Source organism: Pseudorasbora parva, chromosome 19 (assembly GCF_024679245.1).
Source record: "Pseudorasbora parva isolate DD20220531a chromosome 19, ASM2467924v1, whole genome shotgun sequence".
Classification (NCBI taxonomy): Eukaryota; Metazoa; Chordata; class Actinopteri; order Cypriniformes; family Gobionidae; genus Pseudorasbora; species Pseudorasbora parva.
Genome location: NC_090190.1, coordinates 847,445 through 991,623, shown reverse-complemented (window position 1 = coordinate 991,623; position 144,179 = coordinate 847,445). Strand labels below are relative to the sequence as shown.

Sequence of the window (144,179 nt, the reverse complement as noted above, 5' to 3'; positions counted from 1 at the left end):
AGAATTATTTCACTTCAAAATGAAAATGTCCTGATAGTTTCCTCATCCCACGTTCATGTGTTTCTTTCTTCAGTGGAAAAGAAATGAAGTTTTCTGAGGAAAACATTCCAGGATTTTTCTCCTCATAATGGCCTTCAATGGGAACCAACGGCTGAAGGTCCAAACCAATGAGAAAGAGCTTCAGAGACTCTGATGATCCAGAGGAATAGAGTCTGATCCTGACAAACCAGCACACATTTACTACACAAAATAATCATTTATACACTTTAAACCTCAAACGCTCGACTTCGGTGGCGTTCTTCTTCACGGCGTATGACATCATCACGTCGGAAAGGTGTCGACCCAGTGTTAAAACGAACGTGCAAAGACTAAATCAGACGCCATTTACACAAATAAAGGAAATACAACGATGATGAAGTCGGATGAGAACATGAGATGGAGCTTTTCGGCACTTCCACCTGCGTCATGTGACCTTTCCGACGTGATGATGTCATACGCGTGAAGAAGAACGCCACCGAAGTCGAGCGTTTGAGGTTTAAAGTGTATAAATGATTATTTTGTGTAGTAAATGTGTGCTGGTTTGTCAGGATCAGACTCTATTCCTCTGGATCATCAGAGTCTCTGAAGCTCTTCCTCATTGGTTTGGACCTTCAGCCGTTGGTTCCCATTGAAGGCCATTATAAGGAGAAAAATCCTGGAATGTTTTCCTCAAAAAACTTCTTTTCTTTTCCACCGAAGAAAGAAAGAACATCTGGACATTTCCATTTTGTAGGCCTGCAACTAACCAATATTTGAATAATCGATTAATCAATGACTGATAAAAAATAAAATAATTACAATTGTTTAACTCCCTTCCTCCTCATCAAGGACTCCCGAGATGTTTTCGTCTGAATCGTCACCATGGTACTCTCATCGCATGCCGCTTATTTACATTTACGCATTTTAGCAATTAACACACGTTTCGGCTTTATTTAGTATGAAATGCCCCCAGAGCTCAGATGGTTCGGATCGCACTGCTTTCTCTGCCTCCGCCATGCGCTTCAGATCAACGTTACGGCCAGCGTGGGGTAAGTTACTCTAAAAAAGTTATTAATTACTCGTTACTAATTACATTTTATAGTACAAACTACTCTCTCGAAAAAGTATTTAATTACTTATTACTTTCTAAATCCTATATCAACCTTGAGTTGAGCGATTCAAGGTTAGACATGAAACGGCCATATTAATCATTCAAATAAATAATATAAAACACATAAATTACTCATATTAACTGACCAAAGTATTACAAATGTGAGGATACATTAAAACATGCATCTTAAAATTAGACTTCAAATGTTGATGTTATGTTTTTAATTCCACTAGTGTATAATATATATTTATATTTAGTTGAATTAAATCAGAAGTTACTATAATTAAATCACTGAAAGAATAATCCCTTACTTTACTTTTTCAAAAAATAAATAAATAAATAACAGTAAGTATTAAACCCATCACTGGTCACGGGTCTCTCCCATGGGCTCTCTTCTACCGCCGCTCTTAGTAGTAATAATTAAAATTTGACCTATTTTATTGATTCGTTGTTGCAGCCCTAACATTTTAAAGTTAACTCATTCTTTAAAAGGGAAAAATATGCATTAGCAACTGAAATACACACTGAAAGCTTTCTAACAGAAATTCATGACACTAAACGTTCAGAAACAGTAAACGATAAACTACACCACAAAAAAAATGAACGTTTACCGTTTCTCATTTTGTAAAGTTGGACATTTTTCTGGATGTATTCTGCAAACTGTACGGTGTCTCCGGCCTCGCCCACACACAGCAGCAGGATCTTCTCACTCAGCTTGAACATCTTGTCATAATCTGGAAACAAATCATAATCAGGAAACATAAATCACAATCTGGAAACATAAATCACAATCTGGAAACATAAATCACAATCTGGAAACATAAATCACAATCTGGAAACATAAATCATAATCCGACACATTTTGCTGGTTCCCCTTTGTTGTGAACGATTTCTTTAAATTTACAAAGCATTCGTTCTCTGTGTATATCTGACAAAGAGTCATAATTCAGATTAATTTGTAGTGTGTTATATAAACTATAGGGGAAAAAAGTTTCAGGAAAAAAGTCAATTGCGAGATAAAAGGTTGTGATTATTGTTTTTATTATAATTATATAATAATAATATATAGTATTTCAAGTTTACACTATATATTATCACCATTTTAAATTAATAATAATAATGTATACACGTATGTTCATATATATATATGTATGTTTGTGTGTCAAGTCAAACTAATGTTATTATCGTGACACATACTGAGGGTCACTGTGGTGGACAGTAAGAAAACAACACAGGTATGTGTGTGAGTGAGAGCGTGTGTGTGTGTGAGTGAGTGAGAGAGAACATGTATGAATGTATATATATATGCTTGTGCATGTACATGTTTGTGTGTGTGTCAAGTCAAATTAATGTTATAATCGTGACACACTCACATACTGACGGTCACTGTGGTGGACAGTAAGAAAACAACACACAAAGGTATGTGTGTGAGTGAGAGAGAGAGAGAGAGAGAGAGAGAGAGAGAGAGAGAGAGAGTACATGTATATATATGCTCGTGCGTGTGTGTATGTACATGTACGTGTGTGTGCGTGATTGTGTAAGTCAAACAAATGTTATAATCGATTAGTGACACACATAATGACGGTCACTGTGGTGGGCAATAAGAAAACAAACACACACACACACACAGGTATGTGTGTGAGTGAGTGTGTGAGAGAGAGAGTGTACGTGTGTTTGAGTGTGTGAGAGAGAGCGTGTACGTGTGTTTGAGTGTGTGAGAGAGAGAGTGTACGTGTGTTTGAGTGTGTGAGAGAGAGAGTGTACGTGTGTTTGAGTGTGTGAGAGAGAGAGTGTACGTGTGTTTGAGTGTGTGAGAGAGAGAGTGTACGTGTGTTTGAGTGTGTGAGAGAGAGAGTGTATGTGTGTTTGAGTGTGTGAGAGAGAGAGTGTATGTGTGTGTATATACATATACACAACGCGCTTACTTTCACTTTCTCCTGTGAATCGCAAACTCATCCTCCGACACTCGAGGGCGATCAACACCACATCAATCCCTGTCGTGTCGCTCCGCTAACGCTTATAAAAGCAGTCTAAAGTCCAAACGGAGTTTAATACACCGAGAGCCCAATCTCTGAATGTATTAATATGTAAATCAGTTAGACTGGAATTAGCATAGCGAAGCTAAGGCTAGCTCGGCTAATCGCCACACACACAGAGAGAGGTGCTGATTCGATTAAAACAGAAATGTATAAGCAGTGATGTGTGGTTCATTATCGTGGTCTGCAACATGTGTACTGGTTAAAATAACTTTATCTGTATTGGCGCTCTCGCTGTGTGGCCGGTTAGTGTGCCGCTAACATGCTAACACACACACTCACCGTGTTTCATCTGGATTATACTGCTCGCCGCCACATTATCCGCCGCAACCAGCACAAAGTCTGGCCCTTGGATCCCGATCAGGTACTCCATGTCACAGACTGAGGAGAAAAGCAGTCAAATAAACACACTCTGTGCAGAGAAAGATTGGCAGCGCAGCTCAGTCAGATATTACACAGCAAAAGCTCAACGAGTTTCTCAGCGGCGCGCACTGCAGACGTCATCAGAGCGCGCGCGCGCTCCCGTCACGTGACGACATCCCGTATTCGGTCTTTGTTTCAACGGGAATGATATAATTATTGTCTTGTTAACAGGTTTAATTGTGATATTGATCTATTTTGTGGTTTACATGTGTAAACATGTTATCATTTGTTTTGGAGTTGTTTGTTTTGGTCCGATTTCAGTTTTTTTCTCACGTCATGCCCAGCTTTTTGCTTTAAAATCGCTTTATTCTTTTCTTCTTCTTTTTTTATGGCAATAGATTTTTTTCTTCCATGACAATTCTTATCATACGGAACATTACTTAATTAATCTGCTGCTACTGGGAGCTAAATTCAATATCCCAAATGTGAATTTGGGGGTAAAAAGCCTTTATTTTTTTATTTTAAAATCAGAAGTTCAACAATACCTTAATACAATATTAAGTTTGAAAAATAAGAAAGCTGTAATATGTGTTTCTACTTGTAAACATTTTCATATTTTTATTTACCTTTTAAATTGGTCAATATTCAATTTTATTTTTGTATTTATGTCTTACTGTGATTTATTGTACCCCCGACTGTTCTGTTTGTATATTTGTATTTCTTTAAATCCAATAATAATAATTAATAATAATAATAATAATAATAATAATAATTAATAATAATAATAATAATAAATAAATAAATAAAATATATTAGTGCTGTCAGTCGATTAATCGCGATTAATCGCCTCCAAAATAAAAGTTTGTGTGTACTGTGTATAATTATTATGTATAGGCCTATATAAATATAAACTCATTCATGTATATATATTTAAGAAATATTTGTTTATATTATATGTATGTATATATATATATATATATATATATATATATATATATACACACACACATACATTTTCTTAAACACATATATGCATGTGTGTGTATCTACAAATACATAATAATTATACATAGTACACACACAATTTGGATGCAATTTATCGCGGTTCATTAATTTGACAGCACTAATATATGTAGTTTTATCTCATTAGAATTAGCATAAATCTGTTAATTGTGAAAACAATACATTTTTTCAGATTAAAAGTTTGAACATTGTAATATATGGCTAGCGATATTCCTTTAGTTAAATAAAAACGACGAGATGGAATCAAATTGTGTTTATTGATGATAAAGTATGGTTGAGCACATTCAGCAGAAATCTGTTTTATTTATGCATGACTGACAAACACGCATCGCATTATAAACGCATGTTTATTTTTTTAATAGTTTGTTTATGTGTAATCCAAATGCATGGAAATGTTATATGCATTTTATATTTAAATATTTTTATGAGGGCTATTACACACATTTAAAAAAAAAATGTTTTTCCTGATTTACGCATTTCAGTTAATAAGCTAGTAAAATGCACAAAATTAAATTAAATATACCTTACATATTATTCTGAAATAAGAATTTTAAATAATTAAAAAACGAAAATATTTCATTTAAATTTTAATGGAACAAGTCAACGGACCGTTTAGATGATGAGATTCATATTCATAAATTGAAAAAGTTTATAATATGAATAATATCTGAGGATTATACAATTCGATTCGATGGAATTTTACTATTAATTGAACTCTTTTTTGAGTGGATATAAATATAAATAGTACTTCTGAGAGTACTTCGAATTTTTTCCCCCTGATTTTTCAGGCGTGACTTTTTACTGCGCCGAGTCGAAGTACTCCCAGAAGTGCTCTTCCGCCACACATTATAGTTCTTCTTTTTAACCCACTTAGAAAAGCGCCACGTTTTATTTCGTGTCACCATACTAGGTCGTTCAGCTATTGGTGTAACTGTATCTAAATATGGAAAACGTGGAGGAGTTTGGTCTCTTCTAACTTGATCTCTGTTTGAATAGCATCGTTTATTATGAAAAAGCGGTGGAGTATCCCTTTAAGCGAGCAGGGCAGCCACCCGGTAGAGCATTACAATAATCCAGCCTTGAGCTCATGAACAAACTTTAATTGATTTTATTATGATTGAATTGTAATTTTAATTACATTTTATAAACTAAACAGCTCATAAATATACTTTATTAATAGGAAAAAATGAAATGACCCAATAAACCAGGCTAATATGATCATACTTCCTGATTCTAGTAGTGCTGCGTTTTGGACCAGCTGGGGTTTGTTTATTAAGCGAGCAGGGCAACCACCCAGTAGAGCATTACAATAATCTAGCAGTGTGTGTGTGTGTGTGTGTGTGTGTGTGTGTGTGTGGGCATGTTTTTGTGACATATGAGGACTCAAATGTGTATAATCCCATGGGTATGACACAGGTATTACAGGAGAGGGTGAAATATGAGGACATTACCCATGGCCCCACTTTACAAAAGGCTTATAAATCACACAGGAGGAGTTTTTATGAGAAAGTAAAAGCTACATAAAGCTAATGCAACAAAAGTTGCCATTTCATTCAAGCAAAAAAAAAAAAAAGAAGCCATTTCAAAAGCGACCCTTCACGGTTCTCTTCTCTGTGAGTTCTACAGTGCATGCATCCATGTGATGAAAGTATTTCTCTCTTTCGGTAGTTGTCACTGGTTCAGCCTGACTGCTTCGTTAGGACTCATCATTTGCATTCAGATTAATTATCTAATTACCGACAAATGTCCGGCGGCCACCCCACACTCCGGCTCGTCAGCTCCGCGCCTGTAATTATTTTAATCATTTACTTTCATCTGGAGTGTTCCTGCCATACTTCTGTGTTTAGAGGCCATTCTTAATTACCCTGCCAAGACACTCTTCCCCTCTTTTCATGTGAGGAAAAGGGGCAGAGAGAAAGAGAGAAGGAGAGAGAGAGAGAAAGAGAGAGAGAGAGAACCCAAAGGGGACAAAATCCAGGAATCTTGACAGCATCATAAAAGCTTCTAGCTTTGCTGGTTGTTCCCTGTTTTCCCCTTCAACTTCTGTCTGTCTCTGACTCCCTCCACCCCTCTGCCAACCCACATCTCAACTATCTCTCTCTCCCTCTCTCTTTCTTTCTCTCGCTCCCCCACTTCCTCCACTTTCCCCTTTATCGCGAGCACACACAGGAATCGCCTCCGGGCCCCAGTGCTCCGACTACTAATACACTCTCACACACTGACACACACATCATGCATCTATTATCTGTTCTGTAAATCTATACACCTCTCTCTCTTTATTTAGGCAGGTTCTCGTCTGTGTGTGTGTGTGTGTGTGTGTGTGTGTGTGTGTGTGTGTGTGTGTGTGTGTGTGTGTGTGTGTGTGTGTGTGTGTGTGTGTGTGTGTGTGTGTGTGCTTGTTGTTGGCTCAATTCCTGCCATCGCTGCTCTGCCCTCTCAGTAATTCTGCTGCGAATATACAAGCTGTAATTGGGGCCGCTGGCTGTTTGGGGGATTATTCCGACTTTGGAATATCAGGCATTTCATTTTTTTTTTTTTTTTTAGTTCGAACTCATTAACAACTATCGAAAAATGTGTTTCCTGTCGTACTCGAGCGTAGAGGAAAAAAAAGGCAGAATTTCTGCTGCGTCCAGATAAAACGGCGGGTTTATTTGCTCTATTGTCCTAATTTGAGATCAATTCTTCAGCCAGAGACGGGCTCCGGAGGGACTCGTCTGAGTTTGGGGATTATGGACTCGTAGCCCAAGGGTAGTTCTGTGAAGAGCAGGGCACGTCTTGAACTTAGATTAAGAATATATGTGGAGCATAAGGGGCAGAGCAAATTAATAGCATTCATGGTTTTTGTGTGGGCCCACTTCACTCAATCAATCTTTAGTGCGATAAAACATTCGGTGTGTGTGTGTGTGTGTGTGTGCCAATCACACCATGATTTAACATCAAACTACCACCTATTTTACTATAAAGAATTTAGCAAATTATAAACTCAGAAATAATAATAATAATAATAATAATAATAATAATAATAATAATAATAATAATAATAAATGTTATTTATGACGCACTTTTCATTCCAAAAAATCTCAAAGTGCAACAAAGGGGGAAAAACAAAACAAAAAAGTATAACAAGTAAAAATATAGAATAATACAAAAAATCAACCAACACAGAAAACCGAACAGAAACAGAGCTGATGGTGAACAGAAAACAGAGAACAGAAACAGAGCTGATGGTGAACAGAAAACAGAGCTGATGGTGAACAGAAACAGAGCTGATGGTGAACAGAAAACAGAGCTGATGGTGAACAGAAACAGAGCTGATGGTGAACAGAAACAGAGCTGATGGTGAACAGAAAACAGAGCTGATGGTGAACAGAAACAGAGCTGATGGTGAACAGAAACAGAGCTGATGATGAACAGAAACAGAGCTGATGGTGAACAGAAACAGAGCTGATGATGGACAGAAAACAGAGCTGATGGTGAACAGAAACAGAGCTGATGGTGAACAGAAAACAGAGCTGATGGTGAACAGAAACAGAGCTGATGGTGAACAGAAACAGACCTGATGGTGAACAGAAAACAGAGCTGATGGTGAACAGAAACAGAGCTGATGGTGAACAGAAACAGAGCTGATGGTGAACAGAAACAGAGCTGATGATGAACAGAAAACAGAGCTGATGGTGAACAGAAAACAGAGCTGATGGTGAACAGAAAACAGAGCTGATGGTGAACAGAAACAGAGCTGATGGTGAACAGAAACAGAGCTGATGGTGAACAGAAAACAGAGCTGATGGTGAACAGAAACAGAGCTGATGGTGAACAGAAACAGAGCTGATGGTGAACAGAAACAGAGCTGATGATGAACAGAAACAGAGCTGATGGTGAACAGAAACAGAGCTGATGGTGAACAGAAACAGAGCTGATGGTGAACAGAAAACAGAGCTGATGGTGAACAGAAACAGAGCTGATGGTGAACAGAAACAGAGCTGATGGTGAACATAAACAGAGCTGATGGTGAACAGAAACAGAGCTGATGATGAACAGAAACAGAGCTGATGGTGAACAGAAACAGAGCTGATGGTGAACAGAAACAGAGCTGATGGTGAACAGAAACAGAGCTGATGGTGAACAGAAACAGAGCTGATGGTGAACAGAAACAGAGCTGATGGTGAACAGAAAACAGAGCTGATGGTGAACAGAAACAGAGCTGATGATGAACAGAAACAGAGCTGATGGTGAACAGAAAACAGAGCTGATGGTGAACAGAAACAGAGCTGATGGTGAACAGAAAACAGAGCTGATGGTGAACAGAAACAGAGCTGATGGTGAACAGAAAACAGAGCTGATGGTGAACAGAAAACAGAGCTGATGGTGAACAGAAAACAGAGCTGATGGTGAACAGAAACAGAGCTGATGGTGAACAGAAACAGAGCTGATGATGAACAGAAACAGAGCTGATGGTGAACAGAAACAGAGCTGATGGTGAACAGAAACAGAGCTGATGGTGAACAGAAACAGAGCTGATGGTGAACAGAAACAGAGCTGATGGTGAACAGAAACAGAGCTGATGGTGAACAGAAACAGAGCTGATGATGAACAGAAACAGAGCTGATGGTGAACAGAAACAGAGCTGATGATGGACAGAAAACAGAGCTGATGGTGAACAGAAACAGAGCTGATGGTGAACAGAAAACAGAGCTGATGGTGAACAGAAACAGAGCTGATGGTGAACAGAAACAGAGCTGATGGTGAACAGAAAACAGAGCTGATGGTGAACAGAAACAGAGCTGATGGTGAACAGAAACAGAGCTGATGGTGAACAGAAACAGAGCTGATGGTGAACAGAAACAGAGCTGATGGTGAACAGAAAACAGAGCTGATGGTGAACAGAAAACAGAGCTGATGGTGAACAGAAAACAGAGCTGATGGTGAACAGAAACAGAGCTGATGGTGAACAGAAACAGAGCTGATGGTGAACAGAAAACAGAGCTGATGGTGAACAGAAACAGAGCTGATGGTGAACAGAAACAGAGCTGATGGTGAACAGAAACAGAGCTGATGGTGAACAGAAACAGAGCTGATGATGAACAGAAACAGAGCTGATGGTGAACAGAAACAGAGCTGATGGTGAACAGAAACAGAGCTGATGGTGAACAGAAAACAGAGCTGATGGTGAACAGAAACAGAGCTGATGGTGAACAGAAACAGAGCTGATGGTGAACAGAAACAGAGCTGATGATGAACAGAAACAGAGCTGATGGTGAACAGAAAACAGAGCTGATGGTGAACAGAAAACAGAGCTGATGGTGAACAGAAAACAGAGCTGATGGTGAACAGAAACAGAGCTGATGGTGAACAGAAAACAGAGCTGATGGTGAACAGAAAACAGAGCTGATGGTGAACAGAAGCAGAGCTGATGGTGAACAGAAACAGAGCTGATGGTGAACAGAAACAGAGCTGATGGTGAACAGAAAACAGAGCTGATGGTGAACAGAAAACAGAGCTGATGGTGAACAGAAAACAGAGCTGATGGTGAACAGAAACAGAGCTGATGGTGAACAGAAACAGAGCTGATGGTGAACAGAAAACAGAGCTGATGGTGAACAGAAAACAGAGCTGATGGTGAACAGAAACAGAGCTGATGGTGAACAGAAAACAGAGCTGATGGTGAACAGAAAACAGAGCTGATGGTGAACAGAAAACAGATCTGATGGTGAACAGAAACAGAGCTGATGGTGAACAGAAACAGAGCTGATGGTGAACAGAAAACAGCTGATGGTGAACAGAAACAGAGCTGATGGTGAACACAAAACAGAGCTGATGGTGAACAGAAAACAGAGCTGATGGTGAACAGAAAACAGAGCTGATGGTGAACAGAAACAGAGCTGATGGTGAACAGAAGCAGAGCTGATGGTGAACAGAAACAGAGCTGATGGTGAACAGAAAACAGAGCTGATGGTGAACAGAAAACAGAGCTGATGGTGAACAGAAAACAGAGCTGATGGTGAACAGAAACAGAGCTGATGGTGAACAGAAAACAGAGCTGATGGTGAACAGAAAACAGAGCTGATGGTGAACAGAAAACAGAGCTGATGGTGAACAGAAACAGAGCTGATGGTGAACAGAAACAGAGCTGATGGTGAACAGAAAACAGAGCTGATGGTGGACAGAAACAGAGCTGATGGTGAACAGAAAACAGAGCTGATGGTGAACAGAAACAGAGCTGATGGTGAACAGAAACAGAGCTGATGGTGAACAGAAACAGAGCTGATGATGAACAGAAACAGAGCTGATGGTGAACAGAAACAGAGCTGATGGTGAACAGAAACAGAGCTGATGGTGAACAGAAACAGAGCTGATGGTGAACAGAAACAGAGCTGATGATGAACAGAAACAGAGCTGATGGTGAACAGAAAACAGAGCTGATGGTGAACAGAAAACAGAGCTGATGGTGAACAGAAACAGAGCTGATGGTGAACAGAAACAGAGCTGATGGTGAACAGAAAACAGATCTCGTGGTGAAATGTGAGAAATAAACTCGGTATTGCAAGAAAAAACTTGGAAATGAAAGAGAAAAAAGTGGAAATGCAAGAAAAAAAACTGATAAATGTGAGAAATAAACGTTGAATTGGGAGGAATAAACTCGGAAATGTGAGAATAAACTTGAAATTGCAAAAATTAACTCGGAATTGCAGGAAAAAACGTGAAACGTGAAAAAATGAAGTCGGAAATGGCAGAAATAAACTCGGAAATGTGAGAAATAAACTCGGAAATGGCAGAAATAAACTCATAAATGTGAGAAATAAACTCGGATATGTGAGAAATAAACTCGGAAATGTGAGAAATAAACTCGGATATGTGAGAAATAAACTCGGAAATGTGAGAAATAAACTCGGAAATGTGAGAAATAAACTCGGATATGTGAGAAATAAACTCGGAAATGTGAGAAATAAACTCGGATATGTGAGAAATAAACTCGGAAATGTGAGAAATAAACTCGGAAATGTGAGAAATAAACTCGGAAATGTGAGAAATAAACTCGGATATGTGAGAAATAAACTCGGAAATGTGAGAAATAAACTCGGAAATGTGAGAAATAAACTCGGAAATGTGAGAAATAAACTCGGAATTGCAAGAAAAAACACGGAAATAAAAGTGGAATTGCAAGAAAAAACTCATAAATGCGAGAAATAAACTCGGAAATGTGAGAAATAAACTCGGAAATGGCAGAAATAAACTCGGAAATGTGAGAAATAAACTCGAAAATGGCAGAAATAAACTCAGATATGTGAGAAATAAACTCGGATATGTGAGAAATAAACTCGGATATGTGAGAAATAAACTCGGAAATGTGAGAAATAAACTCGGATATGTGAGAAATAAACTCGGAAATGTGAGAAATAAACTCGGAAATGTGAGAAATAAACTCGGATATGTGAGAAATAAACTCGGAAATGTGAGAAATAAACTCGGAAATGGCAGAAATAAACTCGGATATGTGAGAAATAAACTCGGAAATGTGAGAAATAAACTCGGAAATGGCAGAAATAAACTCGGATATGTGAGAAATAAACTCGGAAATGGCAGAAATAAACTCGGATATGTGAGAAATAAACTCGGAAATGTGAGAAATAAACTCGGATATGTGAGAAATAAACTCGGATATGTGAGAAATAAACTCGGAAATGTGAGAAATAAACTCGGAAATGGCAGAAATAAACTCGGATATGTGAGAAATAAACTCGGAAATGTGAGAAATAAACTCGGAAATGGCAGAAATAAACTCGGAAATGTGAGAAATAAACTCGGAAATGTGAGAAATAAACTCGGAAATGTGAGAAATAAACTCGAAAATGTGAGAAATAAACTCAGAAATGTGAGAAATAAACTCGGAAATGTGAGAAATAAACTCGGATATGTGAGAAATAAACTCGGAAATGTGAGAAATAAACCCGGAAATGTGAGAAATAAACTCGGAAATGGCAGAAATAAACTCGGATATGTGAGAAATAAACTCGGATATATGTGAGAAATAAACTCGGAAATGTGAGAAAAAAACTCGGATATGTGAGAAATAAACTCGGAAATGTGAGAAATAAACTCGGAATTGCAAGAAAAAACACGGAAATAAAAGTGGAATTGCAAGAAAAAACTCATAAATGCGAGAAATAAACTCGGATATGTGAGAAATAAACTCGGAAATGGCAGAAATAAACTCGGAAATGTGAGAAATAAACTCGAAAATGTGAGAAAAAAACTCGGATATGTGAGAAATAAACTCGGAAATGTGAGAAATAAACTCGGAATTGCAAGAAAAAACACGGAAATAAAAGTGGAATTGCAAGAAAAAACTCATAAATGCGAGAAATAAACTCGGATATGTGAGAAATAAACTCGGAAATGGCAGAAATAAACTCGGAAATGTGAGAAATAAACTCGAAAATGGCAGAAATAAACTCAGATATGTGAGAAATAAACTCGGAAATGTGAGAAATAAACTCGGATATGTGAGAAATAAACTCGGATATGTGAGAAATAAACTCGGAAATGTGAGAAATAAACTCGGATATGTGAGAAATAAACTCGGAAATGTGAGAAATAAACTCGGAAATGTGAGAAATAAACTCGGAAATGTGAGAAATAAACTCGGAAATGTGAGAAATAAACTCGGATATGTGAGAAATAAACTCGGAAATGTGAGAAATAAACTCGGAAATGTGAGAAATAAACTCGGATATGTGAGAAATAAACTCGGATATGTGAGAAATAAACTCGGATATGTGAGAAATAAACTCGGAAATGGCAGAAATAAACTCGGATATGTGAGAAATAAACTCGGAAATGTGAGAAATAAACTCGGAAATGGCAGAAATAAACTCGGAAATGTGAGAAATAAACTCGGAAATGTGAGAAATAAACTCGGAAATGGCAGAAATAAACTCGGAAATGTGAGAAATAAACTCGGAAATGTGAGAAATAAACTGGGATATGTGAGAAATAAACTCGGAAATGTGAGAAATAAACTCGAAAATGTGAGAAATAAACTCAGAAATGTGAGAAATAAACTCGAAAATGTGAGAAATAAACTCAGAAATGTGAGAAATAAACTCGGAAATGTGAGAAATAAACTCGGATATGTGAGAAATAAACTCGGAAATGTGAGAAATAAACCCGGAAATGTGAGAAATAAACTCGGATATGTGAGAAATAAACTCGGATATGTGAGAAATAAACTCGAAAATGTGAGAAATAAACTCAGAAATGTGAGAAATAAACTCGGAAATGTGAGAAATAAACTCGGAAATGTGAGAAATAAACTCGGAAATGTGAGAAATAAACCCGGAAATGTGAGAAATAAACTCGGATATGTGAGAAATAAACTCGGATATGTGAGAAATAAACTCGAAAATGTGAGAAATAAACTCGGAAATGTGAGAAATAAACTCGGAAATGTGAGAAATAAACCCGGAAATGTGAGAAATAAACTCGGATATGTGAGAAATAAACTCGGATATGTGAGAAATAAACTCGAAAATGTGAGAAATAAACTCAGAAATGTGAGAAATAAACTCGGAAATGTGAGAAATAAACTCGGAAATGTGAGAAATAAACTCGGAAATGTGAGAAATAAACTCGGAAATGGCAGAAATAAACTCGGAAATGTGAGAAATAAACTCGGAAATGTGAGAAATAAACTCGGATATGTGAGAAATAAACTCGGAAATGGCAGAAATAAACTCGGAAATGTGAGAAATAAACTCGGATATGTGAGAAATAAACTCGGAAATGGCAGAAATAAACTCGGATATGTGAGAAATAAACTCGGAAATGTGAGAAATAAACTCGGATATGTGAGAAATAAACTCGGATATGTGAGAAATAAACTCGGATATGTGAGAAATAAACTCGGAAATGGCAGAAATAAACTCGGAAATGTGAGAAATAAACTCGGAAATGTGAGAAATAAACTCGGAAATGTGAGAAATAAACTCGGAAATGCGAGAAACTCAGAATTGCAAGAAAAAATAAAGTCGTCATTGTGAAGAATATTAAAAAAGTTTGAAACATTCCCCGACGCTCCTGAAGGAAACACGACGCATTCAGAGCCGAAGGACAAGATGAAGATGCACGTTTTCTTATTTGGTATTAATATCAGTTTTATTCATGCAGTGCTGCCCTTCAGAAGCAGCAGAAGATACTCACGTTTTCTGGAAGACAAATTAAATTTACCCTGATCTTCCAATTCAGGAAGTATTCTTCCCGCTCTTATTGTGTCATGTTTCCTTCCGGAGCGTCAGGGAATGTTTCAACCTTTGTTAATATTGTTCAATATTTCAGACAATAACATAAAGTGTTCCAGAGATTTATGAGTCAGTCTGAATTAGCCTACATGGCAAGGGGAAAAGCACTGCAGTAACTGACCTGCAATTATCCCAAATATATAGAATGTATATTTTAATTTATTGCAGTCCGTTGCTTTAACCTCTCATGCATTAGTCAGAATGGCTACAAATCTTAATAGATTGGTCCTAGATGGGGATAGGATTCTCACTATAATAAATACAGCAATAATCTGGAAAAGGCACCAGCAACAATTGGAACAGGACAGATATAGAGGTCAATGGCAAACATTTGCAATCTGAAAAGAATCTGTAATGAAGTGAAGAAGGAGAAATGTTCAAACACACACACACACACACACACACACACACACACACACACACACACGCACTGATGTATTCATGTTTTCACGCTTTAGTTAAAATGTTGATTCTGAACAAAGGTTGCGTGAGGGAAATATGGCCAGTGCTCGACATTGCAATCTCTCCACATTTGCATTCTTGAAGAAAAACACAACGCCGGTGTCACCGGCTCCGCTTTCTCGGTTTAATCTGCAATTTCACGCCGCTGAGCGCGACTCATTGTTCGGTCCTGTCGTCGTTTAGCGGCGCTTTTTGCTTTTGTTAAGTGGCAGAGGGTCCACAGGACCTGCTCGCGAGAGGGACCGCTTCATCTGAAGGGGAAAAAGAGCAAGCTAAATGGAAGTGACAGCCTCTGAAAACATTCCTACCGGCAGCTGGGAGGATTTGCCATGGCGAGCTCCGGCTGTGACCCCGTGCCCGGCACACGCACCTGCCGCTCGAGGCGCGCTCTCCCCGGCGGAGATTATAGCGGGGCGTGGTGTGGTCGAGGCGGCTCAATGGAGGCCTGTGAAAACCCCCTTATGCGTGAAAGAGCCTCCATTCAGACGCCTTTGTTCAACACATTTTTATGGGACAACATTGGCCTTTATGAGGTGTGGAGATTTACATGGCACTCCATAGAGGGGTATAATCCTTTCAAGCAGCAAACGAATAAAAGTTTAAACCCTCTGTTTTCATATTTATTAGCTGGTTAATGCAGACGAGGCAGCTGATCCACTCAAACACAGACCTCAGATCCAGCCCCGAAACTCAACCATCAGTCCATCATCCATCCATCAGTCCATTCGTCAGTCCGTCCATCCATCCATCCATCCATCCATCCATCCATCAGTCCATCATCCATCCATCAGTCCATCCATCCATCCATTAGCCCATCCATCAGTCCATCAGTCCATCATCCATCCATCAGTCCATCCATCCATCCATCAGTCCATCCGTCAGTCCATCAGTCCATCCATCACTCCATCAGTCCATCATCCATCCATCAGTCCATCATCCATCCATCAGTCCATCAGTCCATCCATCAGTCCATCCGTCAGTCCATCAGTCCATCCATCATCCATCCATCCATCAGTCCTTCCATCAGTCCATCACTCCATCAGTCCATCCATCAGTCCATCAGTCCATCCGTCAGTCCATCAGTCCATCACTCCATCATCCATCCATCAGTCCATCCGTCAGTCCATCATCCATCCATCCATCAGTCCATCCATCAGTCCATCCGTCAGTCCATCCGTCAGTCCATCAGTCCATCCGTCAGTCCATCCATCACTCCATCACTCCATCACTCCATCATCCATCCATCAGTCCATCCGTCACTCCATCAGTCCATCTATCCATCCATCCATCCATCAGTTCATCCATCACTCCATCACTCCATCCATCCATCCATCCATCCATCATCCATCCATCAGTCCATCCATCAGTCCATCCATCAGTCCATCAGTCCATCATCCATCCATCCATCCATCCATCAGTCAGTCCGTCAGTCCGTCAGTCCATCCGTCAGTCCATCATTCATCCATCAGTCCATCAGTCCATCCATCAGTCCATCAATCCATCATCCATCCATCAGTCCATCATCCATCCGTCAGTCCATCATCCATCCGTCAGTCCATCCATCCATCCATCCGTCCATCATCAGTCCATCAGTCCATCCATCAGTCCATCAGTCCATCCATCAGTCCATCATCCATCCATCAGTCCATCATCCATCTGTCAGTCCATCCATCCATCCATCCATCCGTCCGTCCATCATCAGTCCATCATCCATCCATCAGTCCATCCATCAGTCCATCAGTCCATCCATCCATCCATCAGTCCATCATCCATCCATCAGTCCATCATCCATCCATCAGTCCATTCATCAGTCCATCATCCATCAGTCCATCCATCATCCATCTATCAGTCCATCCATCATCCATCTATCAGTCCATCCATCAGTCCATCAGTCCATCATCCATCAATCAGTCCTTTCATCAGTCCATCATCCATCCATCAGTCCATCTATCAGTCCATCCATCAGTCCATCATCCATCCATCAGTCCACCCATCCATCCATCAGTCCATCATCCATCAGTCCATCCATCATCCATCAGTCCACCCATCCATCCATCATCCATCTATCAGTCCATCCATCAGTCCATTATCCATCAATCAGTCCTTTCATCAGTCCATCATCCATCCATCATCCATCAATCAGTCCTTTCATCAGTCCGTCAGTCCATCATCCATCAATCAGTCCTTTCATCAGTCCATCATCCATCCATCAGTCCATCTATCAGTCCATCCATCAGTCCATCATCCATCCATCAGTCCATCTATCAAGTCCATCCATCAGTCCATCATCCATCAATCAGTCCTTTCATCAGTCCATCAGTCCATCTATCAGTCCATCCATCAGTCCATCATCCATCCATCAGTCCATCCATCAGTCCATCTATCAGTCCATCCATCAGTCCATCATCCATCCATCAGTCCATCATCCATCCATCCATCAATCTATCAGTCCATCTATCTATCAGTCCATCTATCTGTCTATCTATCTATCTATCTATCTATCTATCTATCTATCTATCTATCTATCTATCTATCTATCTATCTATCTATCTATCTATCTATCTATCGTGTGGACCCCAAGGCTCTCATCATCTCCCCGACGTTCTCTCTCTTTCTGTGTGTGTGTGTGTGTGTCCATGCGGGTTGTTTCCACATCAGTTGAGTGCTATGGGCTACTTGACTGTCACACTGCATCATAAAGAGGGAAGGATGAGAGGTAAGAAAGAGAGTCTAAACTCACTGAGGGCACACATGAGAAGGGACATGATTCCTAACATCGGTGCCTATTCACATGATCGTGACACATACTGCCCCCTCGTGTTGAGGAAGGCTAATGCATCAGTTATAGGTAGGCTATTTTAAGCACCAACACCTTCAATAGTTTCCTTGGGAATTGAATTATTGGAATTAATCATTTTATTCGCTACAAAGAAGAAGAAAAAACTGTTGCACGTTAAAAACAATCAGAAAGTTCACTTTTTTTTAAAGTAGTAAAATTTAGCAATGAAGTAGCCTATGTAAAGGAAATATAATTTCACAAATAAAAATATAATTGTAGCCCTATTAATAATATTTTTAAACCGAGAAGAAGCAATGAACAGTAGCCCAGTTGATTGATAAATAAATAAATGCTCCCAGCTGTTTATGAATATAGGCTACGGCATTTTATCTTATTTAGGCTATTTTCTAAATATGTTGGAAATATTTGACTTTATCTAATGAGAGAAGCGGTGAAGTGTTTGGTGTCACAGCGGTGATTGTTTCCAGCAAGCGCAATATATCTCTTTATAGGGCGCAAAACTGGCTGCTCGGTACCGGAGAAACCCAGCGTTTAATCCCGCAGCAAACGCGAAACTCTCGGCGTTTAATCCCGCAGCAAACGCGTTACTCTCTCGGTGCTTCTTGATCTCCTCAGGTGAAGACACGCCGTTATTCGCGCCCAGCGGGGTCCTTCGCACTCAGCAGTTTGTCCCGCTGCCTACATTATACAGTGTGGCTTTTGACTTATTTTTATTTTTTGATGTTTTCTGGGTGAAGACACACCGAGTCGCATCAAAAAAACACTGCTGAACCACCAGGATCAACAACACACTCTTTTCCCTCCCAACAGGATCGCTTTTTTAGTAGGCTATACATCACAGGAATAAAAAACAGCTTCTAAAACAAGTTCAGTAGTAAAAGCGTTTTGTGCGGATTGAATAGGCCAACCATTTGTACAACAGTTTTTAGGCTACTACAAATAACATGGTTAAACGTAAACATATACAGATGTACAAGCTTCCATACTCAAATGGTGGATTACTTAACATTATCCAAAATATCTTCTTGTGTGTTCAACAGGAGACAATACAGGTTTGGAACTTGAGGGTGAGTAGCCAAATGATGACAAAAATAAAATTTTGGGGTAAACTATCCTTTTAATATGGCATCATGCTTTTATCGAGGCTACCTCGCTCATAGATAAAACAAATAGTGCCATACTTTATTATAGATTTAAATAGCACAAAAAATTGATTCTTTAAAATAAGTGACGGTTAGGATGGGCGCCAAAAAAGTGCATTGCGCGCGAAGAACCTCAACCGACTGGAAATTACTGATATTCGTTTAAAAAGTCCACAGCTGTAAATGAACGATTAAAAACACTATCTTAAACTGCTATAGCCTTTTATTCCCAACAACACACCATATTTCCCTCCCAATAGGATCGCTTTTTTAGTAGGCTACATAACAAGAATAAAAAACAGCTTCTAAAACAGTTCATTTTTTTTCAATAAAGCGTTTTGTGCAGCTTGAATAGGCCTACCATTTGTACAACAGTTTTTAGGCTACTACAAATAACATGGTTAAACTATAGTAAATCCATGGTTAATTTTCCGTAACATAGGGCACAATGTATAGTGTATTATGTATTTAGAATTGAACTTCCAGGTAATGAGCTGCCTTCTCCGTTATTTGACAGATGTATTTTTTAAAAAGTCTGTTATCATAAAAACCTACAAATATAAAGTCAAAGTAAGAGTTAGTACAAAGATTTTCAACAGAGCTTTTAAGTTATCACTAAAATGAGATTAAACTCTACAAGTTAAATTTTAGGTGTATAGCGAACAGCGTTTACCTGAGTTTAAAGGGATAGTTCACACAAAAATGTGTTATTTACTCACACTCATGTTGTTCCAATCCCTTTTGAGTTTCTGTCTTCTGTTGAACACAAAATATGTTTTTAAAACCAGATAGTTAACCATACACTTCCATGGTGTTTTTCCCCCCACTATGGAAGTCAATATAGCCTACTATCAAATACGGAATTGTTTCTGCCAGGGAATAAAACAATTGCTGCTTTTCATCTCACAATTCTGACTTTTTCCCGTCACGATTGCGACTTTATATGTTGCCATTCTGATTTTATAACTCTCAGTTGAGACTTTATATCATGCAATCCTGAGGAAAAAAAGTCATAATTGCTAACTCTCAACAGCAAGGAAAACAGTCAGAATTGTGAGATAACACAATTACCTTGTGTGTTCAACAGAAGAAAGAGACAATACAGGTTTGGAACAACTTGAGGGTGAGTAGGCTAGCCTAAATGATGACAAAAATAAAATTTTGGGGTAATATGGCATGCTTTTATCGAGGCTACCTCGCTCATAGATAAAACAAATATCTTTATTATTTAAGGCCATACTTTATTATAGATTTAAACAGCACAAAAAAGTTAGTCTTTAAAATAAGTGACAGTTGGAATGGGCGCCAAAAAAAAAGCATTGCGCGCGAAAAACCTCAACCGACGGGAAATTACTGATATTCGTTTAAAAAGTCCACAGCTGTTAATGAACGATTAAAAACACTATTATAAACAGCTATAGCCTTTTATTCCTCCGCTTCGTGCTGATGTGAGCTTTAGCCTATTTGTCAAACGAGAAATGTTATCCCTTGTAAAACACACGTTTTCTTTCGCATTTTGTATCCTCACAGAAAACGCTTCCAAAGACGTGTAATTCTCTTAGCTCGCACTTTTGGTAGTGTGACAACGAGCTAAAGACGACAAACCCAATCGTTAAACATGTTAATTCTTCACTACATTCTCACAGGGGTGTGATAAGAGCGCGAGGTTAGTCGCTTCGGCTCCCCGCATTGGGTGAGAAACCCTCGGATTATCCCTGGTTTGGCCCCGGGGCTTTTGGCTGCCAAATCGGACCGGACCCGTTGCTCACCGGGCCGGATTGGACCGCGCAAGCCTCGGGGTATCGGGTCCAAATCCCTCAGGGACTCGAACCAGCGCGACGCTCGCCCTGCAGCTCTGCTTTGACTGTGGATTATAGGACAAACACTGGTATCTCCACACACACACACACACACACACACACACACACACACACACACACACACACACACACACACACACACACACACACACACACACACACACACACACACACACACACACACACACACACACACACACACACACAGACAGGCCAGACGCTCACAGCCCAGGGCAACGAGATATAGAGCCCTGATGCAGTACAGGCCACTGTGATTTAAAACTCTCACCCAACACTATTTCTGTGTGATAAGGAGGAACAATTGAACACTGTGTGCTTATTAAAGAAAGAACAGTCATTAAAGGTCACGCAGAAGCTCTTGAACACAACAACATGAAGCCTGGAGCACAACATCGCTAAATATTGTTGGTATCGGTGCAAAATTTGCCTGAATATGCTGTTTTTATTTCAATTAAATTATTGTGAAAGCCTAGTTAGATATTTTATTTATTCAAAATTTCGTATTTTTATTATATGTATAACATTTATTCACATTTTGAGCATAGTGAAGTAAAATTAAATCTGGAATGCGTTGGAGCACAGACTAAAGTTTGGTCTCTTTGTAAAGATGACATTTGGCAGATTATTGCGTAAGTGGATGATTATGAAAAATACACACACACACACACACACACACACACACACACACACACACACAATTAAATTGCAAATGTAAGCTTGTTTGAAAAATATATTTCTCAAAACAAGCCATACATGTAAAGCTCCTATTAATTTCCTAATCAATAATATTTTTTTTTACCATGAACAATACAAGTTTAACAATTTTATTCAGGATCATTTAACCTTTTCGAATCCCATGGAACCTTTTTTTTTGTGTGTTCACACAGCAAGTGCCAGTTTTGCACCATACTGATGAAGTAAACTCTTCTAGAAAACAAACTATTCATTTAGTTTTTCTTGTGCCGGGTTTACCAAACATTTCATCCAGATCAGACTCTTGAGATGATTTGAACTGGTGTAATAATATAGCCCATATTATATTAATATATTAAATCAGTGTCTATATTGTGTTTGACCGGTTCAAATCATATACAATGATAAATGTACAGGGCTAAATGAACACTATAAATGAACAGGGTTCTTATAGAGACTGTATAATGGTTTGGTTTTCAAGGACTACAGTCAGAGATTGCAAAACAATGTCTTTATCGCTCAAAAGGTCAACAGATGAATAACATAATAAAACAAAAAGTGCAGCACATGCAAAGTATGCAGTTACTTTGGCAACTTTAACCACTGAAGGGATGCTATGACAAAGACAGTACCCTTAGTTTCCTTTTTTTTCCCATGAATATATGATGTTATGATTGATGATGAAGATATGATTGGACCTTAAGAATGAAAGCTTGGATATTTATGAGCAATATTACGCTCATAGTCATGTGTCATAGCTCAAATGTCTTTATATCTGTGCAGCGTTAATTTAGCATGTTAATTAAGCTAATGAAACACTACACTTTAAAAATGCTGGGTTAAAAACCACCCAAGTTGGGTTGAAAATGGAGAAGCCGAAGCAGTTGGGTTGTTTTAAGCAAACATTTAACCCAACTGCTGGATTTCTTCATTTTAAACCCAATCACTGGGTTTGTTCATTTTCAACCCAATCCGTTTTTTTTTAACCCAGCATTTGTCAGAGTGTCATTTCTTATATTAGTCTTTTAATAATTCAAGTACTATTCAAGTTCATAATAATATGGCTGTTTTCAAGGTGTTTTTTTCTTCAAATTTAAGTACTTCAAGCCATGGGCGTCGGAACCATTGTGTGTGTGGGACAAGACCCACCCACTTTTTAAGACCAATGATAATGGACCCACTCACTTTTCAGCACATGTCTGTTTACCTTGGCTACGCCTTAACCGAGAAACTTATTAAGAAACGTATTATTAAACACATGTTAAACGCTTTATTTCCTCTTTTCTAGTATTTGCTCTTGCTCTTTTTTTATTGAAAATAAATACCTTTCCGATCTGATATGTGATTGGGAAAGGGAGTAGAGCGAGTGTGGCAAAAGGCGGATTCGAACCTCTGATCGATTTGCGTCAAAACTTGATGACGCATCTTACCCCTACACTATAGACGCGGTATATAATTTAGTGATTTCTGTAATTTTGTCTGGCCCAATCAATCGTTTAGTAAACGGCACTTTTTCTATCTGGACACGGAGCTTAATAAACATGCAACTTGTTCATTATCATTATCTGTGAAACTCTTGATGTCTATGGCAGTTAAATGAATATAGTCTTTTTATTAGACTATTGATTTTGACTGGTTTGAGGTCTTTTTTGGTATAGGAAAGGGATATGGCCTAATACGCACCATAATGCAGGAAATCACTAGCCTAGAAATCTAGACGCCCCCTAGCGGCAGCAAATCTAATCTGCCGTGAGTGTTGTCTAGCAACTCTCAATACCCTTCTGAGCTGTAATCGCCTAACTCTGGTCGGGCCAATCACATCGTGTATAGAGTCGGTGGGCGGGGCCATAATGACGACGGCCGAGTTGCGTTTGCGTGCTTCTAGTAAACACAGAAACTGGCGAACGGCGGTCTTTCGAATCAGCTTTGACCGCGACTCTGGAAGACTTGAGTTCAGCTTTTCTCTGAGAAAAGAACAAAGAACGGCACTGAAGTCATTCTGAAGAAGGGAAGATGTGTTCGAGTTTAGCCGACCGGATACGGCGAATGTTTAATCTGTCAGCTCTGCTTCACCTTCGTTGTTCTGGTTGGTTGTAGCGCTATCCTATCGCGTGCAGAGGGAGTTTGACAGACAGCCGTTTATCTGGCCCTCGGATTGAACCGTCAATGGAGAGTTTCCAGACCAAACATCTTGATGTGGGTCAGGCTTGTCAGGCTAGGAAATCTCATCTATAAAATGTTTTTCTGGGGAGAACCCACAGACCCCCGTCAAAACAATTTCCCCACCTATAATTTTTTGCCCTAGCCGCTACTGACCCACCCACTTTTTATTTGCTTCCAACGCCCATGCTTCAAGCACTCAGCACAAACCCTGAATTGATGAATTTTAATTAAAATTCCTTTGGTTTTGCATATGATGTTGCATTACATCTGTGCATTTCACAAAATAACACAATGTGCATTAATTGTTAAATAAAATTTATTTTATAACGCACAAAAACACATATAGACGTAAGCATGCGGACGCAGCTGAAGGTGTTTTGGAGCACTTTAACCACATTGATAAACATTAGGGCACAATAGAATGCGATAGCTTTCCACATGAAGATGATCGTCACCAGCGGGTCTCCTGATTGGCCAGTTTGTTATTGGGCAGCCGTGGCGGCGCCCATGCGCAGCAGCTCTTTCCTGTGTGTTAGAATGATGTCGAAGCTGGACTGGAGCCGGTTCTGCTGCTCCTGGACTCGGGTTTGTAAGGTGCGGACCCAGCGGATGAGGGCCAGGCGGCGGTACATGGTCAGCTGGACCTGATGCTTCTCCATCTCCTGTGCTTTAAACCTCTCCCGGTCCTGGAGCGTCCAAACGGCCTCCATGAGCTCCGGAAGCTCGGAGCACGGATCGCTATCTGAGTCTGACGATCCGACTTCAGCCGCTCCGGTGCTCTCTCTGCGCCGCTCCGCCTTCTTCTGGACTTCAACGCTGTCTGAATTTGGCTGGCAGATTTGATCCCAAAGTGCGTTTGGTCCCCCGATGTCTCCGCTCTCCATGCTGAATATGGACGAGCTTTCAGACCGGTAGCTGAACTCGAACTCTTCTTCACTATCGGCCCATTCGATCCCTCCATCCTCATCCTCCTTCTCATCATCCGTCACTCTCCTCATCTCTTCATCAAGCTTTCCTTCCTCGGCCCCATCTGGAGGAACTCTTCCGCCCATATCGTCTCCGCTCTCGATCTCCGGAAGAGGCTCCAGTGGGCTCCAGCATGGGAGGCGAGATAATGGCGAAAGTGGTCCGGATGGATCTCGGCCCAAAGTTTTCTTCACCTGGTTTCGGTTCTCGTCATCCTGGCCCAGGAGGTTAAAGTTGCCATCTTTCTCGCATCTCTTCTGGCCGACGTTAAGAGTCGATGGCGGTCTGGCCGGCGATTGACCGCTGAAGGCTGGGTTCGAGGCCCGATCCTGCTGGAGCATTTTCAGTCTGCTGTGAGATTCACTCGCTCTTAGAAAATGGGGAGACAACAACAACAATTAGTGATTTGTCTTTATTTATACTCAGCCAGAAAAGTGCCACGAACACACACACACTGATACAGTATGAGCTATAGATATACAAGAACACACACACACAATGATACAGTATGAGCTATACATATACAAGCACACACACACACACACACACACACACACACACACACACACACACACACTAAACCTACCCAATCTTATTTTAAGCAAAAACTCTCTTCATTGTGAGTTATTTTTCCCCAAAACAAGACAATTACTTTTGCTTGTCTAGTAAATACTTCTTGTTTTAAGGATTTTTAGATGTTTGGACTAGAAACAAGACAAAAATACTGAGTAATAAAAGCATTTTTTATTATTATTTTTTTGCAGTGTGCATTTTTACTTTCTCAAAACAAAAACTCATCCTGTATGATTTATAAGACGTTTGAAAAGTGGGGACATGGGTAATGTCCTCATATTTCCTGTAAGACCTGTGTCATTATACACATTTGTGTCCTGATATTTCACAAAAACAAGTAAACACACACACACACACACACACTAAATAACCCCCCGGTTAAAATAACGCATTAAATATTCAGTGCTGCAATTCCACGGCTTGTTCCCCATTTCGATGACATGAAATATTCAGATGTCCACGTCATAACTCCGGGAGCTGTCAATCAGGATTTAATCTGCCTCAGGCGCACATCATACAGTTATTGAGGACATCAAATCCAGCATTGAGACTGTGTGAATATAACCTGAGCGCTGCTTTTAATACGCCAGCTGTAATTTAGTCTCGATTCGATCGGCGTCGCGTTATTATTTATCATAAACACACCGTGACGCGGTCAGCATCGCGCACTGCCTTAAATCCGCAAGAACAGTCAATAACAAAAGCCATTCAGATAGATAAAGGGTTATGTAAGAGCGCGATCTCACCCCATCACACACACCGCGCGTCCGCCGAGACTGACCCGATGTTACAACGCGTCGCATAAACACAAGAATATTAGGCTAGTTATTAGAAGGCAATGTCTTACCGTGTGTCGTCCGCGAATAAGAGACAGTGTCCTCCCTGTTTTCCCCTCCTCTCCTGCGATGCTGATCTCTCTCTCTCTCTCTCTCTCTCTCTCTCTCTCTCTCTCTCTCTCTCTCTCTCTCTCTCTCTGTGTGTGTGTGTGGAACACCGGCTGTGACTCACTTCCGAAACTGGGAAGGGACCGCATAGAGACCGGCGAAATGAGCGGAAAATAGTGTGTGTGTGTCTGTGATGGGGTACTTAAAAGGTTAGTTCAGCCAAAAATGAAATGTCTGTCATTAACTCCTCTCCCTAATGTCGCTCCACACCCGTAAGACCTCCGTTCATCTTCACACACAGTTTAAGATATTTTATATTTAGTCCGAGAGCGTATGCAAGTGTATGCACACTATACTGTCCATGTCCAGAAAGGGAATAAAAACATCATCACAGTAGTCCATATGAGACATCAGTGGGTTAATTAGAGTCTCTTGAAGCATCCAAAATACATTTGGGTCCAAAAATAACAAAAACTACGACTTTATTCAGCATTGGCTTCTCTTCCGGGTGTGTGTTCAATCCTCAAATAAAGATTCAAACGGTTATGAATCAGCCAGTGGCGTAACTTTGTTTTAAAAAGTGGGTGGGACATAAATTGCGTATCATATGCACACAAAAAACGGCGTACTATATGCACGGCAAAAGGGGCGCTCATATAAGTCTAAATGAGCTTTAGCGTGCATATGGTACGCAGTTTTTCGCGTGCATATGATATGCACTATATGGCGTATTAAGGGGGTAGCACTGCTGATACAATGTTATATCAGATGTAAAATATGTACAGTAACAATTGCAGAAAAATTTGTATTAAGATGTCCGGAAATCAATTACCGTATTTTCCGCACTATAAGGCGCACTTAGAAGCCTTTCATTTTCTCAAAAAACAACAGTGCGCCTTATATATGCGCTCTGTCAAAATGTTTCAGTATGAAAAACCAATAAAAAGTATTTAATAATAATAAAATGTTTCAGTACGACTGGTAAACTACAAAACCACACCGCATCTCGATTTTCGAAGCAGTCCTTCTTGGTGCTTTCGTTTTACGAAAAGACGTAATCTCTCCATATGCAAACGAACTACCGTCGCGCAGCAACTGCCAAAAGATTACCACGGCTGGGAGATATTGTTAATATGCACATCAACGATTGAACAACGTTACCATGAGAGTGAACGGAGTTGTCAGAACGCTTAATAAAGTTTGACTTTGTCTGTTTTGTTGACATTCCCTTTAGCACAGCACCATCTAGTGGATGCATAACGCAAACGTTTGACTGCAGTAGTTTCTATTCTATGTGCATTATAATCTGATGCGCCCTATATATGAAAACAGCTCTAAAAAAGGCCATTCATTGAAGGTGCGCCTTATAGTCCGATGCGCCTTATAGTCCGATGCGCCTTATAGTCCGATGCGCCTTATAGTCCGATGCGCCTTATAGTCCGATGCGCTTTATAATCCGATGCGCCTTATAGTCCGATGCGCCTTATAGTGCGATGCGCCTTATAGTGCGATGCGCCTTATAGTCCGATGCGCCTTATAGTCCGATGCGCCTTATAGTCCGATGCGCCTTATAGTCCGATGCGCCTTATAGTCCGATGCGCCTTATAGTCCGATGCGCTTTATAATCCGATGCGCCTTATAGTCCGATGCGCCTTATAGTCCGATGCGCCTTATAATCCGATGCGCCTTATAGTCCGATGCGCCTTATAGTCCGATGCGCTTTATAATCCGATGCGCCTTATAGTGCGATGCGCCTTATAGTCCGATGCGCCTTATAGTCCGATGCGCCTTATAGTCCGATGCGCCTTATAGTCCGATGCGCCTTATAATCCGATGCGCCTTATAGTCCGATGCGCCTTATAGTCCGATGCGCCTTATAGTCCGATGCGCCTTATAGTCCGATGCGCCTTATAGTCCGATGCGCCTTATAATCCGATGCGCCTTATAATCCGATGCGCCTTATAGTCCGATGCGCCTTATAGTCCGATGCGCCTTATAGTCCGATGCGCCTTATAGTCCGATGCGCCTTATAGTCCGATGCGCCTTATAGTCCGATGCGCCTTATAGTCCGATGCGCCTTATAGTCCGATGCGCCTTATAGTCCGATGCGCCTTATAATCCGATGCGCCTTATAGTCCGATGCGCCTTATAGTCCGATGCGCCTTATAGTCCGATGCGCCTTATAATCCGATGCGCCTTATAGTCCGATGCGCCTTATAGTCCGATGCGCTTTATAGTCCGATGCGCCTTATAGTCCGATGCGCTTTATAGTCCGATGCGCCTTATAGTCCGATGCGCTTTATAATCCGATGCGCCTTATAGTCCGATGCGCTTTATAATCCGATGCGCCTTATAGTCCGATGCGCCTTATAATCCGATGCGCCTTATAGTCCGATGCGCCTTATAATCCGATGCGCCTTATAGTCCGATGCGCCTTATAGTCCGATGCGCCTTATAATCCGATGCGCCTTATAGTCCGATGCGCCTTATAGTCCGATGCGCCTTATAGTCCGATGCGCCTTATAGTCCGATGCGCCTTATAGTCCGATGCGCCTTATAGTCCGATGCGCCTTATAATCCGATGCGCCTTATAGTCCGATGCGCCTATAAGGTATGCGCCTTATAGTCCGATGCGCCTTATAGTCCGATGCGCCTTATAATCCGATGCGCCTTATAGTCCGATGCGCCTTATAGTCCGATGCGCCTTATAGTCCGATGCGCCTTATAGTCCGATGCGCCTTATAGTCCGATGCGCCTTATAGTCCGATGCGCCTTATAATCCGATGCGCCTTATTATCCGATGCGCCTTATAGTCCGATGCGCCTTATAATCCGATGCGCCTTATAATCCGATGCGCCTTATAATCCGATGCGCCTTATAGTGCGGAAAATACGGTAAATAGTTAATTTATTGATATAGATCTCGTTTAATTATTGTATCTAAACACAATATAGCGTTGTGCCAGATCGCCTCTTATCTAACAAACTAATGAAATGATGCTCTTCTAGTGAACCAGAGATGTTTTGTTTGTATTAGTTTGGTTCATCCGTGAAGCAAGATGTTTTTAAAAAAGTGGTGGGGACATGTCCCACCCGCAAATTACGCCTATGGAATCAGCGTATTGATTCATGATTCGGATCGCCAATGTCTCGTGATTTCAGCAGTTTGACACACAATCCGAATCATTCATCGATTCTCTGATTCATAACCGTTTGAATCTTTATTTGAGGACTGAACACAAATCCGGAAGAGAAACCAATGCTGAATAAAGTCGTAGTTTTTGGACCAAAAAGTATTTTGGATGCTTCAAGAGATTCTAATTAACCCACTTGTAAAGGATGTGACACTAAATACTAGGGGTGTAACGAATTCGTTTTAACAACGATTAGATTCGATTGAAATAAAACTTTCACACTGATTTAAATTTTTGGCTAAAAAGTTACTGAATTGATTTCAAGTCAATGAATCGTTTCGGATCATATCGCTCTAAATGAACCAATATCGTCCTTAAATCATATCAACAACCTCAAATCGTGATACGAATCGAAGTTAAACGAACCGTTACACCCCTACTGAATACTGGTGTAATTTTCCGTTTCAGCGCCAATTTTTTCTCTCGCACTTTTGAACCATGACGAACAAGCTAGAGTCCAGCCGATGGCACTGCGAGCTTGTGCAGCGCTGTCAGAATCAATCCGTGCATATATTAGAAAAGGTAACATTTTGCAGTTTATTTAGTAATTGTTTGAGGCCATTTTGCAATTTCAAACATAAAGTAACATGCAGAAACAAGTCATTTCATGCGCTCTTGGGGGCCCCTGGTGGCCAAGGGGGCCCTAAGCAGCAACTTAGTTTGCTTATGCCTGGGTACAACTATATTTTAGTAATCATCATAAATTAGGGATCATTCAAAAGCTAACGAACTCAAAATTCATCCCGTGAAAACGTTTTGAATCCGGACCGTTACCATGTAAACGGTACTCGAATTTCTCATATTACAATTTTATTTGGACTACTTTATAATCAAAATCTTTTCTAATTTTGACAAAACGAATAAACTTAAGGTTCCATATTTGGTGACTGTTTTGTGATGGAAGTGATATTTGGACAGGAATCTACAGGAAAATGCATTTTTTTAAAAACACAAACATCAGTCAATGGAATGCGTTTGACACCTGGTGGCTATTTTTAGTACTGCACCTAAACACAATCTCATGGGAACTTCAATTTTTGTGATATCAACTTCAAATTTGGAACAACTTGGTTAGACAAATGGCTTTGATTTTATAGTCACTTTAGAGTTAAATTTTCTAAAATATTTAGTACAGTATTTTTCATTTACAGTTAATTTAAACTTTCGCAACTTTTTCATACTTTCATATTTTGAATTGCTTTCACTTCAACAATAATCTGCCGAGTTTTATATGAGGTTTATATTCCAATGCATTGAAGGCGATCCCATAATATTTGATTAACAGAAGTAAATTATGTGAAATTATGTAAAATTATTATTCTAAATATGGTGATCTAAAGTGGACACCTGACTTTATATATATTACATTCTGAATCATAACCGTGTCAACAGATGTAAAGTCAGATGCTTTTTAGCTTTTTATGATCATTGTAAATATTTAATACCACACTTTTACATATTCTTCCATTATTGCAAAACAGTTGCTTTAGTTTTGAACAAAACTGACAAACATTAACAAGACCTTTGTTTCATAATATAGCGATTCTTATTCGCTACTTAAATCTACAGCATTTTTAAAATCATCAAATATCAGATCAAATGATCGTGGGCACATTTCCACGAGAATCTTGGAAAAGCAGATGTTTTGGAAACTGCTTAGGCAAGTTTTGTGCCATCTAGTGGCACACACAGACTCACACATGTGCACACAGACACACACACACAGAGACACACTCACTCACTCACTCACAGACACACACTCACACACACACACACACACACCCTTTCATACAAGCACAGACACACTCTCTCTCACATACACACTCCATCTCTCTCTCTCTCTCTCTCTCTCTCTCTCTCTCTCTCACACACACACACTCACTCACCCTTTCATACAGGCACAGACACACTCTCTCTCACATACACACACTCTCTCTCTCACACACACACACACACACACACGCTCTCATTCTCATACACAGAGACACACAGAGATACACAGACACACACACACAAACACACTCTCGCTCTCTCTCACACGTCTCTTATTAATAATAATGGCCAGTGTGGTGACGGGATAAATGTAAACATCCTCCGTGGCATAATTCATGACTTAGAGAAACCTATCGCGAGAGGAAAAAAAGACTTTTTTTTTGCACATTGGCTAATGGAAACGCTGGTAAATTGACAACAGTTTATCGGCATTTAGAAAACATCAAAAAACTGTTGCACAAATCTGTTTAAAAGCATTTCAGATCAGATTTAACGTGAGTTTTTAAAAACCTGCAGCAGGTTTGTGTCCTTTACATCAGACAGACTCTGTAAGCACATTCGCTCCCGATCCCATGACAGCCAATCCTCTTCTGCTGTCCAACAACATCTCCATTCAACTCTGGCTCCTTCAGGCAGTCTCCAGTCTCTCCGCCTCGCATCGCTCAATAATAGCCTTAACACATGAAAAATACATCAAATGGAAAGCCTGCCCGCGGCCACGTCACATGGAGAATCATCTACAAGCAAACAATCCCGGGTAGGAACAGGGAATGGAGTCGGCTGGTAAAATCACAAGGTTTAGGATTAGCCTGACGTGGTCTTACTCAAAGAGAAATGAAGTCAGAATCGAGAGATGTAAAGTTAGAATCGAGAGATGTAAAGTCAGAATCGAGTGATGTAAAGTAAGAATCGAGAGATGTAAAGTCAGAATCGAGAGATATAAAGTCAGAATCGAGTGATGTAAAGTCAGAATCGAGAGATGTAAAGTCAGAATCGAGTGATGTAAAGTCAGAATCGAGTGATATAAAGTCAGAATCGAGTGATATATATAGTCAGAATCGAGAGATGTAAAGTCAGAATCGAGTGATATAAAGTCAGAATCGAGTGATATATATAGTCAGAATCGAGAGATGTAAAGTCAGAATCGAGTGATATAAAGTCAGAATCGAGTGACGTAAAGTCAGAATCGAGAGACGTAAAGTCAGAATCGAGAGACGTAAAGTCAGACTCGAGAGACGTAAAGTCAGACTCGAGAGACGTAAAGTCAGACTCGAGAGACGTAAAGTCAGAATCGAGAGACGTAAAGTCAGAATCGAGAGACGTAAAGTCAGAATCGAGTGACGTAAAGTCAGAATCGAGAGACGTAAAGTCAGAATCGAGAGACGTAAAGTCAGAATCGAGTGATGTAAAGTCAGAATCGAGAGATGTAAAGTCAGAATCGAGTGATGTAAAGTCAGAATCGAGAGATGTTAAGTCAGAATCGAGTGATGTAAAGTCAGAATCGAGTGATGTAAAGTCAGAATCGAGAGATGTAAAGTCAGAATCGAGTGATGTAAAGTCAGAATCGAGTGATGTAAAGTCAGAATCGAGAGATGTAAAGTCAGAATCGAGTGATGTAAAGTCAGAATCGAGTGATGTAAAGTCAGAATCGAGAGACGTAAAGTCAGACTCGAGAGACGTAAAGTCAGAATCGAGAGACGTAAAGTCAGAATCGAGAGATGTAAAGTCAGAATCGAGTGATGTAAAGTCAGAATCAAGAGATGTAAAGTCAGAATCGAGTGATGTAAAGTCAGAATCGAGAGATGTAAAGTCAGAATCGAGAGATGTAAAGTCAGAATCGAGAGATGTAAAGTCAGAATCGAGTGATGTAAAGTCAGAATCGAGTGATGTAAAGTCAGAATCGAGTGATGTAAAGTCAGAATCAAGAGATGTAAAGTCAGAATCGAGTGATATAAAGTCAGAATCGAGAGATGTAAAGTCAGAATCGAGAGATGTAAAGTCAGAATCGAGAGATGTAAAGTCAGAATCGAGTGATGTAAAGTCAGAATCGAGTGATGTAAAGTCAGAATCGAGAGATGTAAAGTCAGAATCGAGAGATGTAAAGTCAGAATCGAGTGATGTAAAGTCAGAATCGAGAGATGTAAAGTCAGAATCGAGAGATGTAAAGTCAGAATCGAGTGATGTAAAGTCAGAATCGAGAGATGTAAAGTCAGAATCGAGAGATGTAAAGTCAGAATCGAGTGATGTAAAGTCAGAATCGAGAGATGTAAAGTCAGAATCGAGTGATGTAAAGTCAGAATCGAGTGATGTAAAGTCAGAATCGAGAGATGTAAAGTCAGAATCGAGTGATGTAAAGTCAGAATCGAGTGATGTAAAGTCAGAATCGAGAGATGTAAAGTCAGAATCGAGAGATGTAAAGTCAGCATCGAGAGATGTAAAGTCAGCATCGAGAGATGTAAAGTCAGAATCGAGAGACGTAAAGTCAGAATCGAGAGACGTAAAGTCAGAATCGAGAGACGTAAAGTCAGAATCGAGAGACGTAAAGTCAGAATCGAGAGATGTAAAGTCAGCATCGAGAGATGTAAAGTCAGAATCGAGAGATGTAAAGTCAGCATCGAGAGATGTAAAGTCAGCATCGAGAGATGTAAAGTCAGAATCGAGAGATGTAAAGTCAGAATCGAGAGATGTAAAGTCAGAATCGAGAGATGTAAAGTCAGAATCGAGTGATGTAAAGTCAGAATCGAGAGATGTAAAGTCAGAATCGAGAGATGTAAAGTCAGAATCGAGAGATGTAAAGTCAGAATCGAGAGATGTAAAGTCAGAATCGAGAGATGTAAAGTCAGAATCGAGTGATGTAAAGTCAGCATCGAGAGATGTAAAGTCAGAATCGAGAGATGTAAAGTCAGAATCGAGTGATGTAAAGTCAGAATCGAGAGATGTAAAGTCAGAATCGAGAGATGTAAAGTCAGAATCGAGAGATGTAAAGTCAGAATCGAGAGATATAAAGCCAGAATCGATCTCATTGGTCAGTTTCTGTCGATCATCTGTCCGTCATCGGCTAAAGCCCGCCCTGATGATCTCATTGGTCAGTTTCTGTCGATCATCTGTCCGTCATCGGCTAAAGCCCGCCCTGATGATCTCATTGGTCAGTTTGTCGATCATCTGTCCGTCATCGGCTAAAGCCCGCCCTGATGATCTCATTGGTCAGTTTCTGTCGATCATCTGTCCGTCATCGGCTAAAGCCCGCCCTGATGATCTCATTGGTCAGTTTCTGTGGATCATCTGTCCGTCATCGGCTAAAGCCCGCCCTGATGATCTCATTGGTCAGTTTCTGTCGATCATCTGTCCGTCATCGGCTAAAGCCCGCCCTGATGATCTCATTGGTCAGTTTCTGTCGATCATCTGTCCGTCATCGGCTAAAGCCCGCCCTGATGATCTCATTGGTCAGTTTCTGTCGATCATCTGTCCGTCATCGGCTAAAGCCCGCCCTGATGATCTCATTGGTCAGTTTCTGTTGATCATCTGTCCGTCATCGGCTAAAGCCCGCCCTGATGATCTCATTGGTCAGTTTCTGTCGATCATCTGTCCGTCATCGGCTAAAGCCCGCCCTGATGATCTCATTGGTCAGTTTCTGTTGATCATCTGTCCGTCATCGGCTAAAGCCCGCCCTGATGATCTCATTGGTCAGTTTCTGTCGATCATCTGTCCGTCATCGGCTAAAGCCCGCCCTGATGATCTCATTGGTCAGTTACTGTTGATCATCTGTCCGTCATCGGCTAAAGCCCACCCTGATGATCTCATTGGTCAGTTTCTGTATTATAATTACTCCTCTATTGATCAAGTCCAGACCGAACCCGAACTCAAACGTTGTGGGCGGGGCTGAGTTTGGCTGCCATCCAGGCTAGAAAAATCTGCATCAGCAAATACATACATACATTAGAAAGCCTGCCCGCAGCCGCGTCACATGGAGAATCATCTACAAGCAAACAATCCCGGGAAGGAACAGGGAATGGAGTCGGCTGGTAAAATCATGAGGTTTAACTGGGAAACACCGGATTGGAGCAGGTTAACGTAGCCTAAAAGCAGAAAACCAGCAGTTGTTTGGATGCGCCTGCAGTTTTGACCCATTTCCTGGAGTTCAGTAGCTCGTCTCTCATCCCGGCGGATCGAGCCGTGACAGAACCCTGAGGGACGCGCTCCGGCTCGCCATCACCCGCCAGCTCGCAGATCCACTGTGGCAGCCACTGCACAGCCAACCAGCCGCCCAGGAGCCACACACACACACACACACACACACAGAGAGAATTAGTTTTCTAGTTTGACAAGGTCAATTATCTTCAAAAGGGCTTTTTTTTTTGTAGTGATCACGGGTTAAAATAAAATGCTCAACGTGTTGCAATGTAACTAAACTCAGGATTCTCAAACTGTTTGACTTCAAAGCCCCACATCGACCATAACAATATGACCATCTCTGCCCATAAGAGCCTGGCACGACCGGGAAGACGATGATCTAGAAGGGTATAAAGGCTAGAAGTGTGCTCAGGTACTTCAGATCCAGCGGGAAGTCTAGAGAAAACACATGGAACATTTAAATAAATACAATTAAAATAAAACATTAAAATAACATGGTAAAACGTGTGTATATATATATATATATATATATATATATATATATATATATATATATATATATATATATTAATTGGCTTTATTATAAATTTGTCTAAAAAGTCTAGAGAAAAAAGATAAAAATGTATAATTAAAATAATTTATCATAATTTTTCTCTACACTTAAGCACATTTATAAATGATAAATTAAATTTATAATAAAGCTAATTTTTGTTTATTAAATTTTTTACATATATAAATCAATATTTATCTTAATTTTGTATTTTAATTGAACATTTAAATCACAATTTTAATCACACACACACACACACACACACATATAAATTCTATTTCTCAAATGTTTTCACATTTACACTAATTTATGTACATTATATTTAAAATAAATGTGAACATTTGATTAATATAAATAAAAACTCGATTTAAATAAATGATACATTTAACAGGACGCATTAATATTTATAAAAAAAGTTACTTTAATAGAAACTACTGTTAGGATAATATATTTGTGTATATTTTCACACAATCTTGTATTGTGTTCATAAGAGACAGATGTGTTTTTTAGGGCAGTTTTCAACAGAACATTTGCATCAAATCTATTGTTTTGTGAGGAGGGCACGTTCCTTTTCCCTTTTGCTCGTTATATTTTATGGTATATTTTTCTGTTTTTGAAAAGCACTTTGAGATGTACAATTAGAAAATAAAGATGATTATTATCCTCCGGGAATGAGTTCGATATGAGGAATGTACAGCAGTAAACACGCATAAAGCAGTGATGATTTAAAATACACTTTAATTTACAATTTTATAAAAACAAATAAAATTACACCACTTAAAAAAAGCAGAAACATATGTACATGATACGAGCCACGGCAGCGTTTGGTGGGACAGGTGTGATTATGAGCTGAGTGTCAGTAAAACTGGGTCAAATCTTCAGTTCTCCAGAAAGCTGAAAATACTGCGCGGTGGGCCGGGAGGTTTGAGGCCGTTCCCGAAACACGGACGCTTGGCAGCGGGACCGGACGAGTCCATCGGCCCTCGTTTCTTCATCTGCAACACACACACACACACACACACACACACACACACACACACACACACACACACACACACACACACACACTCCTGTGAGTGTCTAAGACGACAACGCCATCCAGTGGCACAATCAACAACTACATCCTGGCCAATCCTATGAACCTTATGATTCATAACGGTTTGAAGCTTTGTTTTGAAATCGGCCATCACTATATGTCATTATTTCGTTTTTTTTTTTTGCGCACTAACTCTATTCTGGCCTCTTCATCAATGATTGTAGAGCCGCTGTAGTGAGATGGGCTTTGTAACGACGTCTTTAGTGCCTTTATGGGTCTTGAGAGAGGAAATGACATTGGTGTCAATGAAGGCCTTTCTGAGCCATCGGATTTCAACACTAATATCTTCATCTGTGTGTGAAGATGAACGGAGGTCTGACGGCTGGCCAACCACAGGAGGAATTAATCACAGAATGTCATTATTATGACATTAATGACCCTTTAATTTGACCTTCCAACGAAACCCTGTCATTGCAGTTGTCAAGTAGATAATCTGTGTGAAGGTAAAGCAGGCGTACCTGTTTCCTGGGTTGGCTCGAGGCCGGCGAATCTTTCTCCGGAGAAAGGGTTTGGAAGAGGAAGCCTCTGGAGTTACGCGGAGCCAATGGGTTGCTGTCAGAGATGGAGGCCAGCTTTTGCAACACGGCCCGCGGCTGACTGAGCAACGAGCCTCTCTTAACCTGGAGACCAAAGGAAACACTTAGAACCTGCTGTAGGAAACACTAGAGAGAGAGAGAGAGAGAGAGAGAGAGAGAGAGAGAGAGAGAGAGAGAGAGAGAGAGAGAGAGAGAGAGAGAGAGAGAGAGAGAGAGAGAGAGAGAGAGAGAGAGAGAGAACACAGACAGTGTGCTCAAATCCTCAAATAAAGATTCAAACGGTTATGAATCATGAATCGATTCACTGAGTCCTAAACGTTTGAATCTTTATTTGAGGATTGAGAACAAACCCGGAAGAGAAGCCAATGCTGAATAAAGTCGTAGTTTTTGTTATTTTTGGACCCAAATGTATTTTGGATGCTTCAAGAGACTCTAATTAACCCACTGATGTCTCATATGGACTACTGTGATGATGTTTTTATTCCCTTTCTGGACATGGACAGTATAGTGTGCATACACTTGCATACGCTCTCGGACTAAATATAAAATATCTTAAACTGTGTGTGAAGATGAACGGAGGTCTTACGGGTGTGGAGCGACATTAGGCCGATCAATTTCAATCAATTTCATTTTTGGGTGAACTAACCGTTTAAGAGTAAAGAAACTGAATGATCTGACCAGTGCTGTGTCCACGGTCACTCCTATCGCAGTCTTTGATTGTGAAATCAGCTGTTGATTAATAAAACGCAGCTCATATCTGTTGTTTTCGGTGACATGAACTTCCAGCATATAGTGCAGGAACTGAAAATCGGATTTATACCCGTTTTGCGGAGACACGTGACCCGTCACGGAAACCAGGGACTACTTATTATGCAGCGCTCTGGCCGGCTCTAGCTGATATCAACATTCAATGAAGATGGACGTCGCAAAGATGATCGCAGACGAGCTGAACCGTGGCCGTTACACCGAAATGTTTTGAAGTACTTCTTCGACAAGCCGGATGCTTATGAACAAGCGCTCACTTGATGGAGATAAAGACAGCAAAGTGGGGAAAATCCGTAACTTTGACTGTAAATGCTACACGAGGAGAAAAGAGAGCTCTCTGCATGGGAGACAGTCCTGTAGCCAGAAGCTTTCTCCAGACATTATGTACAACATACGGCTGCATTCTTTAGCTGCGTAAAAAGAGTGGCAGGACATGCGCATTATTGGACATTTAGAGGCAAACAGACGCACAGCGCAAACTTCAGAGATGGTTACATCCACAAAGATGACCCCGACAAAGAGAAAGTGTGCCCGAGCGACTTATTTCATTGGAGGCATCGAGATCTGCAAGAATACTTTTCTGTTTCTTATGGGGTGAGTTTCATTCTAAGAACACGTACACGTTATCTCATGTTTAGTCCTTCCCATATCTACCTACTGTTAGCTAGCTCAGTTTCAATTGTAATCGTTAGCATCGTATCACTTGCCAAAAACCGCCATTCCTATAATGGCCTTTTAGATGGTAATGTTAACATCTGCTATTAATTTGAATAATGCTTCAATTGACTGGTGTGAATGCGGTCTGATTTTTCCCATTGTGTCTGTCATTACTAGCAACCATGCAGCTTTACAGGGGGTGTGGCTTATCTAAATGAGATGTAAATGAGCCCTATTGTCACTCCCAGCAGGTGAGAACAGGTGAGAACTAAACTTCAGAGGCTGTTTTCTCTCGTTTACACTTTTCTAAAAGTCTACATTCAGATGGACACTTCTCCTCCAAATATTATCAGATCTCCATGTGTTGCACATCGTTGGAAAGCTTGGAGACTACACTTTCAGAATCTGTGAATAACTCAAAATGCCCCAGAAACGACTTGTGTCTCTACTTTCCGTGACTGGTCACACATTTATGTGCAATAATTGTTCAGATAAATCACAGCTTTATTATTGACACAGCGTGTGTGTTCTCCAGGTTGTGCTTACCGAGTTGTTCATAAATGTGCCCAGATGTCGGCTTTTAACGTAGCTGGAGCATTAATAGCTCGCACTCACCTCCCTCAAAGCACGCACGCAACAAATAACATTATACGTGTCGTCACAGTAACATTATAACCGGTTATGGTCTATTACTGAACCGATTGCAAATCGTCCTCGTCTGCATCCCGATGCATCGAAGAAACGATTAATTTCGACAGCCCTAATCTGGAACCCGCCTGTTGCACTTCACACAGGAAGTAGAGAACAGGAGTGTGTTTAGTTACTGACCACAGCGGGCTGAGGCGGCTTTAGGAACTGGTTGGCATTGGAAGCCGCTTTCTCAGCTGGAGGGTCTGCAAACAGATGAAAACAGGGTTTAAATCGCGTGATAAACCAGCGCTAAATACTGAGAGACGTCTGTGCATGTAGGCACCTCTCTTCTGAAGGCTCTTAGCCGTTAGCTTCTTGGCTAGCTTCATGAATTGACTGTCTTCTTCTCCGATCTTTTCTTCATCTTCTGCATCCTCTCCCTTGTTAGCCTGAGCTTCAGTCTACAGGAGAGAATACAAGACAGAGCCGATCGACAAAACATCGGTTTCTTTCGTCTGCTTGAGTGTGTGTGTGTGTGAGTATGGTGGTGTGAGTGTGTTTGTTTGTGTGTGTGTGTGTGTGTGTGTGTGTGTGTGTGTGTGTGTGTGTGTGTGTGTGTGTGTTTGGTGGCCTGAGTTTCAGTCTACAGGAGAGAATACAAGACCGAGCCGATCGACAAAACATCGGCTTCTTTCGACTGCCTGAGTGTGTGTGTGTGTGAGTATGGTGGTGTGAGTGTGTGTGTGTGAGAGTGTTTGTTTGTTTGTGTGTGCGTGTTTGGTGGCCTGAGCTTCAGTCTACAGGAGAGAATACAAGACAGAGCCGATCGACAAAACATTGGTTTCTTTCGTCTGCTTGAGTGTTTGTGTGTGTGAGTATGGTGGTGTGAGTGTGTGTGAGAGTGTTTGTTTGTGTGTGTGTGAGAGAGAAAGAGAGATAGTGTTTGGTGGCCTGAACTTCAGTCTACAAGAATCCAAGTAAGAGCCGATCAACATAATCGTACACACAAAACATCTCACTCACTCACTCACTCACACACACACACACACACACACACACACACACTCTCTCTCTCACACACACACTCTTCTACACTCACACACACACACACACACACACACACCTGTTCTCTCAGCCACTGCTCCCTCTCGAGCCGTTCTTTCCGCCTCTGTAACTCCATTTGATCGAGGTCTTCATCCTCCTCTTCCTCCTCTCCGCCAGGACCCATCCCACCGAACTCAAAGTTGTCATCTGGTGGAAACAGAAGCACAGGATGAGCATGCACAGCGGCGGCCGATGTCTTCTCCTCTCGCTCTTACACTCGGAGGCTGGTCCACATGCGGAGCTCACCGATGTTCCTCCAGCGGAAGCGTCGAGCTCGCCCAGGCCCGTCCGAATGCAGGTCTCCATCGGCGAGGTAACGCTCCTGATAAAGACGCAGCTTACGCTTATCATCATCCAAGACCTGCTTCCTGTAGGAGGACAGAAGGAGCCTTGAGTTCGCCGTGGAAGGACACCTTAAAGACCTGTGTGTGCGAGTATGTTTGAATGTGTGTGTGTTTGAGTGTGTGTGTGTGTTTGTCTGTGTGAGAGTGAGTTTATGTGAGTGTTTTTCTGCTTGTTTGTGTGTGTGTGCTTGTTTGTATAATGGTGTATGAGTAAGTGTGTTTGAGACTGTGTGTGAGATTGTGTGTTTGTCTGTGTGAGAGTTTGTGTGTGTGTTTGTATGAGTGTTTGTCTGTCTGTGTGTGAGTGAGTGAGTTTGTGTGTGTGTGTGAGTGTGCGATTGTGTGTATGAGTGAGTGAGTGAGTGTTTGACTGTTTGTGTGTGTGTGTATATATGATGGTGTATGAGTGAGTGAGTGTTTGTGCGAGTCTGTGTGTGTCTGTGTGAGTGAGTTTGTGTGTGTTTGTCTGCTTGTTTGAGTGTGTGTGTGTGTGTGTATATGATGGTGTATGAATGAGTGAGTGTTTGTGTGAGTCTGTGTGTGAGTGAGTGTTTGTGTCTGAATGTGGGTGTGTTTGTCTGTGTGAGTGAGTTTGTGAGTGTGTGTGAGTGTTTGTATGTGTGTTTATCTGTGTGTGTGAGTGAGTTTATGTGAGTGTGTTTTTCTGCTTGAGTGAGTGTGTATGATGTTTATGATTAAGTGTGTTTGGGTGACTTTAAATTAGTGTGTGTGAGTGAGTGTGCTTGTGTGTGTGTGTTTTTCTGCTTGTTTGGGTGAGTGTGTGTGTGTGTATGATTAAGTGTGTTTGGGTGATTTTAAATGAGTGTGTGTGAGTGTTTGTCTTTGTGTGTCTGTGTGTGAGTGAGTGTTTGTCTTTGTGTGAGTGAATGTGTGTCTGTGTGAGAGTAAGTGTTTGTCTTTGTGTGAGTGAATGTGTGTCTGTGTGTGAGTGTTTGTCTTTGTGTGAGTGAATGTGTGTCTGTGTGTGAGTGTTTGTCTTTGTGTGAGTGAATGTGTGTCTGTGTGTGAGTGAATGTGTGTCTGTGTGTGAGTGAATGTGTGTCTGTGTGTGAGTGTTTGTCTTTGTGTGAGTGAATGTGTGTCTGTGTGTGAGTGAGTGTTTGTCTTTGTGTGAGTGAATGTGTGTCTGTGTGTGAGTGAATGTGTGTCTGTGTGTGAGTGTTTGTCTTTGTGTGAGTGAGTGTTTGTCTGTGTGTGAGTGAATGTGTGTCTGTGTGTGAGTGTTTGTCTTTGTGTGAGTGAATGTGTGTCTGTGTGTGAGTGTTTGTCTTTGTGTGAGTGAATGTGTGTGTGTGTGTGTGAGTGTTTGTCTTTGTGTGAGTGAATGTGTGTCTGTGTGTGAGTGAGTGTTTGTCTTTGTGTGAGTGAATGTGTGTCTGTGTGTAAGTGAGTGTTTGTCTTTGTGTGAGTGAATGTGTGTCTGTGTGTGAGTGAATGTGTGTCTGTGTGTGAGTGAATGTCTTTGTGTGAGTGAATGTGTGTCTGTGTGTGAGTGAATGTGTGTCTGTGTGTGAGTGAATGTGTGTCTGTGTGTGAGTGAATGTGTGTCTGTGTGTGAGTGAATGTGTGTCTTTGTGTGAGTGAATGTGTGTCTGTGTGTGAGTGAGTGTTTGTCTTTGTGTGAGTGAATGTGTGTCTGTGTGTGTGAGTGTTTGTCTTTGTGTGAGTGAATGTGTGTCTGTGTGTGAGTGAGTGTTTGTCTTTGTGTGAGTGAGTGTTTGTCTTTGTGTGAGTGTTTGTCTTTGTGTGAGTGAATGTGTGTCTGTGTGTGAGTGAATCTGTGTCTGTGTGTGAGTGTTTGTCTTTGTGTGAGTGAATGTGTGTCTGTGTGTGAGTGAATGTGTGTGTGTGTAAGTGAGTGTTTGTCTTTGTGTGAGTGAATGTGTGTCTGTGTGTGAGTGTTTGTCTTTGTGTGAGTCTTTGTGTGTCTGTGTGTGAGTGAGTGTTTGTCTTTGTGTGAGTGAATGTGTGTCTGTGTGTGTGTGAGTGTTTGTCTTTGTGTGAGTGAATGTGTGTCTGTGTGTGAGTGAGTGTTTGTCTTTGTGTGAGTGAATGTGTGTCTGTGTGTGAGTGTTTGTCTTTGTGTGAGTGAATGTGTGTCTGTGTGTGAGTGAGTGTTTGTCTTTGTGTGAGTGAATGTGTGTCTGTGTGTGAGTAAATGTTTGTCTTTGTGTGAGTGAATGTGTGTCTGTGTGTGTGAGTGTTTGTCTTTGTGTGAGTGAATGTGTGTCTGTGTGTGAGTGAGTGTTTGTCTTTGTGTGAGTGAATGTGTGTCTGTGTGTGAGTGAGTGTTTGTCTTTGTGTGAGTGAGTGTTTGTCTGTGTGTGAGTGTTTGTCTTTGTGTGTGTGAGTGTTTGTCTGTGTGTGAGTGAGTGTTTGTCTTTGTGTGAGTGAATGTGTGTCTGTGTGTGAGTGAGTGTTTGTCTTTGTGTGAGTGAATGTGTGTCTGTGTGTAAGTGAGTTTGTGTGTCTGTGTGTAAGTGAGTTTGTGTGTCTGTGTGTAAGTGAGTTTGTGTGTGTGTTTGTCTGCTTGTTTGTGTTTGTGTGTGTGTTCGTGTGTAAAAGTGTCTGTGTGAGTGAGTGAGTGTGTGTATCAGTACAAAAAGTGCAGTTGTGTCTAAAATCATGTTTAGGGCATTTATAAACATGTTTGTCAGTGACTGCTGATCAGAGTCCCCCCCCCCGCTGAGCTCAGATTGATAGGCTGAGTCCCCCATGTGGCGCATCGAGGTTACAGCACTCTCTAGTAGCACCGATGCCCTCGTGCATTCAACTGTGACACGCAGCCCTGATTGAGATGACGTTCCTTACATGTGGATTTTGTTGACCTGGTCCATCAGTTCCTCATCAGATGGCAGCTCTTCCTGGAGCTCCTCTTCCTCGTATTCATCTCCTCCGTCATCATCCTCATCCTCACTGCCCACGTCACTGCCGGACAGCTCCGCCTCGGAGTCCACAAACTGGGCCAAGCGGCTGTTGGGACACACACAACACATATAGATACACACATAACAGCAACACACACTTCTCAAAAAGCCAAATTAGACCTACATTTTCTTCTTGCCAGGGCGTCGCCCGAAAACGGCTTCCCGTTCCTCATCCTCATCTTCAGTTTCCTCCTCTTCAGCGTCTGATTTATCCTCATTTTCCTCCTTAAATTAAAAAGTGTTTGAGCGTATGAGCGAGTGTTTGACTGTCTCTCTATATACGAGTGTGTGCGTGACTGTGTGTGAGTAAGAGAGACTGTGTGTGCAAGTGTGTATAAGTGAGTGTGTGTGTGTGTGAGATGGTGTTTGTGTGCATATGAGAGCTTGTGAAGGAGTCTCTGTGACTGTTTGTGTACGAGTGTGTGTGAGACGGTGTCTGTGTGTATATGAGAGTATGTGTGAGAATGTGTTGGTGTACGAGTGTTTGTGAGAAACGGTCTCTGTGTGAATATGAGAGTGTGTGTGAAGGAGTCTCTGTGACTGTGTTTGTGTACGAGTGTGTGTGAGACGGTGTCTGTGTGTATATGAGAGTATGTGTGAGAATGTGTTGGTGTACGAGTGTTTGTGAGAAACGGTCTCTGTGTGAATATGAGAGTGTGTGTGAAGGAGTCTCTGTGACTGTGTTTGTGTACGAGTGTGTGTGAGACGGTGTCTGTGTGTATATGAGAGTGTGTTTGAAGGAGTCTCTGTGACTATGTGTTTGTGTACGAGTGTGTGTGTGTGTGTGTGTGTGTGTGTGTGAGACGGTGTATGTGTGTATATGAGAGTCTGTGTGAGTATGTGTTTGTGTACGAGTGTGTGTGTGTGAGATGGTGTCTGTGTGTATATGAGAGTGTGTGTGAGAGTATGTGTGAGTATGTGTTTGTGTACGAGTGTGTGTGTGTGTGTGTGTGTGTGTGTGTGTGTGTGAGAGAGACGGTGTCTGTGTGAATATGAGAGTGTGTGTGAGAGGTTGTGTGTATATGAGAGTGTGTGTGAAGTGGTCTCTGTGACTGTTTGTATACGAGTGTGTGTGTGTGAGACGGTGTCTGTGTGTGTATATGAGTGTCTGTAAGTAAGTCTGAGTGAGTGTATATGAGAGTGTGTGAGTGAGTGTGTGTGAGTGTTTGACTGCATGTCTGTATGAGTGTGTGTGAGTGAGAGACTGTGCGAGTGAGTGTGTAAGAATGTGTGCGTGTTTGACTGCGTGTCTGTGTATACGAGTGTGTGTGAGACTGTGTGGTTGCGAGTGTGTTTGTGTATAAGAATGTGTGTTTGACTGTGTCCTTGTATATGAGTGTGTTTGTGTACGAGTGTGTGAGACTGTGTGTAAGAATGTGTGCGTGTTTGACTGCGTGTCTGTGTATATGAGTGTGTGAGACTGTGTGTGTGTGTTTGTGTGTAAGAATGAGTGTATGTGTATACGAGTGTGTTTAAATAAGTGTGTTTGTGTATGAGTGTGTGTGAGACTGTGTGTATGTGAGTGTGTAAGAATGCATGTGTTTGACTGCGTGTCTGTATATATGAATGTGTTTGTGTATGAGTGTGCGTGAGACTGTGTATGTGAGTGTTTGTGTGTAAGAATGTGTGCGTGTTTGACTGCGTGTCTGTGTATGTGTGTTTGTGTACGAGTGTGTGTGAGACTGGGTGGTTGTGAGTGGGTTTATGTGTGTGTGCGTTTGACTGTGTCTGTGTATATGTGTGTGTGAGACTGTGTGGTTGTGAGTTTGTGTGTAAATATGTGTGTTTGTACACAGACTATGTCTGTGTAAATGAGTGTGCTTGTGTATGAGTGTATTTGTGTACGTGTAAGAATGTGTGCGTGTTTGACTGTGTCTGTGTATACGAGTGTGTGTGAGACTGTGTGGTTGCGAGTGTGTTTGTGTATAAGAATGTGTGTTTGACTGTGTCCTTGTATATGAGTGCGTTTGTGTACGAGTGTGTGAGACTGTGTGTGTGTAAGAATGTGTGCGTGTTTGACTGCGTGTCTGTGTATATGAGTGTGTGTGACTGTGTGTGAGTTTGTGTGTAAGAATGAGTGTATGTGTATACGAGTGTGTTTAAATAAGTGTGTTTGTGTATGAGTGTGTGTGAGACTGTGTGTATGTGAGTGTGTAAGAATGCATGTGTTTGACTGCGTGTCTGTGTATATGAGTATGCGTGAGACTGTGTATGTGAGTGTTTGTGTGTAAGAATGTGTGCGTGTTTGACTGCGTGTCTGTGTATGAGTGTGTTTGTGTACGAGTGTGTGTGAGACTGGGTGGTTGTGAGTGGGTTTATGTGTGTGTGTGTTTGACTGTGTCTGTGTATATGTGTGTGTGAGACTGTGGTTGTGAGTGAGTTTGTGTGTAAATATGTGTGTTTGTACACAGACTATGTCTGTGTATATGAGTGTGCTTGTGTATGAGTGTATTTGTGTACGTGTAAGAATGTGTGCGTGTTTGACTGTGTCTGTGTATACGAGTGTGTTTGTGTATGAGTGTGTGGTTGAGTGAGTTTGTGTGTAAAAATGCGTGTTTGACAGTGTCTGTGTATATAAGTGTGTTTGTGTATGAGTGTGTGGTTGAGTGAGTTTGTGTGTAAAAATGCGTGTTTGACAGTGTCTGTGTATATAAGTGTGTTTGTGTATGAGTGTGTGGTTGAGTGAGTTTGTGTAAAAATGCGTGTTTGACAGTGTCTGTGTATATAAGTGTGTTTGTGTATGAGTGTGTGGTTGAGTGAGTTTGTGTAAAAATGCGTGTTTGACAGTGTCTGTGTATATGAGTGTGTTTGTGTATGAGGCTGTGCGAGACTGTGTGGTTGTGAGTGAGTTTGTGTGTAAGAATATGTGTGTGTTTGACTGTGTCCTTGTATATGAGTGTGTGTGAGACTATGTGCGTAACTTTGTGTGTAAGAATGAGTGTGTGTTTGACTGCGTGTCTGTGTGTGTGTGTATGAGTGTGTGTGAGACTATGTGTGAGTTTGTGTGTAAGAATGAGTGTGTGTGTATACGAGTGTTTGTAAGAATGGGTGTGTGTGTGTTTTTGTGTGTAAGAATGAGTGTGTGTGTGTATTCGAGTGTGTTTAAATGAGTGTGTAAGAATGCATGTGTGTTTGACTCTGTGTAAATGATTGTGTAACTCCCCAGTTAACATTTTTATTAGTGTAATTTATGTCTATATTTAAATCAGTTTATTTTAACGCTCATTATGACAGTAATGCAGTACCAACTGACTCCCATAGTTCACAGCATTCACAATAATCCACACCCAGCCCAACTGTGCAAACACACAAAATGACCCAGCTGTCCAAGCACGCATGCGCACACACACACACACACACACTCTCTTTCTAAGATGTTGTATTGATTGAGCACCTTTTCACTGAGGCTGTCTACATCTGACAGGAGCCGGAACTCACAGTCGCCTTCCTCCTCTTCCTCCTTCTCCTCTTCCTCCTCCTCTTCAGTCCTGTTCTTGTTCCTGTCCATAAGGACACAGCCAGAAGCAATCAGCATTTGGTGGGACAACATGCAAACTAATAATCCATGTAAACCGATATGGTACCTGTTGGTTTCGGATGGCTTTTCAGAGGCAGGACTGGAGACTGATCGCAGTGAAGATGCGGCTGAAAAGAGTTATAGAGTCGAGTTAGTTACTGACCCAACATGACGGGTTTCTATTAAAGGGTTAGTTCAGCCAAAAATGAAATGTCTGTCATTAACTCCTCTCCCTAATGTCGCTCCACACCCGTAAGACCTCCGCTCATCTTCACACAGTTTAAGATGTTTTATATTTAGTCCGAGAGCGTATGCAAGTGTATGCACACTATACTGTCCATGTCCAGAAAGGGAATAAAAACATCATCACAGTAGTCCATATGAGACATCAGTGGGTTAATTAGAGTCTCTTGAAGCATCCAAAATACATTTTTGGCCTTTTTTTCGTATCCTATATTTTAGTAATCATCATAAATTAGGCATCATTTAAAAGCTTACAAACTCAAAATTCATCCTGTGAAAACCGTTTTCAAATCGGACGTTGCGTTACCATGGAAACAGTCCTCAAATTTCTTCTAGCAGGCTCCTCCCCTAGTGAGCATTGTCAGGTCTCATATTACAACATTTATTTTAACTACTTTATAATCAAAATCTTTTCTAATCTTGGCAAGACGCATATCGTCGGAAAGGCCTGAGTCTGAAGGTTCCATATTTGGTGATTGTTTTGTGATGGAAGTGATATTTGGACAGAAATTTACAGGAAAATGCATTTAAAAAAAAAAAAAACAATCAATGGAATGTGTTTGACACCCGGTGGCTATTTTTAGTACTGCATCTAAACAAAATCTCATGGGAACCTCAATTTTTGTGATATCAACTTCAAATTTGGAACAAATCTTGGTTAGACAAATGGCTTTGATTTTATAGTAAAACATTTTTTTTTAAATATATATTTAATAAAACTATTTAGTACAGTATTTTTCATTTACAGTTAATTTAAACTTCTACAACTTTTTATACTTTCATATTTTGCTTTCACTTCAACATTAATCTGCTGGATGTTATCTTTTAAACAAGATTAAAATGAGGTTTATATTCCAATTCATTCTTGAATTACAGGCATTTAAGTTTGGATAGTGCTATTTTCAAAAAGGGGGGTGACCGTTAAAGAGTTAAGACTTTCTGATCCAATTTAACCTTAAACGTATCCTTTCTCTCTCACTATAAACAACACCGTGAGACTCACATGGGCTTCCTGTGAACTTGCCAGAACAGAGCGCCAGCAGTTGGTCCATATCGGCCTCGGAGCTGCCCTGACTCTCCGCTCTCCGCTCTCCCGGCTCTGAGGTCTTGCTTTTGCCGGCTGGCTCTTCAGGCTGTGTGGTGAAGGCTCCGGAGCACAGACCCAGCAGCTCATCCTCCGCTCCGGGCTGGTTCAGACCCGATCCGAAGGCTCCGGAGCACAGCCCCAGGAGCTCATCCTCCGCTCCAGGCTGGTTCTGACCCGAACCGAAGGCTCCGGAGCACAGCCCCAGGAGCTCACCCATGTTGGCGTCCATGGCGTTTTCATCCAGGCTGTCGAGTATGAGCTGGCGTTTGTGTGAGCGATTAGGCACACCGCGAGGGCCGACGTTCAGGAAGCCATCGGCATCCAGAAGCTGAGAGTGTGTGTCGTCCTCCAGGGAGAAGCGGCCCTGGGAGTCTCCGGCCGGAGCGAGGGCCGACTCGCTCGGGGAAGAGGGAGCGTAAAGGTCCTGAGAATCCTCCACAGGGAGAGACATCTTACCCGAGCTCTGAAGAAGATAGTGAATTATCTGTTAAATTGCTAATTTAATGCACATAGTAAACAGCAAATCAACTCAAACACAACTGACCACAGTTTCCTTTTTACTAGTGGTCTATTGCACAAAACTAGGATAAGGGATCAAGCCGGTATTTCTTGGTGATCCTGGCTCAATTTATCCACAAATATAGTTATCTTTCGTTATCGTTGTTGGTGTGAGTGTCTCTTCAGGGTACGTTTACACGACAGCAGTGTACTAAATTCCTAGTTTTGTGCAATAGGCCCCCGGTTTATAATAAGTACCATATTAAATGTGTCATATTAAAAAAAAAAAGAAGTTATTTTTCCAGCAAATGTTTTCTCATTTCAGAGCTCGACATTAAGCCTGTTCATGTGCTTGCCCTTTGGACAAGTAAATCGTTCATTCACTTGTCAGAGTAAAATTTATTTTATTTTTTGTGTTGTAAATATGACTTATTCTGAAGCAGTATTCTCACCAGTGTTCAATCCGCTTTGGCATATTTAAATCTGCATATTTGTGATATTTTTACCTTTTATAAAAGGCATTTCCCCCCTAATCTTATTAAATATAGGATATGCTTCAGGTTTCTTATTATACTCTTTAATTTTGATCAATACATTTAATTAAAATAAGACACTATATATAGGGCTGTTACCAATCTAATTAAATAATTGACACTGAAAAATTATAACTGCATTAAATAATGTTATGAGATTTGTATTTTTTAATAAACAAATAAGAAAGAATGTTTAAACATGAAACTAAACCACCAGTAGGTGGCAGCAGGTGAGTCTTAATGAGTGAGTCATTGAGTCAATTCATTCAAACGATTCATTCAAGAATGCGGCTGGCGTTTACAAACAGGTCTTTGAATCTTTGATTCAACCAATTCATTCAAACACTGAAACGTTCAGTAACACACACACACACACACACACACACACACACACACACACACACACACACACACACACACACACACACACACACACACACGTCTATGTGGTTTACAGGGACTCTCCATAGGCATAATGGTTTTTATACTGTACAAACCGTATTTTCTATCCCCTTACACTGCCCCTGCCCCTAAACCTACCCATCACACACACACACAAACACACACACACACACACACACTGCCCCTAAACCTACCCATCACAGGAAACATTCTGCATTTTTACTTTCTCAAAAAAACTTAATTTAGTATGTTTTTAAGGCCATTTGAATTATGAGGACATTTGATTTGTCCTCATAAACCACATTTATAGTGTAATACCAGTGTAATACCCATGTAGTTATACAAATTTGTGTCCTCATAAACCACATAAACAGGCTCACACACACACAGTTTCTGTGAGATGCGTTACGGTTCTGCTGTTTGGAACTATTTTTGCTGCTGAAAGAGAACAAAAACATTCAATATTGCATCTAAAATTTGTGACTTAATGTTAATTACAGGGATACATTGTAATCAGACACCACCACTTCTTAAAAAATTCACACAAGTCACCGAAACTGACGTGAAAAAAGCGGGAGTCGCAGAAAAGCGCGCTGTTTGCATCCCTGTAATTAATTGTTTATGGAACTGTAAAATGAAAACAGTGTCATTTTCAGTTTTGAGGGTATTCAGGAAAAAACTCTTGGTTGTGTGATGTTGTTTAACTGTATATAATTATAAAAACTGCTCATTTTGAATGTTTAGTGCCATTTCCCAGTGTGTTGGGATTTCTTCTTGAGAGACTGCGGTGCGGCAACAGCGTGTCGTTACAGTCAGTTTATTATACATTATATTATTATCCACTATCGAACGCCACTTACACAAAACGAACGCAGAATCTCTCTTGCATTTTGGCGATTCACTAGTTATTTTTTGTTATTGCCGTTTAAATCAGCTTGTCTGTCGGGCAAGTAAAATTCTTTCAAAAAATCCACGTCCCGGACAAGCGTTAATGTCGAACCCTGCATTTAATTATTATTTTTTGACTCATTTTAATAAATAAAGCTGCAGTCCGTAGTTTTTCCTCTTTGTCGCCATCTCTGTTCAAAAACTGCAATCGCAGTTATTGGCGGAATTATCAACTCTACGTGAGTAGTGCCCCGGTCGGCACAGCGCGGAGGAATCAAATGTGCAGCTGTCAGGAGAAGCGCTGTCAGTCACCGCGCCGGTGTGGATACTGTCATTCACAATCACAGACTTTACTGTTTGAAAGTATGACCGACATAAGAATGTCATCTGAACAAGTAAGTAGCTTATCCTCTTTTGTTCTGACCAACTAAGGAGAAAAAAAGCATTGCAATACATCGCGATGATTAATCTAACGATCGTTTATCATGTCAAACTGCAAATTATACTTTTTTCAAACTGTTAATGTTATCAGGATTGTGTGTCTACATGTAATGTGTATTAGGGCTACCTGTAGTACAGCTTCCATTTCTGTGCAGTCTAATTTCTAATCGTCATATACCGACACATTAATGTCGAGTAGAGGTGAAGCTCCCTCTAATAGAGAGCACAAAATAACTGATGTTACCATAATGCACATAGCAAAACGAGAAAGGCACAACAAAGGAAAACTCCTTAACTGCATGAATTAACCGAACAGGTGTGCTACTGTTGCATAGCCTAATTCAACCACTGAAATGTCTCTGAAGAAACCCGTCGTTTGAACCTTTTTGGATCCGCCATCAAATTGATAAGTTTAATTATATCAGGTGGTGTGAGAAAAGGCTATCTCCACTTCCAACATCCTCACATGCGATAGCCTGCTAACCAGGACTCCTTCTTTATGTGTACAGATGTGACGTAATGACGCAAACATATGCTTGAATTTCCCGGGGAAATCCACCAGTACCACTGGAATTAAAAATATTAATACAAGCTTACTGCTGTAAATCGAGTTTTGAACACTGACTGGTTATGTACTTGCTCAAAAATTTATTTTGGATAATTTTAACCCCAAAAAGTTACGGACTGCAGCTTTAAATTAGATTTTAGTAACCAAAAAGCAAGTCTAATTAACTGAAATCATGAAATTATACAATTTAACATCAATTTATTAAAGGGATAGTTCACTTTAAAATGAAAATTGTCATCCTTTACTCGCCCTCCAGTTGTTTTAGACCTGAATGAATGTATTTCTTCAGCTGAACACAAGGGAAGATATTTTGAAGAATGTCAGTAACCAAACAGTTACCTGGAGCCATTGACTTCAATAGTATTGTTCCTACAATGTTTCCTAAAATGAAAGTCAATGGCTCCAGGTAACTGTTTGGTTACTGACATTCTTCAAAATATCTTCCCTTGTGTTTAGCTGAAGAAATAAACTCATACAGGTCTGAAACAACTTGAGGGTGAGTAAAGGATGACAGAATTTTCATTTTAAAGTGAACTACCCCTTTAAATGTACACAAGTAACAATGGGAACTTTTAACCCCTCACACAAAATTCGGGGCTATTGGAATGACAGCCGATGAATTGAGAGACGGTATAAGTTGTGTACCTTTGAGGCAGAGCCGAGGAAGCTGGGCCTGAAGAGGCAGGGCGAGGGCGAGCGGAACACGCTATTGGACAGGCCTCTTCCTGCAGCTCTGTTGATTGGCTGATATGAAGGAATCATTGAGCCCATCAGCTCAAAACTACTGTTGTGACTGCTGTCCTTCGCCAGTGAAAGCACGTCATCCTCCTCTGTGAAGAGAACCAAACTTTAGTCGGATTTCACGTTTGATAATGAAAAGCCCAGTTCGGACAGGATTAGTTTAACACTTTGAGGTGGGGCTAAAGTAATTTTACCTCAGGATGTCTGTAATATTAAAGGGTTAGTTCACCCAAAAATAAAAATGTCTGTCATTAACTCCTCTCCCTAATGTCGCTCCACACCCGTAAGACCTCCGTTCATCTTCACACACAGTTTAAGATATTTTATATTTAGTCCGAGAGCGTATGCAAGTGTATGCACACTATACTGTCCATGTCCAGAAAGGGAATAAAAACATCATCAGAGTAGTCCATATGAGACATCAGTGGGTTAATTAGAGTCTCTTGAAGCATCCAAAATACATTTGGGTCCAAAAATATCAAAAACTACGACTTTATTCAAACCAATGCATCTTAAAGTGCCTCAATGCTTGCAAAACGCACCAAAAACGAATTTTAAACAGGAAGTGATGGAATTTTACCGTACATTTTTACAGCGGTTCCATTCGAACGGGATTCGTATTAGACGAGGTCATTTTTCCGGACCTTTTTTTAATGAAGGTAAAAGTCTCCGTAATCTTTACCGACATTGTCCAAAATGATTACTGAGATGGCACATTCAGATGGGACTAAAATCACAGAGAACTTCTGGTAATAATTACTTTACCCCCACTCCCTATGTTAAACTAATCCCGTCTGAATAGGGCTAAAGATACTAAAAGTGTGACGTGTAAAAGGTACAAAAAAGTGCAGGGCAGTGACACAATTTAATGATTCGCTTTAATCCACAAAGCTTGCCTTTACAATTGTAACGGTTCACGTATTCGGCACAGGACTTCCGGTGTGGTGTACCAAACGTTGCCCAATGCAATCTTTAACAGTCGGCTTGTTTTAAGCATAGGACACACTTCAATCGGCGTTCCCACATAAACATACTAAATATCCAGTCCATTTAATCATAAAACTCAAACGATAAATGCCATTTTGCCGCTCTTTAATGTGCCGTGACTGATTCCTGTACAGGAGAGTAAGTGTGATCGTCATAGTCAAAGAATAAACATCTGAAGGTGTGTTCACAAAAACACATCATATGTGGAGTAATCGCTCAATCAGTGTCTCAACAGCAGAAAGATGTCAATAAAACAACTTGAGCACAATGTCCCGTAGAATCATATTTATCAGGCATTTAGTGTCCATAGTTGTTAGTTCACTAGAGAAAAAATGGATATAATCCATTATTTACAAGCCCTGCATAATGGATTTATTCAAATATACATTGCATAATAAAGAGCAGGGTAAGAAAAAAGAAAGAAAAAAAAGCACAATATCACATATTCATTATATATGTGATATTGTGCTTTTTTTTTTTTAAAGCTGCTCTCTAATGCTTTTTACAGCTGATTATCAAGTTTATGGTCATAAATGGCTTTTCTGAGGTAAATGTGACGCTGTTCTCAAGCTGCATTACTGACGTCGCTCCGAGGCTGAAACACTAATCGATCAATTACGAGACGTGATTTATCTCAGTAAATGACTTTGCATCTTTCAACATTCCTTCTGATGTTCATCCATGTTTATTTGGTGCTTTAACTTGTAGTAAAGAGGAAGAGATGAGTCACAAATACATTTAATTGCTTGAATTTATAATTTTGTCTTATATCAAATGCATCAAAGCTTATTGTGACTGGATGGCAGATGCAAAAGATTGATTCCTGGGATTTAATGATCAATATCGGATCATCAAAATGAGGAGATTAAAATAGAGAAATCAATATTTTCAACCCAGCCCTAGGGTGTTTAGGATCCATATTCACTCACCCATTTTATTGTCTGCCGCTCCGGATCTTTTTACACCATCCCTGGACAGAATAAGACATTAAATGAGTGTGTAATTTTACATCCAGCTGCACGTGAGACCAGTAAATTTGGCTGTGTTTATTCAATAGATTCACTCCAATGACAATGCTATATGTGCTGATGTGACACACGAGAACTATTTAAGCAATACGGTCACATTTTTTAATGTGTTTTACAGTTTTATAGAAGCACATGACTCAAACGTAATGAAGTCATTTTATTAAAAAGAAGAAACCTGTTCAAACATACAAAATACAAACACAAAACCAGTGCTTATACTTTACAGTAATAATTTTTACCATCAGCCTGTGTTATTACACTGGTTTTCATTTCTTGCTTTGCTGCAAATACGCCAAACTACACGAGCCAAGCTCGACCTGTTCGCTACCCTTTTTTTTTTGTCTTTTTATTCTCAGAAATTTTCTGGGGACCCCTTAGAACCTTCTGGAGGAGCCCGGTTCGAAAACCCCTGCATTAGTGTGTTGATTTACGTTGTGCACCCCTAAAATTTCTGGTTGTGCCTCTAAAATTTTCAGTTGTGGGCCACTGCACTCCTAGTGAAAAACATTAGTTTGGAGCCCTAATATATATGAAGGAGTGCGTGTTGCAGCGGATTATGGGATGGATACACATACCCTGTGCGGGAACAAGAGTTGCCAGCGAACAGCATCAGTGTCCCATCAGTGTCTGCAGGAGTCGGAGAGGGACTCTTGAGGCCTGGAGATGGGCAAGTTTTCACCAAAACTTCATCTTCTCCTTCCTCCTTATCCTCTTCATCTTCATCACCACCACCATCTCCCAACAACTCATCAACACCCTGAAAAGAAACAGAACCGTAACCTGATAACTGTCACCCCCCCTTTTTGAAAATATACATGTAAATTCACTATCCAACTTAAATGGATGCAATTCAAGAATGCTTTGGAGTATAGACATCAGTCTCATTTTAAAGAAGACAGTCAGCAGAGTATTGTTCAAGTGAATCACTTCAAAAAAGTAAAGTATAAAAAAAGTTATGGAAGTTTAAATTTACTGTAAATTAAATATACTGTTTAGATATTTAATATAAAACATGGATGTTACAAAATAATTTGTACCTCTTCATCCTCCGACTCAGTCATCTCTGCTTCCTCTTCGTCGTCACAATCCTCATTGTCAAGGCGATGCAGAGCCAGCCTGCGCTCCCGCTCCTCCCTCCTGCGGATGGCCATGGCCTGCTGCAAGCGAGATTTCAGCAACACCAGTTTCTCACCTAAAAAGATGCAAACAGGGAGTAAAGAAAGAAGACTTTACCTGCAAATCAAAACATTGTGGCAGGGCTTGATGTTTTTTCTCCTAATTTAAAAATATTTAAGACCGCATAAAGAACTTTAGGAGCAGGATGAAAACCCAGGCAATGACTACAAGCGTTACTAATCAGGGTCGAAATATTCAATGAAAAAGTCACGCCTTCAATCACAAACCGTTCTCATAAACAACCCGGGGGGGGGGGGGGGGGGGGGGGGTTGGAGGGGGTGACTTAAAGAGAAAAGACATTTCATATTTTAAAAGTGCATTTATTTATAATGCAGTTATTAACAATACACACACACGAGGGCATTCAACGAATATTCTAAATTCAAATATATATTCGAATAGTAAAAAATATAAATACATTTAGAAGGAGAAAAAAAAGGCCCGCAGTAGTAGAGGCGTGGCAGTCTGATTTGCGAGTGAGCGCACTCATAGGGTTCAGGGACAGGTCACAGGCGTCACTGCTGAAAGTCGACGCGTCTTGCAGTGAAGATGGCAGAAAGCGCAGAGACCAACTCGACCGCGGCAGAGAAAGAGATTTTAACTCAAATCTAAAGCCATGTCTGGAAGTACTTTGGATTTTGGTCAGTAGGAGGTAAAATTGTTAGCGGCGAGATAAAGTTGTATGCAAGCTATGATACAGTTAGCATACCATGCCTCATTTTATTTAACGTTAAACAGAAACATCACTAAAGTGTAGGCTACTGTACTGGCTGAGGAGACATTGCATGAATAAAGGATAAACGCACTGCTTCCACTGGTGTGATTATTTACCATGTCAAGGAAAAAGCTCCATGTTTAGCACGGCACAGCTCGCTCGGAGCGCTCAATATGCTGTAAAACTTCAATTAATATCAATAATATTTGTTTCAATCACTGAATGAAGCCTGCTATATTTGGGACAAGAGTCGCGACCTTAAATTGCTTGCACAAAACTCTTGATCAGCACTCAAAGTTTGTTCATTTAAACCGTTATGAGCTGAGAAAGTGAGGTCTGCGGTCTTGGCCATTAGTTGATATATTAATATAATTCATATATTAAAAAAAAAAAAAAACGAATGAATGAAATTCGAATGGGATAATAAGGAAGATTGACAGCCCTAACACACACACACACAGACAAACCTATTTTTGGTCCCAAATGCTCGCGCTGTCGAGCCCTGTGCGGGAAAAGCAGTGATTGTACCTGGTTTGACTTTTGCAGGCTCCTCGTCTCCCTCATTGACCGTGATGGTGATGGATTCAGAGAGCAGTTCCTCCTGTCCTGAGGGGGCGCTGTCTTTCCTCACCACATTAAGCTGCAATGTGCGCTCTCGCTTAGGTCGAGGAGCCGGCTGGATGTGCTTCATGAAGCGTTCCTGTAGTGCTTTCAGAGCTGGAACACACACACGAAAGGTAAGGACATTAAAACAAACATACGTTACATCAGACGCGAATGAAGCAGTAAGCGCATATTCCCACATATCTAAATGTACCAAAGTAGCAAAGTTGAATAGGCCCCATTTCTAAAAAACTTGGAGTGTCCCTTTAAGTGTAAGTGCTGTTTTCCCATAGACAGTAAAATAAAGTGTTTCCCCGTTGGTGTTGTTGTTAAGCTAACGTTATAGTAGTTTGCTTTCAATTTGAGAACATACTAATGCGCAGATCCAGTGCTTACTGACACGTCCCAAACTTTTTAACTCAAATCAGGATATAGACATATGCACAATGTGTATATTTGATCATTCAAGAGTACGTTAACGTAAGGCGAATGAGCCTAGAAATAACACATTGAATACACTCGCGCGAGCGCTGACAGGCAGCAAACACACGCAGCCTGTGACATTGGAGTTCGGAGTTTACATTACTTGCATCACTACATTCATATACTTTTATTTGGTCATTAAGCAAGATGGTGAAAAAGATTTGCCTTCGCGTTTACGATCGCGGAACTACAAGAACCGTCAGACTCAGCTGAAGAATAAAATCCATTTTATGCGTCTGTGGGGTACGATCAGAAAGAGGCTCGTGCCAATAACACGAAAGCTGATTGGCTGCAATATAAGTGGCATGCTTGTCTAATTTGTAGTTTTTTTAAGACTCCGCGGGGACCCTGAGTACTGAAAGCGAAGACTCGCGGCCCCAGGTGCTTTTTAAACCAAATTAAGTCAATGTAATTGCGGTAAAATAAAAATGATCATCCTTAATCGATAGTATTTCACTTCAAAAGTGCATTCATGTTCTTCTTTACAAACAGAAGCATTTCGGCTTTCTCACAAGTTAGTCTGTTTCGTTTCTCGTCCAACACGTGAGAAGCTAAGCTGAACAAGCGCTCACTATCGACGCTTGTGCACGGCGCAGAGGTAAGCTCGCGCAACTTCAGCGAGTGCAGGAAAGCGGGTCTTATTTGTGTGCCAGTCCACCAACGGCTGTTCGCTTATTGTTGTCTGTGCTTCAGACAGGAAGCTCTGCATTTCCAGTCCTGCTCGCATATTGCAAAATACTTCGACACAAGCGACATGTTCGCGAATGACTGCAATATAAGCGTATGTGGATTGCGCAAGCGGGCACACTTCCGGAAAAATCGGCGGAAAGAAAAGAAACAAAAACGTCCGGTTGCCAATCGCGCACTATAAGCAAAAACCATCCGGTTCCGATTTTTGCCCGGTCAACCAGTGCATCCCTAGTAAAGGACTAACTATTATTTGAGGAAATCTGTTTATAATATAAGCTATTAGGGTTTGAATTATTGACCCTGCGCTGTCTATGGACTATAATTTGAATAGGTCTATAATGGCTAACGTACGTGCTTAAGTGACTGCTCAAGTTTGATCCTAACGCAAGGCAAGCATTTACGTGTGTGTGATGTATTTTTAGCGGTTGTGTGCTCGTGTGTGTGTCGTCACATCAAATGGTTCTGCAGATTTTTAGTATTACTACAGCATTTCACCTCAGCATTATTAAGGCGACAACGCACCGGAAGCTGCCGTTTAAACACTGAGTGGATAAATGATGTGCACCTCTTGCTCCTTTGTAAGATCACGGGGTGACATCTAGTGGAGAAGACTAGTAATTAGATTGACGTTAATCTTATGTTCAATGTTAGCGGAAATAAATATGGGAAAAAAATCGATTCGTGGCCTTTGAGAATCGATTCGATTTTAAACAAAGATTAATCGAAAACATATGGATCACAGAAATCATCGGGCCCTAATATCCAAAATCTCACCTGGGTTTTCCTGAGGCGGCTCCAACTGGACAAAAGCCCCATCATCTGCACAGAGCTTTGCCACAGGAGGCGGATCAAGACCAAGCTCTCTTAGTCTGGCCAGTTTATCCTTTCGGGGTTTGAGCACACAAGAGGAAGTCTGAGCCTGATCGCCTGAGACCTGATGCTTTTCTTGGTCCTCGTCTGAATGGTTAGCGCCTAAGGCCTCAACATGAACGTCTTTCTCCTTCTCATCAGTGCTTATTACATGCTCTACTTGTGCTTCGTTGCATGTCTGTGGTTTGCCATCATTAGTAGGATCATCCTGGCGAATGCTGGTGGCTTCTAGAGGAAGTGATGCGGTGGGGTCATCCAAACACGACTCTGTCGGAGGTTTTGTGGCTTGATCTGGAGTCTCTAAAACACGAGCCTGATACTTGGCAGACCTTGAGGACGGGTGATGGAGAGATTATAATCAGGGATGCAGATACAGGTGAGGGGTAAAAAAGGTGAGAACTATAATGAGCCCTAATGTCGTTCCACACCCGTAAGACCCGTAAGTGTATGCACACTATACTGTCCATGTCCAGAAAGGGAATAGAAACATCATCACAGTAGTCCATATGAGACATCAGTGGGTTAATTAGAGTCTCTTGAAGCATCCAAAATACATTTGGGTCCAAAAATCGATCAATGATTCGGATCGCCAGTGTCACGTGATTTAAGCAGTTTGGCAGACGATCCGAATCATTGATCGATTCACTGATTCATAACCGTTTGAATCTTTATTTGAGGATTGAACACAAACGCGGAAGAGAAGACAATGCTGAATAAAGTCGTAGTTTTTGTTATTTTTGGACCCAAATGTATTTTGGATGCTTCAAGAGACTCTAATTAACCCACTGATGTCTCATATGGACTACTGTGATGATGTTTTTATTCCCTTTCTGGACATGGACAGTATAGTGTGCATACACTTGCATACGCTCTCGGACTAAATATAAAATATCTTAAACTGTGTGTGAAGATGAACGGAGGTCTTACGGGTGTGGAGCGACATTAGGGAGAGGAGTTAATGACAGACATTTCATTTTTGGGTGAACTTAACCCTTTAAGGTGAGGAGTTTGCATCTATGTATATTAGTTATTTCCACCATATGAACGTACACAAGATAAATGAGTAGGGACAGAACTGATCAGATTTTGATCTCATACTTGAGCAAAGCCATGGCAGGACCCTCCGGACGAGGCCTTCTCTTGAAGAAATGGTCGATACTTTTGGGCTCTGGCATGTGATACGGCAGATTGAGCATGGACTCTGCAAATGCATAAGGGAAAGCAATGTCACAAATTTGTTTTATTATTAGGGGCCAAGCACCGAAGGTGCGGAGGCACCTATTGAAATCGTTAGTGTTCCTATTATTATTATTCTGCTTCTTCTTCTTCTTCTTCTTCTTCTTCTTCTTCTTTTTCTTCTTCCGCCATAGGAGTCTCTGGCAGCCCATAGAACCGTATGGTAAAAAGTTGTGAAATTTGGCACACTCATAGAGGCCAGTCTGAGCTGTCACTATAGCAAATTTGGTGCCTCTAACTCAATCCCTCTAGCGCCACCACCTGTCCAAAGTTTCACTCATATTTATGCTTATAACTTTTGACCCCTAAGGGCTAGAAACAAAATTCTTTTTTCATCGGATTCCTTGGCTCAAGCCGATTCGATTTCACCCTATGATGTCATTTTCCGGTATGCAAATTTTCCCGCCATTTTGAATTTTCTGAAAAACCTACTTTTTCGAACTCCTCCTAGGCCGTTGCTCCGATTTTCACGAAAATTGAAACAGATCATCTTCAGAGCATGTTGACAAAAAGTTATGGAATTCAAGTTGATTCGTCCAATCGTTTTCAATAAACGCACAAACAAATTTTACGTGGAGGTTGCAAAAACACACTAAAGGCTATATCTCCGCAACGCTTTATCGTATTCAAACCAACCTTGGTACATGTCATCACAAGCATGACTTGAAGCAACATGCAGCGTTTCGGCGCAGCGCCACCTACCTGTCCGGAGATACGAAAAATGCCTATTTTGGCTTATAACTTCTGAACCGTTTATCCAAAAATCATAAAATTGGTCTCATTAGATTCAGGGCGTCATGCCGAGTCGACTGATATCCAATTTTACCATGTCGGCCATTTTGGATGTCGGCCATTTTGAATTATGTGCAAAAATGCTGTATTTTATGAACGCATGAACAGATTGTTATGAAACTTGGTATGGGTCATCACCACGATGCCCTGAAGTAGCCTGAGAAGTTTCGAAACAGCGCCACCTAGTGGAGAATTTTTTTTTTCAAACGCTTATAACTTTGGGTGTGGTTGACATATTTTGATGGGAGTGTGTTTTTTGGTCTCCTGAATCCTTGCCGACTCCAACGATACCAGACTTGCCAGGTTTCGGCATATGGTTTGCGCAGAGTTGTAATTTAGTGCTTAAAAAACATTTGCTGATATCTTCGAAACCGCTAGTCCGATCGAGACGAAACCAGCCTCAGAAGTTCGGAAACATAGGTCGATAGCTATACGCTAATGCCCAAATCTCAAAATATTGATAGTAAGGGGTAGTAAAATCCAATCAAAGTCAGGTGTCAGTCATTTTTTACGTGTTTTTTCATATAAATGTCTATAACTCCAAAACAAAATGAAATATTTTCACCAAACTTGACACACATATGTATGGGCTCACTACGAGGACACATAAAAAAATTGGTGGGATTGTGCCTCTTGGTGGCGCTATAATAAAACAAAACATGAAATTCCCATTGACTTCAATGCAGTATTACGGTTTAAAATGCTAATGCTATAATTTAAGAATGCACTAGTGTATCATTACAAAACTCGGTATGTGTCTTCCGCTCTATGTCCCGAACATATTCAAAAAGTTTCGGGGCAGCGCCACCTTGTGGTCAAAAGTTGTAATAAAATGTACAAAAATGCTAATAACTTTTGATTAAATTAGCCTATTGTAATGAGACTGGTCATAATACATTCATTGGCTCATGCCGAGAAGATAGATACCAATTTTGCCATATTTTGCAAACATATCTGTGCTCCATCTTGTTATTTGTTAAAAATCTACTTTTTCAAACTCATCCTAGACCGTTTGTCCGATTTTCACCAAAATTGATCCGTATCGTCTTCAGACCATGCTGACAAATACTTATGGATTTCGGATTGATAGACAAAACAGTTTTCATATACCACTGCAACAGAGTTGAGCCATGATGCAAAAATTACTCTTGAGGCTGTATCTCTGCAATGCTTTGACATATTGACACCAAACTTTGCATGTGTCATTGTCATCTCAATCTGACTAAACCACATCAGTTTAGTAACAGTGACACCTATTGGTCGAAAGTGATAAACCATTAAACCATTATTATTGACTGTATTTAAAATTTGACTGCTATTTTGCCTAAAATCAACTTAATAGGTCCTTAATGGCTCATTGTTGCAGTTGGCTTGAGACTTCCAGCCATGCTGGCATGTCTTGTCTTCTTCTTTGCGCTTGGCCCCGATAATGGCTGCTTGCAGCTATATTTATGAGTTGATGTGAGTCTCTTCTGCTCACCAAGGCTCAAAAACACAAAAAAGGCGAAATGTTATAATTTAAAATAACTTTTGTGTGTGTATATATTTTGAAATTGATTTATTCCTGTGATCAAAGCTGAATTTATCCTCATTACTCCAGTCTTCAGCATCACATGATCCTTCACTAATCATTATAATAGGATGATTTGATGCTCAAAAAGAACCATCATCAATAGGGCTGCCCTAGACTACTGATTATTAGTCGACTAGAAAAATGTTGTTTCATTTTCATTAATTAGAAAAAATTCTGTGAGAAACCCAACAGTATTTATGTTATTTTTTACCTCATATCGGACAAATCTCATCTAGTATTCCAAGCGCCATTACGTCCGCCGAAGAAGGTCAAAATACTGGCACGATATATATATGCTGCTTTGAAACAATCGTTATTGTAAAAGCACTATATAAATAAAGTTCATTGATTGATTGATTAGTGCCTGCGTGGACCAGTCGAATGAGGAATCTATGTAAATATATCTATGAACACACCAGTATTTTGACCTTCTTTAGCAAAAATAATGGGGCTGGGAATACTAGATGAGATTCGTCTGATATGATGTAAAAAATAACACAAATACTGTTGTGTTACTCACGGAATCTGCTCGTTTTGTGTCTTAAGACATCAATGTGTCTCCACGAGACACAGGGTTTAACATGGATTCATATGTTTTGCACTCTCAAAGAATTACACCCCATTGACATGCATTATACGAGCAACAGTTGAGTTAAAAATCTTTGTGTTCTACAGAAGAAACAAACACACCTATGATGCCCTGGGGGTCAGCAGATAAACATCACAGTCTAATTTTTGGGTGAACTATCCCTTTAAAGCATCGTGACCGCATTAAAGTCGAGTAGTCGGTGCAACCCCTACCTCGCACCAGTCTCTGACTCTCACGGTGAAGCTGCTTGATCGCCTCCTTGCTGGCTTTCGCTGCTTTCCTCTCCTGAAATCACAATTTGTTCAGTAAAAACACTAGTTGTTGATTAAGTTGCACTACAGTTAAAGGGTTAGTTCACCCAAAAATGAAATGTATGTCATTTACTCCTTCGCAATGAATCAGCGAATTGATTCATGATTCGGATCGCATTTCAAACTGCTGAAATCACGTGACATTGGCGATCCGAATCATTGATTGATTCACTGATTCATGACCATTCAAATCTTTTTGGAGGAACACTGAAGAGAAGCCAATGCTGAATAAAGTCGTATTTTTTGTTATTTTTGGACCCAAATGTATTTTGGATGCTTCAAGAGACTCTAATTAACCCACTGATGTCTCATATGGACTACTGTGATGATGTTTTTATTCCCTTTCTGGACATGGACAGTATAGTGTGCATACACTTGCATACGCTCTCGGACTAAATATAAAATATCTTAAACCGTGTGTGAAGATGAACGGAGGTCTTACGGGTGTGGAGCGACATTAGGGAGAGGAGTTAATGACAGACATTTCATTTTTGGGTGAACTAACCCTTTAACGAGACCATATAACACTGACCTTCCGCTGTGGCTTGTTCTCTTGCTCCTCGTCTCCACTGAACTCAGACAGATGCGGCTATAGACAAGTCATGATAAAATGGCAGCCATTAGTAACGCTTAAATTTTCCGTAGACCGTTTTAACTCTGAAAACTGAATTCTGCGCTCACTTTGTGTTTGGTCTTCTTTTTCACAGCTGATCGAATGGCATCTAGAGACTCTTCTTCTTCATGTTCAGAGTCTTCCTCTAACTGGGCGTCGAATAGATCGGAGTCTCCGAGCAGACAGCCGCTGTCATTGAGTGCTTTGATTGGAAGGGCCTCCTTAAAAATGGGGGGAAATAAATGGAAGTGAATAAAACAAATAATAGCTGTGGGTCACTGTTAGGGATGCCACGGTACCAAAATTCCAGTAGTCGGTATCAATTCCCTAAAAATGTTATTGTACCAAAGCTAAATGTTTTTTTTATTTTTTTATTTAAAGGGGGTCATATTATGCCCTTTTTATACAAGTTAATATGATTCTTTAGTGTCTAAATGAAAACTTTGTAATATACTTTAATTAAAAATTCTCATTAGTATTGTAAGAAAACACTAATTTTACCTGGTCAAAAAAGCTGTTTTCACCAAGAACAGAGGCGAAAGAACTGCTACACGAGCCTCTGAGAGGACAGATCATAGACCAGTTAAAATTGATAAAGTTGATCTTTTTTACGGAGTCGGACTGGGACAAGATGACCGCTCCAACGAAATTCAACATTTAAGGCTAAACAGGACGTTTCTGAATGGTTGGTTAACGTAATGTCACTTTGATCTGTCTTTAAGTACTGGCAGGGTAACGTTAGCATGAATGCTGTGTGTTTACTGATGTATAAGTTAGTTCGTTGACAGATTGAGGTTACTCCTAATGCCAATAAAAACTTTTTTTCTGTTACTGTCGGTATGCGTAACGTTATCTATGCATTGTAATAACTGTTACAACACAAATGATTTGATGTCTATGGTAACGACGACAGCTTGTGCTCGCTCGGGGCGGGTCTGAGATGAAACGCTGCTTGTCAATCAACAGTCGTGGGAGGGGCTTGTGTGTGACATCACACATCAAACGGCTCTATTTGAGACAGGGGAAAACATATAACGAGATTAACCCTTAAAGACAGAGACAGCCGCCCACGGCTAAAAATAACTATTGTTCTAAAATGTTTAATAACTTAAACCGCAAATCCAATCTGTATGCTGTTAACTACACCGTAAAGATGAGAATCTCCGCTTTCTAAAGGTATAACATTAATCGCGATTCAGAGGCTCCATAGTTAGCATCGATGCGTCATCAAAATATGCAGCATTGACTAAAAATAACTATCGTTCTAAAATGTTTAATAACTTTTAAACCGCTAATCCAATCTGTATGCTGTAAACCGCACCATAAAGAGGAGAATCTCCGCTTTCCATAGGTATAATATGTCTCGCGATTGATCATTCAGAGGCTCCATAGTCAGCGTGGATGCGTCATCAAAAATTGGGACATCAAATGAGCTAGATAGAAACTTTAAGGTTATCCAGTTTAAAATGATATATAGCACTTGATGCTAACTGCTAGAATGGGGGAGAAAAACAAAGAAAAGTAGAGGCACGTCAGGCGCCCCAAAAATGTTCTAGGTCTTTAAGGTTTAAAAAAAAAACACTTGATGGATTTTTATCATTATAGGATGGTTGCAATCAGCTTGTAAAGGTGCATGTACAATTATATGACCCCTTTAAAAAAAAAAGAACTAATAATAAAATAAAATAAGGAGGGAATAGTCAAAACCCAGCATAGGAACATGCTGGCCAAGTGAATTTTTTGTAAAAAAAATAAAAATAAAACGATAAATACTAAGTTCTGTTGTCATATTATTCATATTATCCGTTTTGTTTTTTGTTTCGATACCGTGGTATCGCTTTAGTATCGGTATCGAGGTTTTTTAGTCTGGTATCGTATCGAAGTCATAATTTTGGTATCGTGACAACACTAAATGCTGGTAGAGTCAAATTTTTTTACATTTCAGTACCGACTTGGTACCGGTACTTCTGACATCCCTAGTCAGTGTCGTCAAACGATCTAAACACCCACCTCAATTTTCTCTTTCAGCCGCTTTACAAGGGCAACGTTGTGTTTTTCTTTGTCTTTGCGTCTTTGTGACTTCTCCCGCTTTTTCTTTGGCTCTTTTGGTTTGATTTGAGCTTCCGCTTGCTCCGGCTCACTCTCGCCACTGTCCATTGAGATGCGGGACACTCGCTTCCCTCGCTTCTTGCTGACGCTCTCGGCCTCATCGGTCTTCGTCGTCTCATCGCTGGACTCGGACAGAACCAGAGCATTGGCCATTCCAGCCTCTTCCGGCTCGCCGTCGCTGTCACTGTCCTGCAATGCCTTCCGAGGCCGGCCCTTCCGACTCACGGCGATCTCTTCATCTGAATCTGGAACACAACGGTTGAAAAAAGATATTATTCACAATATATTTTAAGGTAGGGATGCACGATGCCGTCTTTTCAGAACCAATGCGATATTAAAGGGTTAGTTCACCCAAAAATGAAATGCATGTCATTCACTCCTCGCGTGAATATTTCCACAAAATTGTCACAATGCCTGTCTTGTCGAGTGTCATCGTAAACATTATGTCGGTTATGTCTTTTACATGAACATGAAATATGCTAGTCACCGCTAGCGTTTTTTTGTCATTTTGACAAGTTTCGTGGCCCACAGAATATCTTGTATGAATATCTAAACATGCAATATATCAAAAGAACAGAGCAGCCTCTGTTTTAGTCTCGCTTCATACATACGTTTATGAAAAAGCAACATTCTGAGCTGATAAAAATCATAATATTTTTATGCGTACTATATATTGCACTATTTACATTCGCGTTAGACTAGGGCTGAAACGATTCATCGAGTAACTCGAGTTAATCGAATCAAAAATATCCTCGAGGCAAAATCACCTGCCTCGATGCTTCGCTTAGTCCATTTAACTACACACAGATGTTGCAGAAAGACATTTTTTGTGTAAGGACTCGGAGTATGAGCGGATTGCGGTTATTTGCGTAACAATCCCAAAAATTGCAGGTGGATGAGAGAAATCGTTACTATGTTGATTTTAATAAAGATGCGGAACTCTCATATCACGCTAAAACGCAATGAATGCGTGTCGTTCTTTAACTTTGGTTTTCAGCTCATGTCGAGATCAAAGACCGCAATGCGCGAGAGAGAGAGCGGGCGGGCATCAGCACTGGTAATATCATTTAATATCGCTGTTTTTAAATGAAGACAACTGTGTGTTGAGCTTCAGGATCCGACGCTGAACATTTAAGTTTCATTTGCGGCAGTACACGCGTCAGCTGAGGAGATACGCGTTTTATAATAAAAATAGTGATTAAAAGCACAAAAATATGCGCAAGAGATTGTTTCCAAGTCGGCGCGCGCTCTGAAACAGCCGCAACGAGACGAGCAAATTACACTTTCGGTTTCACACTCGCGTCTAAACGATCAAATGTACACAAACAAAATGTCAAAATGACCGGCTTGGAGAGTCTCTTAAACACAACACAGTTTGTGTCTAAAATGGACGTAGTTATTATGGATAGTCAGGAGAAAATGCAGTGCATCTGCCTATTATCAGTCGCCTATAGATCTGCACATCTCTCTTAAAGAGGCAGCGGTGTAAATAAACATGCTGATGAATTACTGCGAATTAAACAACCAAATGCAAAGAGAAAATCACTCACAGCTCTTGATTGAATAACTTCAGCTTTAATAAGCATTAATTTATCCTATCTATGATAAACTATGCAGTGTTATTTTACATTTGATTTTGATTACTAGAATTCTTCCTGAAATTAAAGCACTGTGTAGCCCTATATAATTAATTGTGTGTGTGTGTGTGTGTGTGTGTGTGTGTGTGTGTATGGGGTAATATATATATAGTAAATCTCAAAAAGTACCGATAAGAATACCGTTAAAGTACCGGACCGATAAGCAGTATCGTTAAGAGTAGTAATACCGTTAAAATCTTAACGATACCCATCCCTATGTGTGTGTGTCGTTGTTATGAGCTCATATCTCCTGTAACTGTTATTACGAAATGCTATAAAATCGCTTGCATGTTCAAATGATTTCCGTTATCCATCACGAGACGAACGTGAAAATTGAATCGAATTATGCAGATCGCTTTAGTGTAGGTGCGATATCTTTTGAAACCAGAAGCAATTTGCTAATTTTGAGAGATGTTTGCTGAAATTATTTCTCACAAGAAAGTTTTCAAATGACTGATTTGATGTGATAAGCTTAGCTGATTAATTTACTAATAAACATTTGTGGTAATTTCCCACTTTATAAACTCAAAACTTGCATAATTGTACTCATTCGCGTCCAATATAGCCGCGCTAATATCAGACCGTGTGGTATCGGTTTAATATCGGTACTTCGGTATTAGATTGTGGTACTGAATGTGTGGTATCGAGCACCTTGGACAAACTGTATTGTTGCATCCCTAATAGATAGATTATTCAAAACAGATCAGCCATTCACTGCTGTATATAAATACATTTTTTACTATAACTGACTATATTTATCTGAAAGAAGAATGCCAGACACCTAGGATGACTTGAGGAAGAGTGAATCATGGGCTAATTTAAAATTTAGGGTGAACTATCCCTTTAATTAAAAATTGCAAGAGCACATACATAAAATAAAAACACTAGTGATGTGCATGGACATGTATAATAAATATAGTCTTGTGTAACCCTCTTACCGTGTTGATCCTCAAGGACGGTGTTGGTGTCAATCACAGGCTCCTCCATCGGTGAGCCCATGCCACTGTCCGAATCACTCTCAGCTGTTCGTCTTCCAGATAGATCTACAGCCTATACACACACACACACACACACACATATATGTACCACTTTCACATAATATAAGTGCACAAATAAAACAAAACGTTCGATTTAATGAATCGCGCGCTTTTGAAAGCACAAGAGAATGAAAATATGACATTGGTGAATACATATTACGCGCAGAAAGCTATCCATTCTGTATTTATAGTGCTGTAAACACTACATCAAATATAATAAATATAAATTCAACAGTAAGTTATGGCAACAACGAGGGTACAAAAAGCGAATAAAGAGTGCACCATTTCCCTCAGGCCTTGCGAGGTTAGACAGAACAGGATGGACAGCTAATGGCTAACTAAACACGTAACGTTATAACCCGGTTAACTCATTTAAAGTGTCCATTACCTGTTAGGTGAACTAGTTATTAACTTTTACTAGTTTACCGAATGTAGTCATTTAAGTTATATGTATTTCTGAAGAGATAATTTACCGATGATAGTCATTTTTTGTATCTCTGAGGAGATCGTTAACGTTAACCGAATGTAGTCTTTTTTTTGTGTCTGAGGTGATTGTTTACCGAATGTAGTCATGTATGTGTATTTCCGAGGTGATTGTTTAGAGAATGTAGTCATTTATGTGTATTTCTGAGGTGATTTGTCGCTGTTGGTACGTTAACGTTACCCGCTCGGAGAGAAGAGAGCTCATCTTCAGGTCTTGTCTCGAACTTTATTCGGTGCAAAACGACATCAATCGCGCGAGGCAGTCACTCCAACGACGTGTAAACGTATAAAACGCAATTATTATATTCAAAACTTCATAAAGTCAACGGGTACACGTTCTTTTTTACAACGCCCAGCCGCATAAATCCATCTCCCGCCCGACAGAGGTAAGCGAACAGAACTTCAGCCTTCGCGCGCTGGGCTCGAGCGCTTTTCTTTAACCGCCTCCGTCACTCTTTTCGAGTCTCGCTATTGGGTGAACGCTTGTAGGGCTGCGCTGATTGGACAAGACTCTCAGCGCTGAAACAATGATTGGTCAACCCCACTGTACATGGACAACAACAGAGTTTCCAGCACATAACGCCGGTGTGGGGCAGGATATTTACATCATAAAACATATCAGCCATTTTAAGTATGCTTAAAGGGATAGTTCACCCAAAAATTAAAATGACTCCATGATTTACTCTCCCTCAGCTCATCCTAGGTGTGTATGACATTCTGCTTTCAGACGAACACAATCAGAGTTATATTAATAAATGTCCTGGCTCTTCCACGCTTTATAATAGCAATGAATCAATGACTGTTTCTGTTTTAAAGTAAATAAAAGTTAATCCATCCATCATACAAGTGCATCTATCCATCATAAAAGTGCATCTATTCATCATAAAGTGCATCTATCCGTTATAAAAGTGCATTTATCCATCATAAAGTCCATCTATCCATCATAAAAGAGCATCCATCCATCATAAAAGTGCATCCATCCGTCGTAAAAGTGCATCTATCATCTTAAAAGAGCTTCCATCCATCATAAAAGGGCATCTATCCGTCATAAAAGTGCATCTATCCATCATAAAAGTGCATCCATCCGTCATAAAAGTGCATCCATCCATCATAAAAGTGCATCTATCCATCATAAAAGTGCATCCATTCGTCATAAAAGTGCATCCATCCGTCATAAAAGTGCATCCATCCGTCATAAAAGTGCATCCATCCATCCATCATAAAAGTGCATCTATCCATCATAAAAGTGCATCTATCCATCATAATAGTGCATCCATCCGTCATAAAAGTGCATTTATCCATCATAAAGTGCATCCATTCATCATAAAAGTGCATCTATCCATCATAAAAGTGCATTTATCCATCATAAAGTGCATCCATCCATCATAAAAGTGCATTTATCCATCATAAAAGTGCATCCATCCGTCATAAAAGTGCATCCATCTGTCATAAGTGCATCCATCCATCATAAAAGTGCATCCATCCGTCATAAAAGTGCATCTATCCATCATAAAAGTGCATCCATCCATCATAAAAGTGCATTTATCCATCATAAAGTGCATCCATTCATCATAAAAGTGCATCCATCCATCATAAAAGTGCATCCATCTGTCATAAGTGCATCCATCCATCATAAAAGTGCATCTCTCCATCATAAAAGTGCATTTATCCATCATAAAGTGCATCCATCCATCATAAAAGTGCATCCATCCGTCATAAAAGTGCATCCATCTGTCATAAGTGCATCCATCCATCATAAAAGTGCATCTCTCCATCATAAAAGTGCATTTATCCATCATAAAGTGCATCCATTCATCATAAAAGTGCATCCATCCATCATAAAAGTGCATCCATCCATCATAAAAGTGCATCCATCCGTCATAAAAGTGCATCTATCCATCATAAAAGTGCATCTCTCCATCATAAAAGTGCATTAATCCATCATAAAGTGCATCCATTCATCATAAAAGTGCATCTATCCATCATAAAAGTGCATCTATCCATCATAAAAGTGCATCCATCCATCATAAAAGTGCATTTATCCATCATAAAGTGCATCCATCCATCATAAAAGTGCATTTATCCATCATAAAGTGCATCCATTCATCATAAAAGTGCATCCATCTATCATAAAAGTGCATCCATCCATCATAAAAGTGCATCCATCCGTCATAAAAGTGCATCCATCTGTCATAAGTGCATCCATCCATCATAAAAGTGCATCCATCCGTCATAAAAGTGCATCTCTCCATCATAAAAGTGCATTTATCCATCATAAAGTGCATCCATTCATCATAAAAGTGCATCCATCCATCATAAAAGTGCATTTATCCATCATAAAGTGCATCCATTCATCATAAAAGTGCATCCATCCATCATAAAAGTGCATCCATCCGTCATAAAAGTGCATCTATCCATCATAAAAGTGCATCTATCCATCATAAAAGTGCATCTATCCGTCATAAAAGTGCATCTATCCGTCATAAAAGTGCATTTATCCATCATAAAGTGCATCCATTCATCATAAAAGTGCATCCATCCGTCATAAAAGTGCATCCATCCGTCATAAAAGTGCATCTATCCATCATAAAAGTGCATCTATCCATCATAAAAGTGCATCTATCCGTCATAAAAGTGCATCTATCCGTCATAAAAGTGCATCCATCCGTCATAAGTGCATCCATCCATCATAAAAGTGCATCCATCCATCATAAAAGTGCATCCATCCGTCATAAAAGTGCATCTATCCGTCATAAAAGTGCATCTATCCGTCATAAAAGTGCATCTATCCATCATAAAAGTGCATCTATCCGTCATAAAAGTGCATCTATCCATCATAAAAGTGCATCTATCCGTCATAAAAGTGCATCTGTCCATCATAAAAGTGCATCCATCCATCATAAAAGTGCATCTGTCCATCATAAAAGTGCATCTATCCGTCATAAAAGTGCATCTATCCATCATAAAAGTGCATCTGTCCATCATAAAAGTGCATCTATCCATCATAAAAGTGCATCCATCCATCATAAAAGTGCATCCATCCATCATAAAAGTGCATTTATCCATCATAAAGTGCATCCATCCGTCATAAAAGTGCATCCATCCGTCATAAAAGTGCATCTATCCATCATAAAAGTGCATCTATCCATCATAAAAGTGCATCTATCCGTCATAAAAGTGCATCTATCCGTCATAAAAGTGCATCCATCCGTCATAAGTGCATCCATCCATCATAAAAGTGCATCCATCCATCATAAAAGTGCATCCATCCGTCATAAAAGTGCATCTATCCGTCATAAAAGTGCATCTATCCGTCATAAAAGTGCATCTATCCATCATAAAAGTGCATCTATCCGTCATAAAAGTGCATCTATCCATCATAAAAGTGCATCTATCCGTCATAAAAGTGCATCTGTCCATCATAAAAGTGCATCCATCCATCATAAAAGTGCATCTGTCCATCATAAAAGTGCATCTATCCGTCATAAAAGTGCATCTATCCATCATAAAAGTGCATCTGTCCATCATAAAAGTGCATCTATCCATCATAAAAGTGCATCCATCCATCATAAAAGTGCATCCATCCATCATAAAAGTGCATCCATCCGTCATAAAAGTGCATCTATCTGTCATAAAAGTGCATCCATCCATCATAAAAGTGCATCCATCCATCATAAAAGTGCATCTATCTGTCATAAAAGTGCATCTATCCATCATAAAAGTGCATCCATCCATCATAAAAGTGCATCTGTCCATCATAAAAGTGCATCTATCCGTCATAAAAGTGCATCTATCCATCATAAAAGTGCATCTATCCGTCATAAAAGTGCATCTATCCATCATAAAAGTGCATCCATCCATCATAAAAGTGCATCCATCCATCATAAAAGTGCATCCATCCGTCATAAAAGTGCATCTATCTGTCATAAAAGTGCATCCATCCATCATAAAAGTGCATCCATCCATCATAAAAGTGCATCTATCTGTCATAAAAGTGCATCTATCTGTCATAAAAGTGCATCCATCCATCATAAAAGTGCATCTATCCATCATAAAAGTGCATCCATCCATCATAAAAGTGCATCTATCTGTCATAAAAGTGCATCCATCCATCATAAAAGTGCATCCATCCATCATAAAAGTGCATCCATCCATCATAAAAGTGCATCTATCTGTCATAAAAGTGCATCCATCCATCATAAAAGTGCATCCATCCATCATAAAAGTGCCTCTATCTGTCATAAAAGTGCATCCATCCATCATAAAAGTGCATCTATCTGTCATAAAAGTGCATCCATCCATCATAAAAGTGCATCCATCCATCCATCATAAAAGTGCATCCATCCATCATAAAAGTGCCTCTATCTGTCATAAAAGTGCATCCATCCATCATAAAAGTGCATCTATCCATCATAAAAGTGCATCTATCCGTCATAAAAGTGCATCTATCCATCATAAAAGTGCATCCATCCATCATAAAAGTGCATCTATCCATCATAAAAGTGCATCCATCCATCATAAAAGTGCATCCATCCGTCATAAAAGTGCATCTATCTGTCATAAAAGTGCATCCATCCATCATAAAAGTGCATCCATCCATCATAAAAGTGCATCTATCTGTCATAAAAGTGCATCCATCCATCATAAAAGTGCATCTATCCATCATAAAAGTGCATCCATCCATCATAAAAGTGCATCTATCTGTCATAAAAGTGCATCCATCCATCATAAAAGTGCATCCATCCATCATAAAAGTGCATCCATCCATCATAAAAGTGCATCTATCTGTCATAAAAGTGCATCCATCCATCATAAAAGTGCATCCATCCATCATAAAAGTGCCTCTATCTGTCATAAAAGTGCATCCATCCATCATAAAAGTGCATCTATCTGTCATAAAAGTGCATCCATCCATCATAAAAGTGCATCCATCAATCATAAAAGTGCATCCATCCATCATAAAAGTGCCTCTATCTGTCATAAAAGTGCATCCATCCATCATAAAAGTGCATCTATCCATCATAAAAGTGCATCCATCCATCATAAAAGCAAATAGATGGATAACAGTGGATAGATGCACTTTTACTATGGATGGATGCATTTTTATGGAATTAAAACAGAAACAGTCAGTGATTCACTGCCACTATAAAGAGTGGAGACATTTATTAATATAACTGATTGTGTTCATCTGAAAGCAGAAAGTCATAAACACCTAGGATGAGCTGAGGAAGAGTAAATTATTATGTTTAAATCCAGGTAAGGATGAGGACAAGAAAGTTTCCAGTTCTCAAAGATTTATTCAGTCCACAAGCAGGACAAACAAACCAACAGTGCCGGTGACATGATCGACAGCAGGTGCAACAGGCTTACTATAGGCCTTTTATAGGTAACAACAACATGTGAACTATAGAGCATCTCCTGACAAATACACAAACACCACATAAATCATGGGGTCAGTCATTTTTGGTTGAACTATCCCTTTAACTTTAAGACAACAAATAAAGAAACGGGGGACAAAAACATCCCCATTAATTTGTTATCAATCAACACTTACAACAGATATTAGATTCCGCCCGGATTTTTGAAGGCTCCTAAAATTAAATTATGCACCACAACGCGCACCTTGATGAGTTCGCGGACGCACACCCAAACCTTTATCACGAGTGTCAATGTGCGCGTCCACCAACCGAATTGCGCGTCCCCGCGCATGCGCACTTACAAATCCCATGGATCTGCTTTAAATCACTCAGAAGACAACGCAAGCCGAGCGCTACACATATACGCATCCTTCCATTTCTTAAATTAGCCCCCTTCAGCTTCGAGATACCGCCCCCAATTTCAGTGTCGGTACGGAGCCGCCAGGCCGGGACAGAGACGGAGAGAGATCCCTCGGCCATGGAAGCGCTCGGACCCGGTAAGTGCTAGAAATGAAGCCGTGTGACAGCGTAGCGTGGGGCCGTTGCGCCGCCTCACTCGAGCCCGCGGCTTCGCTCTTTTTTAGGCCTCAACGGAAAAAAACGAAAACAATCCTCCTCTCACACCTCGCCCGTGTGTCAAGCCCGTCCAAACGACACCGGGCTGTTATTAACCGCACTCCACCCCGGAGAACGAGTGTTTATGTAGCCAACAAGTGTGTGTTTTTCACTGAATGAGCGTTAAATGGCTAGTGCGGAAGACAGGACGGCATTGTGTGCTGGGGATCTAACCACACGCACCTTCCTTCCGCGAACCAGCCAGCGTATTAAACCACACGGCATCTGTTGTACACAATAACACACGCGCCGGGTTTTATTTCGACTGTTTGCTAGTCAGAAATCACAAATATCGTTACGGGATGTGTTGCGCGAGCTCGACGCGCGCGTGCGATGTAGTGGAAGCGCGCGCGCGTGCGTCTGTGTTTTTTTTATTATTATTGTTGGCGCTTTGTTTGATCGCCCATGTGCGTTTGTTTATGCCTAAATGTTGACCATGCCAGAGGATAACGATTGACAGGACTCGCGTACTCGACTGAACCCGCTGACCTCTGACAAATAGGCTTAGTTATGATATCAGTGCATGTCATGCATTGATAATTACCGGATGTCGGTACAGTAGCATCATTTGTTTATAAAGCTGGTCCACGTTTTGTTTTCATGCATGCATGCTTTCTATTAACACTGAATTGGCTTATTAGCACTTGCTATCACATGCATTTGTTTTCATGCATGCATGCTTTTTATTAATGTTGCATTGGCTTATTAACACTTACTATAACATGCATTAGTTTTCATGCATGCATGCTTTTTATTAACACTGAATTGGCTTATTAACACTTGCTATCACATGCATTAGTTTTCATGCATGCATGCTTTTTATTAACACTGAATTGGCTTATTAACACTTGCTATCACATGCATTTGTTTTCATGCATGCATGCTTTTTATTAACACCGCATTGGCTTATTAGCACTTATCTAATCATGAAATTCATGTTTTGTTTATTGGGCAATGTGTAAATTATGCTTTCCCTGTGCTTTCTTGGACAGCACACACGTCAGGGTGCGTAAAACATCCAATAAAAAAAAAAAAAGGAAATCAATAGTGTTTTGTGAATGTCTTTGTAAATGTCCATTCTCCTGCTGTGTGCAAGAATGACTGTGTGTGTTTGTGGACGTTGTGTAATTCTGCACAATAAAGCTCTGTGCACTTGTGTTGACGTTCCCTGGCATTGTTTGTTTACTACAGAGCAATGTTGTACAAATCAACATGCCTAGAAATGGCCATTACTGATTGTATTCAGTGGACAAAAATGCATCTTTTAATCAATGTAGGCAAACTCAATGTAATTTCCCATTTTCACTATTAATTTGTCATTAAACCCCCATATTTTGGTTGCTAGGCAACGTGGGGGAGAGGACGCTGGCGTCGTCTGTTCGCCGCTTCTCCACCCACAAATGATCATGTTAATGTACTATTAGATTTAGATTTTATTTTATTTCCTTATGTTTGTGACTAGTCTAACAGTCAGAGCTACAATTGGGGCTGTTGCTGATTGCTGGCAGCCACTGAGAGGACGTTGTTCCTCGTTTCGCCGTTTTCCACCGCTTCTAATGTTTACGTTTGAATTGCTGCGGTTGGTTGGTTCTGGTTTGGAGGACATTTGATGTTTCTCGCCGCGACTGCTCACTGGTGGACTCCCTTGGGGTTAAGCTGCATGGTGGCTGAAGTTTGCACCGGGCTAGCGTCATCTGGGCCATCGTAATCGGCGTCCGGCATGATGTTGGGATGTTCCGCTTCTCGCCTGCGCCGCTGTTCCGTCCTGCATTGCGGCCGTGGAGCGGCTTGGACTTCTGCGCCGACCCCGGTGTGTCCACAGAAGTGCCCGAAAAAATGTTCTGCCTCCTGCATGGTGCTGCGGCGATCCCCATCGTTTGAATCGTCATGAAGACCCATCATCTGGTCTTCAGCTGTCATGCCTCGGCGATGTCATCGGGACACACTGCCGCTGGGAGAAATCTGAAACATGGAGTGGACCACAGTGTGCTGCGGAGCTAACAGAGACTTCCACCATCAGCTGTTTTCTGTTCACCATCAGCTCTGTTTCTGTTCACCATCAGCTCTGTTTTCTGTTCTGTTTTCTGTGTTGGTTGATTGTTTGTAGTAGTATTCTATATTTTTACTTGTTATTCATTTTTTGTTGTTATTCCCCCCCCCCCCCTTGTTGCACTTTGAGATTCTTCGGAATGAAAAGTGCATTATAAATAAAATCTATTATTATTATTATTATTATATTAATGCTTTTCAAAAGCGCTGTTTAACTACTGGAAGTCGAGGAAATGTGCTCTTGTCAGATCAGTGATTGTGTGATCGTGCCAAAATATCATTACTTGATCATGCAAAAGCCTGTTAGCCTTCAGGAGAGACACAATGCATGCTGGGATACAATCCAGACTATATGCTTTTTTATTTATTTTAATGTCCAAACTAACCTACAGGATCTCTAATGCATTGGAGTAAAAATGTGGGGCCTTTTGTAGAATTTGCAGTAGTTGCATATGTTCTGATCTTATGATTGCTATGCATGAAATACTCATAACTCTATTGGACACAATGCATGATTAGCTTAACACTTTCTTTTTTAACTTCTCTTTTTGATGGTCTGCTTGGAAACTCCCAATGTTATGGCATTTAACAGCAAATTGATTATTAACTACACATCACAGAATCCATTCATAAAAACGTAGTTTACGGGAAAATAAATAAGCACTTCATGAGCTTTTTACCGTTTAATGTGAGGGAAATCTTCACCACAAAATAAACGTTTCACAACTTGAAATTGTGAAATATATTAATGTTGTACAGTAGAAGCTACTTCTCGATGTAATAGTAATGCTACTCATAATAATGATAATGCATTAGTACCTTCGTTTCTTTATTGCAGCAAAACTGTTTATCATATGATCAAAGGATCAGTTTGTTTTGTGCTTCCATAATTCATAAGTAAAATCAATGCCAGAATATTGAAAACGGTAATTAAATTAGATCTTATTTAGGGCTTGTGATTTCCAAAATGGGAAATGCAAAATCCAGCCGTAAAAAGGGAATTTGACATATTTTGGAGCAATAAATCAAACGCCGGGCTGAACACAATTATTAAAAATCACTACAATTATTTTAGGAAACTGCTATGGTGCAGAAATTTTCATTTTTATTCATATTTTAGGAATAATTAGAGCCTTCATTTAATTACCACCAGTTTTTGTTTTTTGGTAATAAATTTGTATTTAGTCATAAATCCAGAAAACAAACGGCACACAGGACCTATTATTGTAAACATAATAGATTATATAGATTTAATAATTTATTAAGTTTAGTTATTAAATGTATTGCATTTGGTTAGTCATGCTTCTTGATTATTAAATTTTAAATAAAACATTCAAATGAAATCCAGAATTTGGGAAAAATAAATTTTTTATATGATCTTAAATTGTTAAACTATTATTAAATGTAAAAAAATTATAGTAATATTCCTAACATTAAATTTAGGCTTTCATTCACTCTAAAAAATGCTGGGTTAAAAACAACCCAAGTTGGGTTGAAAATGCACCAACCCAACAATTGGGTTGTTTTAACCCAACGGTTGAGTTGTTTTAACCCAATGGTTGAGTTGTTTTAACCCAGTGGTTGGGTTAAATGTTGCTTAAGACAACCCAATTGCTGGGTAAGAACAACTCAACCGTTGGGTTAAAACAACCCAATTGTTGGGTTGGTGCATTTTCAACCCAACTTGGGTTGTTTTTAACCCAGCATTTTTTAGAGTGTTTCATTGGCCAAAAATGTTTATTTCACAGAATTAACATTTTATTTTAAAATTAATATGTTGTTTTTATTAATTTAATTAATTAGACATGCCTTTTCGATTACTTAAAGTTGAATTAAACCATTAAAATGATCTCCAGAAAACTTAAAACACACAATTTGGTAAAAATAAAACGGAATTAACAACAAAACTCGTTTATAAGGCCCTAAACATGTAATGAGATTGGTTAAAATTTTAATAAAGTGTTTGTGTTATGATCTCAATTAACTAGGCATGATTTTTGTTTATTAAAATGTAATTATTAAAAGATGTTAAATTATAATTTTATGCCTTCATTTGATTGCCAGAAAACTTTAAAATGCTGAGTTTCCCTATTCTTAGAAATGTATTTTTTTTTTATTAATAGTGTTGTTTTTACCATTAAAATAGAATTTCTGTTTAAGAAATAAAGGGAAACAAATCTTTAATAGGGCCATAAACATGTTTTATTTGTTAAACTTAATACATTTTTGTGAAGTTGTAGAAGTTTTATGCTTTTGTAATACTAAAATGTAATTTAACCATTAAAATAGTTTAAAAAAAATTAACTATCCAGAAATTAAAATGGAATTTGGGCAAGTAAAAAAAAATTATCTGGTATTTCATAGAGCCTTTATAATGTGACTGGTGTTGTTTACTATATTTGTAGTCTTCGTGGAACTGATTTGCTTACACTATAATATACTTTTATTTAAAAACAATAGTTTGATCACAGTATTCAGTGAATGCCCTTGCACTGATTTCTAGACCCCAAGTTGTTTGGGGTTCTTAGATCGCAATATAAGCAACTCTGTCCTTTTTGTTGATAGGCTACTTTACCCATAATGCATCTGCAAGCATTAGGATGGCCCTGGATAATGAGACTGAAGGCCGTCATGCTGTGTGTGAAGTGTAACAGCTGAGTAGCCTATATACTGAGTCCATAGGCGGGCCGAATGTGGGCCGGTTCATGTTCTCTTCTTGCTAACTGGAGCATGAGGGGCTCAGACAAACTATATCTTGGACAAAGAGGAGCGTCGTTTCATTGCCTTTCATCCCCCAGACACACTGCCATCTGAAAGGAGGAAGTGATGCTCATATAAGGTCTGGCCTTCCTGCTCAGCCTTGTCCAATAGGAAGAGCCCCTTTGAAACCTGGCCTGGTCTCTGTTTTAAAGGGATAGTTCACCCAAAAAAAGAAAACTGTCATCATTTACTCACCCTCATGTTGTTCCAAACCTGTAGGAGTTTCTGCTGAACACAAAATATATTTTAAAGAGTGTTTGTAACCAAACAACCATTCACTACCATAGTATTTTTATTAATGGTTGTTCTATCTACTTGGTTACAAACAGTTACGTCCCTCAGTTGTTTGTCTAGAGTTAAACGGGAGTGTAACATTATTTTATCAGCTGTGCTGGTATCTACACGAGGAAGGGCAATAAAGAGAGAAGACAAATCAGCTACCTTAACGGTGCGTTCACACTTGTCATGTTTGGTTGCATTAAAACGAACCCTGGTGCGATTGCTCGTTTAGTGCGGTTCATTTGAACACATGTGAACGCCGCCATCTGAACCCTGGAGCGCACCAAACCAGCGGACCGAGAGCGCTATAAAGACGCGTCTCGATCTGCTTCCAAACGGACTCTGGGGCGGTTCGACTGATATCTGAACGCAACACGGACCAAAGACACGTAGACGGACCAATAACAGGACGTGATGTCACAAGATGAGACGCATAGTCAGCTGATGTGACGACGCGGAGAGATCGGGGTATCAAACATGAGTAACGTTAACGTTAGACGGCAAACGTGGAGCAACGAGGAAGAGCCTCATCAATATTTGGTCAGACATGTTTCGAAAATGCTAGAATAAACGCACAAAAAGCAAACCTGGCTCTTCTCATCAGAGGACCTGTGCTGCCCATTAGTCGGTACAGACGACAGAACGGCCGTCTCTTTTCTGCACAACGGAGGAAATCCTGGAGCGGTTTTGAATGTTTTGAACATTTGATGAGCTCTTCATGAGTTCTCAGCGGGTAAATAATGCCGTATGTACACGCATACAATGATGGCGTTTAATCAGCACACAGCATTGCTTTGAATGTTCGGTAAGCAGCTCCTACGTCATATAAGCCGACCAATCAGGTTGTGAGCGTCTCCCTGAGCCTTTGGTTCGGCAACCTTAGGGTCGCTGTTATAAATGCCAGTGTGAACGCTAAGCGGACCAAGACTATATGTCTTGTTTTTGTTTTTTGGTCCGGACCAAACGAACCGAACTACAAGTGTGAACCCTTGAAAAGGTTTATTGCTCAGTGGAAAAATAAATGGATAAGGTGTCAAAATATTTACAATAATATTTACTAGGGATGCAGCAATACAGTTAGTCCTCGGTTCAGTACATACCTCGGTTTTTAACCACGGTTTTCGGTTCGGTTTTTGCTATTCTATTCTTAGGCCACAGGAACAGCAAGAAGTTAAGGAGAAAAAAAGACTATTTTTGATTGCAATACTCTTTCTTTGTTTTACTTACAATAATTGAAAAGCCTTACTTAAACTTAGAACTATTCTTTAAAAAAAATACACATTCCTAGTATATTGTATAATACAGAATACAAAGATTTACACTGGCAGCTCAGAGCTGTACAGTAGCATTTAAGTGTGAAATTGAATGAATAAATGTAAAAATAAACACTACACAGACTCAAGAGCAGTAATAGATTTTCTCTATCATTTGTTGTTGTATTAACATTAAAGGGATAGTTCACTCAAAAATGATCAAGAAATGAATACAGGTTTGGAACAAAATTAGAGTAAATAAGGACATCATTTTAGAGGTGAACTGTCCCTTTAAGGACGGCGCGTTCACTGTCAATTTAAGACCTGCGTGCATCTAATAGATGTGCCGATTTTACTTTCACTTTAGGCATAACTGACTCTGTTTCTGTAAGCCTTGTGTGTATTTGACAGTATTAGCACAGCCCAGTAATCACGTGTTTGACCGGCGTTATAGTGCGCATGTTAAAAACGAGGGATCGGCATTTTAAGCAAAAATGATAGTCGAGGATCGATGGGAATTATTGATAATCGGAACTCCTCCCCCGAATGCGCATTCATTAGGGAATAGGTTTTATTAACTCGAGCGATATAATTATTGTAACATGCTGAAACATTATTTGATGTTATTTGACATCGCCCCAAGTTACCGTAACCGGTGTATGCCACGCAAGTGTACAGTGTGTGTGAGCAACACTCGGGTGCGCGCTTGTTCAGGAAGAAAAGTAACCAGCGTGTGCGTTTTAGCTGATTATAGAGTCATTAGTTCAATAACGTAATGGTGTTGTTGAGGATTGACCTCAGATACGACCGAGAGAGAGCCAGTGTTGTTTTTTACATCCTCCCGTCCGATAATTCACACTGTTCCTATGTGTGCCACTAAAATAGGTCAGTTTTGTTTTTAATGATAAAGTAGTTATAATTTGTTTCGTTTCTTTATTAAATTAATTAGGAAAATGTTTGGAGCATTTTTTGTTTATTAAATTCAAGTTGTTTTTTTTAAAGTGCTGAGCAAGCGGCCCGCGGCAGACAGTGAGTTAACCGCATGTTTGATCAGTTTAGTCTCTCATATCAACACTTGACTTGTCTTGCAATGCCCCTCATACGATTGGGCTCTGCTCGCCGGCCTATACAATCTACAAATAAAACATATTACAAAAAACATGCAGGATGTCTTACCTTAAATTAATATAAATCCGATCCGCACATTTAACGAAGTTCACATCAATAGATATCTGATTGACGTGAACTTAAATGGTATATGGTGGAGAATTAGACTTTTTGTTATTACATTTTTAATGCTACTTTATAATAATTGTTGCCAAAATAATGACTAGTAAACCATGCAAACCGTGTAAAAACGAGAAGCTAAAGAAACAAACATCAAGACATCATACATAATGAGATATCAAAATTAGATGAGCAACACAAAAAAGCAAAAAAAGGTCATTGCATTTATTTTACATTTATTGTCAGTATTGGGCTCACAGATCACGCAGTAGATACTTTTACTCAAGTGTCAAGTTGCACATCATGCAGTAAATCCAATTTTTACGGCTGGATTTTGTTTCACGTTGCCACAGTAAGTATGATTGAGTTTACAGTTTTCAGTATTTTGGCGTAGATGTAGCTAGATTTACCCAGCATCTCTTTGTGTGGATCATGTGACCCTGCGGCGGACACACTCAGCCTTTTGTCTGATGGCTTGTGTGGGGCGTCCTGGAGGCGGGGCTGTAATGATGGCCTATTATTCTTCCTTATTCTGTTGGGCTTTTTTACCCCTTTGGTGGGTTAAAGGTCAAGGTGGCTGTCATGTTGCTTGTATCTGTGTCATTGTTCTCCGCTGTGGGTCATGTTATGCAGGGCTCGAAATTAAAGGGTTAGTTCACCCAAAAATTGTATTTCTTTTATTAATGACTCGCCCTAATGTCGTTTGACATCCGTAAGACCTCTGTTCTTCTTCACACACAGTTTGAACGGTTAGTTCACCCAAAAATGTAAATTATTTCATTAATTACTCGCCCTCATGTCACCTGTCAGACCTTCGTTCATCTTCAGAACACAGATGAAGATATTTTAGTGTAAAGCTGAGAAAGGCTTCAGATAGGCCTCCATTGGCATTCAGTCCATTCCCACTCACAAGACCCATAAAGGCCCTAAACACATCGACACACAGCCCATCTCACTACAGCGGCTGCACAATCACTTTACGAAGCGACGAGAACTAGTTTTTGTGCGCAAAAAATATCTAAATAATGACTTTGCCGAGTTATTGTCTTCCATGATGGTGTCTGACGTGAAATCACGCGGATAGCGGCGCTCCTTCTCTTCTGGGTCATGGTGGATAAAGTCGTTATTTTGTTTATAATGTTCGTTATTTACATATTTGAACACTTTTAAAAAGTGTAACACGTAACTTGATCAACACTGGCAATAAATATCGAGAGTTATGTACAAACACTTGTCTGTTCTGCGGAGCCGCATGCAAAGTTACAAAATTTGACATGCAAACCGCAAAGCGAAATGGGGTCTCGAGCACTCAGCGCTGACGTCATTTTTGCCACGCGCACCGTCGCACTCGTGCGGACGTGTCGAGTATAAACGAGGCTTAAAGCTACACTCATTTACTGACTTGTGAAAACTGGTTTAAAAAAAAAGCAATTTTTATTTTTTTTATTTTTACAGTAACGCAAATAGTTACTTTCCCTGGTAACGAGTTACTTTTATTGTAGAGTAATTCAGTTACTAACTTTTTGGAACAAGTAACTATAACTAATTACTTTTTTAAAGTTACGTTCCCAACACTGCTCATGACAACGTTAACAAGTTTGTGAATATTTTTAATAAAACCGAAGGAAAAAAGACTAAATTAGACAATACAGCTGAGCTGTGATCGAACATCTTAATTTTTTACTTGAGAAGAAAATAAATGGTGTTATTTTATTTAGAGGTAGGCTATTACTGAAGACTCACTGAATGAAAAACACCTCAAAAAATGTATTTTTACGCTTCCTGCAGATTACCATAGATATCAGAATTAGTGTCGGTAAAATCTGTATTTTATAAGAGCCTCGCCGTTTATCAAGAACGCTGCGCGGGTACCAAAGATCAGCCGTTAGATTTACACAAGACAAATCATATCTCGGAGACATCTGAGCCCACGGCTAGTCGTTGCGATGGTCAATGAACTCTTTCCCCGCCAGCGTTTAAAAAAAAACATTGCCAGCCACCGCCAGGGTTTTTGACAATTTTCACCAAAATTTAATAGCCCATAGAATATTTTGTTAAATGAATATCTGAGCATGCAATATATCAAAATAAAGAGCTGACCCTCTTCTTTTAAACAAAAAAAGTTTTATTCTAGCTTCATGTATTCCTTTTTTATCAACACTTGAATATGGGTAGGTTTCATAAAAAAAGCAACATTTTGAACAAAAAGCTGAGAAAATCAAATTTTTCTGAAAGACTGACTCCAGATCAGATTCAGAGCGAGGATCAAACACAGATGAGGAGATCGAGTCCATCTACACCCCTAATGCTTACACAGTCCTGGAGCTCGTCCTGGGTCCACATCTCATTCAGTAACATTAGGCAGTTTTGATTCATATGCTGTTTATTGATGATGATCAGGTTACTTTTAATATGCATATGATTACATGCGATCGCTCGTTTCACTGCGTCTTCCTCACGTGTGTTTTGATCAGGAGATTCAGGACTCATTCAGAAGATGCGCAATAGCGCCCCCTAGCGCCCGACAGATACCCAACCCTAGCGATGTTACCAGGTTTCATTGGCTGTGTTTGTGTGTTCCAGGCCCGCCTGCCCCCCCCTCCCTCTTCCAGCCTCCACGCCGGCCCGGATTGGGTACGGTAGGGAAGCCAATTCGCCTGCTGGCCAATCACTTCCAGGTGCAGATCCCCAAAATCGATGTCTATCATTATGACATCGACATCAAGCCTGAAAAGCGACCCCGCCGGGTCAACAGGTGAGGGCCTGCTCTTTACACTGCAAAAAATGCTCTTCTTACTCAGTATTTTTGTCTTGTTTCTAGTCAAAATATCTAAAATTCTTACATTAAGAAACATTAGACAAGTAAAAAATATTGTCTTGTTTTGGGAAGAAATAACTCGAATGAAGAGAGTTTTATCTTAAAATAAGATAAATAATGTGCCAGTGGGGTGAGAAAAATAATCTTGTTTTCTGTTTGAATTAAGATTATTTCATCACCCCATTGGCAGATTATTTATCTTATTTTAAGAAAAAACTCTCCTAAATTTGAGTAATTTTTCCCAAAACAAGACAATTACTTTTGCTTGTCTAATAAAAGTTTCTTAATGTATTTTTTTATTTTAAATTTTGACTAGAAACAAGACAAAAATACTAAGTAAGAAAAGCTTTTTTTGCAGTGTAGACATTTAGTTCACTTTTTACTTTATTTATAAATTTCAGGATTTATTCACACCAAGGTTTTTATGCTCACCATGGCTGTTTTTATCTAATATTTTACTTCAGTCTTCAGTGTCACATGATCCTTCTGAAATCATTGTAATATGAAGATTTGCTGCTAAATTATTATCTTATGTTGAAAAAGGTAGTTTTTAATGTTTCTTCTGCTCATTTATCAGATCAAAAATACAGTAAAATAGTGAGATATTTAAGTGTAAATCAGCTGTTCTCTGTGTGAATATGTTCAAAAAATGAATTTATTCCTGTTATCAAAGCTGAGTTATTTTTTATAAAATACAGTAAAAATAGTGAAATTATTTCAGTGTAAAACGGCTGTTTTCTGTATAAATATATTACATTTTATTCCTGTGATGAAAGCTGAATTTATTTTAGTAAAATGCAGTAAAAATAGTGTAATATTCCTCCAATGTATATCAGCTGTTTTCTATATGAATATATAAAAAAGTAATGTATTCCTGTGATCAAACCTGAATTTAATTTAGTAACATACAGTAAAAATAGTGCAATATTATTCCAGTGTCAATCCTCTGTTCTCTATGTGAATATATAGTAAAGTGTAATTTATTCCTCTGATCAAACCTGAATTTCCCTCATTTTTAGTTGTGTGTATTTAAGCTTGTGTTGTTTTATGGCACAGAGAGGTGGTGGATACGATGGTGAGACACTTCAAGATGCAGATTTTTGGGGATCGGCAGCCAGGTTACGATGGCAAAAGGAACATGTATACGGCGCATCCGCTGCCCATTGGGAGAGATCGGGTAATGATTGCTCCAGCAAATGTCTGATGCTGCATTCACACCAAACGCGAATACAGTGCCAAATTCGTGTCTACTTGGACGTGTGAACATTTTGAAAGCATTCGAGCGAATTAAGCAAATTGAATGCGTGAATAAATCAAGCATTTAAAGCGAAATAGACACGTGTTCAAGGTACCCCAATGACAGCTCGCTCTCGCTCCTGTATGTATATTTTAGGGTACAATAAAATGAAATATGTCTTAAAACACCACTCTGTCTCTTTTCATTTTCATTAAAAAATATATAGATTAAAGGGATACTTCACTGCTTTTTCATATTAAACTGTTATTGAGGTACGAGTTGACACCAACCTCTCTCGTCTCAGTGAACTTAGAAAAGCGCCACGTTTTATTTTGTCACCATACTAGGTCGTGCAACTATTGGTGTAACTGTATTTAAATAGGGAAACCGTGGAGGTGAAACATACTTTCAAAGCATAGCTATGGGTGCACACACTATTCCTAAGAACCGTCGTCTTCCATTTTGCTATAAACTGATCAGTGTTCAAAAAAAGTTGGGAAAATGTATATGACCCTATAAGAGAGATTAGTGATAGACCGTCTGCAACAACAACAACAACAAACCTTTTAGAGAAGAAAAAAATCCTCCACCGAAAAATAATATTCAAGTACAGTACAGATACTCAAAAAAAGTGTACAGTACTCGAGTAAATGTGCTTAGTTACTGTCCACCTCTGGTTGTTTATGCTCAAACAGCAACATTACACACTAGCTAAAGTAAGAACAGTTGTGTTTTACCACCCCTTTAAACTCTTTTTACCGTGCGGTGCAGGTGGATCTGGAGGTGACTCTGCCAGGCGAGGGGAAGGACCAGACCTTTAAGGTGTCTCTGCAATGGGTGTCTGTGGTGAGTCTGCAGATGCTCCTGGAGGCTCTTTCTGGTCACCTAAATGAGGTTCCGGAGGACTCAGTCCAGGCTCTGGATGTCATCACACGTCACCTGCCCTCCATGCGGTAAGCCTCACACATGGCAGGATGAATTAAGATAAAACCATAGACGTTTGCTAGAAGGATTGAGTGAACGATCTGTAAGCAACGTATCTACACAGGGCTCTACATAACGGCCATTTTGGGCGCATTTACACCTAAAAATTACTGCGTGCGACTGTGAAAAAATATTTTGGCGTGATATCCATGAATGGATGTGTAATACAATCGGAATAAAAACTACAACACGGAGTGAATCAACACTGAGAAACTGATAGGCTACGTTTCCTACTTCAATCAACTGCTTTTCATGCCTTCAGTCAGCAGAAGAAGTGCAAACACGTGTGCGACGGACTACACTTCAAACACACTTCAAACAACGATTGTTTACAAAGTGAAACGTGTGTGACGACGCAGCCATGTGCACTTTACCAGACGCCTCGCGCTGTTTATTTACAGCCAAATCAAAATGAACTGGAAATACCACATTTGGATTATCATAAACAAGCTCAGAAATTAGCGGATCAAACAATAATGTATTAATTATACATTTAAAAAGCCCTTGAGTTAATCTTTATCACTCATGCTGTTTAAAAAAATACTAAATGTATATAATGAGCAAGTATATCATGAAGATTTTTTCCAAACCGGGTTTTTGTCTTATTCTGAATCACTGTACACACAAAATAAGTTATTCCCGCTGCGGATTAGCACAATATCTGCGTGACTCGCCACAAACAGAGAGAAGTAGATCCGGCTGCAATGTTCTTCCGCGAGACGCATGCGGTTCTGTTTATGAAGCGCCTGGCGCCAAAAGTGACGGCTTGCTAAAGCTCAGAGTATTGGCATGATTGCATGTGTGATACTGATCTCGTACAAAAATCCAATAGACAAGTTGATATTGAGTAACAACGTTTTAGCCACAACACTGTCTATTTGTGAAAATCAAAGCCTCACCAGAACTGATTCGCATCTCCAAGCGATTCGATTCAAATGAATCTTGTGTTTTGAACTATTGACTGAATGACTTGCCGCCACCTACTGGCGGTTTTATTTTCATATTTATACTTTGCATTAAAGCCCTGCATTTATGCCCGAGCCCGACGGGCCCCGACTTTTTTACGCCCCTCGGGCCGGGCTTCGGGCCAATTTTCACGTCATACCTAAAACGCGGGCCGGGCTTCGGGCCTTTTTATAGGCTTCTCCTTCGTTTTATATTTATTTTATCAATTAAAAGGAACAATGAGTTCTGCGCTGGTGGAAACAACACGAGACCATAATAGCTAACGCGACTGTCAAGATGGCTCGCACAGTGTTCAGAGCATAGGTTCAGAGTCCGCGCCAGCAGCAGCGCGCGTTTCTTCAGCACGGAGACACACTGCAAGCGTGGTGTGAGCGTGGCGTTTCTGTTGCGTGTCATCCGCGGGGCGTCTGCTGCTATTAATGTACAGAGAAGCCCTATACTTCATGTTAAATATAAATATATTGCCTATTGATACAGCAAAGACAACTTCGGCAGTAGCCGGCCCATACCATATCCATAGTTTTGACGGCAAAAGAATAATTTGTTCTGTATTGAAAATGTCATTATGTGTCACAATGTGTTATGGGCTATATGTTGTAGTCAGATAGATATGATGGTGCTGCAACACGCATCGCCGCAAATGACTAATGCAAGCCAACGCAAATGGCCGTAAATGAAACTTAAAATAAGTCTAAGATAGTCAAAAACACCATCATCTTCAATAAAAATGAATGAGATGAATGAGATCATTATCTTACCAGTGCGTCGCGCTCTCTTATGTGGTATTTGAATCTGAAATAAGCTGCTGAATAAAATGCATCTTAATCTTTTGCTTCCGTTGCTGTAAACTCCGTTAAATGAGCATACCACGGGAATTGAAGATGGGATTCATATTCATTTGCGTAGGTGTAAGGTAGGCTATAAGACAACCTGCATGTGCTTTTTTTATTTTATTTGTTTAGCTCCGTTTGCGAGAGCCGCGAGCAGAATCAGCCTGCCTCAGCTCGTCAAAAATGCCTTTTAGGCTAGTTGGCGAAATTAACTAACATTGTGATGCTTGAAGTGTTTTATGGATTTTATTATAGGCAAGACAAGTCAAGAGTTGATTTGAGAGACTAAATTAATTAAATATGCGGTTAACTCACTGTCGGCCGCTGGCCGCTTTTGGTTGTCACTTAAAAAAATTAAAACTTTAATTTAACAAACAAAAAAATGCTCTAAACATTTTTCTAAATTAACTTAATAAAGGAACGAAACGAAAAATAACTACTTTGACATTAAAAACAAAACAGAACTATTTTAATGGCTGCAACAATGTAAAAAAACAAAAAACAAAAACAAACGGGCTCCAGTCGGACTCGGGCCGAGAATTTTGATAAGCTGTCGGACACGGGCCAGGCCAGGGCCTCAGCGTCTCGGGCCAGGGCCTCAGCGTCTCGGGCCAGGGCCTCAGCGTCTCGGGCCAGGGCCTCAGCGTCTCGGGCCAGGGCCTCAGCGTCTCGGGCCAGGGCCTCAGCGTCTCGGGCCAGGGCCTCAGCGTCTCGGGCCAGGGCCTCAGCGTCTCGGGCCAGGGCCTCAGCGTCTCGGGCCAGGGCCTCAGCGTCTCGGGCCAGGGCCTCAGCGTCTCGGGCCAGGGCCTCAGCGTCTCGGGCCAGGCTAGGGCCTCAGCGTCTCGGGCCAGGCTAGGGCCTCAGCGTCTCGGGCCAGGCTAGGGCCTCAGCGTCTCGGGCCAGGCTAGGGCCTCAGCGTCTCGGGCCAGGCTAGGGCCTCAGCGTCTCGGGCCAGGCTAGGGCCTCAGCGTCTCGGGCCAGGCTAGGGCCTCAGCGTCTCGGGCCAGGCTAGGGCCTCAGCGTCTCGGGCCAGGCTAGGGCCTCAGCGTCTCGGGCCAGGCTAGGGCCTCAGCGTCTCGGGCCAGGCTAGGGCCTCAGCGTCTCGGGCCAGGGCCTCAGCGTCTCGGGCCAGGCTAGGGCCTCAGCGTCTCGGGCCAGGGCCGGGCTAGGGCCTCAGCGTCTCGGGCCAGGGCCGGGCTAGGGCCTCAGCGTCTCGGGCCAGGGCCGGGCTAGGGCCTCAGCGTCTCGGGCCAGGGCCGGGCTAGGGCCTCAGCGTCTCGGGCCAGGGCCGGGCTAGGGCCTCAGCGTCTCGGGCCAGGGCCGGGCTAGGGCCTAGATTTGAGGCCCGTGCAGGGCTCTACTTTGCATTGGCTTTTTATTTAAAATATTAAACTTTTAAAGTTTAATTTGTACATATTTCTAATTGCAAAAACTTATATGTAAAACATTCATACAACATTAACCCATGCATTAATGCATTAAATGCATAGGTGTTTGATTGTATGAAGTCCAGTTCTGCTTTTTTTGTGTGTGTGTATTAGTGCTGTACTCTCAGAAGTTAATGATAATATTATGTCAGAATTATGTTGAATTTAAGAAATTGACAGATGATGCATAAATTTAATAAGATTAGAAAGCATTGCTCTTATAATGGTAAAAATGACCCTGGACATTAAAGGACAAATATTGTCCTGTAATGGGAAAGTTATAATTGGAATGTGTTTGATGGATTAGAATGTGCTCCTAAATTTTTGACTGTGCTCCTACATTTTTTAAATTAGGAGCACAAGTGCTCCTCAAGAAAAAAGTTAGCGTAGAGCCCTGCTACGGTTGTATTTTGTAATACAAAATAATATTACCCTTTGTTATTAGACACTTTAGTTTGGTATGGTTCTTGGTGTTTCCTATTGTTACTGTACTAGCATCTTGCGTCATCTAGACAATGCTGTCTCTCTAAGAAACAAAAGTCACCGTGGGTTTGGGTCTGCGCTGGAAATTTGGGGTACGCACTTTTGATAAATGAGGGCCATTGTGTTTGATCTTCGCCACAGGTACACTCCAGTAGGCCGGTCGTTTTTCTCGCCACCTGAGGGATATTATCATCCGCTGGGAGGAGGGAGGGAAGTTTGGTTCGGTTTTCATCAGTCTGTCCGGCCAGCCATGTGGAACATGATGCTCAATATAGATGGTATGTTTTATCTTCCGAAGTCTTCTGTGTTTTCTGTGTGGCCCGTTTTAAACTCTTCCTTCTTCCCCCACACACACACTCACACACTCCAGTGTCAGCTACAGCCTTCTACCGAGCCCAGCCCGTCATCGAGTTCATGTGTGAGGTTCTGGACATCCAAAATATCAACGAGCAGACCAAACCCCTCACGGATTCACAACGGGTCAAATTCACCAAGGAGATCCGAGGTGAGCAGTGTAAAGGTTCATCATGTATTGCTGGGAATGTGTTGTTCTTAGGGGTGTGACGAGATCTCATGCCACGAGATCTCGCGAGACTAAACTGTGACGAGGTTTCTCGTTGAGGTGAAAAGCTGTCTCGTCACACTGCAAATAAAATGCTTTTCTCACTTGTTTCTAGTCAAAATTTCTAAAAATTCTTACATTTAAGAAAGATTTAAAGGGTTATTTCACCCACAAATGAGATGTCTGTCATTAACTCCTCTCCCTAATGTCGCTCCACACCCGTAAGACCTCCGTTCATCTTCACACACAGTTTAAGATATTTTATATTTAGTCCGAGAGCGTATGCAAGTGTATGCACACTATACTGTCCATGTCCAGAAAGGGAATAAAAACATCATCACAGTAGTCCATATGAGACATCAGTGGGTTAATTAGAGTCTCTTGAAGCATCAGAAATACATTTGGGTCCAAAAATAACAAAAACTACGACTTTATTCAGCATTGGCTTCTCTTCCGCGTTTGTGTTCAATCCTCAAATAAAGATTCAAACGGTTATGAATCAGCGAATCGACTCATGATTCAGATCGGCAATGTCTCGTGATTTCAGCAGTTTGACATCTTTATCTGAGGATTGAACACAAACGCAGAAGAGAAGCCAATGCTGAATAAAGTCGTAGTTTTTGTTATTTTTGGACCCAAATGTATTTTGGATGCTTCAAGAGACTCTAATTAACCCACTGATGTCTCATATGGACTACTGTGATGATGTTTTTATTCCCTTTCTGGACATGGACAGTATAGTGTGCATACACTTGCATATGCTCTCTGACTAAATATAAAATATCTTAAACTGTGTGTGAAGATGAACGGAGGTCTCACGGGTGTGGAGCGGCATTAGGGAGAGGAGTTAATGACAGACATTTCATTTTTGGCTGAACTAACCCTTTAATAGACAAGTAAAAATTGTCTTGTTTTGAGTGAAAAATAACTCAAAAATTTTTTTGTTGAGTTTCTGCTTAAAATAAGCGAAATAATCTGCAAGTGGGGTAAGCTAAATAACCTTGTTTTTTAAGAATGTTTAGATGTTTGGATTAGAAACAAGACAAAAATACTAAGTAAGAAAAGCATTTTTTTGCAGTGCATATTCTCATGACCTAGTCGTGATAAGAGCGGCGAAGGATTCGTTGCGCAACAGAAGCGCCAGACTTATATTTTAATCCCTAATCACAGAGTATACGCATGATCGAGAAAGTAAACGGGAACGTGCATTCAAACGCAATTTATTTCAATAAGTTACCGCTGTTCGAGAGACCCCTGAGGCATGAGAATTTCTCCAAATATTAGAGCTATCTATTTGTAACCGTCTCTTAGATCTGTATGCTTGAAGACAAAATTGGTCTTTGATTATGGTTATTGTTTGCACTTAATATCTGTGATCAATTCATTGGAAGGAGTTCATTTAGGAGGTCAAATGAAGCGCCTCTTAGGTCTGAAGAGACAAACAAACAGGAAAGAATACAGTACTGTTGTCTTTTGCAATTATATGATACTTCATTTTAAGAAAGTAAAAAAATTGAATGAAATTCATTAGAAGAGGAGTAGATAAAGGGGTAGTTCACTTTAAAATGTTATTCTGTCATTTTAAAGTGAGCTACCGCTTTAAAACATTTTAAATGCACCTGCAAACTATTTTTAGTTTCTAGTATTTCTTAAAAATACTCTAAAGATCTCGTCTCGTTTTCGTGAACCCGATCTCGTGTCTCGTCTCGTGAGATAAGGGTCTCGTCACACCCCTAGTTCTTCTGTTCAGAAGTTTGGGGTTTGTAAGATTATTTTGAAAGATAATGTTTTTGAAGAGTCTCTTCTGTTCACCAAGGCTGCATTTATTTGATCAAAAATACAGTAATATTATGAAAGTACTTTCAATTGTAGAGCTGCACAATTACCAATTGTCTATTAAACCTTTGACAAGTACGATCACAGCGAACATTGGGATCTGAGTTGGCGCTGCCGCTGACCCAGAGAGAGCAGGTGTCATATATAGGTATGAAACCGCTTCACAAACAGCCTTTTCAAGCACACAGTATCATTATTTCTGTCTTACAAAGCATTAATAATAAAGCTTATAGTCTGGATATAAACACTGATGTCTACGGTAGAGATCAAAATAGAGTAAATCACCTTTTGAAAGACACTTAATGCTTCAATTAATGACTGTATCAATTACATTGTTACACCAGTAGATGAGACTGTTAAAAAATGGGAGTCATTGAATCATTCATTCAAGAGATTTGCTCAAAAACACTGATTACTCAGTAATGAAACAAGTGAATCATTCACTTGAGATTCATTTAAAAAACACTGATTCATCCAGTAATGAAACAAGTGAAGTCTTTATGAGTGAGTCATTGAATCATTCACTCGCGATTTGTTCAAAACACTGATTCATCCAATAATGAAATAAGTGAGTCATTGAATCCTACACTCAAAAGATTTTCTCAAAAACACTGATTCGTCAATTAATGAAACAAGTGAAGTCTTTTAGTGAGTCATTGAATCATTCACTCGAGATTTGTTCAAAAGCACTGATTCATCCAGTAATGAAACAAGTGAAGTCTCTGTGAGTCATTGAATCATTCACTCAATAGATTCGCTCAAAAACACTGATTCATCCAGTATTGAAACAAGTGAAGTCTTTATGAGTGAGTCATTGAATCATTCACTCGCGATTTGTTCAAAACACTGATTCATCCAATAATGAAATAAGTGAGTCATTGAATCATTCACTTGAGATTCATTTAAAAAACACTGATTCATCCAGTAATGAAACAAGTGAAGTCTTTATGAGTGAGTCATTGAATCATTCACTCGCGATTTGTTCAAAACACTGATTCATCCAATAATTAAATAAGTGAGTCATTGAATCATTCACTCGAGATTTGTTTAAAAACACTGATTCATCAGTAAGAAATAAGTGAGTCATTGAATCCTACACTCAAAAGATTTACTCAAAAACACTGATTCGTCAATTAATGAAACAAGTGAAGTCTTCATGAGTGAGTCATTGAATCATTCACTCGATTTGTTCAAAAGCACTGATTCATCCAGTAATGAAACAAGTGAAGTCTCTGTGAGTCATTGAATCATTCACTCAATAGATTCGCTCAAAAACACTGATTCATCCAGTATTGAAACAAGTGAAGTCTCTGTGAGTGATTCATTGAATCATTCCCTCAAGATTCAAACAAAAACACTGATTCATCCAGTAATGAAACGAGTCATTGAATCATTCACTCGAGATAATAAAAAAATCTCAATAATTCAATATTTTTTCAAATAGACTGAAGCAGTTATAACATTGTATCAGAACCTCTAGTACATTACACGTTATTTTCTGTTCAGAATCGTGGGAAAGTGAAACAAAAAAAATCATAATTCTTAATGAATCCAGAATTGTGCAGTTCTAATATATTGTAAAATGTAATTTATTCCTGTGCAAAGCTGATGTTGAAATGTAATGTTGTGCTGCTTTATATATATAATTATAATTTTTTCAAAATTTTTTCAGGCTTCTTTGACTAAATGTTCAAAAAACAGCATTTAAAAAAAAAAAAAAAAGTAATCTGTAACATTAATTTCTCTGCTGTCACTTTTGATCAATTTAATGCATCCTTGCTGATTAATTGTTTTCATAGAAATGCTGCTTGCATCAAGGGCCAACTCTGCTTCACTTCTGGCTGTGTTGATTTGCTGAGTGAATGTCATTGTGTGTTTAGGACTGAAAGTGGAGGTCACACACTGCGGTCAGATGAAGAGGAAGTACCGAGTGTGCAACGTCACACGCCGCCCAGCCAGCCATCAGACGTTAGTTTCCCAGCACATTTCATCAGAGTTTGTAAATGAATGTGTTATTATGACCCACCATTTGCCTCTCCTATGCAGGTTTCCATTGCAGCTTGAGAATGGGCAGGCCATGGAGTGCACCGTCGCCCAATATTTCAAGCAGAAGTACAGCCTGCAGCTCAAATACCCCCACCTGCCCTGTCTCCAGGTGGGGCAAGAACAGAAGCACACCTACCTGCCCCTGGAGGTGAGATCCATGCCCATACTCACTGCAAAGATGCTTCTCTTAATTAGTCATTTTCTCTTGTTTCTAGTCTAAATATCTCACAATTCTTCACTGCAAAAAATACTTAGCATTTTTGCCTTGGTTGGTTCTAGTACAAACATCAAAAAATTCTTAAAACAAGAAGTATTTACTAGACAAGCAAAAGTAATTGTCTTGTTTTGGGGAAAGAAACTCAAAATTAAGAGAGTTTTTGCTTAAAATAAGATAAATAATAAAAACATCATCACAGTAGTCCATATGAGACATCAGTGGGTTAATTAGAGTCTCTTGAAGCATCCGAAATACATTTGGGTCCAAAAATAACAAAAACTACGACTTTATTCAGCATTGGCTTCTCTTCCGCGTTTGTGTTCAATCCTCAGATAAAGATTCAAACGGTTATGAATCAACGAATCGATTCATGATTTGGATCGCCAATGTCACGTGATTTCTGCAGTTTGGCAGACGATCCGAATCATTGATCGATTCGCTGATTCATAACCGTTTGAATCTTTATTTGAGGATTGAACACAAACGCGGAAGAGAAGCCAATGCTGAATAAAGTCGTAGTTTTTGTTATTTTTGGACCCAAATGTATTTTGGATGCTTCGAGAGACTCTAATTAACCCACTGATGTCTCATATGGACTACTGTGATGATGTTTTTATTCCCTTTCTGGACATGGACAGTATAGTGTGCATACACTTGCATACGCTCTCGGACTAAATATAAAATATCTTAAACTGTGTGTGAAGATGAACGGAGGTCTTACAGGTGTGGAGCGACATTAGCAGGGTATCCGCGGGGTCTTGAAAAGTATTAAAAGGTGATAAATAAATTTTGGGAAAATTAAGACCCTTATAAAGTATTAAAAAGTCTTATCACGGCTTTATACAGTCTTACATTTTGAAAGTATTTTGTTCAAGCTTTGTTTAAAAGAGTTTGACTCCAAAAAGTATTTATGAATATATTTATTTGCATCCCCATAAGTATAAAAAAACAACGGGGCGCTCAGTCGGAGCGCGCACGCCAGGGATGGACATTAGCATCGCCACCAGCCAAATGCGGCTGATTTTGAGTTGTGGCGGGTAAACTCGCTTCACCTACCGAGCTGTTTCAACTCTTTGTAAACTTTGTTCAATGCATGCGAGTGCTGCCGTATGTGCGCATATGACCAGTCGTTTTCTCTGTCATTACTCGCGTGAAGACGCGCTGTGAGACTCGCGCGCGCTGAGAGAAGATCTGACGCTGTGCATCATCCGAGAGCGCGCAAATATTGAGTTCTCTTTCAAGTCTTGCGCTTAAACGGACAAACTCACACAAGAAGTATGTCAACATGTCCATCTTGATGAGTATCCTAGCAGACATAGTCTGAATATGCCTTAAGTGAACTGTATAGTATGCACAGTCGAGAAAGACGAGCATATCCCTGCCTCGGGTCTTAAAGGCGCAGTAGCCTTTACTGCTGCCTGAGTGATGTCCTTATATTTAGTTTGACATTAAACAATGCTCTTGATAGAATAGCTTTTGTAAGTTTGATAAGGATTAATCTTTCATTTAATCAGTTAAATATGCAGTTATTTTACATTTGATTACTTTATTCAGTTTCTGTACCTTTCTGCAGGCCAGTAGGCATGTGCATTGTTATTTAATGAACACATGAGTGAGGTCGAGTTAAACATTTTAGTTTGAATTTTATTTTTCGGCTTTCAGCTTTGGTTTCTTCTTTATTGGTTTCGGCCAAGAATTTTGATTTCGGTGCATCCTTACTGACAATGTTCTGCTCGGTATGTCGTTAACAATCTTCAAAAATGCCAGAATGAATGTTGTTTCATTGTTGGGACTAAAAACCATAAAACTGGAAACCATAAAAGACCAGGAATTATCCAAATGCCACATCCAGGTAAAAAAAGACTGCACAGAGCCCTATTTATTTACTGAAATGTCTATCAGTTCATGTTTTGTGTGTGTATAAGAGAGAAAGAGAAAATGTCAGTATTCCATTGAGACTTGAGCTTAAATAAACTGCTTAAGTATTTTAGAGCTTGTAGTATTAATTTTCACGTGCAGTTACACGTTGTCAGTTAAAAACAAAAAAGTGGCTGGTAAAAACATTGAGTGGTAGACTTTGAAAAAAGTTAATTTCCATCCCTGGCGAGCGCTGTCTACGGGTGACGTCATGTATTTTGCGAAATGCGCAGTTAGGTGATGTGTCGCCCTCCATACGTTGCGACACAGATATGCAATATAAACGATACAAAATTGGCCTACGATAGAGATTTTAAGTCTACATTCGACTACAACTGTTTATTAATGGTTTGTTGCCGATTAGAACTTGAAGTGCGATGAAGTCTTAAAATATTTTGAGAAGGTCTTTAAAAAGTCTTAAAAAGGTATTGAAATTAACTTCAGGATTCCTGCATATACCCTGATTAGGGAGAGGAGTTAATGACAGACATTTCATTTTTGGGTGAACTAACCCTTCTATATCGCACAACCCTAGCTTCCACATGTTTGGAAACGATTGTGATCTGACTCTACTCTTGTGTTCTTTGTGAAGGTTTGTAATATAGTGGCGGGACAGCGCTGTATAAAGAAGCTCACAGATAACCAAACCTCCACCATGATCAAAGCTACGGCCCGCTCCGCCCCAGACCGACAGGAAGAGATCAGCAGACTGGTGAGTGGACACACACTTCACTTTCATACGATCAAAGGATAAGTTAAATAATTGTTTTATGCTTTCATAAATTATAAGGAAAATAGATGCCAGAATATTGAAAATTAGATCTTATTGAGGGCTTATGATTTCCACAATGTGTTATTATTATATCCAAATGAAAGATGGTGCTGTAATATCTTGACCCATGATGCCGTTGCAGGTCAAAAGCAACAGTATGGTTGGCGGGCCTGACCCGTACCTGAAAGAATTTGGCATCGTGGTCCATAATGACATGACCGAGGTGACGGGCCGAGTCCTCCCAGCGCCCATGCTCCAGTATGGGGGCCGGGTGAGTACTGACACTGGGAGGGACTGTAGCAGGGTGAGTACTGGGAGCTGAGCTGTGTGTGTGTGTGTGTGTGTGTCTGTGTGTGCACTGCAAAAAATTTGCTTCTTATTTAGTAACTTTGTCTTGTTTCTAGTCTTAATATCTAGCAATTCTTAATTCAAGATGCATTTACTATATATATATATATAGATATAGATTCTGCAATAGGTTTTTTTTCCACAAACTATAAGACTTCTGAACTCAAATAACATTTTAACCTAGCTTGGATGGCAGCCGAGCTCAGCCCCGCCCACAACATTTGACCTCTGGTTCGGTCTGGACTTGATCCATAGAGGAGTAATTATAATACAGAAACTGACCAATGAGCTCATCAGGGCGGGCTTTAGCCGATGACGGACAGATGATCGACAGAAACTGACCAATGAGATCATCAGGGCGGGCTTTAGCCGATGACGGACAGATGATCAGCAGAAACTGACCAATGAGATCATCAGGGCGGGCTTTAGACGATGACGGACAGATGATCAACCGAAACTGACCAATGAGATCATCAGGGCGGGCTTTATCCGATGACAGACAGATGATCAACAGAAACTGACCAATGAGATCATCAGGGCGGGCTTTAGACGATGACGGACAGATGATCAACAGAAACTGAACAATGAGATCATCAGGGCGGGCTTTAGCCGATGATGGACAGATGATCAACAGAAACTGACCAATGAGATCATCAGGGCGGGCTTTAGCCGATGATGGACAGATGATCAACAGAAACTGACCAATGAGATCATCAGGGCGGGCTTTAGACGATGACGGACAGATGATCAACAGAAACTGACCAATGAGATCATCAGGGCGGGCTTTAGACGATGACGGACAGATGATCAACAGAAACTGACCAATGAGATCATCAGGGCGGGCTTTAGACGATGACGGACAGATGATCAACAGAAACTGACCAATGAGATCATCAGGGCGGGCTTTAGCCGATGATGGACAGATGATCAACAGAAACTGACCAATGAGATCATCAGGGCGGGCTTTAGACGATGACGGACAGATGATCAACAGAAACTGACCAATGAGATCATCAGGGCGGGCTTTAGACGATGACGGACAGATGATCAACAGAAACTGACCAATGAGATCATCAGGGCGGGCTTTAGCCGATGATGGACAGATGATCAACCGAAACTGACCAATGAGATCATCAGGGCGGGCTTTAGCCGATGACGGACAGATGATCAACAGAAACTGACCAATGAGATCATCAGGGCGGGCTTTAGACGATGACGGACAGATGATCAACAGAAACTGACCAATGAGATCATCAGGGCGGGCTTTAGCCGATGATGGACAGATGATCAACCGAAACTGACCAATGAGATCATCAGGGCGGGCTTTAGCCGATGATGGACAGATGATCAACAGAAACTGACCAATGAGATCATCAGGGCGGGCTTTAGACGATGACGGACAGATGATCAACAGAAACTGACCAATGAGATCATCAGGGCGGGCTTTAGACGATGACGGACAGATGATCAACAGAAACTGACCAATGAGATCATCAGGGCGGGCTTTAGACGATGACGGACAGATGATCAACAGAAACTGACCAATGAGATCATCAGGGCGGGCTTTAGACGATGACGGACAGATGATCAACAGAAACTGACCAATGAGATCATCAGGGCGGGCTTTAGCCGATGATGGACAGATGATCAACAGAAACTGACCAATGAGATCATCAGGGCGGGCTTTAGACGATGACGGACAGATGATCAACAGAAACTGACCAATGAGATCATCAGGGCGGGCTTTAGCCGATGACGGACAGATGATCAACAGAAACTGACCAATGAGATCATCAGGGCGGGCTTTAGCCGATGACGGACAGATGATCAACAGAAACTGACCAATGAGATCATCAGGGCGGGCTTTAGCCGATGACGGACAGATGATCAACAGAAACTGACCAATGAGATCATCAGGGCGGGCTTTAGCCGATGATGGACAGATGATCAACAGAAACTGACCAATGAGATCATCAGGGCGGGCTTTAGCCGATGACGGACAGATGATCAACAGAAACTGACCAATGAGATCATCAGGCCGGGCTTTAGCCGATGATGGACAGATGATCAACAGAAACTGACCAATGAGATCCTCAGGGCGGACTTTAGCCGATGATGGACAGATGATCAACAGAAACTGACCAATGAGATCATCAGGGCGGGCTTTAGCCGATGATGGACAGATGATCAACAGAAACTGACCAATGAGATCATCAGGGCGGGCTTTAGCCGATGACGGACAGATGATCAACAGAAACTGACCAATGAGGTCATCTCTCAGAAATGATGATCATGTTTGTAAGTTCTCTGTGTATCCTTAAATTATTGCATCTTGATTTAAGAATATTTTGATATTTAGACTGGAAACCAGAAAAAAAAAAACTAAATAAGGACATTTTTTGTTTTGTGTGTAGACTAACCAAAGCTATGAGGATCAGACTCCACTGGTGTGTGTGTGTGTGTGTGTGTGTGTGTGTGTGTGCGCGCGCACGCGAGCTGATGTACTGCTAAGATGTAATGCTAATGCAGTTCTCAGATGATAAGAAACTGAGATAATTGTGATCAATATTACTATAGACCTCATGCTTAAAGGATTATATCACTTCCAAATGAAAATGTCCTGATAGTTTCCTCATCCCAGATGCTCACGGTTTCTTTCTTTAGTGGAAAAGAAATGAAGTTTGTGTAGTAAATGTGTGCTGGTTTGTGTGGATCAGACTCTATTCCTCTGGATCATCAGAGTCTCTGAAGCTCTTCCTCATTGGTTTGGACCTTCAGCCGTTGGTTCCCATTGACGTCCATTATGAGGAAAAAAATCCTGGAATGTTTTCCTCAAAAAACTTCATTTCTTTTCCACTGAAGAAAGAAAGAACATGGGATGAGTAAACTATAAGGACATTTTCTTTCGGAAGTATAAGAGTAAAACTGCATAAACCTCTCATTGCACAAATAGACATCATTGTTTATCTGATTATTGGCTCTTTGATTATTAATTTAAAGGAGCCTCCCGGTAGCGTCTGATCCTCATCCCTGTGTAATAATAACCTCTTGAGGGATTTCTGTCTCTTTGCAAAAAACGTAAAGAGTAATCGTACGTAAAGAGATCTGCAGCATGCCTTTCTTTATTACTAGAGTTAATTTAATCACTGTCACTAACTTAATATAATAAATATAATACTGTGCGCTAAATGTGTGTGCCGTCAACCTTATCGCTGCAATTAATTTAATGATCTCAATTAAACATTGAGTTACTTTTATCACTGACATCTTGTGTGCTTGTTATAAATGCTTGACGTGTGCTTCAGTCTTCAGGGCTTTACTTGGTATATAATATAATATAATATATATAAATATAACTGGATTTATATCATGTTTTTTATTATAATATAAGCAAATAAATGTATTTAAATATATTAATTTTAATTATATAATATGAATCCAGTTATATTTGATTTTATATATTTTATGTTATAATCAAATAATTTATTTTAATTTATATTATTTTTAATTAAAATATTTTGTATTTGTTATAATAATTTCACTATGATGTATAATAATTTATTATATTTTATTATATGTATTCTAGTTATCTGTTTATAATTAAATAATTACTATTATTATTATAATTATTATTTATAATATTTAATAATTTATTATATATTATAATGATTTTAATACAAAATATATTTTTTTATTTGATTATAATTTATTTTTGACTATTTGATTATGTGGTCATAATACATAAAATATTTCATTATTATAATAATTATAATATTTCTAATTATGATTGATATTTTTGTATAATATATAACCATCAATTATTTTTATATTAATGTTTATAATAATAATTGAATTTGTATTGTAATATTTGATTTGTGTTTATAAAATGATTGAATTAATTGATTATATTTATATTTTTAGATTATATTTTAGATATTATTTTAGATTATATTTTCATTCTATTCATTTTATTCAATTTTTTATTGTAATATTTTATACTTTAATGTTATATTTTGTTATTATGTTTGCTTATATTTCCTGTAATTTAAACGTGATCTATTATTGTTACTGTTGATAGTTTTTTCATAAACCCTGAACACTGGAGCATTTCTTTACTCCTGTATTGACATTCATATGCATTTCCTAAATGAATGAATAAATGTGTTCTTGCATTAATAACTTGCTTTATGCTTGACCTTTACAGCTGATTTCTACTGCATTTCTAGACTAAATTCTTTAACTCTTTACATTATTAAAACATTCTGTGTGTAACCAATAAGGATGTTGGGAGTGGGTGTTTTCTGCAGACACAGGGCTCCAGACTAAGACCAAATGTGGCCGTTTTTAGCCTGCTGTGTGAATAAATGTTGTTCGAGGTCTCACTGGTGCCCAAATTCTGCAATTCCTGTTTCCTAGTAACACCACATGGGATTGTGGCAGAAATAGTCAAATTAAATCTTATAACATTATTCATCTCAGGGTTCAACCTTTTGAGAGTGGAACTCGAGCACTTTTCAACAGCTTCACACATTTTTGCTGCACTTCAAAACATCTAAATATTATCACATTTTAATGTTATTTTTAATGCAACGCTTTGTAAAACAAAAAATTTAAAGGTGTGGGCCACTTTGTTGCAAACAAGCGCTTTTATATTTATAAACATGTGAAATGCCCACTGTAACCAGTCGGGGGCAGCAGAGGAGCACTGACTGACTTATTAATCATTTCCACTCCGTAATATATGGACAAAAGTAGGAAGTCACAGTCTCATGAAAAACAAAAACTTTTCTTCAAATTGTTCACCCAAAAATGCAAATTCTGTCATTACTTGCCCTCATGTTGTTCCAAACCTGTATGAGTTTCTGCTGAACACAAAAGAAGATATTTTGAAGAATGTTTGTAACCAAGCAGAGAGAACAACCATTGACTATCATAGTATTTTTTTCCTAGCAGAAACTCATACAGGTTTGGAACAACATGAGGGTGAGTAAATGATAACAGAATTTAAAAAAAATTGGGTGAACTATCCCTTTAACACTTTTCAAAACAATAGTAATTTTATGATTAAATGAACTGATATATTTTCCTCCAGGGCCACCAAATCAGGCGTCACTGCTGTCTAATGTTGATCTGGAGCCCTGGTACAGTACTTTCTGCTGTTAGTCCAGGCCTGCAGAGATGGGCTTGATGGGTTTGGGGTCAGTGGAGGATGTTGGGTAGAGTGTGTCTGTTGACGAGGCCGAAGGGTTCACTAAGAGTGTAGGGACTCTCTCCTCAGAATAAGACGGTGGCCACACCCAACCAGGGCGTGTGGGACATGAGGGGGAAGCAGTTTTATGCGGGCATCGAGATCAAGGTGTGGGCCGTGGCCTGCTTCGCCCCGCAGAAACAGTGCCGAGAGGATCTGCTTAAGTAAGTCACTCTCAACTCTTTACTTTTGTTTTTTTATAAATGCAGCAAAAGTTAACTGGTAAGCAGGTAATCATATCATTTTGATAAAAACGTGCAATTGTGAGCTATAAAGTCGAAATAGGGAATAGCGAGAGCTGTAAAGTCGAAATAGGGAATAGCGAGAGCTGTAAAGTCGGAATAGGGAATAGCGAGAGCTATAAAGTCGAAATAGGGAATAGCAAGAGCTATAAAGTCGGAATAGGGAATAGCGAGAGCTATAAAGTCGGAATAGGGAATAGCGAGAGCTGTAATGTCGGAATAGGGAATAGCGAGAGCTGTAAAGTCGGAATAGGGAATAGCGAGAGCTATAAAGTCGGAATAGGGAATAGCGAGAGCTATAAAGTCGGAATAGGGAATAGCGAGAGCTATAAAGTCGGAATAGGGAATAGCGAGAGCTGTAATGTCGGAATAGGGAATAGCGAAAGCTGTAATGTCGGAATAGGGAATAGCGAGAGCTGTAAAGTCGGAATAGTGAGCTATAAAGTCGGAATAGGCAATAGCGAGAGCTGTAAAGTCGGAATAGTGAATAGCGAGAGCTGTAAAGTCGGAATAGGCAATAGCGAGAGCTATAAAGTCGGAATAGGCAATAGCGAGAGCTGTAAAGTCGGAATAGTGAATAGCGAGAGCTGTAAAGTCGGAATAGGCAATAGCGAGAGCTGTAAAGTCGGAATAATGAGCTATAAAGTCGGAATGGGGAATGGCGAGAGCTGTAAAGTCGGAATAGGGAATAGCGAGAGCTATAAAGTCGGAATAGGCAATAGCGAGAGCTGTAAAGTCGGAATAGTGAATAGCGAGAGCTGTAAAGTCGGAATAGGCAATAGCGAGAGCTGTAAAGTCGGAATAATGAGCTATAAAGTCGGAATGGGGAATGGCGAGAGCTGTAAAGTCGGAATAGTGAGCTATAAAGTCGGAATGGGGAATGGCGAGAGCTGTAAAGTCGGAATAATGAGCTATAAAGTCGGAATAGGGAATAGCGAGAGCTATAAAGTCGGAATAGGGAATGGCGAGAGCTGTAAAGTCGGAATAGGGAATAGCGAGAGCTGTAAAGTCGGAATAGGGAATAGCGAGAGCTGTAATGTCGGAATAGTGAGCTATAAAGTTGGAAAAGGGAATAGCGAGAGCTGCTAAGTCTGAATAGGGAATAGCGAGAGCTGTAAAGTCGGAATAGTGAGCTATAAAGTCGGAATAGGGAATAGCGAGAGCTATAAAGTCGGAAAAGGGAATAGCGAGAGCTGTAAAGTCGGAATAGGGAATAACGAGAGCTGTAAAGTTGGAATAGGGAATAGCGAGAGCTGTAAAGTTGGAATAGGGAATAGCGAGAGCTGTGTGTGGGCCGTGGCCTGCTTCGCCCCGCAGAAACAGTGCCGAGAGGATCTGCTCAAGTAAGTCGCTCTCAACTCTTTACTTTTGTTTTTTTTATAAATGCAGCAAAAGTTAACTGGTAAGCAGGTAATCATATCATTTTGATAAAATTGTGCAATTGTGAGCTATAAAGTCGGAATAGGGAATAGCGAGAGCTGTAAAGTCGGAATAGGGAATAGCGAGAGCTATAAAGTCGGAATAGGGAATAGCGAGAGCTATAAAGTCGGAATAGGGAATAGCGAGAGCTATAAAGTCGGAATAGGGAATAGCGAGAGCTATAAAGTCGGAATAGGGAATAGCGAGAGCTGTAATGTCGGAATAGGGAATAGCGAGAGCTGTAATGTCGGAATAGGGAATAGCGAAAGCTGTAATGTCGGAATAGGGAATGGCAAGAGCTATAAAGTCGGAATAGGGAATAGCGAGAGCTGTAATGTCGGAACAGTGAGCTATAAAGTCGGAATAGGGAATAGCGAGAGCTGTAAAGTCGGAATAGTGAGCTATAAAGTCGGAATAGGCAATAGCGAGAGCTGTAAAGTCGGAATAGGGAATAGCGAGAGCTGTAATGTCGGAACAGTGAGCTATAAAGTCGGAATAGGCAATAGCGAGAGCTGTAAAGTCGGAATAGGGAATAGCGAGAGCTGTAAAGTCGGAATGGGGAATGGCGAGAGCTATAAAGTCGGAATAGTGAGCTATAAAGTCGGAATAGGGAATAGCGAGAGCTATAAAGTCGGAATAGGGAATAGCGAGAGCTGTAAAGTCGGAATAGGGAATAGCGAGAGCTGTAAAGTCGGAATAGGGAATAGCGAGAGCTGTAAAGTCGGAATAGGGAATAGCGAGAGCTGTAAAGTCGGAATAGGGAATAGCGAGAGCTATAAAGTCGGAATAGTGAGCTATAAAGTCGGAATAGGGAATAGCGAGAGCTGTAAAGTCGGAATAGGGAATAGCGAGAGCTGTAAAGTCGGAATAGGGAATAGCGAGAGCTGTAAAGTCGGAATAGGGAATAGCGAGAGCTGTAAAGTCGGAATAGGGAATAGCGAGAGCTATAAAGTCGGAATAGTGAGCTATAAAGTCGGAATAGGGAATAGCGAGAGCTGTAAAGTCGGAATAGGGAATAGCGAGAGCTGTAAAGTCGGAATAGGGAATAGCGAGAGCTGTAAAGTCGGAATAGGGAATAGCGAGAGCTGTGAAGTCGGAATAGGGAATAGCGAGAGCTGTAAAGTCGGAATAGGGAATAGCGAGAGCTGTAAAGTCGGAATTGGGAATAGCGAGAGCTATAAAGTCGGAATTGGGAATAGCGAGAGCTGTAAAGTCGGAATAGGGAATAGCGAGAGCTGTAAAGTCGGAATAGGGAATAGCGAGAGCTGTAAAGTCGGAATAGGGAATGGCGAGAGCTGTAAAGTCGGAATAGGGAATGGCGAGAGCTGTAAAGTCGGAATAGGGAATAGCGAGAGCTATAAAGTCGGAATAGGGAATAGCGAGAGCTATAAAGTCGGAATAGGGAATAGCGAGAGCTATAAAGTCGAAATAGGGAATAGCGAGAGCTATAAAGTCGGAATAGGGAATAGCGAGAGCTATAAAGTCGGAATAGGGAATAGCGAGAGCTGTAAAGTCGGAATAGGGAATAGCGAGAGCTATAAAGTCGGAATAGGGAATAGCGAGAGCTATAAAGTCGGAATAGGGAATAGCGAGAGCTATAAAGTCGGAATAGGGAATGGCGAGAGCTGTAAAGTCGGAATAGGGAATAGCGAGAGCTGTAAAGTCGGAATAGGGAATAGCGAGAGCTGTAAAGTCGGAATAGGGAATAGCGAGAGCTGTAAAGTCGGAATAGGGAATAGCGAGAGCTATAAAGTCGGAATAGGGAATAGCGAGAGCTAACAAAGTTTCGAACCGTTATGAGTCAGTGAATCGATTCATAATTCGGATCGCCAAAGTCTCGTGATTTCAGCAGTTTGACTCGCAATCCGAATCATGAATCGATTCACTGATAATGGTTCAAAGTTTTATTTTGAAATCGGCCATCACTATATAAGTCGTTATTTAGTTTTTTTTGCGCACTAACTCTATTCTGGCCTCTTCATCAATGATTGTAGAGCCGCTGTAGTGAGATGGGCTTTGTAACGACGTCTTTAGTGCCTTTATGGGTCTTGAGAGAGGAAATGACATTGGTGTCAATGAAGGCCTTTCTGAGCCATCGGATTTCAACACTAATATCTTCATCTGTGTGTGAAGATGAACGGAGGTCTGACGGCTGGCCAACCACAGGAGGAATTAATGACAGAATTTACATTTTTTGGGGTGAACTAACCCTTTAAAGATTGTGCTCTGTGTGTTTCTAGGAGTTTCACTGACCAGCTGCGCAAGATCTCCAAAGATGCAGGAATGCCGATCCAAGGCCAGCCGTGCTTCTGCAAATATGCCCAGGGTGCCGACAGCGTGGAGCCCATGTTCAAGCATCTCAAAATGTCTTACGTGGGACTGCAGCTAATTGTGGTCATCCTGCCGGGAAAAACACCCGTCTATGGTAAAGGGATTGGACGCACAGATATATCAAGAGAGATGACGCTTCAATAGAATAGAAGCTTTATTGTCATTGCAGTACAATTAAATTAGTGTCCCATCTAATCAGTGCCAAGGAACTATTAAAAAACAAACTTACAAAAATTGTCAAGTCAACTTTATATTGCGCTTTTACAATGACGATTGTTTCAAAGCAGCTTCAAAGTGTTAAACAGGACAATATTGCAACAAAATTTGTTCGATCAATGATTCGGATCACTGATCGATTCACTTCTTCATGTACCATTTGAATCTTAATTTGAGGATTGAAAAATTGAATTGAAAAATTTGCCCATTGGCACCTGTCCATCATGGCCTCCTAATAATCCCATAAAATGATTGGTGTAATCACTCGGTCTCCTCTCCACCAATCAGCTGGTGTGTGGTGAGCGTTCTGGCGCAATATGGCTGCCGTCGCATCATCAGGTGGTGCTGCACATTGGTGGTGGCTGAGGAGATTCCCCCCTTCTATATGTAAAGAGCTTTGGGTGTCTAGAAAAGCGCTCTATAAATGTAAGGAATTATTATTATTATTATAAAGTAGAAGTAATCTTTTCAAACAAATATCTTGCTTACTAAGGAATAAACAATGTAAGTTAATGGGATCAAATGTTGAATGCCATAGGGTCAGCCATCGAACACTGAACTGGACTAGATCCAAAAAGCAACAGTATGAACACAAAGGGGTCTGAGACCACATTCCTACTAAAGTGGACCAAAAAGGATCTGAGTCCTCTTTCAGGGATAGGGACAGTGTGAACGTAAAGAGAACTGGGTCCTTTTTTACTTAGTTGACTTCTTGGTCCACTTAAAGGAGTCTGAGGGTGCGTTCACACTTGTCATGTTTGGTTGCATTAAAATGAACCCTGGTGCGATTGCTCGTTTAGTGCGGTTCATTTGAACACATGTGAACGCTGCCATCCGAACCCTGGAGCGGACCGAGAGCGCTATAAAGACGCGTCTCGATCTGCTTCCAAACGGACTCTGGTGCGGTTCGACTGATATATGAACGCAACACGGACCAAAGACACGTAGACGGACCAATAACAGGACGTGATGTCACAAGATGAGACGCATAGTCAGCTGATGTGACGACGCGGAGAGATCGGTGTATCAAACATGAGTAACGTTAACGTTAGAGGGCAAACATGGAGCAACGAGGAAGAGCCTCATCAATATTTGGTCCGACGAGCATGTTTCGAAAATGCTAGAAAAACTCACAAAAGCAAACCTGGTTCTTCTCATCAGAGGACCTGTGCTGCCCATTAGTCGGTACAGACGATAGAACGGCCGTCTCTTCTGCACAACGGAGGAAATCCTGGAGCGGTTTTGAATGTTTTGAACATTTTATGAGCTCTTCATGAGTTCTCAGCGGGTAAATAACGCCACATGTACACGCATACAATGATGGCGTTTAATCAGCACACAGCGTTGCTTTGAATGTTCGGTAAGCAGCTCCTGCGTCATATAAGCCGACCAATCAGGTTGTGAGTGTCTCCCTGAGCCTTTGGTTCGCTAACTTTAGGGTCGCTGTTATAAATGCCAGTGTGAACGCTAAGCGGACCAGGACTATATGTCTTGTTTTTGTTTTTTGGTCTGGACCAAACGAACCGAACTAACCGTTCGGTTCTCTAAAGAGGACCCAAGTGTGAAAGCAGCCTCAGACTCCTGTCTCGCCTCCCAGAAGGCAGGAGGCTAAAGCGTTCATGTCCGGTAATGTTGAATTGTCTTTTGCGTCTGCAGCGGAGGTGAAGCGTGTGGGAGATACTCTTCTGGGAATGGCCACTCAATGCGTGCAGGTGAAGAACGTGGTGAAAACGTCTCCTCAGACGCTGTCCAATCTCTGTCTGAAGATCAACGCCAAACTGGGAGGCATCAATAATGTGCTGGTGCCACATCAGAGGTGCGGCTATCTATAGTTCTTCACTGCAGTTTCTCTTTCTAGTCCAAATATCTAACGATTCTTAAATCAAGATGCATTTACTAGATCAGTAAAATGACAGAAGATATTTTTGCTTGTTTTCTGGTGAAAAATATTAAAATGAACTGAGTTTTTACTTAAAACAGGCAAAATGATCTGCCAATGGGGCGAGAAAAATAATCATGAAACTTTCGATCAGAAATCAGATTATTTTTCTCACCCCATTGGCAGATCATTTTGCCTGTTTTAAGTAAAAACTCAGTTCATTTTAATATTTTTCACCAGAAAACAAGCAAAAATATCTTCTGTCATTTTACTGATCTAGTAAATGCATCTTGATTTAGGAATTTTTTGATATTTGGACTGGCAACAAGGAAAAAATACTAAATAAGAAGAGCTTTTTTTGCCGTGTAGCTAATGCGCACTGGTATATAGTGAATGCACTGCAAAAAAGGCTTTTCTTACTTGGTATTTTTGTCTTGTTTCTAGTCAACATATAAAAATATTCTTACATTAAGAAACATTAACTAGACAAGTAAAAATGGTCTTGTTTTGGGAAGAAATAGCTCAAAATTAAGAGTTTTTGCTTTAAGCAAAATATTCTTTTTTTGTTTAGTTTTTTCCACACCCGTAAGACCTCCGTTCATCTTCACACACAGTTTAAGATATTTTATATTTAGTCCAAAGGCGTATGCAAGTGTATGCACACTATACTGTCCATGTCCAGAAAGATTCAAACGGTTATGAATCAGCGAATTGATCATTCGGATCGCCAATGTCACGTGATTTCCGCAGTTTGACACGCGATCCAAATCATGAATCGACTCATAACCGTTTGAATCTTTATTTGAGGTTTGAACACAAACGCAGAAGAGAAGCCAATGCTGAATAAAGTCGTAGTTTTTGTTATTTTTGGACCCAAATGTATTTTGGATGCTTCAAGAGACTCTAATTAACCCACTGATGTCTCATATGGACTACTGTGATGATGTTTTTATTCCCTTTCTGGACATGGACAGTATAGTGTGCATACACTTGCATACGCTCTCGGACTAAATATAAAATATCTTAAACTGTGTGTGAAGATGAACGGAGGTCTTACGGGTGTGGAACGACATTAGGCAGAGGAGTTAATTAGGAGTTAAAGTTTGGGGGACATCCCCAAAACAAAGGAAGTAATCTTTGTGTGTTTGCTCTCCGTCAGGCCCTCGGTGTTCCAGCAGCCGGTCATCTTTTTGGGGGCAGATGTCACTCATCCTCCTGCGGGCGATGGCAAAAAGCCGTCCATCGCGGCCGTGGTAGGAAGCATGGACGGCCATCCCAGCCGCTATTGTGCCACGGTGCGAGTCCAAACTTCACGCCAGGATTTGTCCCAAGAACAGCTGTTCAGCCAGGAGGTCATCCAGGACCTCACCAATATGGTGCGAGAACTGCTCATCCAGTTCTATAAGTCGACCCGGTTTAAGCCCACGCGCATCATCTACTACCGCGGAGGAGTTTCTGAGGGCCAGATGAAGCAGGTGAGGAGAAGTGTTAAAGGGTTAGTTCACCCCAAAAATGAGCCTGTGATGTTTATCTGCTGACCCCCAGAGCATCAACATGTAGGTGTGTTTGTTTCTTCAGTAGAACACAAATGAAGATTTTTATCTCCAACCGTTGCTGTGTGCCAGTCATATACTGTATTTTCCAGACTATAAGTTGCACTGTCATAGTTTTGGCTGGTCCTGCGACTTCATATATCAAATTTAATTCATACTGACTGACAAGAATAAACCAATAGCCGCGAGAGGGCGCTCTATGCTGCTCCTGTAGCCTACCCCTGAAAAACCCTTAACTGAAATATTAACTCATAGACAACAACTTAGTAAGACTGAACACAAACAAAATGCCCACATGAAGAAAATCTTATTCTGCAAATTACAAACTGCATGTAGTAAAATATGCATCCGAGAGCGATTCACACAGCGTTATAGTCCAGTGCGACTTGTATATGTTTTTTTCCTCTCCATGACGCATTTTTTGACTGATGCAACTTATAGTCCGGAAAATACGTTAATCATGTGAATGGGGAACAAGTCTATGAGAGCAAAACATACAAACAAAAAAAACATGCTTAGGCAACGTGCACACAAACCCTGCTGCTCCTGACGACACACTGATGACTTAAGACACGAACCGATCGGTTTCTGTGAGAAACACAACAGTATTTGTTATTTTTTTACCTCATATCCCGACGAGTCTCATCAAGTTTTCCCATCGTCTATTACTTCTGTCTGATGAGGTCAAACTGGCGCGATCATAGATATATACCATGTGTATTCCTCATTCAACCAATCCGTGCAGGCCCTAATGATGATCTAGATATATATATATTTATGATCGCGCCAGTTTGACCTCATCAGACAGAAGTAATAGACGATGGGAAAACTTGATGAGACTCGTCGTGATATGAGGTAAAAAAATAACAAATACTGTTGTGTTTCTCACAGAAACCGATCGGTTCGTGTCTTAACACATCAATGTGTCGTCAGGAGCAGCAGGGTTTTTGTGCACGTTGCTTAAGCATGTTTTTTTTTTTTTGTATGTTTTCCTCTCATAGACTTGTTCCCATTCACATGATTAGAAGACTGGCACACAGCAACGGTTGAGTTAAAAATCTTCATTTGTGTTCTCCTGAAGAAACACACACACCCATGATGCCCTGGGGGTCAGCAGATCAACATCACAGGCTCATTTTTGGGTGAACTATCCTTTTAAAGGGTTAGTGTATGGAAGCAAATAAGAGACATAATTCTTAGAAATTTAACAGCCACTGAATACTTAGTTTTGAAATATTTTATTTTGAAAAATATTTATCTAAATTTATTTGCTCTGAATTCACCCCTTTGAAATTATCGATGAATATTTTTCAATGCTCACAAATTAAAGATAAAAAAAAAAAAGATATTAGTGTTGAAATCCGATGGCTCAGAAAGGCCTTCATTGACACCAATGTCATTTCCTCTCTCAAGACCCATAAAGGCACTAAAGACGTCGTTACAAAGCCCATCTCACTACAGCGGCTCTACAATCATTGATGAAGAGGCCAGAATAGAGTTAGTGCGCAAAAAAAAATACAACAACTAAAACACAGTTTCGAACTGTTATGAATCAGTGAATCGATTCACTGATTCATAACGGTTCGAATCTTTGTTTTAAAGTCGGCCCATCACTATATAGCTTTTTTGTGCACAACAAACTATTCTCGTGGCTTCAAAACATGATTGTAGAGCCGCTTTGGGTGAACTAACCCTTTCAAAAATAACTTAATTTGGTTCTGAAGATGAACAATGGATGATATTTTTTAATAAATGACAGAATTTTTATTTTAGGTGTGTTGTCCCTTTAATTCAAACTCTGCATTAGGGATGTCAATTTTCACAAATTCCCATGATCGATCGTCGTTTAAATTAACGATCAATTAATCGATTAATCGTTAACCATAATACTGAAATATGCGTCTACAGCAGTGGCTTATAGCCGACAGCATGACAGGATGTGCAATGCTGCTCAAAACGCATGTTCTTCACCAAATGAATGAGAAGGATTTTTTTTTATCTGAACAAAGGGCTATGGGACTGTAAAATTAGTCGGTTATTTATAATTTAATTAAATGACTACATTTAATAACCAAATATAACCTGTAATACAACACGAACGCCGCCTCAGATCTGTAAATTCAGAATGTGTGGACGCACTTCCAAGAACAACACGCTGAAACGTCACCTAAACCCAATTAATTCAAAATGATTTATTAAAATATTGTTTTCATTAATGTTATGTAATGTGACAGTCCCAATCATAGTTATTATTAGTCGTGCGTTGCTGTTTGCACTGCGTGAGCTGAAGCCGATGCGCTGAATCAACACCGGTAGTTACACTGAAGCTCTGCTACCGCGTTATTTAACTCAACAAAAAGCTTCCTATATGAGATTAATCAGATTTATATAAAGTTAATCAAATTTTACAAATTATATATCTTCACAAAATGATGCGAATGCACAAGTGAACTTGAATTGAGTTGCTGATATTCATATTCAGAATGGGAGACGCGCTCGTCCTGGAACAACGCTCTGAACACGGCACCTAAACCCAATGACTTTACAACCATTTATTAAAACAGTGTTCTCATTTCTGTTATATAATATGACCGTCCCAATCATCGTTATTATGCATTGCTCTGTATGCGCTAAAGCCGAAGCACTGAATGAAAACCGCTAGCCATCACTGACTGAAGCCATTTGCTAGTGCGTTTTATTTCGCTGAAAGAAACGCATCCTATATGATTGATCACATAATATAACGTTACAAAATAAATGTAATATTACAAATTACTTCAGCACAATCTGATGCGAATGCACAAGTGCACTTGAACAAGTTAGATGCGCGAGTCAGAATGCGTGACATGTGCACGCGCTCTTCCTGGATCAACGCAATGAAACACACGGCAAATAAACCCAAATACTTAACAATCACAATGTTTTATTACAATAGTGTTCTCATTAATGTGGTGTAATATGACAGTCCCAATCATAGTCATTATTAGTTGTGCATTGCTGTTGGAGCTGAAGCTGATCACAGACTACCGCTCGCCTCTAACGTTAATTATTAACCAAATGCATCCTTATGAGATAAATCAGCTATAGGCCTGCACAAAAGAAACACAATATTACAACTTACATTTGCACAAAACAAAAGGCTGTGAATGCACATGCAAACTTGCAGTCATGATGAAGGAGTAACTCCAGCTGTAAAATGGTTCCAAACAGAACTCGGGCACGCTCGCTTCATTTTTCCTCCCGTTTCCTCACACACGCGCATGACCCTGCTTAATCGATGATCGATAAGTCTTATCGATCAAATGTCTTATCGACAATTAATCGATCATCGATTAATTGTTGACATCCCTACTCTGCATTGATGATATTTGAATGTAATTCATTCTTCTTTGGATCATCATTTCTTCGTTAATATTGTTAATTGTCTTCTGCAGGTGGCCTGGCCAGAGCTGATTGCCATCAGGAAAGCATGCATTAGCCTAGAAGAGGATTACAGACCAGGAATAACATACATCGTAGTACAGAAACGCCACCACACTCGACTCTTCTGCTCCGACAAAGCTGAAAGGGTGAGAAGAAACTTTACTCACTTCATCTGCTTGATAAACATTTCAAGGGTTAGTTCACCCAAAAATTAAAATGTGATGTTTATCTGCTGACCCCCAGTGCATCCAACATGTAGGTGTGTTTGTTTTATCCAGTAGAACAACTGTGTGTAGGTCATATCATGCATGTGAATGGGTAACAATTCTATGAGAGCAAAAGAAACATGCTTAGTCAACATGCACAAAGAGCCCTGTGGCTGATGACGACACACTGATAGCTTAAAGGGTTAGTTCAGCCAAAAATGAAATGTCTGTCAATAGCTCCTCTCCCTAATGTCGCTCCACACCCGTAAGACCTCCGTTCATCTTCACACACAGTTTAAGATATTTTATATTTAGTCCGAGAGCGTATGCAAGTGTATGCACACTATACTGTCCATGTCCAGAAAGGGAATAAAAACATCATCACAGTAGTCCATATGAGACATCAGTGGGTTAATTAGAGTCTCTTGAAGCATCCAAAATACATTTGGGTCCAAAAATAACCCAAAGTTTTGTAATATCGGATTTTCCGATAAATGGCGCCATCTTGTGGACATTTTCAGAATTGCATACAAGCGCGCCATTAAAGGACTTTGTCTGAAGGGAGATTATCAACAGCGGTGTTCAGAGGTAAAATAACCTGCATCCCTTAATTAATCAACTTTGTTTAACATAACAGTAATGCAAAATTGAGATGTTATGAGATGATGATATGTATAGTTATGTAGTTTAAACTTGACGGAGTCAGTCAGTCAAGGTAAACCGTCATGTCACAATAAAGATGTAACGTTAACTTCACATGAATGAAATAATACAGCCACGAATGAGAGCATGCTGGAAATAAAAGCGCCGAACTCATTTCTCTCTCTGTGTTTATTCTCAGTCGCGTTCAGCCGTTTTCTCACCGAGGTGTTGCTCCAGCATATCGGCTAGTCACCAAATGTAGACTGACTCGTTTAAAACTCCTTAAATTATATTAACGTCTGCTATATAACATTTATGTAATAAACATCTAATTAATTACAGCTCCGTGAAAATGAAGTATTATGCCTATTTAGCGAGACGTGCAAGTTAAACGCAGAGATGAAAACGGCGTCATCAGGATTTCATAGATATGCATAAACATTCATTTTGATACCGTACTAGATGAGATTAACTCTTAAGAAAAATAAACAAACCAGCGAATACCTCAGCTTTTACAACGTGCATATTCCAGAGAATAATCACTCTTTAGTCTATTAAACACATAAACCTTTTACAACTGTAGTTTATGCTTATATTCATGCTCATAGTTACGGGGAGTCGATAGACTCAACTCTCATTTATATTCTCCATTTGAAAACATTAGACTTTATAAGTGCATTTTACCTGTTGTTAAAATGGCTGTATTTATAAATAAAAAGGTAAAACAGCATTAATGTTAAAAAGACTGCACTGTATTAAAATAAAAAAAAATTACTATTTATTGATGTAAATGTCTTTTGTTCTGTATGTAAGGGAGTGAAACTGCAAACATTACAGTGTTTAAAAAGCTCAGTTCATTGCTGTAATTGTAAAAAACAGAAATAACACAATAAGTAAATATCAGTTCTATATATATATTGGTTATCGGCACATGCAAATAATCGGTATCAGTTATTAAAAAATCAATATCAGTCGATCACTACTGACGGCTGTCCAACCACATAAGGAATTAATGACACAATTTACATTTTTGGATGAACTAACCCTTTGTTTTTGAGTGACTGGTGTATATAAAGCATTGTCATGTCCGGATTAAATCAGGCATTCAAGTTTCTTTGCATTGCCTCAGGTGGGGAAGAGTGGCAATGTCCCAGCAGGCACCACAGTGGACAGCACCATCACACACCCCTCAGAGTTTGACTTCTACCTGTGCAGCCATGCTGGAATCCAGGTGAGTTTTGGCCCCGATGCTCATTTGTTAAATAGTATGTCCATTAGACTGAGTAAACCCAGCCTGATCTGCCGGTAATTCGGGGGGAGACAGAGCGTGTTTAGGCCACGCCCACAACGGGGGGGGGGGACGACAATCCAACGCTCTTCATTGACTTTGCATTGTGTGAAGCAGTCGCCTCGTCTTTTCTTACTTATAACAAGAAACAGAACAAACGTCTAAAAGCTGATATGTGACGAGGTGTGCAGCAAACAAGCTAAAAAAACACATAACTACGTTTTTATAAGCTGCCGATCCCAAAAAACGAGCGTTTAGGAGTCAAAAGTGGACACAAGACGTGAAGCTTCAGCAGGAAGAATGGGTCAATTTTGGGATCCTGACATTCAGTATGCCTACGTGTGCAGTAAACGTGTTGTCAAATATCCAAATGTCAGTTTTATATTTATTATACTGATTACTTTCCCCTCCAGTGGGCGCAGTTCTCACTGTAATATACCAAGTCGCGCTCTGACTCAGGTGCCTGTATCCACTTTTGTGTCTTTTAAACGTTCGGTTTTTGGCTCAACAGCTTATAAAAACTTCTGGCTTTTTGTTTCTGGGTTTTTTAGCTTGTTTGCTGCACATCTTATTACAAAAAAACAAACAATGTCTAAAAGCTGATGTGTGATAAGTCAGAAATGATTAGGAGGCGCTTCCCACAATAGAAATGCGGGAATGGAGACGGTTGGTTTGTTCCCCCCCGGTGGGCGTGGCTTCAGATTATGACACGTGTCGCTCTGTCTCTATTGGCGAGTTTACCACAATGACAGATAGAGAAGCAATGGGTCGATGCTCGTTTATCACGCCTCTTGTGGTCTGATTGGTTGAAGGACTGTCCAATTGTGTACAGAGTCATTTGAATAATGCCCGTTGATCACGCCTCTTGTGCAGTAGAAACTACAGAGCAGACTCTACAGACAATTGTTCAATTTTAAATTGAGCTTGTTCTGGTGATAGCCACACTGCAAAAAATGCTTTTCTTACTTAGTATTTTTGTCTCGTTTCTAGTCCAAACATCAAAACGTTCTTAAAACAAGAAGTATTTACTAGACAAGCAAAAGTAATTATCTTGTTTTGGGGAATAATAACTCAAAATTAAGAGTTTTTGCCTAAAATAAGATAAATAATCTGCCAGTGGGGTGAGAAAAATAGATTATTTATCTTATTTTAAGCAGAACTCTCTTAATTTTGAGATATTTTTCCCCCAAACACAACTAATAATTTGTACTTGTCTAGTAAATGTTTCTTGATGTAAGAATTTTTAGAAATTTTGACTAGAAACGACAAAAATACTGAGTAAGAAAAGCATTTTTTGCAGTGCATACAATATATTGATGGCTTTTCATGCATCTTCTCCTCCCGCAGGGCACCAGCCGTCCCTCTCACTATCACGTATTGTGGGATGATAACTGCTTCACCGCAGACGAGCTGCAGCTGCTGACCTACCAGCTCTGCCACACCTATGTACGCTGCACCCGCTCCGTCTCCATCCCCGCTCCAGCTTACTACGCCCGGCTCGTGGCCTTCCGCGCTCGCTACCACTTAGTGGACAAAGACCATGACAGGTACATCAGCACTAAAGCCGGACGCTCCTGTGGCGGGGAAGGAGTTCGGCCAAAAATGAAAATTATCCCATGATTTACTCGTCCTCGAGTCATCCTAGTGTGTGTGACATTCTGCTGTCAGACGAACACAGTTATATTAAAACATTTCCATTTTAAAATAATATAATCTATTATAAAAGTGCATCCATCCATCATAAAAGTGCATCTATCCGTCATAAAAGTGCATCTATCCGTCATAAAAGTGCATCTATCCGTCATAAAAGTGCATCTATCCGTCATAAAAGAGCATCCATCCGTCATAAAAGTGCATCTATCCGTCATAAAAGTGCATCTAGCCATCATAAAAGTGCATCCATCCGTCATGAAAGTGCATCCATCCGTCATAAAAGTGCATCCATGCATCCATCCGTCATAAAAGTGCATCCATCCGTCATAAAAGTGCATCCATCCGTCATAAAAGTGCATCTATCCGTCATAAAAGTGCATCTATCCGTCATAAAAGTGCATCCATCCGTCATAAAAGTGCATCCATCCGTCATAAAAGTGCATCCATCCGTCATAAAAGTGCATCCATCCATCATAAAAGTGCATCTATCCGTCATAAAAGTGCATCTATCCGTCATAAAAGTGCATCTATCCGTCATAAAAGTGCATCTATCCGTCATAAAAGTGCATCTAGCCATCATAAAAGTGCATCCATCCGTCATGAAAGTGCATCCATCCGTCATAAAAGTGCATCCATGCATCCATCCGTCATAAAAGTGCATCCATCCGTCATAAAAGTGCATCCATCCGTCATAAAAGTGCATCCATCCGTCATAAAAGTGCATCTATCCGTCATAAAAGTGCATCTATCCGTCATAAAAGAGCATCTATCCGTCATAAAAGTGCATCTAGCCATCGTAAAAGTGCATCCATCCGTCATAAAAGTGCATCTATCCGTCATAAAAGTGCATCCATCCGTCATAAAAGTGCATCCATGCATCCATCCGTCATAAAAGTGCATCCATCCGTCATAAAAGTGCATCCATCCGTCATAAAAGTGCATCCATCCGTCATAAGTGCATCCATCGGTCATAAAAGTGCATCTAGCCATCATAAAAGTGCATCCAGCCGTCATAAAAGTGCATCCAGCCGTCATAAAAGTGCATCTATCCGTCATAAAAGTGCATCCATCCGTCATAAAAGTGCATCCATCAGTCATAAAAGTGCATCCATCAGTCATAAAAGTGCATTCAGCCGTCATAAAAGTGCATCCATCCGTCATAAAAGTGCATCCATCCGTCATAAAAGTGCATCCATCCGTCATAAAAGTGCATCCATCCGTCATAAAAGTGCATCCATCCGTCATAAAAGTGCATCCATCCGTCATAAAAGTGCATCTATCCATCATAAAAGTGCATCTATCCGTCATAAAAGTGCATCCATCCATCATAAAAGTGCATCCATCCGTCATAAAAGTGCATCTATCATCATAAAAGTGCATCTATCCGTCATAAAAGTGCATCTGTCCATCATAAAAGTGCATCTATCATCATAAAAGTGCATCTGTCCATCATAAAACTGCATCTATCATCATAAGTGCATCTATCCGTCATAAAAGTGCATCTATCATCATAAAAGTGCATCCATGCATCCATCCGTCATAAAAGTGCATCCATGCATCCATCCGTCATAAAAGTGCATCTATCCGTCATAAAAGTGCATCTATCCATCATAAAAGTGCATCTATCCATCATAAAAGTGCATCTATCCATCATAAAAGTGCATCTGTCCATCATAAAAGTGCATCTATCCATCATAAAAGTGCATCTGTCCATCATAAAAGTGCATCTGTCCATCATAAAAGTGCATCTGTCCATCATAAAAGTGCATCTATCATAAGTGCATCTATCCGTCATAAAAGTGCATCTATCATCATAAAAGTGCATCTGTCCATCATAAAAGTGCATCTGTCCATCATAAAAGTGCATCTATCATAAGTGCATCCATCCGTCATAAAAGTGCATCCATGCATCCATCCGTCATAAAAGTGCATCCATCCGTCATAAAAGTGCATCAGTCCATCATAAAAGTGCATCTATCATCATGAAAGTGCATCTATCCGTCATAAAAGTGCATCTATCATCATAAAAGTGCATCTATCCGTCATAAAAGTGCATCTGTCCATCATAAAAGTGCATCTATTATCATAAAAGTGCATCTATCCGTCATAAAAGTGCATCTATCATCATAAGTGCATCTATCCGTCATAAAAGTGCATCTATCCGTCATAAAAGTGCATCTATCCGTCATAAAAGTGCATCTATCCGTCATAAAAGTGCATCTATCATCATAAAAGTGCATCTATCCGTCATAAAAGTGCATCTGTCCATCATAAAAGTGCATCTATCATCATGAAAGTGCATCTGTCCATCATAAAAGTGCATCTATCCGTCATAAAAGTGCATCTGTCCATCATAAAAGTGCATCTATCCGTCATAAAAGTGCATCTGTCCATCATAAAAGTGCATCTATCCTCATAAAAGTGCATCTGTCCATCATAAAAGTGCATCTATCATCATAAAAGTGCATCTGTCCATCATAAAAGTGCATCTATCCGTCATAAAAGTGCATCTATCCGTCATATAAGTGCATCCATCCGTCATATAAGTGCATCCATCCGTCATATAAGTGCATCCATCCGTCATAAAAGTGCAATCTATCCGTCATAAAAGTGCATCTGTCCATCATAAAAGTGCATCTATCATCATAAAAGCGCATCTATCCGTCATAAAAGTGCATCTATCCGTCATAAAAGTGCATCTGTCCATCATAAAAGTGCATCTATCATCATAAAAGCGCATCTATCCGTCATAAAAGTGCATCTATCCGTCATAAAAGTGCATCTATCCGTCATAAAAGTGCATCTATCCGTCATATAAGTGCATCCATCCGTCATATAAGTGCATCCATCCGTCATATAAGTGCATCCATCCGTCATAAAAGTGCAATCTATCCGTCATAAAAGTGCATCTATCGTCATAAAAGTGCATCTATCATCATAAAAGTGCATCTGTCCATCATAAAAGTGCATCTATCATCATAAAAGCGCATCTATCCGTCATAAAAGTGCATCTATCCGTCATAAAAGTGCATCTATCCGTCATATAAGTGCATCCATCCGTCATATAAGTGCATCCATCCGTCATAAAAGTGCAATCTATCCGTCATAAAAGTGCATCTATCGTCATAAAAGTGCATCTATCGTCATAAAAGTGCATCTATCCGTCATAAAAGTGCATCCATCCGTCATAAAATTGCATCTATCGTCATAAAATTGCATCTAGCCATCATAAAAGTGCATCCATCCGTCATAAAAGTGCATCCATCCGTCATAAAAGTGCATCCATGCATCCATCCGGCATAAAAGTGCATCTATCCGTCATAAAAGTGCATCCATCCGTCATAAAAGTGCATCCATGCATCCATCCGTCATAAAAGTGCATCTATCCGTCATAAAAGTGCATCTATCCGTCATAAAAGTGCATCCATCCGTCATAAAAGTGCATCTATCCGTCATAAAAGTGCATCTATCCGTCATAAAAGTGCATCTATCCGTCATAAAAGTGCATCCAGCCATCATAAAAGTGCATCCATCCATCATAAAAGTGCATCTATCCGTCATAAAAGTGCATCTAGCCGTCATAAAAGTGCATCTATCTGTCATAAAAGTGCATCCAGCCATCATAAAAGTGCATCCATCCATCATAAAAGTGCATCTATCCGTCATAAAAGTGCATCTAGCCATCATAAAAGTGCATCTATCCGTCATAAAAGTGCATCTATCCGTCATAAAAGTGCATCTATCCGTCATAAAAGTGCATCTAGCCGTCATAAAAGTGCATCTAGCCGTCATAAAAGTGCATCCAGCCGTCATAAAAGTGCATCCAGCCGTCATAAAAGTGCATCCATCCGTCATAAAAGTGCATCTATCCGTCATAAAAGTGCATCCATCCGTCATAAAAGTGCATCTATCCGTCATAAAAGTGCATCTAGCCGTCATAAAAGTGCATCCATGCATCCATCCGTCATAAAAGTGCATCCATCCGTCATAAAAGTGCATCCATGCATCCATCCGTCATAAAAGTGCATCCATCCGTCATAAAAGTGCATCTATCCGTCATAAAAGTGCATCCATCCGTCATAAAAGTGCATCCATGCATCCATCCGTCATAAAAGTGCATCCATCCGTCATAAAAGTGCATCTATCCGTCATAAAAGTGCATCCATCCGTCATAAAAGTGCATCCATGCATCCATCCATCATAAAAGTGCATCCATCCGTCATAAAAGTGCATCCATCCGTCATAAAAGTGCATCCATCCGTCATAAAAGTGCATCTATCCGTCATAAAAGTGCATCTAGCCGTCATAAAAGTGCATCCATGCATCCATCCGTCATAAAAGTGCATCCATCCGTCATAAAAGTGCATCCATGCATCCATCCGTCATAAAAGTGCATCCATGCATCCATCCGTCATAAAAGTGCATCCATCCGTCATAAAAGTGCATCCATGCATCTATCCGTCATAAAAGTGCATCCATCCGTCATAAAAGTGCATCCATGCATCCATCCGTCATAAAAGTGCATCCATCCGTCATAAAAGAGCATCTATCCGTCATAAAAGTGCATCTATCCATCATCGGCTCTAGTGGTTAATAAAGGCCTTCTGAAGTGAATTGATGGGTTTGTGTGAGGAAAAATATCCAAATTTAGCTAGTAAAATATCTAGCTTTTAGTGAAGCAGTTAAATATGGATTTTTTTCTACATATTTTTTAATATGACTGATGATTTGAGGGAGAGTAAATCATGGGGTCATTTTCATTTTTGGATTGAACTAACCCTTTAAGTGAGTACCTACAAACTCTTGATTTTGTTTTTGAGCTCTGCTATAATAGGTTTTCATGCACGAATGTTCAAAAAACAAATTTTTCCCATATTTGACCTAGTTGCAGCTCCTCTCTTCCCAGTCTGTCAGTAACGCTCTGGTGAGTTAACGCACTGCTTAACCGCATCGTTGTAGAAACTAACTAGCTAGTTCCCAAAACTGGTCACACCTCTGTCGTTTGAGGCAGGTTAGCTCGACAGAAGTCGCGTGCAGGTGTTTATTAATATTTCAATAGGATGATAGATATAGAACGTGCTGAATGTTAGCTTGCTTATTGTGCTCATGAGCATGATCTGTCCATTTTAACAAGAAACTGCTTCTAACCATAGCGACACCGCGACTGTTGTTGGCTCCATGGTTTCGGAAAATGCCAAAGCGTAACAACGGAACTTGCGACCATAGCTGGTTTTAAACCGCACCCCTGTTTAGTCCCTATCATTCTGAAAGCACACTATGCTCTGATTGGTCGGTGTTTGGGAAATGTTCCGCCCCTTACCATAACCCGCAGTTTCAACACACGACTAACTAACTCAGCCAGGCCCCGCCCCTTTATTCTGCACATTAATTATTATAATGAGGAATATTGTGACGTGTTTGTTCCCGGAAGAAAACTGGACTGAACTGGAGGCGTTTCGGCGGTCTCAACACATGACGAAGGCCCAATCCCAAATCTATTTTATACCCCTTTGAAACAAAGTGGCAATGCGTAGGGGTAAAACACACACACACACACACACACACACTGCCCCTAAACCTACCCATCACAGGAAACATCCTGTATGATTTATAAGCCTTTTGTAAAGTGGGGCCATGGGTAATGTCCTCATATTTCACCCTCTCCTGTAATACCTGTGTCATACCCATGGCATTATATACATTTGAGTCCTCATATGTCACAAAACACACACACACACACACACACACACACACACACACACACACACTGCCCCTATGGGTAATGTCCTCATATTTCACCCTCTCCTGTAATACCTGTGTCATACCCATGGCATTATACACATTTGAGTCCTCATATGTCACAAAAACATGCCCACACACACACACACACACACACACACACACACACACACACACACACACACACACACACACACTGCCCCTATGGGTAATGTCCTCATATTTCACCCTCTCCTGTAATACCTGTGTCATACCCATGGCATTATACACATTTGAGTCCTCATATGTCACAAAGACAAATGCGCGCCCTTCATGATGTCATACAGGGCTATACTCCGGAGTACAAAAATCATTCTGAAACTTGTTCTAATCCTGAAGGAGTGTATCTGGCACAGAAATCCAACTCATGTTTTGAACTGTTGTCCATGTTTATCATGAGAATCAACTCTTTAACAGTGTAAGCAAGCATGAAATGGCTTTAATGCTGTGTGTGTGTGTGTGTGTTCTGTGTGCAGTGCTGAAGGCAGTCACGTATCAGGACAGAGTAATGGCCGAGACCCTCAAGCCCTGGCCAAGGCGGTCCAGATTCATTATGATACCCAGCACACTATGTACTTCGCCTGACGTCAGCCAACAGGAGGCGCACTTCTACACTCCCTCTCTCTCTCTCTCTCTCTCTCTCTCTCTCTCTCTCTCTCTCTCTCTCTCTCTCTCTCTCTCTCTCTCTCTCTCTCTCTCTCTCTCTCTCTCTCTCTTTATCTCTCTATCTCTCTCTCTATTGCGGCCAAGCAGTTTTGAACCCAGGGGGCCATCTGTCAATCCAGCCGAAATCGGTCGGCCTCGGAAGAACCAACTTCTACCAGCAGTCCTGGCCTTCAATGCACAGAGAAGAAAAATCAATTTGAGCCATTTTTAACCTTTTTTTTCCCCTTTTTTTTTCCTTTTTCTTTCTTGTTTGGATTTTTGAATGTTTTTAATTTGTAATATACACTGAGTGTGAGCAAAACCTGCGCCATTGGTCAAGGCAGCTCTGGCTCTCTCAGCTAAGCTGGACTCTGTCTACTTTTACCTCAAGCCGCCATTGGCTGAATCTTGTCACATGTCTTTTTGGGGATTAGGGCGGGGCTTGCATGTCTTTGGGTGGGGTGGGGTGGGGGGGATCTTGTTTTGTCTCCTTTCTATGGTCGTATTTGGACTCTCCTCTCAGTCTTTTACAAACGAGGTGACCATTACCCGCTACCGTTTGGTGCGTACAGGTGTGTGTGTGTGTGTGTGTGTGTGTGTGTGTGTGTGTGTGAGTGAATGACTTCATGTCTCATGGCAGGCCACTGAATTGTAAAGGGAAATCTAGGAGCGAACTGCTGTAAATGCCTCGTTTTTTTTATATTAACACACACATAGATATATGGAAAGCAAATATATGAATATTCACAGCTCTATTGATCTAACAGGCTTTCATAAGCTGGTGGTTTTGTGTAGCAGTAGCATTACCCATGGGCGGACAGGATGGTTATTTTACAGGGTTGAACCATTGCACAGTTACAGACCGGCTAGGCTTGCAACATACAGCACTCTCCCTTCTTTTATGCATTTATACATAAGATTCAAATCAGATTTGTAAGAGTTTAATATAAATGTTTTTTTGTGGTAAACTTTAGATAATCGTCGTTCTTGTCGTTTGATCAGTAATTAGGAGGCATTGTGTTTTTTTATAAAGCTTCATTTCTTGTGGCAATGGTATTGAGGGCCCAAAATCGCTTTGGTTTGTCCTTTTTCATGTTCGAGATGATCAGTTAAAAGAACGTGAAGTTTTTAGGGAGGAGGGAATGTTCAGCAGTTATATGAATTTTACACTTAAAGTGTGTTTTACTTCTGTGTGTGTGTGTGAATCTGAATAGGTACGGAGGCTCGTTTCCGTCACTAAATAAAAAAATAAACAGAGTAATTTGCGACTTTTTATCTTAAAATCCAGACTTTTTTTCTCACAATTGTGAGTTTTAAAGTCACAATTCTGATATAAACTCCCAATTGCGTGATATAAAGTCACAATTATTTCTCAGTCAGAATTTTGACTTTATATCACGCAATTGCGCGTTTATATCTCAGAATTGTGAGTTTATAATTCGCAGTTGTGAGAGAGTCAGAATTTTGAGATAAGTCGCAATTCCTCTTATTTTTTATTAGTGGTGTAAACGTGCTCCCGCAGACAGGACCCGTGCATGAAGACACAGCGGTCGGAACAGTCTCCGGCGCTCACGCCTCGGCAGGGCTTCCGCTCTCCAGAAACCCTTTTGTAATAAACCGTCCGTAAAGCAGCAGGTTTGCTATGAATGAGTTTGAGCGCCAGCCTGTCGTTGGCGTGGACGCTGGCGCCGCCATCGGAGAATCACTGCAAAAAATGCTCTTCTTACTCAGTATTTTTGTCTTGTTTTTAGTTCAAACATCTAAAAATTCTTACATTAAGAAACATTTACTAGACAAGTAAAATTATTTTGGGAAGAAATAACTCAAAATGAAGAGAGTGTTTGCTTAAGATAAATAATCTGCCAATGGGGTGAGAAACATAATCTTAATTCAAACAGAAAACAAGATTATTTTTCTTATTTCAAGCATAAACTCTCTTCATTTTGAGTTATTTCTTCCCCAAAAAAATACAATAATTTTTACTTGTCTTGTAATTCTTCTTGTTTTAAGAATTTTTAGACGTTCGGACTCGAAACAAGACAAAAAAACTTAGTAAGAAGAGTTTTTTTGCAGTGAGCGGACAAGGGCGTCACATGCAATAAATCGGAATAGGCTATGGCTTCCACAGTTTGAATAGTGTGTGTCTGTGTCCTTTTTAGGCGGTTCGCTGAGTTGTTACATGAGCGTTTCTATCATGATATCATTGCAAAGCAATATAACCCAAAATCTAGATCAATTTAAACGCTGTAATCGTCGATGTGGCTGTTGGTTGGACTTTATTGCCGTTTGTTTGTGTACTTCTTTTGCTTGTATCAATCAGTGGGAATGTGCATATGGTGGACTAGCTCTTTAGGCTAATTGTGGAAAAATGTTCAAATTTAAACCGTGCTCGCCTGCATGCCAGAGTATTGTTATGAAATATTTATTACGGCGCGGATTCTTATGTTTTTTTTTCCAAGACCGTAGCGATGTTGTCCGGGATTTTAAAGGTTTTCTCCGTAACTCTGAGGGACAGATGTTGAAGGCGCGAGCATGCGGTCTTTGCGAGCTCCGACCCAAACGAGGTACTTTCTTCAATCACGGGCCGCTAAGACTAATTGTCTCGAGCTTTTGTTCCTATTTTGGTTTCCCGTCTGATTCCCTTTTTGCTCTCCAGCGCTGTGGCGCCGCCCTGGTGGCTCCTCCACACATGTGCAAGGATTACCTCTCTTAAAGGGACAGTTCATCCAGAAATGTAAATTGTGTGATTAATTCCTCCTGTGGTTGGCCAGCCGTCAGACCTCCGCTCATCTTCACACACAGATGAAGATATTAGTGTTGAAATCCGATGGCTCAGAAAGGCCTTCATTGACACCAATGTCATTTCCTCTCTCAAGACCCATAAAGGCACTAAAGACGTCGTTACAAAGCCCATCTCACTACAGCGGCTCTACAATCATTGATGAAGAGGCCAGAATAGAGTTAGTGCGCAAAAAACACTAAATAACGACTTATATAGTGATGGCCGATTTCAGAAACAAAGCTTCGAACCGTTATGAATCAGTGAATCGATTCATGATGCGAGTCGCCAAAGTCACGTGATTCGATTCACTGATCCTAATCATGAATCGATTCACTGACTCATAACGGTTCGAATCATGAATCGATTCACTGACTCATAACGGTTCGAATCATGAGTCGATTCACTGACTCATAACGGTTCGAATCATGAGTCGATTCACTGACTCATAACGGTTCGAAGCTTTGTTCTGAAATCGGCCATCACTATATAAGTCGTTATTTAGTGTTTTTTGCGCACTAACTCTCTTCTGGCCTCTTCATCAATGATTGTAGAGCCGCTGTAGTGAGATGGGCTTTGTAACGACGTCTTTAGTGCCTTTATGGGTCTTGAGAGAGGAAATGACATTGGTGTCAATGAAGGCCTTTCTGAGCCATCGGATTTCAACACTAATATCTTCATCTGTGTGTGAAGATGAGCGGAGGTCTGACGGCTGGCCAACCACAGGAGGAATTAATGACAGAGTTTACATTTATCGCTGAACTAACCCTTTAACCTCTCGTCTTGTTTTTAAGCCATTCTCTGCCCCGATTTAAAGAGAGCATGATTTTTTTTAAACTCCTATTTGATATATATGGCTTTGTTATTTGAATAACGTGTATTGTAATTTAATTTTTTGTTTCTCTTACTGGTGTGTAGCTTTTTTGTGCGGTTCTATTCTCGTGTTCTGAGCTGTGTGATTTGTGTCCGGTAGCAATAGTGGGCACTTGACCTTTGACCTGCTGGGAAACGCTGTAGTTTCTCCATCCGGTGCCCCGTCAGTTGCTGTATTGCTTTGTGACATTTAAAAAAATAAAATCTCCCCTCCTTTTTTTTTCTTCATTTTTTTTCTTTTTTTTTTTTTAGCCTGCAGGGAATATTTGTGTTATGTGCAAAGTAATAAATTGGTATTTTATGCCTATAACACACACACCTTTGTGTCCTGTCATTATTGAAGTGGACGATCCGATGTGTTGCTGATTAACCCTCTGGGGTTCTTCATTTATGGGTCACACTCAGGACCTTCGGGTCTAAAAGGACCCGGAGGTCGGGAATAAAAGAAAAAAAAAATTGAGTAAAATCAATGAAATATATTTTTGTTCAATAATATTTTTTCTTTTCTTTTTTGGTGTTTTGAGATAATTTTATGATTTATAAATAATATTTATGCAATAATTATGACCCATTTTTTCCCATTGAATATAATAGAATTTTATTTTATTTTTTTTTTCCTTTTTTTATTAAAGCTGTATTTCATTTTAGAGTCAAGCCTAGGCCTCATGAAAGCATTTTTTTTATTTGATTGGTGCCATCTGGTGGACACAGTGAGCATTTTTATCACGCAATAGCACATTTTTACCACTAGAGTGCATTACAGAACCTGTGTGTGTGTGTGTGTGTGAGTTTTTGTTTGTCTGTTTTGCACTCTTGATGTTTTAGAGATTCACCCCTTCACTGTTGAGTCCTTTTTTTCTGCATCCTGGCTGATTTGTAGATTATATGCACAAAAAACTCTGTATTTTCATATTTTTGCCAATTTCCCATTCATTTCCTATGGGGGTCTTTTTTGACCCGAAGGCCCCGAGTGTGACTATTTTTTTTACGACCACTTAGACTTTTCCAATCCTGTCCCCAATTTTTTTTTTTCTGTCCATATACCAAGTACCAATACCCTCACCAAGTTTCGTACCATTCAGATGAAGCTACGATTTTTAACATTTCTTTCAAAAAAAAATTCGGGTCAGAAATGACCGAAGAACCCCAGAGGGTTAAAGGCCGACTCCGGTGAGAAATGACCCTCGGGGTGATTAACAGATGGTCAGCGAGTAGATCGTTCTCTGGGATGCGTTTGTAAAGAGTTTGCATGTAGGGACCCTCATGATGCTGCCGTGTTAGTGTGAGGCTATTTTGAGCTGTTAGTGGTATTAACTAGCGGTTTAATTTCACTCACCCTGCCCCATAGACAAGCGTTATAAGCTAATCTGTTTTTAAAGATACAACTCTTTACATTCGATTTCCATGAAAACGCATCCCAGAGAACGATCTACTCGCTGACCATCTGTTAATCACCCCGAGGGGCATAATGTAGATGACCCTATAAGAGAGATTCCTGATAGACCGTCTGCAACAACAAAACACCTTTTAGAGAAGAAAAAAAATCATCCGCTGACTTTCAGAGCTGCGACAGAAACGACTTTCCACTTCGAGGACCTTGATAGAAATGTAGTGGAGTAAAAAGGACGGTATTTGTCTTTCAAATGTAGTCAAAATCATAAGTTTACAGAATAAATAATACTCCAGTAAAGCACAGATACTCAAAAAGTGAACTTCAGTACAGGACTCGAGTAAATGTGCTGAGTTACTTTCCAAAAAAGTACAATTCCTGAGAAAAACTACTCACTGTAACGAGAGCATTTGTAATTCGTTTCTTTACACCACTGTCATGGTTAGCTCGTAATAAAGTATAAGCTAAAATACACCTTTACCAGCTTTGGTCACCATTTATTTTCCCTGTAGAGCAGCTCGGACGTTCTGATCTTCTTTTGTGTGACCCCGAGGAAAGTAAGTCATAAAACTGAAATGAGGATTTGTGTTTTTGTTGTTTTTTCAATGTGATTGGAGGATTGCATTGTGTGTGGATCCTGATGCCTACAGATCAGCGGATTATATTACATTTCTTTATTCTAATTTCTTTTTCATTTCTTTTAAGCTGCATCTGTGTTTGAATGTTAAACCACAGTAGAGCTTCTCTGTGGGCCGTCACTCTTTTGTCTGCTTTTTTTGTTTTGTGCCCCCCCCCCCATTTCCTGTCCTGTTGCCATGACAACTGTTGCCAAGGAGAGCCAAGAAAGGAAACTTAAACCAGGGATCGTGTAGCCATAATATTTAATTCATCACCAAATGGAGCAGGACAAAACAAGGGCACCTGACAGCATTTGGATCTAATAATCAGGTCGGGTTTTCAAACTTTATGATGCCAAGGAATCCCCAAATATGATAAACCTTTTATGGGACGCCCTTCTTAAAATCCATCTATATGCGACCCTGGACCACAAAACCAGTCATACAGGTCACTTTTATTAATTTATCATTTATCATTTTTACCCACACAAATGTATTGTTGACTATGTCCATCATGGCTGGTTTTGTGGTCCAGTGTCACATATTTTTATGTATGAAAAACATTTAAACTGTTGATAAATAGTAAGTGTGACATTATAAATACAACATACTGTTTCCAAACTAAAATTGACTATAATTAATGTTGGATGTACACTATAAAAAATTATTTAAACAAAAAGTGACCTGGTTGCCTTAAAATTTTGAGTTCATTGAAATTACAATTTTGAGTTAATACAATGAATATTTTTTTGAGATTCGACAACCTTTGTTAAAATATTATTAAAAGATTTTGTAAGCATTTTGGGTAATTGTGTGTGTTTTATTTCTGATGACGCAGTGAAACATGACACTGTGCTATTTTCATGATTTATCACATTTGTTATGTGGTTCAGATACAATAATATTTTGACTTTCTATTTATTAAACAAATTTTCTTCATTGTATCAACTCACATTTTTAATTTCAACCAGGTTACTTATTTTTTTAAGTTAAACCAAAAAAAAAAACAATTTTTTTTACAGTATATAAACCTGAATAACATTTTCCATTAAAAATTATTTGTGTAACTTTCACAATAATTGTATGTAAGCAGCGTATGCACTGCGTTAAGAACCCGAGTGAGCGAGATAAAGGGGACTAGAGTGAGAAAACGTCTTACATTACATTAGAATGAACAGTAGACTTTAACCGTTTGCTTTGTCTTTTTAGTCCCGGAAATTGTCGAGGGACCTCTTAGAACCTTCTTGAGGACCCCTGGAGGTCCCCGGACCCCAGTTTGAACACCCCTGTGTTAGTGTATATAATCATTTTAAAATGAAAACTGGTTTTGATGGAAATATAGTAAGTTTGAGTCTGTGGAAATCTGTGGAGTGAGAATGGGTTTAACAAGAAGGTTCCTGAGTATAAATCAGGGAATAGTGATTAAAATGGATGATATGAACGTGTTTGAGAAAGAAATGGAGGAGAGGTGATCTAATAAAGATGGTTCATGTATGTGGGCTGTAAACTGAAGGATGGTTTATTTTTATATCAGACCATTATTGTGGATCTGACCATTTCATTATATCATTATTTTTTAATGATCTTAACAACTGTTTTAACTATGCTTGTTTTTTAGTTTTTTTTATTCGTACACATGGTATTATTTTTTCTCGTGCATTTGTTACCACTATTTTAATTTATTTCTATGTAAAGCACTTTGAATTGCCGTTGGGTATGAAATGTGCTTTATAAATAAACTTGCCTTGCCTAAAATGCAAAAACAACAGCACTATCAGTCACCGTGAGCTTATCGGATCATTTGTTCCATTGTGTAAAATATCCTTAAAACTTCACAGCCGTTTAAATTCACACTTTAATGTGGTTATACACGGCAATAAATGCTCTTCTTATTTAGTATTTCTTTCTTGTTTCCTGTCTAAATATCTAAATCAAGATGCATTTACTATCAGTAAAATAACATAAGATATTTATTCTTGTTTTCTGGGTAAAAATATCAAAATGAAGAGAGTTTTTGCTTAAAACAGGCAAAATGATCTGCCAATGGGGTGAGAAAAATAATCTTGTTTCTTGTTTCCGTCTCAATCAGAAATAAGATTATTTCTCTCACCCCATTGGCAGATCATTTTGCCTGTTTTAAGCAGAAACTCTCTTCATTTTGATATTATTTTCAACAAAACAAGAAAAAATATCTTATGTCGTTTTACTGATCTTGTAAATGCATCTTGATTTAAGAAATGTTAGATATTTAGACTAGAAACAAGACACAATTACTAAGTAAGAAGAGCATTTTTCGCCGTGTACGGAGTGTTTTCCAGAGAAATGGACAGTTGAGGATTTTACAGAAATGCCCACAAAACCAAACAGGCCCTCGATTTCTGTGTTCCTCTGTCTCGAGCCCTCTTTTTCCAGCGGCCCTTTCAAAAAGCCTTGAGCATATTGTTGATTGTCTTTGTGTTAATTGATTCGCTCGCCCTCCCTCCCTCCCTCGCTTCTCTCGCTCCATCTGCCTTTATATCCCTCCATCCGCTGCTTTCCTTTCAGGATGTGTTTCAAAACTGGCCCACTTGAATCACCTGTAAGGCTTATCAGGCCGGCCAATAGGCGATCCCCGCTTTGACCGCAGCCAACCAACCTGTGAAGGTTTTGTTGCAGGGAGGGATGCTTTTGTTGTCTAAAGTGGCCTGAAGCTCAGCACCCATTTTGTTTCTGCTCTCGAAAAGATTGTCTAATGTAAAGATCTCTCCTTAATGGCTGCTCTCCTCACAGGTTTCTTTTTCATCCAAATTAAACCGTTGGATAATTGACGGGAGGACTTCATTCAGACTCTAGGTTGTGTTTGACGTTGATGGTCCTTGGAAGTAATGCATCTTTGACAGCCAATGTATCCACGTCACGGTGTCAAATTCAATCAGCTTGACCTGTTAGGGTAAGACAACACCGGACAGGGTGTTTCTTTACCAAAAAGACTACAGTGGATGCCAGGCCAACTTCTTACCCTTCGGACGCAACTCTCATTGAAGTTCAGTCAGTCCCATGTGTGCGAGATGAGACGAGAGGCAGCAGTGCTCTGAGTTCTTCAATTATTCATCACCTCAAAAGAAAAGACCGGGCGAAAGTGAGCACCACTGTCTGAGAGACCGAAAGACGGACTAGAATGCAGCTGAACTAAACTAACTCTGAGAAATTTGGGGCTGACGGAAACGGATTGGCAAACGTGAGCAAAAGACGGCGTTTGAAAGACAAAACCAAGAGGAACTTTCTTGAAGAACTAAACAAAACTAATTGCTCAGGATTGGCAAACGTGACCAAAAGATTGCACTAGAATGCAGCTTAAAGAAATCTGAGATGACTGAACATTTTAAAGAGAACTGAGCGACGTTTCTTAACGAGGATTGGCAAATGTGACCCAAAGACGGAATAAAAACAAATTTTGCTCTGAGAAATTTGAGACGAAACTGGCTAGGAATTGTCAAGGAGGACTGAGCGACGCTTCTTGACGAGGATTGGCAAATGTGACCCAAAGACGGACTAAAACCACATTTTGAATTGAGAAATTTGAGACAAAACTGGCAAAGAACTCTTCTTGCTGAGGATTGGCAAACGCAACAAGACCAGAAAATAGGTAACATTTTGCATTGAGAAGTTTGAGACAAAACTGGCAAGGAACCTTCTAGAAGGACTTAGCGGCACTTCTTGCTCAGGATTGGCAAATGTGACCCACAGACGGACTAAAACCAAATTTTGCTCTGAGAAATTTGAGACGAAACTGGTTAGGAACCTTCAATGAGGAATGAGCGATGCTTCTTGACGAGGATTGGCAAATGTGACGAAGCCAAAAAATAGACAATACTGCAACTGAACACAATTTTGCATTGAGAAGTTTGAGACAAAACTTGCAAGGAACTTGAGGAAATCTGACCTACACTTATTGCTGAGGATCGGTAAAAGTGATCCAAATACGGACTAAAACAAAATTGGGAACTGAGAAATTTGAGACAAAACTGGCAAAGAACTTTTGAGGGGGACAGAGTGACTCTTCTACCTGAGGATTGGCAAAAGTGACCTAAAGAACGACTAGAATGCAGTCAAAAAAATGTGCATTGAGAAGTTCTTGCATTGACCTTATATAGAAGGATTCAGAGTGACACTTCTTGCTGAGGATTGGCAAAGTGACCCAAAAACGTAATAAAACCAACTTGTGAAAATTTGAGACAACACTTGCTAGGAACCTTCAAGGAGGACTGAGCGACTCATCCCGCTGAGCATCGGCAAACGCAACAAACCCAGAAAATAGACACGAATGCAGCTGAACAACATTTGGCATTGAGAAGTTCTTGCTTTGACCTTTTAGAAGATACAAAGCAACACTTCTTGCTGAGGATTGGCAAAAGTGACACAAAGAGGGACTAAAACAAAATTTTGAGAAATTTGAGACAAAACGGACTAGGAACCTTAAAGGAGGACTGAGCGACTCTTCCTGCTGAGGATCGGCAAAGGTAACCCAAAGGCGGACTAAAACCACATTTTACTCTTGAGAAATTTGAGGCAAAATTGGCAAGGAACTTTTGAACTACGCTTATTGCTGAGGATTGGCAAAAGAAACCTAAAGATGGACTAAAACCAAATTTTAGACACTTGCTAGGAACATTAAAGGAGGACTGAGCGACTCCTCCCGCTGAGGTTCGGCAAAAGTGACCCAAAGACGGACCAAAACCAAATTTTGAGAAATTTGAGATGACATTGGCAAGGAACTTTTGAGGAGATCTAAACTACGCTTATTACAGAGGATTGGCAAAAGTGACCCTAAGACGGACTAAAACCAAATTTTACTCAGAGAAATTTAAAACGACACTTGCTAGGAACCTTAAAGGAGGACTGAGCGATGCTTCTTGCTTAGGATTGGCAAAAGTGACCCAAACACGAACAAATAAAAATTAATTTGGAGAAATTTGAGACAAATCTGGCAAGGAATCTTCTGGAAGGATTCAGAACGACACTTCTTGCTGAGCATCGGCAAAAGTGGCCCAAAGACGGACTAAAACTAAATTATGAGGATTTTGAGACGACATTGGCAAGGAACTTTTGAGGAGATCTGAACCACGCTTATTGCTGAGGATTGGCTAAAGTCACCCAAACACGGACTAAAACCAAATTTTGATCTGAGAAATTAGAGACGACACTTGCTAGGAACCTTAAAGGAGGACTGAGCGACGTTTCCCGCTGAGGATCGGCAAAAGCGCCGACCTCTTTGCCAAGGAAGGCCGAGGCAATTACCCATAGTCGTAGCTCCTGCAAGCGTAAAGGTGTCGTCGCGGTTGTGGCCCGAGGAGTCGTGGTACTCAGAGGGTGGAGAGATGGTGAATACGGGCATGCAGTTGATCAGCTTCACCTGCGCTGTAACCGGATGGGTGATGGCTATAGCGGTGACGGCGCTTCCACAATGGAAGGTTACGGCCTTTATCGGCAGCAACATCCTAACCTCGGAGATCGTTTGGCAGGGAATCTGGATGAACTGCATTTACCAAACCACTGGGCATATGCAATGCAAAACCTACGACTCCATGCTGGCTCTGCCGCCTGATATCCAAGCGGCTCGGGCGTTGATGTGCATTGCCATATTTTTGGGCTGGTTGTCCTGCACCGTATCTTGCTGTGGAATGAAATGCACCACCTGCGCAGGGGACGATCGCCATGCCAAAGCTGGCATAGCGCTGTCCGGTGGGGTTCTGTTCATCCTCACGGGCCTGTGCGTTCTGGTGCCGGTCTCCTGGACCGCAAACACTGTGGTGCAGGATTTCTACAACCCTAATGTTCCCCTTCAGCATAAGCGAGAGTTGGGTCAGGCCATATATTTGGGATGGGCGGCGGCGGTTATTCTTATGATTAGCGGGGCGGTTCTGAGCAGCACATGCCCACACATGGAGAGAGGAGGATATCGACGCGGATACATCGGCCGAAGCTTCGCAAATTCGCGAGCTTCTGCTCCAGACCCGCCCAAACCCATCACCACCAGCAGCCTTCCTCTCAAAGAGTACGTATGATAGAGAGGCGTCAATACACTGCAAATAATGCTGCTCTTATGGTCCAAACATCTAAATATTCTGAAATCAAGAGGCACTTTCTAGAAAAGTAAGATGACATTTTTTCTTGTTTTCTGTGGGGAAAATCTACATGAGTTTTTGCTTAAAACAGGCGAAATGATCTGCTAATGGGGTGAGAAAAATAATCTGATTTCTGTTTGGGACGGAAGATTTCAATCAGAAATCAGATTATTTTTCTCACCCCATTGGCAGATCATTTTGCCTGTTTTAAGCAAAAACATTTAGATTTTTTAACCCTTAGAAAACTTACATCATGTTACTTTTCAGTAAATGCATCTTGATTTAAAATTTGTTCGACATTTAGACCAGAAACAAGACAAAAATACTGAGTAAGAAGAGCATTTTTTTGCAGTGAACAAAATGCTCCTTTTACCGTAGTATTTTTGTTGTTTCCAGTCTAAATATCTACACATTTTTTAAAGTCAAGATGCATTTAGTAGATCAGTAAAATGACATATTTTTTCTTGTTTTGTTGAAAATAAAATCAAAATGAAGTGAAAACGACATATTTTTTCTTGTTTTCTGGGGGTAAAAATCTACATGAGTTTTTGCCTAAAACAAGCAAAATGATCTGCCAATGCGGTGAGAAAAACAAGATGTTTGGGAACAAGATTTCAATCAGAAATAAGATTATTTTTCTCAACCCATTGGCGGATAATTTTGAGCAAAAACTCACTCCATTTTGATTTTATTTTCAACAAAACTTGAATATCTTATGTAATTTTACTTATCTAGTAAATGCATCTTGATTGTCAATAATAATCATCCAGCATAATATTATTTACATTTATTTGATTTACACTATTTAGACATGTCTGAACATGTAACCCAACTCCATCCCTTAACCTACTTGTGTATTATGATACACTGCAAAAAAATGCTCTTCTTATTTAGTATTTTTGTCTTGTTTCTAGTCTAAATATCTATTAAAAAAATTTAAATCAAGATTCATTTACTGAAAAGTAAAATTATGTAAGTTTTCTAGGGGAAAAATATCTAAATGAAGAGAGTTTCTGCTTAAAACAGGCAAAATGATCTGCCAATGGGGTGAGAGAAATAATCTGATTTCTGTTTGGGACGGAAACAAGAAACAAGATTTCAGTCAGAAATAAGATTATTTCTCAACCCATTGGCAGATCATTTTGCCTGTTTTAAGCAGAAACTCTCTTCATTTAGATTTTATTTTCAACAAAACATGAAATATGTAACTTTACTAGTAAAGGCATCTTGATTTAAGAATATTTCGATATTTGGACTGGAAACGAGGCACAAATACTAAATAAGAAGAGCATTTTTTGCTGTGTTTAATGGATGGATGCCTTTTGCGCATTTGAAGTCCTGTCGTTTATTTCTTTGCTCATACTTGTGTTTGATCGGACACGTTTGATGCATCATGTTGTCTTTAATATAGATATTGTTGGGTTTTTGTTTATGTCTAGTGGCACAAAAATGCAATTGAAATCTAGTTTTTTACATTCACGCATTTGGCAGAAGCTTTTATCCAAAGCATTGCATTTTAAGGCACACGTTTTACATTATTGTCAGTTCTTGCATTCCCTGGGAATCGAACCCATTCCCTTGGCGTTGCTAGCGCCGCGCTCTACTGGTTGAGTTTTATTTGTGTGTTCTTCAATGCAACCCTGGATCAACCAATGCCGTGAGTTTGGATTATCTGAGTGTTTGAAAATATATTTTTTTCAATTCTGTTTGGTGTCTCTTTCACTTTTAAAGCTGTAGCTGTAAAACATGTCATTTCTGCACCACTAGCAAAAACAAAATTGTAAAAATGATTGCCAATTCCGATTGAAAAATAGATTTAGGCTCACCGCAAACACTGAAAAGAACTTTGTGACTTTAACTGAACTCACAAGGGGTTTTCATATCAAAAGCATTATTAGTATCTCTACACCGTAAAAAAATATTCAGAAAAAAAGTGACCTGGTTGCCTTAAAATTGAGTTCATTGAAATTAAAATTTTGAGTTAATACAATGAACATTTTTTGAGATTCGACAACCTTTATTAAAATATTATTAACAGATGTTGTAAGCATGTTGGGTAATTGTGTGTTTTATTTGTGATGACGCAGCCAAATTGTGCTGTTTTCATGATTTATCACATTCGCGGTTCAGATACAATAATATTTAGTTTCTATTTATTAAACAAATTTCCTTCATTGTATCAACTCAAATTTTTAATTTCAATAAACTCAATTTTAAGGCAACCAGATTACTTACTTGTTTAAGTTAAACCAACAAAAAAAATGTATTACAGTGTAGGGGTAAAACATTTAAACATGGGAAAATGTACTGAGTGCACCTTTAATTAAAGACGGTCTAGTATCTAGAACGAGATTTTAGTGTGTGTGTGTTAGTTTTGCAGTGGGTCCAAGAAACATTTTCTTTTCCTAATGTGTGTCAATCTCGCCTACTACTGTATATGAGGCGTTTATACTATTTATGACTTTAGATTTTACATCTTACTTTGATTACACTTTAGTCTGGGGAACATATTCACTATTAACTACCTCAATAAACTACTAATATACTGATTAATAGTCAGTAAGGTAGTTATGTTTAGGCACTGCAAAAATGCTTTTTGTCTTGTTTCTAGTCCAAACATCTAAAAACTCTTAAAACAAGAAGTATTTATTAGACAAGCAAAAGTAATTGTCTTGTTTTGGGGAAAAATAACTCAAAATGAAGAGAGTTTTTGCTTAAAATAAGATAAATAATCTGCCAATGGGGTGAGAAAAATAATCTTAATTCAAACAGAAAACAAGATTATTTTTCTCACCCCATTGGCAGATTATTTATCTTATTTTAAGCAAAAACTCTCTTCATTTTGAGTTATTTTTCCCAAAACAAGACAACAATTTTTACTTGACTAAATGTTTCTTAATGTAAGATTTTTTAGATATTTTGACTAGAAACAAGACAAAAATACTGTGTTTTTTGCAGTGTGTATAAGGGATGTATGATCATGCAGAATAAGGCATTAATATGTGCTTTATAAGTACTAATAAACAGTCAATTTGCTAGTAATAAGCAACTAGTTAAAAGTGAGAATTGGACCCCAAACTAAAGTATTCACTTGTTTTTAAAATGTTTTAGTCAAGTAGTACTAATGAACTCTTAGGCCCATTTTGCAGTGTTGTTTTTTTGTAAATCATATTTTATGTTGTGTTTTGTAGACAAATATCAACTCAACGCTGTTAATCCTTCGATTCAGTACATACACACTCCTGTGTTCACTGTGATTGCTCTATTTATTGAAAATGTGTGTATTTGAACCATTTCAGGAATAAATTGGATGTGTGATGTGACATTTAATTTATATTATCAATCAATTGAATTGTTTTTTATATATATTCTTACTTCATCATAATGGTACAAAACTCTGTAAAGGTTTTGGCACTTGCTGTGTGAACACAAAATTATTAAAAAAAGGTTAAATGGTCCTTAAAAAATAGTCACGTGTATTGTTTGTGGTCAAAAATGAGCGGATTGGAAAGTTAAAGGGAGATGAATCTCCTCTAGTGACGCCCAAACTAAATCTCACCGAAAGCTCATTTTTTGAGATATCATCCTCAAATTTGGAACACATCTTTAGATTTGTGGCTTTGATTTTCTCAACGTGTTGTGGAAAATATATTTTTCATATAAAAATTGCAAATGGTATTTTTGTGCATTTTGTGCAACAATTAATGTTAAGTTTAAAAACGTACATTTTACAACAAAAAAACAAACAAACATTTTCACTTAAGCAATAATCTGCCAAGTCATCTTTAAAAAGAGACCGAACTTCAGTCTGTGCTCCAATGCATTTAACATTTATAATAATTTAAAGTGGAATAATTGGATTATAACTACTGCATAAATATAATTTAGTGCCATACAATCCCCTAAAAATACACAATTTTAAATAAAAAACATTATCAAACTATAGTACAATCATTTCATTAAAATAATAAAAAAGGAAAGTTTTGACTGACACATGAACAGTACCAGAGGGTTAAATAACCTTGTTTATTAAAATAGAGCCCTGCTCGTACAAAAACGCTCATATGCAGTCCTCATCATGCTAATGTAAAGCATATGTTTAGCTAAATTAATTAATGATGTCCATGGCACTAAAAATACTGCATGTGTAAACAGATAATAAAGTCTCTTCATTAAGGATCCTTGAGGATAACAGCCGAAGCAGGATGTGGAAACGACCTCTTCATTATTCATTCAGTCTCCGTGAAGAATGACACTTGACACAACGCATCTAAAACACACACACACATATACCATCAACGTATATATATATATATATATTCAGTGCTAACCGCTTCACTGCGAAAAATGCTCTTCTTACTCAGTATTTTTGTCTTGTTTCTCGTCTAAATATCTAACAATTCTTACATTAAGAAACATTTACTAGACAAGTACAAATTATTGTCTTGTTTTGGGAAAAATAACTCAAAATGAAGAGAGTTTTTGCTTAAAATAAGATAAATAATCTGCCAATGGGGTGAGAAAAATAATCTTGTTTTCTGTTTGAATTAAAGGGTTAGTTTTTTTTTGGTCCACAAAAATAACAAAAACTACGACTTTATTCAGCATTGGCTTCTCTTCCGCGTTTGTGTTCAATCCTCAGATAAAGATTCAAATGGTTATGAATCAGCGAATTGATTCATGATTCGAATTGCCTGTCATGATCATAGACTGTAAAAAAATATGGACGTAGTGTCCGTGACGTCACCCATAGGATTCTGATAAGCCGTTCTGAAGCTTAAAGTATGGCCGAGCTGGGCGTTGCCATCTTGTGAGCGAGTCATCGCGTGTCACTCCCCGATAACAGAAAATGGGCAAAAAGGCGGGATGTGCGCGGAGCTGAGGTGACGCAATAACTATAGACGGCGGATAAATGGCTATCCACTTGTAACCACGCCCTTAATTATGCAGAACTTTAAGGCTTTTTTAAAACGTAAACGAATGAGTTATAAAAAAATTCACCCCCCTCAGAGTTGTCATGAAGATCAAAATTAGCCTTATAAGCCAAAACCACAATTTGTACCAGGCTGTAAACATGTTTTTTTCTGCTTTAAAGTTGAGAATTTTAACATGGGGCTCAATGAGATTCTGCTCCCTTCTGGAGCCTGTCCCTAGTGGCCAGTTGAGGAATTGCACTTTACATTACTTCCGTATTGGCTTCAAGAGAGATCGCGGGAGGTTGCCGCTTGGTCATGATCTGAATCACGAATCGATTCACTGATTTATAACCGTTTGAATCTTTATTTGAGGATTGAACACAAACGCGGAAGAGAAGACAATGCTGAATAAAGTCGTAGTTTTTGTTATTTTTGGACCCAAATGTATTTTGGATGCTTCAAGAGACTCTAATTAACCCACTGATGTCTCATATGGACTACTGTGATGATGTTTTTATTCCCTTTCTGGACATGGACAGTATAGTGTGCATACACTTGCATACGCTCTCGGACTAAATATAAAATATCTTAAACTGTGTGTGAAGATGAGCGGAGGTCTTACGGGTGTGGAGCGACATTAGGGAGAGGAGTTAATGACAGACATTTCATTTTTGGCTGAACTAACCCTTTAAGATTATTTTTCTCACCCCATTGGCAGATTATTTATCTTATTTTAAGGAAAAACTCTCTTCATTTTGAGTTATTTTATCCCAAAACAAGACGATTACTTTTGCTTGTCTAGTAAATGTTTCTTAATGTAAGAATTTTTAGATGTTTGGACTAGAAACAAGACAAAAATACTGAGTAAGAAAAGCCTTTTTTGCAGTGTTGTAATCAGATGGCCCGGGACAGATGTGAAAATGGGCCAGAGTAACCTAATCATGAAGACTGAGCAAATACCGGAGATTGCCTCCTCTCCGCTGGCCG

General features: G+C 39.9%; 6 protein-coding genes across 13 annotated transcripts in view; 2 read left to right on the top strand and 4 right to left on the bottom strand.

The window, feature by feature from the left end:
* psmb2 (proteasome 20S subunit beta 2) overlaps positions 1-3,676 on the bottom strand; it is a 15,104-nt gene extending 11,428 nt beyond the window's left edge. Inside the window, exons 1-2 of the mRNA XM_067425406.1 lie at positions 3,448-3,676; positions 1,741-1,863 (exon numbers count right to left, since the gene is read on the bottom strand). Coding sequence (XP_067281507.1) covers positions 1,741-1,863; positions 3,448-3,538 — 214 coding nt within the window. The 5' untranslated portion in view covers positions 3,539-3,676. The remainder of the gene's footprint in view (positions 1-1,740; positions 1,864-3,447) is intronic.
* Positions 3,677-24,245: 20,569 nt separating this feature from the next.
* On the bottom strand, positions 24,246-26,490 carry LOC137048226 (UPF0500 protein C1orf216 homolog). Of its 2 annotated transcripts, none has more exons than XM_067426285.1 (2): positions 26,334-26,490; positions 24,246-25,282 (listed from the first exon to the last, which is right to left on the bottom strand). In XM_067426285.1, exon 2 carries the CDS (start codon positions 25,252-25,254, stop codon positions 24,430-24,432), a length of 825 nt encoding a protein of 274 aa, XP_067282386.1. In that variant the 5' UTR covers positions 25,255-25,282; positions 26,334-26,490; the 3' UTR covers positions 24,246-24,429. The 2 variants fall into 2 exon arrangements, with proteins under 2 accessions (XP_067282386.1, XP_067282385.1); XM_067426284.1 differs by lacking the exon at positions 26,334-26,490 and adding an exon at positions 26,233-26,333.
* Positions 26,491-36,738: 10,248 nt separating this feature from the next.
* LOC137048485 (claspin) lies at positions 36,739-75,603 on the bottom strand. 2 transcript variants are annotated; one of them, XM_067426672.1, is made up of 24 exons: positions 75,502-75,603; positions 69,366-69,477; positions 66,692-67,035; positions 64,750-64,902; positions 64,601-64,657; positions 63,970-64,042; positions 60,666-60,768; positions 59,472-59,896; positions 57,450-57,638; positions 56,068-56,222; positions 55,606-55,787; positions 54,932-54,972; positions 52,920-53,104; positions 48,861-49,407; positions 47,682-47,742; positions 47,492-47,597; positions 44,222-44,322; positions 43,982-44,143; positions 41,052-41,173; positions 40,825-40,952; positions 40,045-40,162; positions 39,900-39,964; positions 37,572-37,733; positions 36,739-37,012 (listed from the first exon to the last, which is right to left on the bottom strand). In XM_067426672.1, exons 2-24 carry the CDS (start codon positions 69,424-69,426, stop codon positions 36,896-36,898), a joined length of 3,657 nt encoding a protein of 1,218 aa, XP_067282773.1. In that variant the 5' UTR covers positions 69,427-69,477; positions 75,502-75,603; the 3' UTR covers positions 36,739-36,895. The 2 variants fall into 2 exon arrangements, with proteins under 2 accessions (XP_067282773.1, XP_067282772.1); XM_067426671.1 differs by lacking the exon at positions 75,502-75,603 and adding an exon at positions 70,129-70,380.
* A 97-nt stretch (positions 75,604-75,700) lies between these two features.
* ago4 (argonaute RISC component 4) lies at positions 75,701-126,963 on the top strand. Of its 6 annotated transcripts, none has more exons than XM_067426675.1 (19): positions 75,701-75,861; positions 86,131-86,302; positions 87,422-87,542; positions 88,374-88,555; positions 92,434-92,570; positions 92,663-92,797; positions 94,767-94,838; positions 96,571-96,658; positions 96,737-96,884; positions 99,463-99,582; positions 99,785-99,913; positions 105,254-105,402; positions 109,140-109,324; positions 111,103-111,262; positions 112,485-112,800; positions 116,313-116,447; positions 118,279-118,380; positions 119,785-119,984; positions 126,345-126,963. In XM_067426675.1, the coding sequence occupies exons 1-19, from the start codon at positions 75,843-75,845 to the stop codon at positions 126,451-126,453; spliced, it is 2,679 nt and encodes an 892-aa protein (XP_067282776.1). In that variant the 5' UTR covers positions 75,701-75,842; the 3' UTR covers positions 126,454-126,963. The 6 variants fall into 6 exon arrangements, with proteins under 6 accessions (XP_067282776.1, XP_067282775.1, XP_067282774.1 ...); XM_067426674.1 differs by having other exon boundaries at positions 99,785-99,946; positions 105,269-105,402; XM_067426673.1 differs by having other exon boundaries at positions 99,785-99,946.
* A 10,265-nt stretch (positions 126,964-137,228) lies between these two features.
* On the top strand, positions 137,229-138,240 carry cldn35 (claudin 35). Its single transcript, XM_067425455.1, has one exon. It carries the CDS (start codon positions 137,530-137,532, stop codon positions 138,214-138,216), a length of 687 nt encoding a protein of 228 aa, XP_067281556.1. The 5' UTR covers positions 137,229-137,529; the 3' UTR covers positions 138,217-138,240.
* A 4,043-nt stretch (positions 138,241-142,283) lies between these two features.
* The window catches only part of airim (AFG2 interacting ribosome maturation factor), a 7,060-nt gene continuing 5,164 nt past the window's right edge, over positions 142,284-144,179 (bottom strand). The window contains exons 3-4 of the mRNA XM_067425751.1: positions 144,153-144,179; positions 142,284-142,546 (exon numbers count right to left, since the gene is read on the bottom strand). The exon at positions 144,153-144,179 is cut by the window's right edge and continues 92 nt beyond it. Of these exons, the coding sequence (XP_067281852.1) occupies positions 142,506-142,546; positions 144,153-144,179 (68 nt within the window). The 3' untranslated portion in view covers positions 142,284-142,505. The remainder of the gene's footprint in view (positions 142,547-144,152) is intronic.

Bases quoted from the DNA above. Each gene is read 5' to 3' on its own strand.
- ago4 (XM_067426673.1), top strand. The intron at 86,303-87,421 runs GTGAGGGCCTGC...TTTATGGCACAG, and splicing joins CGACCCCGCCGGGTCAACAG to AGAGGTGGTGGATACGATGG. The intron at 116,448-118,278 runs GTGAGAAGAAAC...GCATTGCCTCAG, and splicing joins GCTCCGACAAAGCTGAAAGG to GTGGGGAAGAGTGGCAATGT.
- LOC137048485 (XM_067426671.1), bottom strand. From the start codon at position 70,152: ATGAGCTCTCTTCTCTCCGAGCGG. The intron at 55,788-56,067 runs GTACAAATTATT...GTTTCTTTTCAG, and splicing joins CTGAGTCGGAGGATGAAGAG to GGTGTTGATGAGTTGTTGGG. The intron at 49,408-52,919 runs GTACACAACTTA...TATCTTCTTCAG, and splicing joins TCCTCGGCTCTGCCTCAAAG to AGCTCGGGTAAGATGTCTCT.
- cldn35 (XM_067425455.1), top strand. From the start codon at position 137,530: ATGGTGAATACGGGCATGCAGTTGATCAGCTTCACCTGCGCTGTAACC.